General features: G+C 39.9%; 3 protein-coding genes, 1 long non-coding RNA gene and 1 pseudogene across 6 annotated transcripts; 3 read left to right on the top strand and 2 right to left on the bottom strand.

The window, feature by feature from the left end:
- The first annotated feature begins 10884 nt into the window (after nucleotides 1–10884).
- On the top strand, nucleotides 10885–30297 carry FHIT (FRAGILE HISTIDINE TRIAD). The gene is made up of 6 exons (XM_088984428.1): nucleotides 10885–11042; nucleotides 11161–11294; nucleotides 11397–11508; nucleotides 22006–22151; nucleotides 29682–29780; nucleotides 29888–30297. Exons 3-6 carry the CDS (start codon nucleotides 11397–11399, stop codon nucleotides 30002–30004), a joined length of 474 nt encoding a protein of 157 aa, XP_088840554.1. The 5' UTR covers nucleotides 10885–11042; nucleotides 11161–11294; the 3' UTR covers nucleotides 30005–30297.
- Nucleotides 30298–41436: 11139 nt separating this feature from the next.
- Nucleotides 41437–53356, top strand: LOC148862228 (Leucine-rich repeat protein kinase family protein). Of its 3 annotated transcripts, none has more exons than XM_088983690.1 (19): nucleotides 41437–41697; nucleotides 46001–46124; nucleotides 48292–48363; nucleotides 48626–48700; nucleotides 48837–48908; nucleotides 48996–49157; nucleotides 49287–49361; nucleotides 49468–49539; nucleotides 49644–49715; nucleotides 49797–49865; nucleotides 49996–50070; nucleotides 50167–50193; nucleotides 50365–50499; nucleotides 50618–51090; nucleotides 51180–51332; nucleotides 51429–51568; nucleotides 51662–51881; nucleotides 51972–52207; nucleotides 52723–53356. In XM_088983690.1, the coding sequence occupies exons 1-19, from the start codon at nucleotides 41610–41612 to the stop codon at nucleotides 53230–53232; spliced, it is 2850 nt and encodes a 949-aa protein (XP_088839816.1). In that variant the 5' UTR covers nucleotides 41437–41609; the 3' UTR covers nucleotides 53233–53356. The 3 variants fall into 3 exon arrangements, with proteins under 3 accessions (XP_088839816.1, XP_088839815.1, XP_088839817.1); XM_088983689.1 differs by having other exon boundaries at nucleotides 50167–50238; XM_088983691.1 differs by having other exon boundaries at nucleotides 50167–50238; nucleotides 52785–52970.
- A 4328-nt stretch (nucleotides 53357–57684) lies between these two features.
- Nucleotides 57685–78665, top strand: LOC148862227 (uncharacterized; annotated as a pseudogene).
- A 6994-nt stretch (nucleotides 78666–85659) lies between these two features.
- On the bottom strand, nucleotides 85660–107653 carry LOC148862225 (uncharacterized). The gene is made up of 4 exons (XR_016112767.1): nucleotides 107460–107653; nucleotides 86699–86813; nucleotides 86417–86602; nucleotides 85660–86272 (listed from the first exon to the last, which is right to left on the bottom strand). It is a non-coding gene; the product is annotated as an uncharacterized LOC148862225 (long non-coding RNA).
- Nucleotides 100992–103155, bottom strand: LOC148862226 (elongation factor Tu, chloroplastic-like). Its single transcript, XM_088983687.1, has one exon. The coding sequence runs from the start codon at nucleotides 102823–102825 to the stop codon at nucleotides 101314–101316; it is 1512 nt and encodes a 503-aa protein (XP_088839813.1). The 5' UTR covers nucleotides 102826–103155; the 3' UTR covers nucleotides 100992–101313.
- Nucleotides 107654–115876: the final 8223 nt, after the last annotated feature.

The raw sequence follows: 115876 nt of genomic DNA, 5'->3' as shown, positions 1-115876 counted from the left end.
TAAACCCTAAACCCTAAACCCCAAACCCTAAACCCTAAACCCCAAACCCTAAACCTTAAATCCTAAACCCTAAACCCTAAAACCCTAAACCCTAACCCCGGAACCCAAAACCCATAACCCAAAACCCTAAAACCCTAAACCCTAGGGATGGAAATTTTTAAGTAAAATTTGGTATGATGGATTTTCTAGGGTCCCAGACTTGTTGGTGGGGTCAAATGGGTCTAAAGAGGCTTGCATCAATGGGATTTATGAGATCATGGTTCTTGAACAACGAGAATAGCTAAAAAGGGATATTGCTTCAATCAAGGGCTAGATGTAGGAGTGTTGGAATGCAACTTGATAGGAAAGGGTTTTAGGCAACGTAGAGTCTTCTGGTACTGTTCAATTGATTAAATGAAGTGTTTGTATGTGTGATCTACGGTTTAAGGGGGTGAGTTGCCTAATGCCCTTGTCTAGGACACTACTAGGATGAGGTGAGGTTTGGTAAGTGGAAGGATCTAGAACTTTTAGACATGCTGCCACATGCCAATGAATAAACTACAGAATAGGTGCAACAATAGGTTGATGCACTACAAATTGCTAGAAATAATACTTTGAAAGGATAGCTAATCAAATTTTTAGGGGGTGAGTTTATTTGATAATGAATTCCATGAAAGTTAGTTGTTCGAAGCATACTACACAAAGTATAGGATGTTGCAAAGTCGAGTTGCTCAAAACAATACTTTAATGAGTTTATTTGATAAGGCCGCTATGGTAAATTGCTTGAAGCGAGTGGCGCGAAGCCAAATATGCCACAAATTCCAACTACTCAAAACGTGTTGCGTGAAGCTAAGAATGCTGCGAAGGCAAGCTGCTCGAAGCAAGGATATAGCCTATCCTAATGAGTTGTGTAGGTGAATTTAATTCGATAATACCATGGTGTAAAGTATAAACTGCTCGAAGCAAGGAATGCCATGAAGGCCAATCACTCGAAGTGAACTACACGAAGCAGAGAATGTCACAAAGGTGAATTGCTCAAAGCAAGACTTTAATTAATGACTTTCAGACTGTAAGCTAACACGATGTGTAAGTAATGAGTTTATTCGATAATATTATAGGTTTAAATTGCTCGAAGCAAGGAATTCCATGAAGGCTAATTGCTCGAAGTGAATTGTATGAAGCAGAGAATGCCACGAAGGTGAATTGCTCGAAGCAAGACTTCGATTAATGACTTTCATACTATAAGCTAACAAGATGTGTAAGTGATGAGTTTATTTGGTCATATTATAGGTGTAACTTGCTCTAAGCAAGGAATTCCATGAAGGCTAATTGCTCGAAGCTAGTTGCACGAAGCAAAGTGCCACAAAGGCGAATTGCTTGAAGCAAGACTTTTATTAATGACTTTTAGACTGTAAGCTAACAAGATGTGTAAGTGATGAGTTTATTTGATAATATTATGAGTGTAAATTGCTCGAAACAAATTTCACAAAGCAACGGATACCATAAAGTTTAATTGCTCGAAGCATTATGCTACATGAAACAAGGGATGAATGGATTATGATGGTTTCTATGTTAGTGACAAAAGGATCCCTATTAGTTGAAGAAAGACATAATTTGACTTAATAGTGGAGCTCAAGAAAATCAAACTTTGCATACTTTATGTAGAAAAATTTGTAATAAATAAAACATGGTTTACTTTGAGACTATTTGATGAGAGGTGGTCAAAAACTTATTTTGACTAGGAAAGGAATTTTAACCAACTAGTTGACACAAGTGGAGTAGTAGGACCTGGTAATGTTCTCCTAATTTCTAGCATGGCTTAAACTTAGTGGCCTTCTCCTTCATTCAAAGAGGATGCCTCTCTTCTCCTTTTCTATCTTTTTTCCTTCTTTTTTTCTCTTTTTTTTTTCTTTTTACAAAGGCCCAATCTCACTCTTTAGGTTGCACTCCACTCCATCACTGACTCACAAGGTGCCTAATACAACTTTGCCAATTTTTCAAAGATTGATGAGGACTTCTTAGATAGGACGAAAACATGGCTTAGGATGGGGGTCAAAAAGGAGTGGTAAAGAGTCTCAAAATTTAACTAATTTGGGTATCAGATGCTTGAGTTCATAGTTAGGGCTTGGAATCACCTTTGGTCTTCCATTCTTTGCCTGTTTCTTACTTCCTCTTTTGCTCTTCATGTCGCTTGATATCAATAGTTGAGTCGGGATAACTTTATCCTAGGAGAAAACCAGGGACGAGTGCCCTTCTTGGATAAGACCCTATTATTTTCTCACTTGCCCCATTTTTTTTTGCTAGTCTTGGTTGCCCCAATTTTTAATTGATCTTGGTTGCCCCATTTTTTAATTGATCTTGGTTGCCCCAATTTTTTACTGATCTTGGTTGCCCCAATTTTTAACTTGATCTTGGTTACCCCAATTTTGGGGCTGATCTTGGTTTTTTTTTTTCTTTTTGCTTTTTTTTCAACTCTTGATTGCATCTGATGAATACATTCTTTCCTTTCTTTTCTTTTTCCCAATTTACTTCTTAATTACACATGGCAACCCTCTAAATGTATGATTTTTTTCTCCTCTTTTTTATTCTCCATTGGCATTCTCCACATTCGTCCCTTTGGAAAGTGTTCATTTGAAAGGAATTGGTTAACATAGAGGCTCAAAGAGGATGACTAAGAAACTTAGTAATGTAAAGGGTGTTAAGTGAAAAGGCAAAGCAAACGGCCAAAAGATGGCCTCCCCTCATTTCTTGATTGATTATATGACTTATAAAAAGTACCACATGCCAAGCAGATTAGCTCATATTGTCGTTCTTTTCTTTTCTTTTTTCTTTACTCTTTTCTATTTTTTTCTTCTTTCCATTTTCTTCCTTTCTTATTCTATCTTTTCCTCTTCTTTGTTTTTGTATAGCCCTTGAATAGTGCATCCCAAAGATTCGATGGGTTTGATAGAGAAATGTTGCCTCAACTGGCTAACTAGCGGTGTCAATGATGATAAAGGGTATATGAGAGGTATAAAATGACCAAAGATGGCATCCAGTCCTTTCCATTGGGGTACTACCTTAACAAACGAAGCACACTTGTAATGTGCGATTTTCGCAATGTAATATACAATAGATTGCTTGCCCTTGGTACACAACTATTAGAGTGCCTTATCTTCCCTTAACATCTTGCTCAAGATTCCCTAATTGACCAACCTTATTTCCTAAGATCACACCTTAAGTGTTAGACTGTGTCCTAATCACATGATTATGATAAAAATTCTCCCGCATCTTATCCCATACTAGTTATTATGGAACATTACCCAATTTGATACTCACTTATAAGACATTATTGAAAAGGAAAAAGACATGAAAAGATCTTTCATTGATTAACCGAGTACATTACTATAGAAAAGAAGCATGAATACAAAGAGAACTTTTATTGATCAACAAAGTTGCATAGTCGAAAAATCATGAGTGGATTGAGGCTCAATGTAGTAAAGCTTTGGGGTGTGGTGGTATCATGTTTGGCAACTCTAGCTCAAGGTTGTATCAGCCTTGATCGATAAGCTTTTGGATTGCATACTTCAAATGCCAGCAGTGGTTAGTGTCATGTCCTGGTCCCTGATGAAATGCACAATGGGCCTCCTTGTTGTATTGTCAAGATTTGGGTTTTGAGGGTGGCTTTCGAGTTTGTAGATAAATGTATCATTTCTGAATAAACATAGGTAAGAGTTAGGATGTTGGGCAAGGTAGTGGAGTGAATTCTTTCCATTGCCTTCTGTTCACCTAAGGTCAATGGTGCTAAAGTTGGCTAGGGTGGTGGTTATGAAGAACTAATGTGGTAGGAGATTCAAATAGTGATGGTGGAGCTGCCCTAGTATTGGTGATTAGCCAATCAATCTTGAGAGTTAGTAAATTCGACATCCTTCGAAGTTCTTCAAATTCTTGGTGAGTGATGGGCCGATCGGAGGTAAGTGTGGTCATTGCTCTGTTTAGAAATCATTAAAATGTGAGAATAAAGTGTAGTGCAATATGCAACCTAGTAGTGTAGTGAAGTGTACACTTGTGTTGTGAGAAAATGATGCAATGCGTATCCTAGACTAGTTTTTGCCGATTAAATTTTTAGTTCAAATCTGATTCGGTCCAGTCAAAGAATTGAACCTTAATCTCTAATACCACTGTTGGAAGGGTTAGAATCCATATTTTGGATGGCCGAACCATGCTAGATGGTTGGGCGAAGCTTCAAAATTTTTCTATCCCCTTTCGAGAATTGATTTCTTGATGTTTTGAAAAACTACATTTTTTTTTATCGATCTTACACTGAAATCGGACAAGATTTGAAATCAAATAAAAATGGAGGTTATACCTGATACAGATACCACAAGCATAGATCTCAAGGTGGAAGTTCATGCCCAAATCAGTCCTAAAATCAATCTCCACTAAAGATGGCACAGTGTATAGGTGAAGCCAATTCAACAACACTATTTTTAATAAAACTGCTATCCAACTTGCTTGGATCGAATGTGGGGTGAGTGAGCTTGATGTTCTTCAATGTTTTTCTTGCAAAAAACTAGAGGAAAAAAACTGATAAAAAAAAATCAGTTCTTGAAAGCTTAGGTCAAATTAGGGTTTCTTGGAAGACTAAGAGAATAAGAGAGAACAAGAGAGTGAGGTGTTATAGTCTAGTTCACCCTCTTCTCTTATATCTCCTTATGGAGCACTCTCCTAATATAATTAGGAGATTATTTGATTTGGATCTGAACTCTATTAAAAGAAAAGCCTTATCCTCTTAAGAGGATAGGTGCTCCATACCCAATACCAAATCTAGATTTGACCCAAAGCACATGGCTACTTAGGTTGTCATGTGATAACTTAATTAATCTTATTAATTTTGGGCATTTGGCCCATTTTCTTCAAAGGCTCACAACCTTAGGTGTTGCATGGCCACTTTAGGCCTGATATTGTATGACGTAGGACCCCACAAAGGTCTCCTAAGGGTCCAGCCCCACCTCTAAAAGAGGTTAGGCCGAATTTACTGCTTAGAGCAGTGAACCCCTGAGCCAATTAACTTGGGCTTAGTTTGGCCCAACATCCACACCCAAATGATCATTGGATTCAACCACTCTATGAAGATCCAAGGATAATGAACTTAAGTGAGACAAAGCCCATCAGGTAATCAACCATGTAATGGTCTCTTACACTTAACATCTCGGTCCATAATGATCACAACATGGTCTGACAAGAAAGTACATCTCCCCTGGCTGCAAGGTGTAGTACCACACTCTCTACTCAGATGGATCCCGGGATTAAAACCTTTTTTAAACATTTTTCATAAAATAATCATATATAACATATAAATACATTTTGCAAAAACAGATTTCAATTACAGTTGAAATCCACTATCGACAGTTTAAGTTTCCATCAGAGATAGTGTAAATATTCATTTTGTCTGACAAAGGGGTTGACCCTATCACTATGAACAACCACTCAGGTGAATTTCCAAACTACCCCCAACATGTCTAGGTGTTGACCCTTGATAGGTCTCACTGATTGGCACATCAAAGATGGTCCAGTCCAACACCTACTATAGTATTGTAATCAAGTTTGTGGTTATGTGTAACTTTCTAGTTTTGCCCATCTATCTCTAAGGTCTAGGGAATAACTGGAAATTGGTTCAGGTTCAATGTTTCTTCCAAACACACACTATCCAACAGCTAAGAACATTCTAAACTAACACGAGTCTCATAAATGTCTACTTTAAGGAGAAATTCACAAAAAATATACCAATATTAACATGAAACAATAATGTATTTTATTCATTTACAAATAAATGTTCATGTACATCAGTCCAATTGGAGCTAAGGGCATATACTGCCTAACAACCACACCATGCTTACATCGCATCATAAACCTAGATTCCACATTTATACAACCTGAGAATTATGTTGAGGAACACCCAAGTATAGTTATAGCATAGTCTAAAAATCCACACAGTGCAATCCCACTTGGTTCTTAAACCACAACAAACAATAACACTTGTTATGATAATGTATTGAATTGGTGTTACAATGCAAAACACAAATAGAGTTTACTACAAAGCATCACTATTGTTATGCAATTCCGCAATCATCACGACAACCTATGCGCTACAATGACACAAAAGGCATGAATATTTCAACAAAAGCGTCTAAGGCATGGGGGGCTTCTAGAAGCATGGTTGTAGTTAAGCTTGTGCTTACTTGTGGATTCTAAAGAGAATGGTAGAAACCTAGGCCCTAGTATCCATAGTGACATGTGGTGAAACCCTACCTATTCCCCTTTTGTCTTAGATCTAATCAAATAACAAACTTTCCCACCTTGGATTCCCTCTTCTATTACTTGATTTCCTATTCTACTAAGTGACTTCCTCTATAAATGGAGGAGGCCCAAAGCCCTCTTGACATATCTTATACACCTTTACATAAGCTCTATCGAACTATGCTCTCAATCTACCTTACAACCTCCATTAAAACTCTTTGTAACCTTTTCTTCCCCCTTTTCCTCCTCTCAAAGCCATCTATCATCTTTTGTAGACCTCCCTATGTTGTGTTACCTCCCCACCTACACCTATGTTTTTAAACTAACTTAGAAATATGACCATTTATTTATTTGGGTGGGGATTAAGCAGTTCAATCATTTGGGTAAAATAGTTCAACCTTTTAATGCCATAATTAAATAATAAAAGACTTTATCAAGGAATAGATAAAAGCATAAAAATAATAAAAAATACAAAAAAAAAAATAGGAACATCTCTAATATAATAAGTTCATCACACCAAACAAAAACAAGTATGATAAATTAAAAGTACTTTAGTTAATAATGAAAATGAAATACAAAATTTAAAACCAAGAAACTCACCATCACACCATACTTCTATTACTTGCATTATTTTTATTTGATTCATGATGCTACACAATGGTGATAGCTCGCCTTTGATTACTTGTTATTGTTACATGAATTCTAACAAATAGTTGTTATTATTAATGGCATATACATTATGGTTTGTGTCATTCTATTAGGGTGGAATTTAGAAAGTTATTATAATATATATTAATTAATATATAATATATTGTTTTAAATATATCTTGGTGATGAGGGCAGATTTGACCCTTCACTAACATCATGACACATGGCATCTCGAAACAACTGGGTGACACCCAGAACCACCTAGGCGACAACTTGCCTTAGCTAAAATGATGGAGTCCCAGCTAGCAACCTGGCACTGTTGCCGATCTAGCGACCTGCCTTTGACGTCGAACTGGCGACCTGCCTTTGGTGTCGACCTGGCGGCTTGCCTCTAGTGCCGACCTGGCGACCTGCCCCTGTTGCCGACTTGGCAACCTGCCTCCACCTTCGACTTGGTGACTTGCCTCTAGCATCGACCTGGCGACCTGCCCCTGTTGCTGACTTGGCGACCTGCCTCCACCCCCAACCTAGTAGAAACCTAGCCAGCAACCTCGTCCACGACTCAGGGCGGCTAGCAGCACCTCGTCCAGGGCTGATCTGTGGTACCTCGTCAGTATCGGATGAAGCGACCTCGACGTGGGGAGCGACCTCCCTCGAGGGCTTGCCGACCTGATTGAGGTCCAGGTGGCGACCTACGAGACATGCTCGCCATCGATTTCTACATGCATCTCATCACTCTCAGGTCTCTCGAAAGTCAGCTCTCACACTGAATGTTTTGGGAGAAACCGAGTAAGGCGCAAAGATTGGCCTACGTGCACGACTACCTCTAAGGACTTCGGAGCAGTTAGGCACGTCCTCCTGGAGATGCAGGACGTGTTGCGTGATGCTCACGCCAAACAATGCCTATATAAAGGCCTTACCTCCAACTCCAGGGGGGGAGATGCGCAATTTAGTTCTCGCAACTCTCCAGCTCTCTCACATTTAGCTATCTTAAAATCTCTTATTCGCTAACTTAAGCATCGGAGTGCCCACCTAGGGTAAAGCAACCCGGGCACTCTAACACTGTATCCTTGCAGGTCGCATCAGAGCCACCTCTCCAGCTCGTCACCACATAGCTAGACATCAGAACCACCTCTCTAGCTCGTCATCAATCAGTTAGGCATCAAAGCCACCTCTCCAGCTCGTCACCATTTAGCTAGGCATCAGAGCCACCTCTCCAGCTCGTTACCATTTAGCTAGGCATTAGAGCCACCTCTGCATCTCGTCACCATTCAGCTAGGCTTCTAAGCCACCTTCCAGGTAGGAACCATTCAGCTAGGCATCTAAGCCACATTCCACATAGGAATTATTCATCCAGGCATCCAAGTCACCTACCAACCGGGGAGCTGCCAAAAAATGCGCATCGTCAATTGACGTCGTCTGTGGGAAATGCTACAAAAGGCTATTTTCTCACCCGATTCTCTGAGCCTCAAGTCATAACATCTTCAAGCAACAACAACAACGCTTGATTGAAAGAACCCCCTAGGGGGGGGGCACAGAAGCAAAATGATTAGCCCAGACGAGTTCTCGCAGTCTTGCCCTGACAGAATCTCCCTAACAGTGAGGCCACCCCCATATGTTGAGCTCTACGTGCTCTCTGTGAGAGTTGACAGTCAATAGAATGTGAGGTCACCCCAGAGGTTGAGCCCTCCGTGGTTCCTGTGGGAGTTGATAGCCAACAAACTATGAGGTCGCGCCACAGATCGAGCCCTCCATGCTTTATGTGGGAGTTGATGGCCAACAGGTTGTGGAGCTGCCCTCGCATGTCAGTCCTACCAAGGTGACAAGGTGTCTGTAGGATGAGGTGTTGAGAGAAAAACTAGACTGTCAAAATCCTGACGACCTAGCGACCTAGAGACTTGCCTCTGAACTGGTGACCTGCTTTCGCCGACCTGGCGATACACGTAATCAGCCTGGACGAGCCTTGTCAGCCCTGTTTGCGAGGTCGCCCCTACAGGTCGAGCCCTTTGTGGCTCCCGTAGGAGTCGACGACCAACATACTACAATCGCCCTTGCAAGTTGATCCTTGTGGCTTATCATAGGAGTAGACGACCAACACCTTAAAAGACTAATACAACGCAGCCGTGGCACCAACCCACTATTTAAATTCCAACATCGATGCACATATCACAAGGGGAAGCCAAACTGCCTTCAACATCGAGGACCCCTAAGCTGACTTCAAAATATGTTGGTAATCGGCCTAAGGACCTACAACGAAGCACAAATCTACTCCCTTCGCTGAGCTGATCTTAGCTCAGGAGTGGGGAGCAATTGATGAGGGCAGATTTGGCCCTCCACTAACATCATGACACATGGCATCTTGGAACAACTGGGTGACACCCAGAACCACCTAGGCAACAACTTGCCTTAGCCAAAATGATGGAGTCCCAACTAGCGACCTGGCATTGTCGCTGACTTGGCGACTTGCCTCTGGCACCGACCTAGCGACTTGCCTCTAGTGCCAACCTAGCGACCTGCCTCTAGCACCGACCTGGTGACCTACCCCTGGTGTCGACCTGGCGACCTGCCTCTAGCACCGACCTGGCGACCTGCCTCTAGCACTGACCTGGCGACCTGCCTCTAGCACTGACCTGGCGACTTGCCTCCACCGCTGACTTGGCAACCTACCTCTAGCGCCGACCCGGCGACCTGCCTCCACCACCGACTTGGCAACCTGCCTCTAGCGCCGACCTGGCGACCTGCCTCTGTTGCCGACCTGGTGACCTGCCTCCACCGCTGACTTGGCATCCTGCCTCTAGCGCTGACTTGGCGACCTGCCTCCACCCCCAACCTAGTAGAAACCTAGCCAGCGACCTCGTCCACGACTTAGGGTGGCTAGCAACACCTCGTCCAGGGCTGATCTGTGGTACCTTGTCAGTATCGAATGAAGTGACCTCGACGTGGGGAGCGACCTCCCTCGAGGGCTTGCCGACCTGATTGAGGTCCAGGTGGTGACCTACGAGACATGCTCGCCGTCGATTTCTGCATGCATCCCATCACTCCTGGGTCTCTCGAAAGTCAGTTCTCACACTGAATGTTTTGGGAGAAACCGAGTAAGGTGCAAAGATTGGCCTACGTGCATGACTACCTCTGAGGACTTCAAAGCAGTTAGGCACGTCCTCTTGGAGATGCAAGACGTGTTGCGTGATGCTCACGCCAAACAATGCCTATATAAAGGCCTTACCTCCAACTCCAGGGGGAGATGCGCAATTTAGTTCTCGCAACTCTCCAGCTCTCTCACATTTAGCTATCTTAAAATCTCTTATTCGTTAACTTAAGCATTGGAGTGCCCACCCCGGGTAAAGCAACCCGGGCACTCTGACACTGTGTCCTTGCAGTTCACATCAGAGCCACCTCTCCAACTCGTCACCACACAGCTAGATATTAGAGCCACCTCTCCAACTCGACTCCATTCAGCTAGGCAACAGAGCCATCTCTCCAGCTCGTTACTATTTAGTTAGGCATCAGAACCACCTCTCCAGTTCGTCACTATTTAGCTAGGCATTAGAGCCACCTCTCTAGTTCGTCACCATTCAACTAGGCATCAGAGCCACCTCTACAGCTTGTCACCATTCAGCTTGGCGTCTAAGCTACCTTCTAGGTAGGAACCATTCAGCTAGGCATCCAAGCCACATTCCAGGTAAGAATTATTCAGCCAGGCATCCGAGTCACTCACCCGCCGGGGAATTGCCAAAATGCACATCATCACTTGGTTTAATATTTAAAACTCAGAAAATCAACCCCAAACTGTAAACTGAAATCTGAAATATCTTTCAAAAAAGAATTTTGAAATATCTTAAATCGAATCAGACCGTTTCTAATTCCAGACCACATCAAATCATCAAATTTAGTTTGGTTCGTTTAGGTTTGGAGGTATATAGCCCGGCCCGGCTCGGCTCTCGGCCGATGAACAGTCCACTCCAGCACCTAAAGTAATATATAGAGATTTTATAGATCGGGCTGGGCCGTAAGGCACTTGAAGTCTAGGACATCGGGCCCAAATTCCAAGGAGTTCCTCGATCCTCATCCAGAAAAAACCCGGTGGCAGTGACGAGACTGACGGTGCTAATCTCTCTGTCCGACGAGAAACCGAACAGGTTAGTGGGCTTTGTGTGAATGCGTGATTCCTTCTTCGAGTAATAAGTGCTCTGTGTTTTTGTGAATAATCTGTTATTCCAAGAATGGTAAAGCAGTTGCTGCTTCTGTGTTCAAAAGGGTTCATTACTACATCATTTCCCATCAACAAATCGCTTTCTACCAGTCTCACCCGTCTCGCCATCGCCAGAAGCAGCAGCCTTCATTTGTCACCTACAAGCAGAACTGCTGCATCGTGTTGCATTCCAACTAAGGTAAGGCAAAGTAAATGCTCTGGAAACGGAAAGACATCCTTTCATTTCATTTCCCACTCTCTCCTCCGCATTCACTAACCACTTGTGCGCAATTTTAAACAGATGGAATCGGAGAATTATACGTTTGGGCCGTATAAAATACACCAGAAAGAAGTATTCTACTCTACCCAGCTCTCCTACGCTATGGTTAATCTACGGCCTGTTCTCCCTGGTCTCTCTCTCTCTCTCTCTCTGCTTTTCATTTTCGATATGAATGTCGAATTTTTCATTTTTAACTTTAATGGTGGTAACGCATGGTTAATTTGGCATTGAGGCTTAAAAAGAAATCCTCCCTTTGATAACCTAGCACAATAAGGGGCCTTCATCCGTGGGAGATAGATTATCGATCAAATTTTAATTACTAATGAGTATGTTTAAGAGATGAGAAGATCAAGGAAGAAAGGATGACTTTGCAAGTTGAAGTTAAAATGATTTTATAATTTTAATTGTCTTTTAAAATATCTTTTATTAGGATAAATGAATGAACAAAATTAACAAATAGGGGGATAGAAGATATTTTAAAAGGCAATTAAAATTATAAAATCATTTTTTTAGGTGTTGAGAATTTAAGGCTCTAACATGGACTTGTTTGGGATATACTTGATGTTTGGGATATACTTGATAGTATATCCAGTATATCCCATTTGCCTCATGACCACTCCCAATCATCTTCTAGGACTTGGACTTTGAAAACGATATTCTAGGACTTGGACTTTGAAAACGATTTTAGAACTAGTTAAGAGAGTCTAGGATTGAAAGTCAATTTGAGGAAATGTAGTTTGGTGGGCCTTAGCGTGGAGAGGGTGGAGCTGGAAGAGTGTGTGAAAGTGTTGGGATGTGATGTGAAGGAGTGCCAATTAAATATATAGGATTGCCCTTAGGAGGCAACCTAATGAGGAGACTTTCTGGGAGAGCAATATTGAAAGGTTTGGGAAAAGGTTGGCGTCCTAGAAAAAAAACTACATATCCAAAAGGGAGAGTCACTTTAATAAAATCTACTTTGTCTAACCTCCCACTCTATTTTTTGTTTGTGTTTAGGGCTCCAGGTTCTTGTGGGATCTGGGAGATAGTAAGAATAGTCATTTGTTGAACTGGAAAAATGTAAGCATTTCTAAAGAGCATGGACTATGGAGGTTTATGAATTGGTAGGATTCAAGAAAAAAAATGGCCTTGTTAGGGAAATGGTTGTGGAGGTTCCCAAAAGGAAAGAGTGGCTTTATGGCATTTGGTGATCAAATGATCAAAAGCATCTATGGGTTGCACCCAAATAGTTGGGACTCAGTGCCTGTTAGGGGAGCAACTTTGAGAAGCCCCTAGAAGCCAAATCTGACTCTATTGCCTACTTTCATGCAAAACATAAGGTATGATATAGTTTCAGGGTGAAGTGGAAAGTTTTGGGAAGATACTTGGGGGGTGGGGGGGACTCTCCTTTTTGTCAAACCTTTCCGAGAATTTATAGGCTGCTCAACTTTAAAAATAGTTCAATTGCAGATTTGATTTCCTTTGGAGAGAATGGTTTAGCTTGGGATTTGGGTTTAAGAAGGCCTTTAGGGGATTTAGAAACAAATGAGCTGGTTTTTCTTGTAACTCTACTTGAAAACTTTGTTTTGTTTTCATCAGGGAATGATGAGAGAATTTGGACCCCTAAAACAAATGGTTGTTTCATGTGTGCCTCCTTTTTTCAATCCTTACTTCCCATTACAGAAGCTTAGCCTTTCCCGGTTAAAGAGGCATGATGTTGCCCGGTCCCCCCTAAAGTAAAGGTTTTTTGTTGGGAGGCTGTTAACCAAATCAACAACACCCATGAGAGGCTCCAAAATTGGGCTCTCTCTCCTCATGTGTGTGCTCTTTGCCTGAAGAGAGGAGAAAATACTAACCATCTACTGTTACAATGTCCCTATGCTTCTAGGCTATGGCAGCTTTTCCTCTCACTTGTGGAAAAACTTGGTGGCACGAGATGCAGTAGTAGATCTATTCAAATAAGATGTTTTTGGTGGCTCCACTGAAAGACAAAAGATTGTTTGGCAATGCATTCACGGTGCGGTGCTATGGGGTTTGTGGTGTGAAAGAAATGCGAGAATTTTTGAAGAAAAATGCAAACTTGTAGAGGAAGTGTTTGAACTTACCAAAGTAAGGGTAGCTCACTTGGGTGTGATGTGCAGGGATTTTCAAGGGTGACAGAGGATGGTAGATTGGTCCCTTCCTAATCTAGAGGTGCTCAAACTCAATTTTGATGGTTGCAGCCATGGAAGCCCATGGCTCTCGGGGAGGGGGGAGGGGGGGGGAGGAGTTGTTACACTTGTTAGAGACCATGAGGGCAGTATCATACTAAGCTTTTCAGGTCTGGTAGGACAGGGAAATTTTTCTAGAGCTGAGCTTTTGGCCTTGGTTCAGGGTTTGAAGTGACTGTCAAATGGTTTTAGGATGGATGGCAAGGCAAGACCAAATTCCTTTGAAGTTCAGACCTTTAGTCAGAATGGCTGAAGCTCTAGGTGCTGATTTAAATGCCTCATTCAAATGGGTGCCTAGGAATGTTAATATCAGTTATGTTTTTGCTATTGTTGTATTTTATTTTTTCCCTGTTGTCAGCTGTGGATGGCCTCTTGGGAGGCCCAGCGTTGTACACTTTTTTGGCTGTACTTTTTGTGTGAAGATTTGTGTTTAATGAATATTTTCCCTTTGTTGCTTATCAAAAAAAAAAAAATCCATCCTCTAGGACTTCAAGTCCTGAAAAACACAACAAGAAGGAAGGTTATGCAATAATTCAAGGATTTTTTCAAACTACTAATAGGAAGAGGGTTAGTGTTATCAGAACAAGAATAAATAAATAAGGACGTTAGAATTCATTTCCTTTAATTCATCTCCTAGCCACATCAGCAAAGGATAATTTGCCCGCTTCTTTTTCCTTTAATTCAAAAACATTTGAATTCATTTCTACTAAATGGTTTACTTGTCATTTGGTTTTCCTCCAAAAACTGTTCAACTTCCTGCTTAAGCTTTCCTTGCTTCCCATTCTTTTTTCACCAACGCTTGTGTGCCACTTGTACACCAGCCTGCCACATCAATGTCGTCTTCAACCTTGGTTTGTCCTCCCTAAAGTGACACTTCAACTTTTTTTTTTTTATCAATAACAGAAAACTTTCATTAATTAAGTATAGAAAAGATTTAAATTTGGGTGGGGGGAGGTAAACTCTCCTAACTCTCCCCCAAAGAGAAAATTACAATGTAGCCCAAAACAAATGACTTCTTCCCACTCCCTGTTTGGCCAGTCGTCTGCAAATGAATTGGCATATCTTTTAACCCACTGCATTAATGTATGTCCATAACCTATTATTTGTCTCTCTACTTCTTTCTTTTTCAGCAAATATTCTTTGGTTCCTTTTCTCCCAAATTGTCCAACAAACCGCTGGATTCTTCCCCTCTTTATGATCCAGCTACCAATAGAATAGATGAAGATGCTTTTAATGCTGGGGGAGTCCACCTACAACCAAATAAAGAGAGAAACCACTCCCAAATAGAAGAAGCAAAGGGACAGGATATTAGTAAGTGAAAGCAACACTCACCATTGGCTTTACAAAGGGTACAACAGTTTGGGAACAAGCACCAAAAAGGCTTCCTTCTTTGATTTTTTTTGAAAAAGATGGTAAATTTATTAATGAAAAGTGGGTACATAAGAAGATGTAAACAGAGATTACAACTCAACAGTTAAGTAGGAAGAAAGCTATCACTAAACATGAAATCCCTGTGAACACCAGCTTTTGCTAGACCATCCGCATCAGAGTTTAGCTCCCTAGGGATCCAACCCAGCTGTGCATTTAAGTTAAATATGATATCTCTAGCTTCAGCCAAGAAATGCGCTAAAGCCCATGGACCACTGCCAGAGTCAGCAAGCCACTTGATGGTATTTGCTGAATCTCCTTTTATGATAATGTTCTGAGAGTCCAGATCTCTTGCAATCCTGATTCCGGTTAGTGCGGCCATAATTTCAGCCTTTGTTGAAGAGGCTATCCCTATCGGTCCACTGAAAGCCCAAATAACTGTACCATCTCTTCTTCTAAAAATTCCACCAACTCCTGCTGCACCTGGGTTTCCAAACACACTTCCATCAAAGTGCATGGTTATCTTCCCTTCCACCACAGAAGAGTGGGGGAGAGGGGTGATTAAGGACTGGTGTTTAGAAAACAAAAAGCCTGCATTATTTCTTTGAAGATCAGAAAAGGAAACTCCTCTAAAAAACTCTGAGTTGGAAGTCCAAAGGAAAATTCTATATGGTATAGTAGACAAAAGCTCCTCAAGGTTTCTTTTTCTGTTGTTGAAAATTCGGTTATTTCTCTCTTCCCAGATGCTCCAAAGGATTGCATGTGTTACGGAAATCCACATGTTCAGGGAAATTCCAACTAAAATTTAAAAGATTGAGAAAGAAAATCCAGAATTTTCTAGTTTCCTCACAGTGGATCAGAATATGATTGGCTGATTCCCCAGCTTTTAAGCACAAACAGCATACATATGGGGATATATAGGACCTTCCTTGGTTCGTTTTCTGGAGGAGATCCTAAGTGTTGATCTTCTTCAGACTAGCTTCCCACACAAAAAAACAAACTCTGGAGGGAATGTGTGTACACCAAACTGTCTTGAAAGGGAAAGGGTTGGCAGGAGTAGGAAAGGGAAATGGTTGATCACACGTATTAATTCTTTCTAGTGCTATTTCCCAACATAGTGCTCCAACCCTAGGTGGGACTGGTCTCCCCCACACTTCTTTAGTAGGAAAGAGGTTGGCAGGAGTAGTAGGTTGAATTAAGGCATTGAAAAAAGAGGCACAAGTGAAAGAGCCAGAAGAGGAAAGGGTCCAAACCCGAGAATCCACGTCCACCCTAGAAGGGTCCAAGAAGACCTTTTGAAGTACCTGAACCAATGACAACACCAAATCCAACTTTGATTCTTTGAGACCTCGTCTAAACCCCAAATCCCAATTAAGCTTGGGCCCTAGACCAAAGGAGGAAATAAAGGTGGAGGCATGCTTGTACCTAGAAAGGGAGAATAAGGAAGGGAATTGGTCTTTAAGTGGTACCTCCCCCACCCGCACATGTTCCCAGAAGCTCACCAAATTTCCGAAGCACAAGTTATGCCTGGCAAAGGGTAGAAAACAAGGAAGGATGGCATAGATAGCTTTCCAAGGTGCTGCAGTAGTTGCTCAGGCTGAAATTCTTGTGTCCCAGTCATCAACTACCAGCCCATGTATACTCTTAGTCACCTTTGTCAACAATTTATCTTGATCCACCGGGAATCTCCAGCCATTTCCCCAACAAAGCCGTATTCCTCTTCTGAATGTTTCCAGTTCCTAGACCCCCTGAATCCTTACTTCTACTTACCACTTCCCATCTAACCCAATGGTCCCTCTTTTCCTCTCCAGGCTCCCACAAAAAAATCTCTCATTAACTTCTCTAACCTTCTACAAATCCTCACAGGCATCCCAAATACCAATAGGAAGTAGATTGGCAGATTGGCCAAAGTTGATTTGATCAAGGTGATTCTTCCACCAAGAGAAAGATATTCCTTTTCTAGGAGGCTAGCCTTTTTGAGAACCTATCCACCACTGGGTTCCAATTCACACTTTAGGGTTGCTCCCTAGAGGCAGCCTCAAATAATTCAGTGGCCACTGGCATACCTCACAACCCAAAATTGTTGCACATTTAGATACCTCTCTATCATCCATGTTAATGCCTGCCACACAGCTCTTACTGAAGTTAATTTTCAGATTTGACATCTTCTCAAACACTAGGACCACCTACGTCAAATTCCTCATCCAATTTAAATCACCTCCCTCACAAAATAAGATGGTATCAACAAATTGTAAGTGAGTAATAGACACTCTTTCTCTTCCCACTCTCCAACTTCTCACCAAACCCCTCAAATATGCTCTCTAGATAAGGATACCTAACACAACTACTAAGATGAACAAGAAAGGAGAGAGGGGATCCCCTTGTCTAATACCTCTAATGGCGGGAAAGTGCTGCTTCAACTTCTGATAACAGCCAAACATGACTCCATTCACCAAAGTGATGCTTCTCTGGTTTCACCCCTGTGATCCTAATCTTTGGAGCACACAGGTTTCTAAGATTAACCTTCTCCAGAACACCCAAGATTCTCACTATGTTCCCAATAGCCGTTTCTTTCCAGAGATGAAATGGAAGTCTTAAATGCTTTATCAGGAAATTTCTATGTGTGGCCTCTATCTCATAGCACAGCAGAGTGAGTCCAGTTCTGTACCTGTATCAAACCCTCTTCTGATTTGATCGTCGTAAAACTCCTTTCCTAATCACCAATTTCAAGGACCGCCTTCCTGTCTGCAAACAACATTAAGACTGCATCAGCTTCACTAACTTCTGCTCCATTGTATCCAATATCTTCCTCTGGTCCTTTACCTCTTCAACTGTTATAACCATTCTCTGTTCCCATTTACCTCTTCCTGCCTCAAGCATCATCCTCTAAAAACCTGTCGAGCTCACAACCGTTACTCCATGAAGGGAGAGGCTCTGTTCTTCAGTTTCCACTTGTATATCGGTTTTATCTTTCACCACCTGACTAGGACGGTTCTGCTCATTATGTACTTCAGTAGTGGTGGATTTTTCCTTAATTATGTTCCTGTCAACAGACAGGAGAAACTGCTGTAGTTTGTCCCCAAAGGAGATCCATCCCTGTTCCTCCTTCCCTTCCAGCACACATATCAGCTGTCTCCTATTGTTATCGAAGTTTTCTGTGACAGCAATAAGCACCCCTTTCCATTCCTTCTCAGCTCAGCTTCAAATCTTTTCCCTATTAAGACCATGGAATTTTTCCAGCCCACTATCCTGATACAGTTGACTACTACATCAGCAAACCCCTTCAACCATAATGTAGCTTCCTCAGGCAGGAAGATTGGTGCTCTCCTGTCTTCTCTGTTTTTCAATAGATTCTTACCTTTAGTCCTTCCATATTGAAACAACATTTTATTGCTTTGATAACCAGTTCAGATCCCCACCTGTTAGCTGCTTGGAGAACTCCATCACTTCAAGCCCTCTCCATCTCCTCTTCACTCTCAGTTCCTGGTAGTGATCTGGTATTTTAGAGACATAACTCCCCTTGACAGAGCAAAGTTGAAAATTTACAATTAAATGCAAAAAAAAAAAAAAACCCGACATTCACAAGACCCAGCTGCATAGCTTAGGAGTTCAAGTTTTGTATTCTTAATGCGGCAGTACTGTTTGAGGAATTTACAAGTGGAAGTTGCACACAATATGTCAAAGTGATGTTATGCATGTTGAAGCCCAATTGGAACTAGATATGAAACATGAATTAGGCAAAACTGTTCAGAATCATCTACAGATAGAAAGTGAAATTAATATTGAGATTGTTCATAAATCAGAGTTATCGTCCAAGAACAGGTCCCTGGTACAAGGAGTGAAGTTTTTGTTTACCTTGAGTTTGAGAATATTATGGTTGAAGGGGACTATCAAGTGCTGACTCTTATGTTTTTCTTTTTGTTTTCTTTGGTGAATCAAATATTGTGTTAGGGGATTGTTAAGTGGGTTTTCTTGTTTGAGTTGGTGACTTTATTGCATGGGGTTTAAGTTTCCTTGTTAGCCCTTGGCTCTGTGTATATAAGCTCCTTATTTTTATTGATAGAAAAAGAAAAAGGAAAGGGAGAGTTCATGTTTGTTGCATGTAATGACAGCAAACACTCAGAGGTGTATTCACACTGAGATTCATTTTCCATTTTCTCTCTAGAAACTAAGGCCATGTTTGGTTCACTGCTTTAGGCCTCATTCTCTTAATTCTTGCTCATTCTAGGTAAGAATGGGCAAGAATGAATAACATTAGAGTGTTTGGTTACAAAATTCTTGCCAATGGCCACATTCTTTTTAGAACGAAAAATCAGCCCCATGGCATAAAAATTGACTAGCATGCAGCATGAAAATTAATCATGCCCCATCTTGCTCATTTCATTCTTTGAGGAAACCCTACCTATAAAACCGTTGTCATAGATGTTTACTTTTGCGAAAGCAATTTTACAGAAGTACTTTTACGAAAACACTTTTATAAAAGTACTTCCGAAACATCTATGCCAATTGGTAAATATTGACTATTGGAGACCTAGGCTGGCGGTTTGTGAATATTGGCACTTTTTTTTTTTAAGAATGAAAATGAGTAACATAGGACACTTGTTAGTCTGAAAAGAAATAATTTTTAGGAAAAAAAGTGTTTTGTTCATAGCAATAGTTTCTCATTCTGCCTATTTTTACCCATTTTTTTCCATTTTAGAATTTCATCTTGGGTAAGAATGAGAAAGAATGAGAATTGAACCAAACATGGCCTAAGCAGCTAAATTATCATGTCTTGCCTTCTTAATTGATAACTCAAGCATCAAAACTAATACTACGAAATAAAAAATTTGTGCTTATTCTAATTCCATTGTTCATTTAAATCTCTCATCTTTCAATAACCATATATCATGAGAATTTTCTATCTTCTAGTACCCACTTTATATGGTGTTTTGTATTAAAAGTAGAACTTCTTTCTGATTACTTTCATTTTTCTTATCTTTTACAGGTCATATCCTTTTCCTTTGGAATCAATTAACCTTGCCAGTTTCTATTGTCATCACTGACTAATGTGTGTACTAAGACAAATTAAAGTTACTTTCATTTTTTTCAATCGCTTCATTGATGATATATGGTTTGGGCATCTGTTAGTCCTCATGCATTTAGCTTATGTTAAAAAAATGATTCCTTTTTACATGTTTTTGGTTGTAAGGAAGAAAAATTGCAGAGAAGCAGTGGAATCAGGCATTGCCTATAAAATACCTAGGTCATCATCACCCATGCTTCTTTACCTCCATTGCACTTGGGGGGGGGGTGTTAAAACATCCATGGTGCTCAACTAGCAACAACCAGGTACTGCCAATGATGAGGCCATAGATGATCTGGGTGATTATGGCACTTGTTCCTCTATGCTTTGTGTTTCCTTTTGTAAAAACACATGCTTGCACAGTTAAAAACTAAATTGCATATTATGTGAATGCAATGAGTTGTATTGAATTTCCCCATATGCACATAAGGGGGAAGATATATAGAGAGGGATTTTAATTATCAAAAGGAGGAGGGAAAAAATGATTGGAAATAAATGGACTGAGATTTGAGCCTTTGAGGGTCTATTATCTCTGGTTCACTGTTTTCTTTTCCATGTTTAGATACTAAATTAAAATTTTGTTAAGAAAAGACATGTATACAAGGAACAAACATAATGCAGGAGCAATGTTGTCAAATTTGACTTTTTTTTTTTGTAAAAATCATATATTTTTGGATTTTTTCAGTACTTTGGTTATTTTACAGGTCTGTGAGGTCCATCTTTATCATCTGATTTGTGTGGTTATAGTTGGTTTCTATTTGATGTTTCATAGTCATTGGTTAAGTAGTTCAGGGTTATTGGGTTTTCTTATGATATTGAGAGTTTTGTGATTTTTGTTTTTCTTAGTTCTAGTAGGTTTATCACCTTTATAACCTCTCCTAACCCTTACTTTTAGTTCTAAAATCATCCCTAAAACGTTTTTAGCCAATTATTGTCCTCTTAGACTTGTCCTTATGTAATTCCAGTTCTATGTTAGTCAGTATTAGGGATGCCAATTTTCCCTGTAAAACCAGGGCCCTGCCCAGCCCCATTCCCCAATCTTAAACAGGAAAGGGGTGGGGACTGGAAAAATAATTTTTCCCTGAACCATGGATGGGGTTTGCGTATAATTCCCCAAACCAGCCCCGAACCCAATGGTAAATTAGTAAAATATCCCTAGATTTAATATTGATTTTTAAAATTTCTCTAAGTTTTCCTCAAATTCTTAAAATCCCAGGATCCCATAATTCCATTTCTAAAGTACCCCCAAATTGTCATAATCCAATTCCTAAAATACCCCAAAATTCCCATAGTCCTATTTGTAAATTATCTGCAAATTAGATTATTTTAGGTGGTTGCCTTGGGGTAGGGAAAATTTGGGGATTCCCCATCCCTGATGGGGAGTGGGTGCCCCACCACCAGGGACAGGGTAGAGTATCTTGACCATGGGGTGGGGATGGGGGAGGGGGTGCCCTGCCCTGAACCCGCCCAGTTTCCATTCCTAGAGTATCAAAGCTGTCAGTCCTACATCACTTGCTATTAGAAGTAATGGTTAGTCACTATGAAGTAGTATGTCCAAAATTCTTCCTAAATACAGAATGTTTAGGCAGAATATATTAGATATTTTGATACACATTGACTTTTGTATCAATATGCCCTGGATACTTTTATTACTAAGAATGCGAAATTGAACATAAAAGTACATGTGCATATTATCATGCATACGCCATCAATGATATCTATTGAGTATATGAGTACCTACTGGCAAGGTGCCAACCAGCTGGTTGGTAAGGTCTCCTGCTGGTTGTAGCGGAGACTTGGGATTGAATCCCGCCTGACCTGGAGTGGGGGGGTTATGAGTTGGGGTGTAGCCCTTTCAAATGATACCGAAAAAAAAAAAGAGTATTGAGTACCTACTGAATGTCATTATGCCTCTTGTTTTGTTGCATTACAGTGAAATTTCAACTTTGATACTCTAGTCTGTGGTGAATTTCTATGTGTTCAGTTTAATGACCTTAACAGTACTTACATGTCCTTGTCTGCCCAAGGCGTGAAGTGAAGCGCTTTATTGATCTCACTGCTGATGAGATTAGTGATTTATGGCTCACAGCACAGAAGGTTGGTTGTCAGCTTGAGCATCATCACAAAGCATCTTCTCTTGCGTTTACAATCCAAGTAAGACTACAAAGAATCAACTTCATCTTCTTTTCTTCAAGTTCCAATTTTTCAACTTTAATAATTTCAAACAAATTTGCTTTTTTGTTTTTATTGCATGCCTTGACTTCTAGAAATATTTATCACATTTAAAATGTTTAAATCTCAAAGTTCAAAATCTTGTTTTTCAACTAGTATTGTTGTAAAAGTTTAGATAATTGAGTTTTTATTACTTTTCAAATAGTGTTCAGTATAGATGATATCCCCTTATTATATCTTTGTAGAGGGTAGAAAAAGTCCTTTGTTTTTGTCTCAAACAAAAACAAGGTTTAAAATGTCGGTGTCGATGGTAATGTTGGTCGTCTAAATATAGGAACATATCGGAAATGGCAGAAATATCATATAGAAATATTGTAAAAACTATAGACATGATGGGAACATTGTAAAATATGCATAAATATAGAATGTTATTTTATGAAATGATAAAAGAAGCATAAACACACCTTTTTAAATTATTATCTTCTTCTAAATAATTAAACAAAGCTAAGAAACTATGGTTATAGAAAAAAGAATATTTAATTTGATTATGGTTGTAAAAGATTCAAAACTACATGCTAGAATGAGTTAAAACAAAATTTAAACTCATATAAAATGCACATGGTTGTAATACATCAACCAAGTAATTTATTACACAAACAACTAATATTTAATTTCATGTTTGAAATTAATGAGCTGGTTTGAAGTGATAATCATGTAAGTTACGTGGGCAATAATTTTGCTACTCCACATATCTACAATATTGTTACCAGCTTATGTTATAATACTATCTCTATTCTCTTGCACTTCATATAGTGGTGGTAGTGTTTATTGGGGAATATAGTAATATTTCATGTCGCTACCCATGTAAATGGAAATTTGCCATGGAATCAATCTGTTGTACTCTACATAGTGCTGGTAGTGTTCACTGGGGAATATGCCAATTCCAGTAAAATTTCGTGTCACTACCCATGGGAATGAAAAAATGTTGTGGAAATATTAGGAAAGTTAGGGACATTTTAAACCACGAATAAAACATACACAAACTAAAGAATGAAAATTATAATCATTTGATTATGGTTGCCATTTGACTCCCTTTTGAATATCTTTGAAAATTTTGAGAAATTGATGGAGAGCAGAAATTCTAGTGAACAAACACTATATAACTTGATTCTTGAATTTGACGATCTTTCCCCTTATTTAATTGAGCTACAGGTCATAATCCTTTCAGAAATTTTGATACTTTGGAGGGTAAGACATCAATTTCTACAATGAGCCCAATTCATTCAATTGGGTTGTAGGGAATCTCTTCCTTGAAATGGGGATGGTGGTGTTTTCAGATCGGAGGCAGGTTTGGTAATAGCTCTTTTTTCAGGATCAATTGGATTTGGGGATTCACTGGGAGCAGAAATTTTGGCCTTGATAGAGGGGGTGAAAAGGGCTAAGGAACTAAATATAAACAGGTTGATCATTGAAGGAGATTCACAAGTGGTAATTGGCTGGATAGAGAGTGCAAACGATGGGTTATGGACACACATTAACGAGTGAAGACAATTCAAGTGGTTAACTCAGGGCATGGAAATGCATATGCAGTGGGTTAAAAGGTGTGCCAATTCATTTGCAGACGCATTGGACAAACAGGGGGTGGGAAGAAGTCATTTGTTTTGGGCTACATTGTAATTTTCTCTTTAGGGTAGAATTAAGAGAGTTTACCTCCCCACCTTATTGTACTTAAATCTTTTATATTATTAATTAATGAAAGTTCTCTGTTATTGATAGAAAAAAACTATTTGGGTTAAATGGGTCTGTCAACCTATGATGTCATAGACAAAATAAAAATTATATAGAAACAAATGGGTTGTGGAGCAATAGTCCAACAATTTGGATCAAATAATTTGCTGATGACGTCATAAATAAAATAAAAAATCATATAAATGGTTCAACATATGATGTCATAAACAAAAGAAAAATTATATAGAATAGGATAAGATGTACAAAAAAAACAGTAGAGATCACTAATTGCAGATTTAGTTGAGTTTCTTGTGAAAGAAAGAGGGGGAAGATGAAGATTTCAGCAGTAGAGAAAAAAGGAGAAGAAGAAGAGAGTAGGAAGTCAACCAGGACTGTGAAATCCACCCTAGCCGCCCCCCTCTCATTATATTTATACTTAACTTAAAAAGGCGAGATATTACAAGGATGCCCTTAGTAGGGCGACTACTAAAAGCTGAACAGTCACAACTTAAAAAAACATAAACTAATGGGCCTAAAACCCAACAACTTCCTAACTAAATAAAAACAAACTGGACCAACTCAATGCTCCCCCTCAAGTTGGGAGTAAATGTCACACATTCCCAACTTGCGTAAATCATGCTCTAGCTTGTTCTTTGCAACACCTTTTGTGAGAACATCAACGAGCTGTAGATCAGAAGCAATGTATGGAAGACAAACTTCTCCAGAAGTTACCCTTTCTCTGATAAAATGTCTATCCACTTCAATGTGCTTAGTTCGGTCATGCTGGACTGGGTTATGGGCAATGTTAATTGCTGCCTGGTTATCACAGTATAGCATCATAGGTTCTTCTGCCTGTACACTAATTTCTTCTAACAGGGAACGGATCCAGAGAAGTTCTGAAACTCCATGTGCCATGGCCCTGTATTCGGCTTCAACACTTGATCTTGCCACCACTGTTTGTTTCTTACTCTTCCATGAGACAAGGTTACCCCCAACTAGGGTGCACACTCCTGAAGTTGATCTCCTGTCATCAAGGCACCCTGCCCAATCTGCATCTGTATAAACCTCTAGTTTCAACTGTCCATGATCAGTAAACAATATGCCTCTGCCCGGGTGCCCCTTCAAATAAGCAAGAATCTTGTCAACTGCCTCCAATGCTGAACTCGTGGAGCATGCATGTATTGACTTACTACACTTATTGCATAGGAGATGTCTGGTCTTGTCATACACAAGTATAGAAGCCAACCCACAAATCTCTGATATCTCCCAATGTCCTTTACTGGTTCACCTTCTAATGCATTAATTTTATGGTTCTGATCAATAGGGGTGCTGATTGCCTTTGTTCCAAGCTTCCCTGTCTCTTGAAGAAGATCCAAGACATACTTCCTTTGTGAGATAAAAATTCCATGTTTTGATCTTGCAACTTCAATGCCTAAGAAGTATCTCAGTTCTCCAAGATCCTTAATTTCAAATTCTTTATGTAGGTTCTTTTTCAGACCATCAATCTCACTCAGATCATTCCCGGTGACAACAATATCATCCACATAAACAATTAGGACTGTCACCAAAGATCCCCTTCGCTTCACAAACAAGGTGTGATTGGATTGAGTCTGAGTGTAGCCAAAAGCAATCAAGGCCTGTCTGAATCTCTCAAACCATGCTCTGGGAGATTGTGTCAAGCCATAAAGTGACTTCTTAAGCCTGCATACCTTTCCCTTTTTAGTATCATTGTAAAAGCTATTAGGAAGATCCATATACAGTTCTTCTTGTAGATCCCCATTTAGGAAAGCATTCTTCACATCAAGTTGAAACAAGGGCCAAGAGTATGAAGCAACAAGAGAAAGAAGTATCCGAATGGAGGTCATCTTTGCAATTGGCGCAAAGGTCTCTAAGTAATCAATGCCATAGGTCTATGTGTACCCTTTTGCAACAATTCTTGCCTTGTACCTTTCTATACTTCCATCTGCCTTATATTTTACTGTGTAAACCCATCTACATCCAACTGTCTCCATGCCTTCTGGTAGATCCACAATGTCCCATGTCTGATTCTTAATCAAATCTGTCATATCTTCCTGTATAGTTGTCTTCCACTCAGGTTTGGAGAAAGCCTCACTAACACCCTTGGGTATAGACACTGAATCAAGAGAGGAGAGAAAAGCATAGTAGGAAGGAGAAAGTCCACTGTAGGATAAGTACTGTGAAATACAATGAGCAGTACACTTTCTTTTCCCTTTTCTGATAGCAATATGGAGATCAAGGTTATCTATAACAGAGTTAGTAGGATCAATGGGAAATGAAACAGTAGCGGGACCAAGAGGAATACTTGAATCCATGGCAGCAACCGAATCTGGAGTCTCCAAGGAATCGATAGGAAGTGATGTGAGTTCTGCTGTAGTGGAATCAACCTTCTTGTGAAGTCTTTGTCGTAAGTAATGCTGAGAAGCAGAATGCAAAGGAGGTGGCAAGGTAGGTGCCATAGGGTGGTGGTCAAGCACAGGAGTAGACACAAGGACTAAAACTGGGAGAGGAATAAATTGATGACTCACTTCCCCAAAACACTCCCCCTGAGAAGGATTCTTTGTGAAGAAGTACGTGGATTCAAAAAAGGTGACATCCATAGTAACATACCGGCTCCCAGAGACTGTATCATAGCATCAGTACCCTTTCTGATTCTCTGCATATCCAAGGAAGACACACTTCTTTGCCTTGGGATCAAGCTTTGAGTGGTGAGGACCAAGGATATGTGCAAAGCAGACACACCCAAACACCTTGAGAGGAACATGAAACATCTCCCCCTGAGGAAAAAGAAGACTGAATGGGGTGCTGAATCCAAGTATACGAGAGGGCACCCTGTTAATCAGATATACTGCTGTGATAACTGCATCACCCCAAAACCGAATTGGAACTGTAGATGTGATCATCATGCTTCTTGCAATCTCAACAATGTGTCTATTCTTTCTTTCTGCAACACCATTCTGCTGTGGACTGTAGGGGCAACTGCTCTGATGGACAACACCATATTCTAACAGATATGAGGCAAGATGTCTTTCAAAATATTCCCTGGCATTGTCAGATTTGAACACCTTTATTCTTGTTCCAAACTGTGTTGGTACAATCTGATGAAATTGCCTCACCAAGGATGGTACCTCATCGCGGGATCTCATCAGGTAAATCCAAGAGTATCGTGAGAAATCATCCACAAATAAGAGAAAATAGCAATAGCCTCCCATAGAAGGAACATGGTAAGGGCCCCACACATCCGAATGAATAACATCAAAAGAAGAAGAACATCTTTTATTACTAGGTTTAAATGAATGTCTACAATGCTTTCCAAGTTGACAACCTTCACACTCCAGACTTGACAAACTAACAGACTCAAAAAGTTTTGGAAACAAAAAACTCAAAGAAGAAAGCGGTAAATGATCCAAACGATTATGCCAAAGCATAATTTGACTTGCAGACCCAGACTAACTATCCCTGCTGACATGATGACTCTGATGAGAAGGAAGTACTTCCAAGAGGTAGATTCCATTCACTTCACGACCACTCCCAATCATCATCTTTGAATCCAGATCTTGCAAAATACAACGACCAGGAGAAAAAATTACTGAGCAGTTCAGGTTCTTAGTCAAACTACTAACAAATAACAAATTAGTGCTTAATCTGGGAACATGAAGGATAGAGGGTAGAGAAATAGAATCACTAGTCTTGACAGATCCCTTCCCAGCATTAGGAACATGGGATCCATCAGCTATGGAGACCCTATCTCTGCCAGAACAGAGCTGGTAAGTTGAAAAATTAGTAGAGCTCTGGGTCATGTGCTTTGAGGCTCCAGAATCTATAATCCAAGGAGGTCCCTTCTTACCTAAAGTGGAAACCTAACTATAGTAATGGTCCCAGCCCCGAAAGGGTCTCCAACACCTCCTCCCACTAGTCCCATTTCACTCCCGGGCTTATTTTCAACTCCTTGGACCTCCATGCTTCTCAAAAAATGTAAAGAAAATAACTGAAATTTGTAGCAAGATCAAACAAAACACCTTTTGGAACCAACAACATCTTTCTGGTGTCCTAGACTTTTTTCCCACAAAAGATTCCTTTTCTGTGGGACGGGAGAAGAGAGAGAAGAGGCAACCGCCCTCTCTAGAAGCCTCCAAATCAGGCATGACTTGAATCGCCCCTTACAAAAAACTCCAAGGAACCCTAAAAAATTAGGGCACCACTTCCTAGGTCAAAATTGAAGAGTCTAACAGAAACATGACTCTTCCCCTTTCTCCAGTTTTTCCTGATTTTGATGAGAAACCCTAGACCAGCTACAGGGCACACAGATCCACCAAAAAAATCCAAAAATTGGGCTTACCTGAGAGCTTCGATCAGCCTCTTAAATCACCATGCAGTCGGCCGATCTAGGGCTGCATGAGAGAACAACTTCAAGGAACCTTTGGCCTGCTCTGATACCAAGTAGAGATCACTAATTGCAGATTTAGTTGAGTTTCTTGTGAAAGAAAGAGGGGGAAGATGAAGATTTCAACAGTAGAGAAGAAAGGAGAAGAAGAAGAGAGTAGGAAGTCGACCAAGATTGTGAAATCCACCCTAGCCGCCCCCCTCTCATTATATTTATACTTAACTTAAAAAGATGAGATATTACAAGGATGCCCTTAGTAGGGCGGCTACTAAAAGCTGAACAGTCACAACTTAAAAAAACATAAACTAATGGGCCTAAGGCCCAACAACTTCCTAACTAAATAAAAACAAACTGGACCAACTCAACAGAAACAATGTAAACAATATGTACAACAAAAAATTGGGCATGTCTTTAATATAATAAATTCATTATATTAAGAAGAAACAATTGGGTTGTGGGTGAATAGTCCAATTATATGAGTTAAATGGGTCAACTCTTGACCAAGGTTCAAAGTATTGAGACTCTAAATATGAAAAGATTCCCTATTGAGAGTGTAGAGATAGTTAATAGACTATTAGTGTGTCTATTGTTCCAGCCCCACACTTTATTTTACTGTTTATTTCTTTATGTTACAGTTTTAGTAGTTGGGCCAGTTGGGCCATGTTTATTTTTCTTTTGTTTTTAAGTAGGGGTATTAGAGTAGCTCTGCTTATTGTAAAGTCATGAATATAAATAAGATTTAGTGGGGCGGCCAGAACAATCTAACCGCACCATTTTCTCTTCTCTCTTCTCTCTTCTTCTTCTCTTCCAACCTAGGTTGACTTCTTTTCTTCTTTCCAAATTACATCAGAAAACACATCTTTTTCTGATTCTTTTATTCAAGTTTTAGATATAGACAAATCAGTCCAATTAGCAAAACTGGCCAAAACTATGAAACTATAACTTGTTTATGTGCCTGAATCTGGAATGCATGCTTCTAATCACTTTTTATTATATTGTGTTAGCATGTTCTCTTGTTGGGACTCTAATCACTTGTTAAAAAATTTAAAAGGCAGCAAACCAATCTCCTCACATTATATCTTATTGCAAGTATGAATTCAGCACATGGACTTGAAAAGATGCTCTGCCTTTAAACCCAACTACGCACCAAGATATAATAGATTTGGTGGGGACTATGGTGAATTCATCTTAAATGATTGTATCAATAGCTAACAAAAATTAAAACCGGAGTTACTATTTTTGTTGTAAACTGTTGGAAAATCAAAGGGCCCATTGATTTGGAGCTCTCCTTCCCCTCGTCATTTTCACCAGAGACATGCACCGGATGTAATGATGTCATTTGCAGACCATTCTTGACCACTTGATAATTCTAATTACCTCAGGATGGGCCCCAGGCAGGACAGACAGTACCTCATGTCCACATCCATATCCTCCCACGGCGAAGTGGTGATTTTGAGAAAAATGATGAGATTTATGATGCAGTAAGTAGGAATGTTTTTTATTAGCTCACTCTTGCATTATTCCCATTCTCTATGTAGATCAGCTTTGGTAGCCAACTTATTGTATCGTTATTAATGTTGGTGCATAGATTGATGTTAAGGAGAAGGAGCTACAGCAAAAGCTTGACTTGGATAAAGAAAGGAAGGACAGAAGCCTTGAGGAAATGGTGGAAGAAGCTGATGAATATCGAAAGCTTTTTTCATAGGGATGCTAATTTTGAAAAGAAAACACATTCCAGTTGGCTTTCTATATTTCACCTTCCAGTGTGATTATGATCCTATAAGGACAGTATTTCTCTCTTGGAGGAAGCCTCAATTTTATCATTTAAAGACTGGGCCTATGGTTTTCATTATAGAGTTTTCTGAATCCTTTTACAGAGAAAAATTAGAACTTGTTATTGATTGAAATATGTACAATGTTTTTTTGTGCTGATTCATGTGAGAATGGGCATCACTTGTGGCGTCTATAAATAATATTACAGATGTGTTTATGCTGTCATTGTCTCATGCTATTGGACCTCAAAAAATAAATGTGTAGATTATTCATCCATTTCACAATGTCCCAACAGTGTTGCAAAGAACCAGTAGGCAAGCCATCCGGACTAGGAGATTTCCAAGGGCCGGTACCAAAGAGAGCATGACAAATCTTTGATTGTGGAGTGTGAATTAACATAATATTCTTGTCCTCTGAAACATGATAATCAAGATCAGGAACTGTGAAGTCCAAGAGGTCTGGACATGAAGAGGTAAAAAGATCTTGATAAGAACCAATTAGGATATTCGAGGTTTTAGACTCATTTGAGGTCCACGTGCCATCCGCTCTTATCGAATTTTGTTCTTGTCCACAATTTTGATTGTGGGTTTTAGTTCCATTGTCCATTCAATTTTTAATGGTGAGGGCTCGGATTTGCTGCCCATGACTTGTTTCCACATCGCTACCCATGGGGCATTACAGCTGCACATTAGGATTATTTCCCTAGTCATTCATGGAAAGATGTTTTCAAAACATGACGGTGTGGGTAGCAGATCTGGATTACTCTAAGCAATCCGAACCAAGTGTAAGTCTGAGGTGGGACGTACTGGAGGGAGGTTTCTAGGAGGCTGAGATTCCAATCTGATAGAGCAGAGCTTAGTTTATGATAGCGTGTCAGGATCCTCAAAGGCCCCTATTTTTAGAAATCTTCTTGGGGAAAGGAAGAAGCTTTCTTGCTTTAGGAAAGTTACGAGTTTGTTGGATCTGAGACACATGGGCAAGTTGGGGTTTCACTAGCTCTTACTCGGGTATTTTTTCATGCTCTTCCTTTTTCAAGGAATTAACTCATTCCCATTCGGCCCTTGATTTTCCTTTCCCGGTTCCAGAAGTTTGGGATAGACTAATTCCTTCCAAAGTAGGTGCTTTGTGCTGGGAAGCTATCCTAGAAAAGTGTAACATTTGTGACTTACTTCAAAAGAAGAGCCAATATGGTGTTTATCCCTGCACTGGTGTATCTTATGTAAGAAGGATAGTGAGAGCTGTTATCACTTATTTGTTTTTTGTCCTTTTGTATCAGAAATCTGGTGTAAGTTTTTCTCTCTTTTTGGTTGCAGGTGGCCCATTCCCCCAAATGTGCAAAGTTTGTTTAACTCTGCTCCAGTGTGGGGTTTAAAAAAAAGAGGTAAAATCTAGTGGAGATATTTAAGAGCAGCTGTATGCTGGACAGTGTGAGAGGAAAGAAATCAACGAATTTTTCAGGAAAAAGAAAAGAACAAAGATGCCATTATTGATTTAATCAACGAACGAGTGTATCTACTATCCTCTTTTAAAACCTTAGGTTGAGTTTGGAAGCAATACAAATGTAAATATGTAGAGTGCAAAACTTTATATTTTGTTTTATTTTGTATGTATTTATGCCACATATATTTGCATTTGTATTCTTTCCAAACTGAGCCTTAATTGTGAGACAAGGTTGTGAAGGCTAAGTTACAAGATGGGCTCGTGAGACGAGTCCACGAGGCAAGGTCGTGAGGCTACGGCAGAGAGGAGCGAACGCCATACCTACCAAAGAATAAGAGTCCAAATTACCCGTCGCTTTGGAGTTTCCCACTTGCATTCCTGTGAAAAGTATTTGGGTGGCCCTCTTTTTCTGGGCAGGTCATAAATCAAATATTGGAATTCTATAGTTGATCGGATGAAATCCAAGCTTCCGGGCTAGAAATAAAAAAAAAAAAACACATTATCACATGTGAGCAAATCTGTGTTGGTTAAGTCACCTTACTGGCAATGCCACAATATCTCATGCAAACTTTTCCTTCAACCAAAAGATAATTGTGGCCTAGCTTTCATGATGTGGGTGTGAAGAATAGAGCACAGATAATTAAGCTAAGTTGGTGCTTTCGTAATGCTCTATGGACTAAGGTCCTTAGAGCCAAATACATTAAAAATTCAAAATTTTGGAACATGAAAGGCAGAGCAGGGGACTCTTACATTTGGTGGATTGTAGGCAATGGTTGGCAAATAGATATTTGAATAACCCATTGTTACCAAATGTACACCCTTCTCTAAATCCATAGAGGAAGCAAAACTCATGTAAAGTTGCGGAACTCATTGATCAGTTTACCATGATTTGGAAATATGTTGTAGTTAATGGTTGATTTGATACCTCGACATCCCAAGCTGTTTTGTCCATGGACTTTCCATTACACGTACTCAAATGTTATTGAAGATCATCAGTATGGACTTTGACCCCTCATGGATGTCTATGTCTAACTACAGCTTCAGCTTATCGCCTTTTGATGTCAGAACTTCCCAATACCTCCACCTCACATCTCTTGGCTGGAAACTACGGGCACTCAACCCAAAATTACTCATGTTCTTATTGCGTGCAATTCATGATGCTCTACCTACTAGGAGTACACACACCAGAAAGCTTCAATGAATATTGATGGAGGCTGCCCCTTCTACAAGTAATTTGTTCTTTAAGTAGTGCTGGATGGCTAAAAAGGTATGGTTTGGTTCCGACCATGGTATCCATACTGATCTCTTTCCCCATAAGAAATTTACTGATTGGATTATTTCAGATGAGCAGTGTGTTGATTCTATTCCCTCATATTTAATAGCTGCTTCACTTTTGTGGCATGTTCGGTTGGCACGTAATGGAGTTATTTTGAAGAAAGAGAGGGGGAGACAAAAAGTCATTGTTACTGGTTTTCAGTTGAAATTGGAATTGGATTCGAAATCAGAATGGTCTATTTCCATAGTTTGTTTGGTTCAGATAGAAATGGATATGAAAATTGGAATCAGCAGGAATAAGATTTCATTCCCAAGGGAGAAGTAGGGAATGGCCATTCCTTCAAATGGGGGAATGCTATTCCATCAGGAATGAGAATGAGATTCCGATTCCACTCAATCAAAAAGTTGGAATCCGAATAATCCATTCCGATTCTGATTCGAAACCCCTATTCCTGCAAACCAAACGGAGCCTAAAGCCTGAGGTTGTGTGAAAATTCATGGGGTAACCCCCCTAAAGGTTGTGTGAAAATTAATTTTGACGGAGAAACTTCAGCCTCTTGTTCCACTGGAGGAATTAATATCCAAGATCACCATGGATCCTTGGTGTATGCTCGATTTATGCCTCTTGATTCTCATCCAGCTTTGTCACTGAGACTAAAGCTCTATTCGAAAACCTTCAGTCTGCTTTAGTTGTTGGAATTTCTCATGCTATATATATATTTTAAGGTGATTGTGCTTTTGTTATCGAACTCTTGTTAGAGGGCTCCCCTTAGGCTCTGTGGAGTATTCTCTCTTGTTTCTAACTGCAAGAGTGTCCTAGCTCACCTCCCTGCCTTCTTAGTTACATATTCTCCTGAGCTTATAATGTTGTTGCTCATACGTTGGCTAATCTGGTCTCACCTATTCTACTTGTTGTACCTGGTCCACCATACCAACCTTTCTTAGCCTATCTTACCAAATTAGATTTTCTCGTGAGATGTACGGCTGCAATGTACAGTGGGTAGGGCATGGGTAAAGAAAATGAGCAGGAAATCCAGGTTCCTATCTTACAAAGGGATGTAACGAAACACTTTTGACGAATGAATTGCATACAGGCTTCCTTGAAAAAAAAATAATAATCTAGGGGGAGTTGGCCGGTGATGGATCTTGTACCCTTTTTTATAATTGAATTTGCTGTGTTGGGACCACACTGAGTACAATATAATTTACAATCATATATATTAGATTATTAGGGTAAATTGATAAAACCTCCTCTAAAATTGTGGACCGTTGCTAAAATTTGATAATTGCAATTACTTTTTTTGAACTTTTTAACACAATTGCAAGTAGATTTCCTCAGTTAGAATCCCCTAACAAGAGGCATAAAAATGTCCAAAATAGTCATATGATTACCTTGACCAAAATGTTTATTTTCTAAATTTTCTCTTCATATCAATTGCTACCCCAAGTTCGTCCAATCTTGATGGAGCGCGATCTGGTCACTCCTATCTAGAAGTGGCTCTTCTCCTAATTGGCGACGGACGAGAGGCACCTGAGAGGAAGAAGATGAAGGATCCCAGGGGGTTCACTCGATGGGAACACTCCGACGATCAAGTTAGTAAACTGGGAGAGAAAGAGAGAGAGAGAGAGAGAGAGAGAGTGTAGAGAAATCAAGATAGTGATGATCACGCAATACCTTCACCCTGTGGTCGGGGTCTTTATATACTGGTATTCTGACTTGTCAGGTGTAACCGCCTCCAAATCTCTGCTGCGGCAATCTGCTGTCAAATAACAGCTTAGAGTGGCTGGCCGTTATTTGTCAGAGCTGAGCTGTCAGTCAAAGGTGGCCGCTGCAAAGTACGACCCTGACAGCCTCCAGGGTTGGTAGGCATGACACCGCCAGACGAGAGACATGGGTGCAGTCTTTAGGTTTGGCAGGTACGGTTGTCAGGCAAAAAATCTTCTATGATATGCCGAACTGCTCTGCAGCGAGCTACCTTACACCGAGCTGTTGGTGATGCACCGAGGTGCTCCGAGGCGGGTCCCTGAGGTAGCCTTAGGCAAGACAGAGCTTATGTTAGGGACCTGACGAGCTTAACCCGAGGTGTTTTCAGTTCGAGATTCTCCCTACTTGGAGAATCTTAGCTCGGAGTGCTTCTTGGGGAGTCTTAGCTTGGGGCAACGGAGTATCAACTTGTAGCGACCTGCCGCTTTGGGCGGGCTATCAGACTGGGTCAGTGAGCTTCATTATGCTGAGTTGTCCCAAACTCATTAGGATGAGTTGTCACTTATGTCGAGTCATGTCCACGTGTCCCCTTATTATGAGGTTGGGCCAAATCACCCTCCATCAATTGCCCCCCACTCATCGGGCCAGAGGTCCTAACCTGGTATGGGGAGTTCACGGCGTGACGGATGGATTTGGCTCGAAGTTCAGGCCGTCCAGTCAAATAGTTCGTCGATCGGACCAGTTCGGTTGCTCGGATCAATCAAGGATAACCCGGGTTGCGTACAGTTCACGCGCAGACGTCACACGATCTATAGACTCCGTGGATGCCAAAAAATGCGCTAAACTGATTTCACCTCGGGGGTCGTGTAGCCGGTTTTCTTGAGAGCTGTTGGATCATCCTGATCTTGACCATTGATCCCCTGACCTTACGGCTATAAATAAGGGGGGACCCGAGTCATTTTCTCTGCCATAAGTTCACTAGCGTTCGCCTTGAGGTCGCGGTTAAAGTCCTCAGCTCGGATTTTCTAGTTCATCAGTCCTTCAGTTCGGCCTCTCTTCTTGGTGAGTCTCCCCTAGCTTTTCTTTTTCAGTTTGGTTCAGTTCAATAGTCATCTCACAACTTAGTTTTGATAGTCTCTTAGATGAGCCCGAGGAAGGTACCTCAGCTCAGGTCGGTCCTCCCGAGGTGGAGTCATCCTGGGAGGCACGAGAAGCCGTGAATAATCCGACGCCTACTTCTCATCGAGATCAGGCGCCGGACAGGTTCGGTCCCTCGACGCTGACCATAGATAGACTTAGGGCTTTGATAGGTCGCTACAACCTCCTGGCAGAGTACACCTACAGTCTCCCCATAACAAACTTCCCTTGGGAGCACGATCATAACGAGATCGTAATCTTGGAAGAGTAGCTCGTGGCTGGTCTTCGCTTACCTTTGCATCCCTTGATCATCGAGGTTCTGAAGCTCTTCAACATTACTATAGACCAATTACACCTGAACTTATTCAGAATGTAGTAGGGACGATCTCTTTTTTCTACGAGTACTGTCTACCTCTCGACCTCGAAAATTTTTCTTCTATTTTATCGATTAAGAGAAATTCTTCCTACGTCCTTCCCGAGCACAGGTGAACCTATTATCTGTCACCTCGCCTGGGCTATAAACTTTTACATGAACTACCCAATAAGATCCCGGCCTAGAAATGGAGTTATTTCGTAGTTTGCAATCCCACAAGGTGGCCTTTCCCTACCTATTGGAGGGCCGCCATTCAGGATTCTAGTGTTAGGCTGGACCTGAAGACAAGGGGGACACTCCAATCGTGGGCAAAGCTCGACTTCCACTACAAGGATTATCTTGCCAAAGATAAGCTCGTGCAGGCCGGATTGAGTCCTAGTAGGTCGTCTTTGGTTTAGAGTTATTTTTAATAGTTGGTATTTTATTCTTGTTGACGTGGTTAACGCCAGGTTTTGTGGCAGCTCCCATGCATTTCAGCGTGGACAAGCTTCTAGGGCAGATGAAGGGAAAGAAGAAGAAGTGAGCTACCAAAAGAGTTCGTACTGAGTCTCTAGAGCCCGTCATCCCTGAGCCCAAACAGCCTTCCAGTGCGCCTCCGATGATCAACTTGGAGTCGGAGAAGGTCCCACCTCGTGCACCCGAGACATCTTTGGGACCTACCCCTACGACAACTGTTGCTTCTTCGGGGAGCGAAGGGTTAGTTCGGAGTATCCTGACCCCGCAATATAGCCTTCAAAAGAGCAAAGAGGCTGTATACTCTGAGGAGGTCGCTAGTTGGGTTGAACTAACGCCTGCTCAGCTCGAAGCTCGGGCTGCTACCCACTGCATGGTGGTAAGTCTTGTTTTACTCCGATTTTTTTTTTCTTTTTGTATCTGTAGCCTTGGTGGTACTAACTTATATTCTTGGCAGGTGAACTCCGCTATCCACGCCTTGACCTACCAATCTGAGCAGCACTTAAAACAGGCTCTAGTTGTTGAGAGTTCATCTCGTGAGGCTCATACTGAACTAAACTTAGCTCGTGGCAAGATCCATCACCTGGAGAACAATGTGCGAGCTCAAAAGGAGCTCATCGAGTCACTAATGTCAGAGAAGGCGAATCTGGACCGTAAGGTTGAGAACCTCGAGGCAGATGTCAAGGAGCAGACTGAAATCTTTCTCCAGTCCATGGAGGAGGCCAAGGTCAAGGCCGTCCAAGATTATAAGAGCTCGGAGGAGTTCGAGGGAGAGCTGGTCGAGGCTGGGGCGGAGGGCTACCGCAAAGGCTTCAAGCTCGGTAGGTGGCTGATCAAGTGTGAATTCTCACAGCTCGATGTGAGTGCCATCACTACCTCGCGAATCACAAAGGAGGTAGCCCTTGAAGGTGTTGAAGACCCGGACTCGGAAGCCGAGGACAAGGCTGGCTCCTCCGCTGAGGCTTCAGGCAAGAGCAATGAGTGCCCTAAGTAGTTTTTGTATTGTGAGCCTGCGAGCTCAGCTTCTTTTTCTCCTTTCCCCCCTTTTGTAATGAACTCTTTATAATGAAATACATTTTTTGTTAAGTGTTGTGCAATTGATCTTCTGGCCGTGGTGATTTTTTTCGAACTATTGAACTATCGAGCTAGATGACCGAAATAGGGGTTCCTTAGCTGTTACCCCGAACAATCACTTAGTGCTTAGAGGCAACTTCACAAGGTGTACGCCGAAGTGAGCGACATTGTAGGGTGTATGCCTGACCTGTCTGTGCATTGGTTACCTCGCCTATGTCGAACTGCCTGGTATGCCCGAGCTATCATAGGTGCTCATATCTAAGCTACCTATAACTTAGGCATTTTTAGAGTACTTTGCCTATGTCGAACTGGCGACTAGGTCTTTGCTGGTGTCGGGGTCTTTTGTTAGCTAGGAATTTTAGCCCTTAGGCTAGGGGAGCGACTCATAGTCCACTCTCTTCTAGAGTTCGCCCAGGCCGAGGAGGCAACTGGGTCTTGTATGGTGCCGAGGTTTAGCTCGACACTTTGGCCTTTAGGCTCTAGGAGCAACTCGTGGTCCACTCACTTCTAGAGTTCACCCATGCCAAGGAGGCGACTTAATCTTGTATGGTGTCGAGGTTTAGCTTGGCACTTTGGCCCTTAGGTTCTAAGAGTGACTTGTGGTCCACTCACTTCTGGAGTTTGCCCATGCCAAGGAGGCGACTGGGTCTTGTATGGTGTCGAGGTTTAGCTCAGCACTTTGGCCCTTAGGCTCTAGGAGCAACTCGTTGTCCACTCACTTATAGAATTCGCCCATGCCAAGGAGGCAATTGGGTCTTGTGTGGTGCCGAGGTTTAGCTTGGCACTTTGGCCCTTAGGCTCTAGGAGCACCTTATGGTCCACTCAGCTTGGTAATTACAGATAATATTTCCTTAGATTGACAATATTCCATGCCTGAGGTACCTGCTTCCCTTCTAGGGTTTCGAGCTCATACGTCCCTTCCCCAAGTACCCGCTTTACTCGATAGGGTCCTTCCCAATTTTGCCCGAGCTTACCAACACCGGGCTCAGGTACCATGATTTTACGAAGGACCGGATCTCCGATGCGGAGGCTCTACTTCTTGACCCTGGCATTATAGTACCGAGCTACTCTCTGCTGGTAGGCCACGATCCTAATGTATGCAAGGTCCCGTACCTCGTCAAGCAGGTCAAGGTTGGTATGTAGCTCATCCTTATTTGCTTTGTTGTCGTATGCTTCCAGGCGTAGTGTTGGGACCTCGATCTCAGCTGGGATGACTGCCTCTGTCTCGTAAGTGAGGTTGAAGGGAGTCTCACTCGTCGCGGTCTTTACAGTGGTTCGATAAGCCCATAGTATGCTGGGTAGTTTGTCTACCCACAATCCTTTAGCTCGGGCTAGGCGTGCCTTCAGTCCGCGGAGAATGGCCATCTTCATGACTTCCACTTGACCGTTTGCTTGAGGGTGCGCCACCGAGGTGAAATTTTGTTGTATCCCCATGTCTTTACACCAGTTCTGGAATTTGATGTTGTCAGAGATGAGCACTCGGGGTAGTTCGAAATGACAAACTATATTCTTTCGGAAGAAGTTCTGCACACTTCACACTGTGATCGTTGCGAGAGGTTCGGCCTCCACCCACTTAGTGAAATAATCAACTACTACCACTAAAAACCTCATCTGTCATGTCACTGGTGGAAACGATCCGAGTATATCGATTCCCCATTGTGCGAAGGGCCATGGACTGGTGAGGTACTTTAGGTCGGCAACGGGCTAGCGGAGGATGTTGGTGTGCTTCTGACACTTGTCACATATTTTGACAAACTCAAGTGCATCTGCCTTCATCGTTGGCCAATAATATCCTTGTTGTAGTGCTTTCTGGGTGAGGGCCCTGCCCCCCATGTGTCCGCCGCGCAGACCCTCATGAGTGTCGTGGAGCACGAGCTCAGCTTTAGAAGGTCGTAAACAGCGTAGATAAGAGAGCATGTAAGATCTTTGGTACAGTTGTCCATCTATTATGACGTATTTGGCTACCTGGCGCTCTACCCTTCTGGCAGCATTACGATCCGCAGGGAGGGTCTCGTGTAGCAGGTGACTCGCGAGTGGATCAATCCAGCTCGGCTTTGCTTGTACGACAGGAGCGACCTCCTCTGCCCCCTTGAGAATGCTAGGCCGAGGCAAGTTCTCTATGTACATGGTTCTCATGGTGTTGTCGCTTGTGCTGGCTAATCGGGACAGGGCATCGGCCTCAGCGTTCTCATATCTCAGGATCTGCTTGATGAAGTAGGACTGAAAGTTGAGCATAGCCTCTCTGACTTTGGCTAAGTGGCTCTGCTCCTAGCTGATGACGGACGAGAGGCACCTGAGAGGAAGAAGATGAAGGATCCCGAGGGGTTCACCTGGCGGGAACACTCCGACGATCAAGTTAGTAAACTGGGAGAGCAAAAGAGAGAGAGAGTGCAGAGAAATGAAAGGGCTAAGAGTGATGATCACGCAATACCTTCACCCCTAGGGGTCGGGGTCTTTATATATTGGTATTTTGACTTGTCAGGTGTAACCGCCTCCAAATCTCTATTGCGGCGACCTATTGTCAAATAGGGGCTTAGAGTGGTTGGCCGTTATTTGTCAAAGCTGAGTTGTCGGGCAAAGGTGGCCACTGCAGAGTACGACCCTGACAGCCTCCAGGGTTGGCAGGCACGGCGCCACCAGACGAGAGACGTAGGTGCAGTCTCCAGGTTTGGCAGGTACGGTTGTCAGGCAGAAAATCTTCTATGATACGCCGAACTGCTCTGCAGCGAGCTACCTTACACCGAGCTGCTGGTGATGCACCGAGGTGCTCCGAGGCGGGTCCCTGAGGTAGCCTTAGGCAGGAGCGAGCTTATGTTAGGAGCTGACTAGCTTAACTCGAGGTGTTTTCAGTTCGGGATTCTCCCTACTTGGAGAATCTTAGCTCGGGGTGCTTCTTACTTGAGGAGTCTGAGCTCGGGGCAACGGAGTATCAACTTGTAGCGAGCTACTACTTTGGGCGGGCTGTCAGACTGGGTCAACGAGCTTCGTTATGCTGAATTGTCCTGAACTCATTAGGATGAGTTGTCACTTATGTCAAGTCACGTCCACGTGTCCCCTTATTATGAGGTCGGGCCAAATCCCCCTCCATCAAATCTCTTTTCCAAAGTTGATTTATTTTTCAAATTTACCCTTCATATCAATCACTCAAAGATAAAACTGCAACTTCAAACTCTCTTTTTTCGTTATTGTTCATAAATTTTTATTATTTTTACTTCATAAACCAACTTCAATAATAATTGTACGGGTATTTTGAATATTTTCATATCTCTTGTTAAAGGATTTTAACAAAATGAATCTACTTACAATTATTTCAGAAGGGGAGATGATTACAATTAAAAGTTTCAGCAATGGTAAGAAACTTTAGGGCCGGCCAGGCGTTGGATGTTAAATCACGTCACCGATATTATTATCATGAGAATACTAAAATTTTCGGAATAATTAATGGAGACGTGGCTTTTCTCAGAAGTTTTTTCTACAATAATCACCCTTCATCCACTATCCACTAGTGAGCCAACCAAAGGGGCGAGGGTGGGAGTGGACAGAAAAGGAAGCTGATTGGCCAGCCCACACATAAATAGCCACCAACCATCCACAAAACAATGTCGAACCACTTTACTTATATAATAAATAATACACTTCATCATTCATACCGTTACTTTTCTTAGTTATCTCGTGGAAGTTATAGTGGTTGTGGGACCAATGGAAGGAACACTACTGAGACTTCAGTGGATTTCATCAAAACATTTAGCTAGATTAACTTCTAAGGAAAGGCAACAGTGACACCACAAGTTGGGAAAGGCGACAGAGGAAAGGGTAAACCAACCAACAAAACCTTTTTTTTTTTTTTAATGGGGTTCATCGTTGGGTGAGGAAATAAAAAGCTTGATTAGTCACTGCTACTATCTTTGAACCCAAGTGGTTAATTCAAATTTCAAAGGTGAGTGTCGCAACCGGTGGCAGAGACGATAGTAAAGTGGATACAACAGTCAGAGCCACAAAGGATGGCCTGCTGGTGATATCAGATCCAACGACCTTCATCTTCTTGTGCGGGTCTTTTGAGGCTAGAAGAGGATCGCTGCCATGCCAACCATACCGGCCGTTTTGCTGTTTGTGGTGTGTTATGCAGAACTTCATCATATGGCCTCCTCCGATACAGACACGCAAGATGGTATGTGAGATCTTGGTCCTCAATCTTCTAAACGCAGTTAATTACTTGATGTTTTCTAATTTTCTAACACGGTAGATCTTAATTAAAACCAACCATTTCATTATATATTAATCTATCTATTATATTAAAACTCAAGCAGGTGACTTTTATTCATCTCAAATGAAAATAGACATGTAATTAATACTGATCTTGATTCTTACTTGCATACGTTAAAGATTGATGTGTAACTTAACCGCTGAACGTACGTAAAAGGATATTTGGTAGCATTGTGATTTTCTCTTAGACAATAGCCACGTATTAGAATTCAATAAATTAATTTTTGGGTTGTTTTAAAATATGTATGTATGTATATACATGTAGAATTTAAGCCGAAATATCACTAAAAAATATAATTGCATGTCTGTAATTGGGTCGAATTTGGGTTAGGTTAAGGTCAAGCTAGGTTTAAGCTAAAGCTAGAGTTACCTAGAGGCTAATTTTGAGTCCAATACACACACAAAAAAAAAAAACAAAAAACTTGAACTAAATATTGGACGTAAGGCCTAGCCTTGATTGGGCATGCGGCCAAGCATGATCTTTCCAACCCAACCTTGAACTAAAAATTGAAATATTTGGGTTGGATCCAAGCTCGGGTTAAGCTTGGATTGGTTAATTGGTCTCAAAGGGGTCTATTAGGCTAAAAGCACTAAAAAGTTGCATGAGACTATTTATCATCACTAACTAAAATCTGTTAACAGGTATTTTGTATATGTGTCATACATGCATATTATGGACATAAAGCTATACTCAATCTAAGCAAAACTAAAGCAGAGTGTAACTTTACATTAATAATAATTATACCCTTTTACCAGATACATATAAAAGCCAACCGATGTAAATTTTACATCGCCTTATTTTACAAATAATTGCAATGGGCGCGATTAATTAAGATGGGTGATTTCAAAAATTTTTGCGTTCCGAGCATGCCAAATGCTTCTTATAACAAGAGCGCCATATAGTAAACACCCACCGTCAATGGGATTGTGCTCTACATCCTCTTACACCACCAAAAATGGATAAAATCCTGCACATTCAAAAAATTAATTATATACTGTAGTTTTAAAATGAAGGTGAGAGCCAAACCATACTGCTTGTGCTGCCGGGCAAAGAAACAATACATGTACAAATGATTCCTCTGAATCATTACATAAGCATGATTTATGTAGTTGGGCATTTTATGCTACAATTCATGCACAATTCATAATTCTCAATCAGGTGTTTTACAGCCCTAATAAACTAGTTTTCCTATCACTCATAAAGTATCTTGATTTGTTTACAACCGAAAAATAACCCGGTATCGATGATGTAGAGGCCAATTTTAAAGGCTGGTTGAATTTTCTTGTTAATTTATCCTTTTTAATACAAGAAAAGACACCTTATTGTTTTTTTCTTTCACATTTAGTTCCACTAAGATGGACAACTCTGAGTACTTTTAGTCTAATATATTGGTTAATTTATCTTTCCATCCAAAGCTTGGGCAGTGACTACAGCAAACCACACGCGTGCGGATACATTCGGATTAAGACATTATTTCTTATTGAAATCCATTTGTATTTTTGTTTATTTAGCTGTTGTTGATGTGATTATCTTTATTTTATTAGTTCAAATCAATATAATACATTTACCACTATAAAGCAAAATCCATTGCAATTTTACATTTATATCTTTAACATTCCTTGGGCATGACATATCTTTTTGTTTTGAGCCCACGTTACCAGTAGGCCTCTCTCCTTCCCTTCCCTTAAATTTATCAATTTTGCGTCTTAGCAGTTGAGTCTTTGTTCATCTCTCTCTCTCTCTTTAGTTTTTCTTTGTGTTTCGTACATCTCTTCTAAAATAGTTCAAGAATGTGCCAAAGTTAGGTCCACGTGGTAGGGGTGCAAAATGGATCAGATAATGATCTGATTCGAATTTGAATATAATCTTATTTTTGTCAGATTTGGATATTTACTATTGGATTTTTGAATTGCACGATTGGATCAGATAAAAAAAATTGGATTAAATTCGAATTGCCTCTTATATATATGTGTATATTTATGTCAAAAATAATTCAAAAGAATGCTTATATTTTTTGTTTTTCTTTATATAGAATGTTTTATTCCTTATTTTCCTGTTAATAGTTTATTAAATTTTACAGACCTATGGATAATTAAATCGGGTTGAATCAGATTTGCATATCCAATATCTTTAACAAATTCAAATTTGAATCGATCTTTATTATATATATATATATATATATATACCACATCAGATGGCCTTTGTGCTCCATTACCCAAATCGAGCAATTCTAGAGGGGGTGCAAGATTCCCTCTAGAAGCCTATGGAGTTGCCACCTAGCATGCCTTATCTCCCTTTTTCCTCTCCTTTTTATTAGGACACTAAATATCCCCCACTTTCTCCTAAATTATCTCTAACTATTTTTAATTCCTATTTATATCATAATTATCTCTAATTTGTATTTATCTTCTCCCCCATTCTTCATTTATAACTATCCAAAAAAAAGTTTCAACTAAATAATAAAATATTTAACATAACTAAATTTTAAATAGTTAAAATAACAAATTATGAATAACATAAAAAATTATCAAAAAAAACAAAAATATTTATAATAGATTTAATAATATTTGATTATAAGGATACAAAATATAAATAATTTAAAAAATAACTAAATAATATTATAAATAACTAATTTTAAATGTTTTAAATAACAAAAAATTAATACTAAATCATATTTTAAATATTATTTAAAAAAACAAAAAATGGATTAGATAACAAAATTATGTAATAACTTTTAAAAAATTTATTAAAAACAAAAAATTAATTATAATAGATTTAATAATGTTCGATAATAAGAATAAAATCTAAATAATTGAAGAGAAAATTAAATATTATTGAAATAGTGAAAGTAGATTAAATAACTTAGAGGTATTGAAGCATTTTTTAGTTATTTAGTGTATTTTCATTATAAATAGATTTTCAATAATTGTGTATTTTTGCTATAAATTGTCAACAATTAGTGGACATTGAACTATTTTTATTTGTTAGAGATTGGACTATTAATTTAGCTGAAATTAGAAGTATTCACTAGGTGGTTCAATTTGGTTGTAGATTATTTGGCAAACCAAACTGATCCGGTCGGATTGGGGAGTTGGTCACTTGAAATTGACCGACCATTAGTGAAAACCGACCAACTCGAGTTGGTCACTTGAAATTAACCGTCTAGGTCGAACGCGTCAAATTGTTCCACATCAACACTTTATATATAAATGTGCATATATGTATATATGTGTGCAAATACATATTTTATTAATAAATATTGTATAATTATGTTTTACATATAATATATGTATTATTTTATATTTTTTAATTTAGTTTTTTATTTATAGAAAATGTTAAAATTGTGATTTAAGGTGAAAAAAGGGTTTTTTTTTTCACAAAAATAGTGGGGCAAGGCACCAACAGAACCTTGGGACACATAGATATTGAAATGTTACCCAAAATAATAAAAAATAAAAAATCACCTCAATTGAACATCGAAATGCAAAGCTATGGCCTCTAAAAGTTTGCACATGTATTAAGTATGCAACCTACAACCCAATGACTGGGTCAACCAAGTCAACAGTTGAACCCTCTGAGTTAGGTGATTTTTTACCAAGTCAATGGTTTTGATCGAATTGTAGGTTTTAATAGAACTAGACCTAGAATCAAGTTCAGGTGATAGATTGAACAATTCAACTGGTCGAGTAAATATAAAATATTATGATTGAGTTGGTTCAATTTTGATTGATTTACAAGTGGATAAACCGAAACTAACCCAATTTGATCAAATTGAGAAATTGTTGAATCGAAGCTGACCAAAAATACTAGAAAGTGACCAACTCAGGTCAGATTATGTCAGTTTGGTAAGTTTCATCAGTTTGATGAACAATCCTGACTAAAGTTAATTATTGTTATTTTTATATTACAAAAAAAATATTAAAAATAGTATTTAAAATATAAGTAATTATTAATTATTTAAAAATCAAATAATTGCCTACTCTTATGTATTTCTATTATTGAACTTTCGCTTAACAAAACTCGTACATCACTCAGGTTCCTGCTAGTCTTACCCAATGGCAATGCACCGCTTCCAAACCCGATATATAACTGAGACCAATATTCAGAATTATGGGCTTTTTTAATGCAAGATGCATATTGTATATAGCTTTTCAATAATATTATAGAATAAAGCTGACTATGTACATAAAATGGTGTAATGGAACAGCTGTAGCACTACAATCTTTGAAGGAGCAATGGCAGAATACACCACCAAGCTGGGGAAAGTCAAATGACCCTTGTGGGGCACCATGGGAGGGAGTCACTTGCACCAATTCTAGGGTGACCGCATTGTAAGTCAATCTACATAATCATGTATCAACATTGCACTCTATCAAGCAGAGATCCCTTGCTGGCTTACTCATTTATTATTGCACCCATAAACCAAAGAATGCACAAGCAATTCAAACTTCATCTTTAGTTGCTCGTGTTTTCATTATGGTTGCCAATCTAATACAACCCTCAGGCTTGGAACTGGTATTGTAAAACACGTTTATGCCATTATCGTTATATAATATCTGTTTGTAATTAATTTTTTGATAATAAAAATAAAAATAAAAATAAAAAAGAGAAGGTAATACAAGAGGGATTAGCCTAAGGAAAGAGGCCATCAACCCCAAGACATCAACATGACCTATACAAGATTTAGGCCATGTTCGGGAGTGCTTAAAAATAAGTGTTTATTTAAAATAAGTGCTTATTTGGGCTGGAATCACACCATTAAGCATTTATTAGTGTTTCGGAAAAAAATCTGAAATAAAAAAATCACTTATTCAAAAAAGTAATTTCATAAAAAATTAAATTAGTGCTTATACACCAATTAGTGCTTATTTTTCATAAAAGTGCTTTCATGTAAAAGTACTTTTCATAAAATTACTTTTATAAAAGTGATTTCACAAAATTGCCTTTGTAAGTACTTTCACAAAAGTGTTTTTATAAAATTAATTTAATAAAAATACTTTCATAAGTGTATACTTTGAAATTTTGAAAGAAAATGAAAGACAAAATAGTTACAAATGCTTTTTTAAGTGCTTATTGGGGAAAAAGACTATCAAATGCCCAATGTGAAATGAGCAATTTAAAATAATAAGCACTTGTTTTTAAACACTTATTACGGCTCAATCCTAAGCTCCCCATAAAAGCCTATACATATATAATTTACATTAAAAGGCTGTATTTGGTTTATATAGATTTCCCTACCATTCCCTTCTTTTCCCTACTTTTTCTTTGAAACCAAACACAGCACAAGTTCCTCAAAAAACTTTTGCCGAACCCCATAAACATTATAACCAGAACACCAGAACCTCAACCCAAACATATCTTCCCTACCTAGCAAGACATACTCGAGCTGAGTTTCACCCTCAACCCCTTCTTCTACGTTGAATGCCTCTTCAACTTATACTCCCCACCAATTTGGACCACTTTGTCCACATAAGGATCAACAAATCTCTTCGATTTCCTGCTCCTAGGGAGCACACTATGACCATAAACCTCCTCGTCTTTGTCTCATCTCAACTTAACTCCTTAGCCAAATCATACCACGGAACTTTGAACCCCTCTGCTTCAAGAGATTCAATTTTCAATTGCTTGTAATTAATAATAAATAACAATAGTAGTATTCATCGTAATTCTTTTCTCAATAGTGTGAAGGCTTTTGAAAAATAGTGGTGCAAGTTGGGTTGTCTGCACTGAAGAATTTCAACTATGTAAGGGTCGGGCCCATTCAAAATTCAACAAATGCTCAACCTAACCAACCAGAGTAGTGAATCTTCTCAGTTTTGCAAGCACCAATGCACATTATACACCAAAAAGGAGAGCACATGTGCTGCTACTGTGCTTGCAGCCCCAGTGAAACACTGGCACAAAAGCAATTGATATAAAAAGTCAGTTCACAAGATATTTTGGATTTATTTCAACTTCTGGCGTGCTCATGTCTCATTGGGGTCACAAGGGAGCCCTGCGACCATTTTGAACTCCTAGGATAAGCCCATGGTCTAAATGATTTGTAATATGCAAGGCATTGAAACCTTGCATGACATGAAGCTCAAAGTAGGCTACGCTTTCTTTCTTTTTTGTTAAAGCAGTCGACTTTTCTGCATTTGACAAAAAATATTTTCTCCCATTTTTTATATTAAATAATAAATTTTATTGAGAATGAATAAAGAGGGCGGAGAAGAAAGAATACAAGTGCCCCCCCCCCCCCCCACCCCCCACCAAAGGGGGAGTTGAAATCAGCCCCCCACAAGATAGTTTCCCACAACGTCCCACAACACATCCCGCTGTATTGAAAACATCTTCCGATAATGTCTCATTATTTTTGGTACTATCATCGAGAGATGTTCCCAATACACGGCGGGGATATACTATGGAATGTTGTGGGAAACTATCTTGTGTGGGGGCTGGCCCTTAAAAACCAAAACATTAATTTCTCCCATCAAATTCACCTTTTCTTTCCTGCAGGAGATTATCGACAATGAACCTCAAAGGAACACTTAGTGGTGACATCGGCCAATTTACTGAACTGAGATCCTTGTGAGTTTCCTTCTCTCTTCATCCTAGCTAGGATGAGACTAAACCATAGGTATCATATTAGCAACAAAACTTAAGTACCATTGGCGGTTGCTATAACAAAGATAAATGGGGAAAGAGAACAAACAAAATATGAGAGAAAAAAAAGGTTTACACTCCGTGTCAATTACTTTTTTTTTCTTTTTCCTGAAACCAATTTTTTTATTGAGTTCAAGTCTATATCCAGAATTCTTGAGACGAGACTCATGCCACGTTTATATCACAGGGACCTGTCATTCAACCGAGGTCTTACAGGTTCCCTTTCTCCACGAATAGGAGATCTGCAAAAGCTAAACATACTGTAAGATCCTACAAAGTTAGTTTTGGTTGCTTGGTTTGTCCATTTATGTGAGATATATACTCAGATTCATTGAAATTGGCTAACAAGTGTACATCTAGATTTATTTCACTGTATCGTTTCTCTTTTTATCTGTAAGGATCTTAGCTGGCTGCAGTTTCACTGGTAGTATCCCAAAAGAATTGGGCAATTTAGCACAGCTGTCTTTCTTGTAAGAACTGAGTCAATACTAAGAGTACTTCCTCTTCTATGAAATCAGTTGAATACCAGCAACTTAATTGTATTAATGTTCTTCAAGGGCTCTAAATTCAAACAATTTCACTGGTGGTATACCTCCCTCCTTAGGGACACTGTCAAAACTTTATTGGCTGGACCTAGCAGACAATCAATTGACTGGTGTAATCCCTGTCTCAACTGACAAATCCCCAGGACTTGACCTCCTCCTAAAGGCAAAACACTTGTGAGTTGTTTTCTTTTTTTTTTTCAAAAATTATCAGTTCTTTTCATAACGTCTGTATGAAGAATATGCATATGCCTTGTACATATTCAATGCTCTATTCCAATTAAGTTTCCAAGTTTTGTGTGCTAGCCACTTCAACAAGAACAAGCTATCAGGCCCCATACCGCCCAAGCTTTTCAGTTCTGAAATGGTTTTGATACATGTGTAAGCTTATAAGCACCTATGAAACTATTATAATATTCGTTCCACTGGATACTAAGCTTTTCAGTTCTCAAGTGGTATTGATACTATGCATGCCTCTTGCCGGCAGATTATTTGATGGAAACCAGCTCAGTGGGACAATTCCAGAGACACTGGGACTTGTTCAAACTCTTGAGGTTCTGTGAGTGGCCTCTAACAGAATTTGTTTACAGCTAATCTTCTCTTAGCCATTTCTTCAGTTTTCCTAATAACCTATGTTCACATTTTTTTTTTCGTTTTCAACAGCCGGCTTGATAGGAACTTCCTTAGAGGGTCTGTTCCATCAAATCTCAACAATCTCACAAACATCAATGAATTGTAAGCGATCTTTTCTGGTCACCAATTAAGTCCTATTCCTAAAGCCACTTCCATCTCTCATTTCCTTTGTTTCCCTTTCAGGCATTTAGCACATAATCAACTGACAGGCCCAGTACCCGACCTAACAGGGATGGAATCTCTCAATTATGTGTAAGAATGCAGCGCAAAGCACAATAGTCTGCACTCTTAAAATATAAGCAAATTGGTATCTCAAAATTAAGTTTACTTTAATGTTGCCATGGTTAGACAGATTAACACTTTTCATGGTTTCATTTGCTAGGGACCTTAGCAACAACTCATTTGATCCATCAGAAGCTCCTTCCTGGTTTTCAACAATAAAATCTCTAACTACACTGTACTGTGAGCTAGTGTCATTTCTCGCCTGATATTAATAGCATAAAAGACCTTGAATCAATTGCTCAACATAGTGGATTTTCTTATGGGTGGCCAGGGTCATGGAATATGCGAAACTTGAAGGGTCAGTGCCCCAAAAGCTCTTTAGCTTTCCACAATTACAGCAAGTGTAAGCCTTGGAATATGGAAAGAAGACCAAGAAAAATGAGTAAAATATAGTCAAAATAGAAAAATGAAATGATTATTTTTCTATTAACTCGACAATAGAAGTTTATTCATTGCAGATTTTTGACAGGAAATTAAGGAACAACTCATTAAATGGCACTTTGGACATGGGAGAGAGCATTAGCGAACAACTTCAGCTTGTTGATTTGCAAGATAATAGAATTTCCAGTGTGACGTTGGGCTCTGGATACACAAATACTCTAATGTCAGAACATGCAAGCATAGCTTACCTTACAATGAATATATTTCAAATTCACTTAGACTTCGTGCCCTCGTTATCTTGTATATTTCATTTGTTCCTAATTATATCATTTGTATTGCAGACTTATTGGAAATCCCGTGTGCACCGTTGCTCTCTCAAATACCAACTACTGCCAACTTCAGCAACAATCAGAAAAACCCTATTCCACTAGCCTTGTTAATTGTGGAACCAAATCTTGTCCCCCTGAACAGAGACTTAATCCTCAGAGTTGTGATTGCGCCTATCCTTATGAAGGAACATTATACTTCAGAGCACCTTCTTTCCGGGCATTGTCCAACGTCACTGTGTTCCAATCACTGGAAATGAGTCTATGGGTGAAACTTAGTCTAACTCCTGGGTCAGTTTCTCTTCAAAACCCCTTCTTTAACACGGATGACTATCTTCAGGTCCAATTGGAACTTTTTCCATCATACGGAAAGTATTTTAATCGGTCAGAGATACAGAGAATCGGGTTTGCTCTAAGTAATCAAACTTATAAGCCTTCTCATGAGTTTGGACCCTATTATTTCATTGCATCTCCTTATGTGTTTCCAGGTATCTTCATCCCAATTTTACTTATGAAGGAATTTGAGCGATACTCTCCTTAAGTGGGTTGATTAAATAAAGCGAAAATATATATACAGGTGGACATGGAGGAGCTTCATTAAGCACAAGTATAATTATCGGAATAGCAGTGTCTGGTGCTGTTCTGGTCCTCATTCTCATGGGGGTGGGACTCTATGCCATTTGGCAAAAGAAACGAGCAGAGAGAGCCATTGAATTAAGTAGACCTTTTGGTAATGCACTACAGAAAATCATTAAGAAACTAGTGTTATACAAGAGGAACTTTAAAAATTGATAGCTTATTTCAACTGATGTTCTTTTTGTTCCAGCATCTTGGGCTCCAAGTGGTAAAGATAGCGGTGGTGCACCACAATTAAAAGGAGCTAGATGGTTTTCTTATGAAGAACTAAAAAAATGCACCAATGGTTTTGCGGAAAGCAATGAAATTGGATCCGGGGGGTATGGAAAGGTGAGCCATTGGTTTATTTGGAACTCGGTACCAATTACTAAAATCCTATTTTGGCTAGGAACCATTCAAGTAACATATCTCGAATGACTTTAGGTTTATAGAGGAACATTCACAAGCGGACAACTGGTGGCGATCAAAAGAGCACAACAAGGATCCATGCAGGGAGGGGGTGAGTTCAGGAATGAAATCGAGTTGCTTTCACGGGTTCACCACAAGAACCTTTTGGGTCTCATCGGTTTTAGTTTTGAGCAAGGAGAACAGATATTGGTTTACGAATTTATGCCCAATGGAACACTAAGGGAGTGTTTGTCTGGTAAATTCTAGAACTCCCGCCAACCTCTTTCAGAACCATTTTAATTACTATCCATTTAGAAGTTTATCCGGCTGCTATTGTTACTTGCAGGGAGATCAGGCATTCACCTGGATTGGAAGAGGAGGCTTCGTATTGCTCTAGGCTCGGCTAGGGGATTAGCTTATCTTCATGATCTTGCTAATCCTCCAATAATTCACAGGGACGTGAAGTCAAGTAATATTCTATTGGATGAAAATTTAATTGCAAAGGTTGCAGATTTTGGACTGTCAAAACTTGTATCAGACAGCACTGAGGAGCATATTTCCACTCAAGTTAAAGGCACATTGGTGAGCAGCAGCCTTTCATTTTTTAATCTTGAAAATTCTATGCTACCTTGAGTTGTTACATCATTACTGTCATGGCATATTATAGTTTTTATTATTACAAAACTCTAATTACATCTGAATCAAATTTAATTTCCAAGTTCAATCTAATCAAATTTTAATGTTGTGCATGCACTCAAAAATGGATATAGCATATCAAATGCATTTATTAACCAAGCCCAAAGAATAGTTACACCAAATATCTTTAATCTCAATTTCAAATTGAATCATTCATTCTTTCACTCGTTAATCCATTCACTCATTGTCCTTTTTTCGGTAAAGGAATTCTTGTTCATTCATTCATAAATTTATTTCTTTGTTTAGGGTATACGTCAAGTAGTATCGTCCAGTTATGTCATTAATCATTTTTATTCCTACCTCATTGATCCTAGTTATGTCATTTTTAATTGAACTATTGCGGTCTATGATTTTTTTTTTCTTTTTTTAACCACTACATTTTTATCGTGATCTTATTGTAGGGTTATCTAGACCCTGAGTACTATATGACCCAACAACTGACACAGAAGAGTGACGTTTACAGCTTTGGTGTCGTAATGCTAGAAATAATAACTGCTAAGCAACCAATTGAGAAAGGTAAGTACATAGTGCGTGAAGTGAAGCTCGCAATTGACAAGAATGACGAACACTATGGATTGAAGGATTTAATAGATCCGAACATCGGAAGCGTAGCCAATCCCATATGTTTTGCAAATTTCGTGGAGTTGGCAATGCATTGTGTTGAAGAATCAGCTGTAGACCGCCCAACAATGAGTGACGTAGTGAAGGAGATTGAAAGCATATTACAAAATGATGGGTTGAATACAAACTCAACCTCAGCATCATCATCTGCTACAGACTTTGTATTTTCAAAGGGCACCATTCCCCGGCATCCTTATAATGAATATCTACCAAGAAAGGATGTAAGCAATAGCAATGCCTTTGACTACAGTGGTGGTTACACACTCTCAACTAAGGTTGAGCCCAAGTAGCTCATGTTGTTCATTTTCATTATCCTTTCTTTGTTATTAATGTATGGTTATAGCATAGTTATATAGTTTTAGAATCACATGACAGATAATGGTATATATATATGTAATTTTTCTCTCATGTGCGGTAAAACCTATTCTCCCATTCACAATGTCATAATGCCTTCGTCAAAGGTTCAATTGATAAACTCACCCATGAAAACCTTCCTCACATCCAAATTTGGAGTCTGATATTTACTAGAAACAAGATGTGTAGTATGTGAACATATCCTGTTAACCATGGTGCAACCTAAGAGGGGGGTGAATTGGGTTTTATTTGATTTTTAATGCAAACCCTTCTCAATTTGTCTCATAAGATAATGTCCACTTGATGATAAGAATTATAAAGTACTACGCAAGCAACTAATATAAACTATATCTATGCAATTCAGGAGAAGAATGAGGTGTGCAATGTATGCAATTAAGTGCTTGTGATGTGAACATGTATTCAATGTGGTATATATAATTAGCTAATGCACAATGATGAGCAACCACAGAGATAAATGCACGTGCTGAAAGTAAATAAGTGAGATAGTAAAGAGAGAGACAAAAACGATTTAGATTCGGCTTCTCCTAGTCTACACGTTTTCCCTAAGAAACCCCATGGGAATTTAATCCAGGACTTACAGGTGCCAATAAAACCTTAACAATGAAGTAGACTTCACCACATCTCCACCCTTTCGAACTCGATGCAAGTGCCCCTACCCCCTCCTGGACTGAACATCAGTGCTAGTTGACAAGGTGCTAACTCACCCTCACAAACCTCTCTCATGTTTATGGGAAATAAATGAATCCTTTAAAGGATTAGATGATATAATGAAACTCACAAGAATTCCTTCTCAAGTAGATGAAAGAATTACAACTCAAATTAACTTAGACTCTAGCATTTCAAGTAGTGGCACCTCTCCTTTCTTATGTTGATTTCATGATTTCAACACTATGCACTTGCTTTCTTTTTCTCAAGATTTTACAGTCAAGCTCAAAGTATTTTTCTCAAAAGGTTATGAACATTTTGTTAAGGCAGACTTTTATAGGAAGAGAATGTTAGCCCTATATGTTCTGATGATAACAAACACATTGAGAGTACTAATGATCTGTGCTAATTGTGGAGCTATATGCATTGATCTAAAAATGCTAAAAATATGCTACAAGTGGTAAAATCATGAATGAAGTGTTGGGAAACTGTCAATCACAATGGATCTCTCCAAAAGAAGATACTGGCTACCATGAGCTGAAAGAACATTTAAGTCCAAGTGGTCTAAAATATGTCATGTCTTGTTATGGTTAGGGATTGATGTAAATCACAATCTTGAGATGCACACTAAGAGCTCAAACATGACCAAACTCGGTTAACTTGAACCTTAGAGACCACGGATTGGATTAGGTCTAGTTCTTAGGTGTTCCTAGACTTGAAAAAATGTTTAATCTCACTTTAGAAGACCAAGGTAATAAAGTATGGACCTTTGGAATAAATTTATGCAAGGTTCCAAGGTTATAGACAGTGATAAGTTGACTACTCATATTCATGAGTCGACTACCCTTAACATCCAAGGCTTGTATTTGTGAGAACACTATTCATGAGTTGACTACCTTGGACAACCAGAGCTATATTTATGTCGTCACTGTTCATAAGTCAACTACAGGTTTCTGATGAGTCGTACCTTTGATAACCGATAATTGGCATAAGTAGTTAGTTGACTAATAAGTGGGATTGGTTGACTACTAGAGAAAAAGATTCTCACCTAGGAGTGATAGTTCACCAATAGTGTATCAATCAATTACTTGTAACAAAGCTTGACCATTTGAATAATGAATATTTCCTATTTTAGTATAAATTCTATTCAATGGGAGCTTGATCTAAAACATTACAAAGATTGGTTTGAATCCTCCCCAACGTATGGATCGAAAGAAATACAAGAACTTAATTTGTGAATGAGCAAGTCTTTGAGAAAGAAGAGATATCTTCTGCTAAATTAGTTAGAGTGAGAAAAAATGAGTAGCCATATTGCCTTATTTGTTTCTCATCGAGATTTGTGAATCTCTTCAAGTGTTTAGCTATTAGTTTTGTATAATCTCTTGCTTTAATTAGTTTGCCATGTATTTGTTGCTATCGACCTTAAGAGGAACATCATTGTTGGTAGGGATAGCACCAGGGAAGTCTATCTAGGTAATATCAGGCACCTGGAAGTCCTACTAGTTTGTAAAGGTTTGGTTGGTGCTTGGGAAATCTGGTTGGTTTATTAGTAGAATTCTCAAGAGAGGCTAGAGAAGAGAATGTAGGTTGGGATTGTCCAAACATATACAAAAAATATTTTTGTGCTTTACTTTTTTGCACGTTTTGCTTTAATTATTTGTTATTGTTTATTTGATTGCATTATATTCCACTATGTTCACATAGCATACACAACGTTCACATTTATTATTCTTGCATTCATCTTGTTATAAGGCTTTAGGAAAAAGATTTCAAATACCCAATTCACCCCCTCTTTGGTTGGCTATGTGGGCAATAGAGAACACATAACCATTGATGCTATTTTGGTTTTTCATACCTTTTTGGTTAACTACTTGTTTCAAGATAAAAATCCAAGATAGCATTTGGGTGTCTCTCTGACACATATAACTGTTGGAGTGTATTTGGCCTTTTTATCTCTTTTTGGACAACTACTTATTTCAAGATAAAAAGCCAAGACAGCCTTTGAGTGTCTCCCTAATCTTTCTACTTTCAAGTTAACTTTACTTTTTTGCACGTTTTGCTTTTCTTATTTGTTATTGTTTATTTGATTGCATTATATTCCACTATGTTCACATAGCATACACAACGTTCACATTTATTATTCTTGCATTCATCTTGTTATAAGGCTTTAGGAAAAAGATTTCAAATACCCAATTCACCCCCTCTTTGGTTGGCTATGTGGGCAATAGAGAACACATAACCATTGATGCTATTTTGGTTTTTCATACCTTTTTGGTTAACTACTTGTTTCAAGATAAAAATCCAAGATAGCATTTGGGTGTCTCTCTGACACATATAACTGTTGGAGTGTATTTGGCCTTTTTATCTCTTTTTGGACAACTGCTTATTTCAAGATAAAAAGCCAAGACAGCCTTTGAGTGTCTCCCTAATCTTTCTACTTTCAAGTTAACTTTTTTTATATCAGTGTATTTTCAAGTTGACTTTTGAAGGTTACTTTTTTTTTTTGGCTCACAGATTCTTTATGTGGAAAGTTAATCGAACTAGTTGATTGACAAGGTAAGCTCATTGAGTATTGTGCTGGTAAGACACATTTAATGCTTGATGTACCAACCTTGTAAAAGCATTAAATGCTCATCTGTCCATTTTAGGTAGCCCTATAAAGGTAATAGATGCTAAGTATAACTAGTCACACACATGTCAAGTCGAGGGGATATTATCTCTTGCTCACCATGAGATGTCTCCTCCCACTTGTGCATCCAAGGGATGTTTCATGCTTGTTGTGGGACACCTCCTATTTTGGCACTGTTACCATGGGATGTCTCTTAGATTTTGGAAAGTGTTCCTTGGACTAGGGCAGTTACCAAGAGATGTCTCCTACGTTGTATAGCTAGACTTAACCTTTTTGCACTACCCTAAGATGGTTCAACTGAGTTTTTAAACCAAACCAAATGATTTTTAAGCCTAATTGGAATGTTAAATAGTGAATATACATTCAAGGGTTAAGAAGTAAATTCACAGCTAAATGTGCATAAGCAAGACTAGTCACAAAGTGAGATTGAGACAAGCATTATAAAAAAAAAAAAAGTGAGATTGAGACCTCGTAGCGATTTCAGTAAAATGAGAGGATAGTCATGCAAGAAAATATTTACGACAAAGTGATGCTGCCTTGTAGAATGGGACACCGCGTAGCTAAGAAAGAGAGAGAGAGAGTGCAAGCCTCATCCAACATAAAACAGGATTTACCAATTTGTCAATCTCATGGAGGCACTTGACCTTGCGAAAATATCAACCTTACAAAGGCACTTGACATCATGAAGTCATCACAGAGGTAATTGACCTCGTGAGGCCATCACAGATGCACGAGGACAAAATAGAATTTAAAGACCAGTAATCCATTCCAATTACCTAGTAATACCCTTTTGACCTCATGATAATCAATGACCCAAGAACTTGACCTCATGAACCAATCTGACTTCATGAGGCTAGAATAGAGATTTGGCATTAGATATTCTACTCTGAGATTGTTAGACACATGATTGTCGGCTCATCGGAACCATGTCCGGTTGTACATGTTAGATAGTGTATATGCCCTCAACTCTAACTGGTGTATTGTACATACTTTTGTTATAAATAAAAGAATATTTATTTCATGTATCATTGTGTTATTCTGATAAATCCCCTTCATATTAGTATTATGTATGAGACCACCTAATTGTCATAATATGGACTTAAATCATCAACCAGTAGATACACTTGGGGAAGCCTATCTTGACAAGGTTGTCATTCTCACACTGTTCAAGGTAGTGCAGATCTCAGCTACCTGGGTTGTGACCTAAGGTGTGAGGATGAGTGTTTACAAGAAACATTGAACTAGGCCAAACCTAGAATACTCCTAGACTTTCTAACAGGTGAAACAATTGGGTGTTGTTAATCCCTAGACTTGATATTGATATCGGATCGAGTATCAAAACTTGTCTCTCTTTGGTATGTCAACCAATGAGATACTTCTAGGGTCAAATTCCTGGGTATGTTGGAATATTCAAAGATGGTATGCCAACTAATGATCAATGTGATAAGATCTGCTACTATGTTAAGACATATAAAACACTTTGTACAACTTTCTTTTTGGATTCCTGAATTTTCCATCGGTAGAGAACACTGATGTGGGCCCCACAGCTGTGGCCCCCACTGTGTTCATAGGACAGTATGTGTAATTATTTGTTTCAGTCATGTTAGTGTTAGTTGGTGGTCAGTTTGTTATTTCAGTTGTTATTTATTTCAGTTTTTTATTTGCTTTATTTGTCATGTAAGTACTAAGGGCAGATCTGTGCTTTTCCCCTATGTACTGAACATAACCTATAAATACTAAGAGAGTGGCGGTGGCAGGTAAATTAGAATCTGTCCCTTCTTTCAAACCTTTGTGTTCTCCAGTTCTTCTCCTCTCTTTTCTTTCTTTCTCTTACTTTTCCTAATCTGAAATCTATTAGGGTTCAAGGCTGATTGTAGTCTTGACCGCCTACTTGGTATCGGAGCCTATCTAGGGTTTCTCATGTGAGTCTAGTCCAGCCAACCACATGGGAACGATCTAGGGCAGGAAGTTTATGAACAAGTGTTCGTTGGCTGATTCTTGGAGGTTACCAGAAGAGTTTAGCAGCTGTTGAAGACTTGCCACGGCTTGCAGAATGTTGGTAATCAGGAAGAATCAGAGAAGGCTAGGGTTCAGGCAACCTTGGAAGGTAGCGAACAACATTCTCTAGGTAAGTCTTATTTATTTTCTAGAGATTGCTATCAGTCAAGATAGGTTGGACCTATCTAGAAGGAGCGGCCGAACTGTTTTAGGGTTTTCTCTCTATTCTAGGGTATGACATTAACCTTGCGGCAAACCCAACTGTTGGGCCGAACTCTTTATCTTCTTGGAAAGTGCTTGTTTTAGGGTTTTCTCTCAGAGGTGATCAGTTTTAGGGTTTCACATTGACCCTATGACAAGACCTAACTGTACAGACTGCTTGGAAAGTGCGGCTGAGCACTTATTTCAGACCTACGATTAAAACCCTAATTCTGTTCCAGCATCTCAGATTGCTCTCTAAGCTGGTTTCAGACCTATTTTTTGGTTTCGAGCTCTTTTAGGGGGTGAAAAACTTGTACGAACTGCTTGGTACTGTGATTGCCGATCGGTTTCAGATCAGATTTACATTGGTTTCATGCATATACTGTGATTGCCAATTGGTTTCAGATCAGACCTGCACTAGTTTCATGCATATACCGTGATTACATATTGGTTTCAGATCAGACATGCACTGATTCCATACTGATTTCTGATTGCGATCGACTGTCCAAGTGTTGTTTTCTGTTGTAGTAACCCTAACAGTTTGTAACTACTGATTCTTGACCAAAATGGAGTTTAAAAATCAGGGAGAAGGTAGTTTTGGGAACAACAATTATGGTAGTATATCTGAAACTGGGTTTCAGATTACAACTATGAGATTTGACGGATCAAACTACTTGGAATGGACCCAATCAGCCATGATGGCTATTGGGGGAAGGGGAAAACTAGGCTACCTCTTGGGAGATGTGAAAGAACCATCCAAAGAGGACCCAATGTATACCAAGTGGGTTCAAGAGAACTACTTGGTTATGACATGGCTGTGTAATTCTATGCAGCCACATATCAGCCGAAATTACTTGTGGGCAAAGACAGCCAAGGAGATATGGGATGTTATGAAAGAAACCTATTCCCAACCCCTTAATGTTGCCAGAGCCTATGAACTGAAGTGTGAAGTAATGTTATGAAAGAAACTTGTCAGTTTCTGTCTACTTCTCTACCTTGAAATCCCTATGGCATGAGATTGATCATCTAGAGACTCTTGAGTGGGAGAATCCCAAAGATGCACAGACTCACAGAAAGCAAGTCGAGACAAATAGGGTATTTGAATTTCTGGCTGGCCTGAATTCAGATTATGACATTGTGAGGCAACAGATACTGACCAAAGATAGTGTGACCCTCTCTCAAGCATACTCCCTGGTGCATAGTGATAGTGTGACCCTCTCTCAAGCATACTCCCCGGTGCATAGTGAAGAGACCAGGCGGAAAGTCATGATGCAACCTCAGCCCCTTTCCCCAGCCCTGGCAGCTGTTAAGCCTAAATCAGGGGGTGATCCAGAAAGGGACAAAAAGAAGGAAGATAAACGGGACCTGGTATGTGAACATTGCAAGAAACCCAAGCACACAAAAGATACTTGTTGGAAGTTGCATCCTCATTTGGTCCCAGCAAAACTGAGAAATAAGAAGGGTAATGCTCATGTGGCTATGAATACTAATTCAGCATCCTCGTCAGGCACAAAGGGTACACCCCTAGAGACCTTAGCCGCGGTTCAGGCTGCCCTAATACAGTTGGAAAAGGAAGTTGGGAGTTCAGCTCAGCCATCTCAGTCACCATCAGCCCCTGCCACATCTGCATTTGCACATTCAGGTACTCGAGCCTCAACCTACCATGCTTCAGCTCCAGGTAATACTGAACACTATTGGGTAATAGATTCAGGTGCATCCAACCATATGACTAACTTGCCATCATTGTTCACTACTTATCACTTGTCCTCTGGTAGAGATAGAGTATCCATTGTTGATGGCTCACTTGTTCCCATTTCTAGCAAGGGTGACATCAAGTTATTGGATACTATCTCTTTATCTTCTGTCTTGCATGTTCCTAAGCTTGATACTGACCTGCTTTCAGTCAGTACTATTACCAAACATATGAACTGTTCAGCAACCCTTTCCCCTAACCGATGTGTTTTTCAGGACTTGGAGACGAGGAAGGTGATTGGGACTGGCCGTGAGACGAATGGGATCTATCTGCTCGGAGAGAGTTCTCATTGGGAAGAGCCAGTGGATAAGAAGTCCTTTGTTTCTCTGTTTGTGAGTCCGGTTATGCTTTGGCATAATCAATTAGGTCATTTATCTTTCCGGTCCTTGAAGAGTCTGTTGAGTTGTCAAAGTTGAGATGTGAGAGTTGTGAATTTGCCAAACATTGTAGAACATCTTATTCTTTGAGTAATAAAAGGAGTAATAATTCTTTTAATATTATGCATACTGATGTTTGGGGGCCATATCACATCCCTCCTATGGATGGGTACAAATATTTTCTACTGATTGTTGATGACCATACCCATTTTTTTAGGTCTATCTTATGCGTTCTCCAGATGAAGTTCTCGCTCTGACCCAAAACTTTCATCAGACGATTCTAACCCAGTTTGGGAAAAAAATCAAAGTTCTTAGATCTGATAATGCAAAGGAATACTTTGCTAAGCCACTGGCCTCTTACCTCCTTAATGATGGAGTTATTCACCAGAACACTTGCCCTCATACACCACAGCAGAATGGGGTTGCCGAAAGGAGAAGCATTATGTTTACCTCCAATGTACCAATTCGCTTCTGGGGTGATGCTATCCTTACGGCAGTATATCTCATTAACCGGGTTCCTTCCCGGGTTCTTGATATGAAAACCCCTTTTTCCCTTCTATACCTAGACGAGGAGTATCGTTCCCCTTAAAACCTTTGGTTGTACCTGTTTCGTTCAGCTTCTCGGGCCCCATCATTCCAAGTTTGAACCTAAGGCCTCTAAATGCATTTTCCTCGGTTATGCACAATGTCAAAAGGGTTATAGATGCTATGATCCTGTTTCAGGGAAGAAATTTGTCTCCATGGATGTTAGGCAGTTTTGTATGCCCTTAGCTTCAATCAAAATGATGTAATTTATGAGTTTATTGTAAATGAAAGTGCATATTTGATTCATGTTCCCTTGGTATGTTTCTGTGCATACCCTTAAACTGGACACTTAATGAGACTCGTGTTAGTTTAGAATGTTCACAGCCAGTGGGTCGGTCTGGGGAGACCTATCCTGACAAGGCTGACACTGTGGTGCCACCAAGTCGGTTGGAGCGGCCTGTCTTAACTACCGGGGTGAGACCCTAGGCACATACAGTGTAGAATTAATTGAATCTTTGAACTGGACCAGATTTCCAGTATTGCCCTGGACCTTGGAGATTGATGGGCAAAACTGGAAAGTTACACCCGACCCCTAAACTCGATTATGATACTGCACTAGGTGTCGGATTAGAATGTCTTTGATGTACCAATCAGTGAGATCCTTAGAGGGGGTCAAAACCTAGGTATGTTGGGACAGTCTGAGAATTCATCTGAGTGGGTGATCATAGTGACAGGATCAGCCCCTTTGTCGGACAAAGGTAATGATCGGGGATGCACTCTCACTGATGGAAACCAAGACTGCCGGCAGCCAATTTCAATCGTTGATATTTGTTTTGCAAAATATATTTTATATGAGATATAAAAGTATATAAATTATGGTTTCGAAATGATTTGCAAAAGGTTTTAATTCCAGGGATCCATATAAGAGAGAGTGCAACACTGTTCCTTGCAGCCGAGGGAGAGGTCCTCTCTTGTCGGGCAGTGTATGATCATTATGGGCTGAGAGGTTAAGTGTAAGACCATTGAGGATAATACCTGGTGGGCTAATCTTGCATCTGCCCACAGTCCCTGGATGTTACAAGGTGGCTTGGCCCAGGGACCACTTAGGGTAAGTGTTGGGCCCATAGAGCCCATCCGATGGGTTTCAGGGGGTGCACTGTCCATAACAGTGTATTCGGCCAGGCCTTGTAACAAAGGCTGGGCTGAACCCATGTGGTTGATGTGTAGATCAATGTTTGGGTCCCACACCATACAAGGAAGCCCAACTGGGCAGCAGTTTAGAAGGCTAAATGAATACATAACCTTAAATGGGCCTTAAGCCCATTTCGAACTGGGCTAATTTGATTAGTCACTTAAGGAGCGAATTCTAAGATAGATCAACTGATAGGATTGGGCCCACACCCTATCCACTTAGAGAGTCCAAGATCTGAATAAGATTTAGATCTAGAAACTTCCTAATTAGATTAGGAGATAGCTGATCTAATCTGCAGATAAGATAAGGGTTATCCCTTATCTTAAAGGGACTTCTAATCCATATATGATTTGGGTTAGCAACTCCTAATGGGATTAGGAGCTGATCCCTTTAAGTCTATAAAAGGAAGAGGGGGCAACAACCTTTAGACACAATAGACAACCACAAGCAATAGTCTTGTCATCAGAGCTGAAATCATAGAAGAGAGAATTCTGCACCCTACAAATACTCTCTTGCCGCCTCCTTCCTGTAGCCACCGCCTACTACAGTTCGATCTCCATTCCTTGGGAGAAATCAAGATTGGATCTTGATTCCAATCTTTTGGAGAAAAGATTGGTGGGAGTTGTATTCACAAGCCGTCCAGGTGATTCTTGAGAAGGATCAAGTTCTTTTGGAAGAACACTGTTGATTCTGCTCCACCCTGCACTGCGCCATCTTCAGTGGGAGCAGATTTTGGATCCTACCTTGGGCGTAAACACCTCCATTGAGAGATATTATTTCTCTGTATCAGGTATTATCTCTCCCTACTCCTTTTGGTTCAGATCTGGTTCAGTTTATGGTTCAAGAATGATCCTTGAAAATATGATTTTCTAAATAGGGAATTCGATTCCCAGTTGAAGGGAGAGAAAAAATTTTGAAATTCGCCCCTTATTCCGCAAACTTTGGGCGTCCATATGATGGATTTCCTATCCCTTCATCCATGGATGTTACCTTCTTTGAGGAGACACCCTATTATCCTAGGGTTTCTCCTCAGAGGGAGAGCAGTGAGAGTGGGGATTTGGGTCTCTTTCCCCAGGGGGAGCACAGTGGGAGTGGGGCTGTTCCTTTACCTATTCCATTGGGTGATGAAGGTTGTAATGGTGAGGGTGGTCAGAGGGATCAAGAGTTAAGAGTCTATCACAAGCGATGCAGGCAGGTTGATCCCAGTCATCGGCAATCCAAGCCAGCTCCAGTTCCTTCTACGGCTCCAGATCCAGGTATTACAATCCTAGGGCCCACTGAGACACCTTCCACTGTTGCCATTTCCCCTCCTGCGGATGACCTTGACCTCCCTATTGCTGTCCGTAAAGGGAAACGACATTGCACCACATCTACAGCTCACTGCATTTCCCAGTTTTTATCCTATGATCGCCTATCTCCCTCTTACCGGTCCTATCTCACTTCCATTGCCAATGTCCCTATTCCAAGAACAGTGCAAGAAGCCTTATCAGTTCCAGAGTGGAAAGATGCAATGCAAGTTGAAATGGATGTCCTGTTGAAAAATAATACTTTTGAGGTAGTTGACCTACCCAAAGGAAAGAAACCAGTTGGATGTAGATGGGTATTTACTATGAAGTATAATGATGATGGCTCCATTGAAAGGTACAAAGCCTGACTGGTTGCAAAGGGGTTCACCCAGACTTATGGTATAGACTACTTGGAGACCTTTGCCCCAGTAGCCAAGATGACCACCATCCGAGTTTTATTATCCCTTGCAGCAAGTCATTCTTGGCCCTTGTTCCAAATGGATGTTAAAAATGCTTTTCTGAATGGAGACCTACAGGAAGAGGTCTACATGCAATTGCCTCCTGGATTCTATAATACAGAGACAGGTAAGAAGGTTTGCCGATTGAATAAGGCATTGTATGGTTTGAAACAGTCACCTAGAGCTTGGTTTGATAGATTCAGACTAGCCCTTGGAAAATTCGGTTATGTACAGGCCCAGTCAGATCATACATTGTTCATTAAAAGAGTGGACTCCTCTCTGACCCTGCTTGCTGTAAATGTGGATGATATTGTAGTGACAGGAAATAATAGTAGTGAGATTGAGTCCCTCAAACAGCTCCTTCATCAAGAGTTTGAGGTGAAAGATCTTGGTGTATTACGGAACTTTTTGGGTATTGAGGTTGCTAGATCTAAACAAGGGATCTTTATCTCTCGGAGAAAATATGTTCTAGATCTGTTAGCGGAAACTGGAAAGTTAGGTGTTAAGCCTGCTGATACACCCATTGAACAGAATCACAAGATTAGTGCAGAGGGCGGGGAGACTCTTGAAGACAGAAGTTATGTTCCAACGGCTGGTTGGAAAGCTCCTATATCTCGGCCTCACTCGACCAGATATCAGTTATGCAGTTAGTGTTGTCAGCCAGTACATGCATTCCCCTAGAACTACTCATCTTCTTGCGGCAGAGAGAATATTAGCATATTTGAAGAGATGCCCGGGTAGAGGTATACTGTTCAAGAACAATAATCACATGAAGGTGGAGGTCTATACAGATGTCGATTGGGCTGGGAGTGCTGATGATAGGAGGTCTACCTCTGGCTATTGTGCCCTTATGGGAGGTAACCTTGTCTCTTGGAGGAGTAAGAAGCAGAGTGTTGTTTCCCGCTCTAGTGCTGAAGCTGAGTATAGGTCAATGGCTAACGGAGTGGCTGAAATCCTATGACTGAGATCACTACTTGAAGAGTTGGGTATTGATTATGAGAAGCCCTTGATGTTGTATTGTGATAATCAGGCGACTATTAATATAGCCCACAATCCGGTGCAGCATGACAGAACTAAACACATTGAAGTTGATCGACATTTTGTGCGAGAGAGGGTCTCATCACAAGAAGTGTGTCTCCCGTATATCACATCCAACATGCAGCTCGCAGATATCCTCACCAAGGCAGTACCAAGGAAGAAGTTAGAGGCATACCTATCCAAGTTGGGAATGATAAATATCTATTACCAACTTGAGGGGGAGTGTAGAGAACACTGATGTGGGCCCCACAGTTGTGGTCCTCATTGTGTTCGTTGGATAGTATGTGTAATTATTTGTTTTAGTCATGGTAGTGTTAGTTGGTGATCAATTTGTTATTTAAGTTGTTATTTATTTCAGTTTTTTATTTGCTTTATTTGTCATGTAAGTACTAAGGGCAGATCTATCATTTTCCCTATATACTGAACATAACCTATAAATACTAACAGACTGGCGGCGGCAGATTATTGAGAACATGTCCCTTCTTTCAACCTTTGTTTCACCAATTCTTCACCTCTCTTTTCTCCCTTTCTCCCCTTTTCTTCTACTTTTTCTAATCTGAAATTTATTAGAGTTCAAGGCTGATTGTAGTCTTGATTGCCTACAATGCGGGTGAAGAGTTTGATGATCCTGGAAGATACAAGAGATTGGTGGGAAAATTGAATTATCTAACTATTACCCGACCAGATATATCATTTGTTGTGAGTATAGTGAATCAGTTTATACAACATCCTCGGGTTCCTCATTAGGAAGCAGTTCTAAGGATTGTTAGGTACCTGAAGGGTGCTCTAGGTCGTGGTTTGCTATATCAAAGTGGAGGGACTCTTTAAATAGTAGGGTATATAGTTGCTAATTGGGCTGGTTTTATATCAGACAGGAGATCAACTACAGGGTATTGTACCTTCCTTGGTGGCAATCTTGTAACTTGGAAGAGCAAGAAACAAATAGTGGTGGCAAGGAGTAGTGCAGAAGCTGAGTACAAAGCTATGGCTCATACCACATGTGAACTAGTATAGTTCAAGAACTTGCTACAAGAGATGGGGTTCTCGGTTGACAAACCCATGAGACTATACTATGATAACCAAGTTGTTGTTCACATCTCTTCCAACCTAGTCTTCCATGAGAGAACCAAGCATATTGAGGTCGATTATCACTTTGTGAGAGAGAGTGATAAGTGGAGTGATAACCACATCTCATGTGACTCAGGAAATTAGTGGGCAGATCTCTTTACAAAGGGATTGTCTCGGGGCAAGTAGATTATATTTGTGACAAACTAGAACTATATGACATATAATCTCCAGCTTGAGGGGGAGTGTTGGAGTACACAAAACAGGGGTATTTTGGTCATTTGGGTTTATCTATTTGACAGTGAAAGGTTTGTTTTGTTTAAGTTTAAGTTATGTGTCCCATCACTTATGAGGGATAATATGGTCTTTCTTGTAACTATGTTATTGGAGATAAATACAAGTGGGTCGACTAGAGAGTGGACTAATTTTCCTCTACTAGCCGAACCCTTCTTCTTCTTCTCCTCCTCTTCTTCTTCTTCTTCTCTACTGTAACCTAGGACTAAATAAGGTTTTCACAATAACTTTACCCAAAATGCCCCCCTAAACTAGTTGTTATATAGCTGTTGGGGGGCACTTATGTCATTTTCTTCAACCCCCCCCCATAAGCAAAATACACAAATACCCCCCTAATATGGTTGTTTATAGTTGTTGGGGGGGGTATTTCTGTAAACCACCCCAAAACAAAAGCTGAAACTAGCCGTTGGCCCCTTTGCCCCTTTTGGGGGTGGGGGGTCAACGGCTATATTCCCTGGCGGGCCGTGCTGCGGGCTGGACCATGCTGGCATGCGGGTGGCACGACACATTGGCCTTTGTGTCGTGCCGCCGGCACGGCACATTTACACCTCTACCCAACCCTACTCTACAACAACCAGAATCGTGCCATCAACGAATCATTTAAACCAATCGATAGTTTCTTTAAACAAAGTAACCACCAATCCTTTGTTCTCTAATCTTCAATGCTGAACCTCAACCATCCCCTTGAACAAAAATCTTTTCTTCTCTATTGTAATCTCCTTTCGTCAATCATTTCCCATCTCCTTGCACATTTAGTATAATTCAAAATACACTAGATACCAAGTGAAATGACAGTCAAAGAGTTAGTCTTCCTTCTCTACAGAACCCTGATTCAAAAACTCTGCCAAGACATCAAGGTCAAGTTCAAGCACCTAAATAGGGCTGAAAACAGGTTTTCAAACTCACTAGCCACCCTAGGATCTCACACAACCTGAAGGAGACGAGGTTGTAGTAGTAATCCATAAGAAACAAGTACCCATATAGTGGAGTTAACCCTGATAGAAAGTGTAGTACAAATAGGAGAATCAGATTAGAGAACAGAAGTCATAAAGAAAATAAAGGAGCTAGCAATGTCCAAAGAAAAAATAAAGTAATGTTTTGGATTTTTGCTTTAATGACCCTTGAACTTTGCAAAAAGGCCACTTTTGACCCTAAAGTTCTGAAAGGGCCTTTCTTTTTATCAGTAAAATCAATGAAAGCTTTATTAATATAGAGAAAATTTACAAAGGAGAGCAGCCTCGGCTGCCTTTTGAAAAATAGAGAGCACCAAAGAGACAACCCCAAAAAAACCCTATTAGGATTACAACCAAGCCCAGAAAATCTGATCTCTTCTAACCCCTTGTTTTGGTAATTGATCTGCTAGACTATTTGCCGATCTTGGAACCAACTGGATTAGAGTTTTTTTAATTTTTTAATTTCATTTCTGAACCACCAAGGGCACTTTTCATCTCCTCGTAACCAGCTTAAGATCACTTTAGAGTCCCCTTCAATTATTAATTTTTGAATTCCTAACTCCCTTGCCTTTTGTAAACCATACAGAACTGCCTCCAGCTCAGCTCTTATGGAGTTCCCTTCCCCAATTGGTCCCGAGAACAGTTCCAAGATTACTCCCTTATTATTTCTTAGCACCCCTCCTATTGTAGAAGGGCCTAGATTACCAATACTGCTCCCGTCAACATTCAACTTGAGGAATTCAAGTGTTGGAGGATCCCATTGCTTCACCAGTTTCTTCTTGGATGAGGAGGACCCTGCAATCAACCTCTAGTTTCTGAGTAGATCATCAATAATAAATTCAGAGAATAAATTCATTGTTTTTACCCAGAGCACCACTTTAACCAGCACACATTCAAGCACAATCTCAGCACTTCTCTCTTTATCTTTAAAAATTCCGAGATTGCTTTCTTTCCAAATCGACCATAAGACAACAGCACTAGTGCATCTCCACATTAGTCTTCCCCTTTTTCTTGGCCACCTAAAGGTAAAAGGATCAAACAACCTTACCAAACTCCTTGGAGTAATCCACCTGCAAAAGGGCAAGAAATAAAAATAAGGGAAGATTCACCATCCAAAGATGTGTGAGACCATGCTAAGAAGTTGTATTCTGGTCAAGAAAATACAACCAGAGTATATCAGCTGTATCAGGAATACTTTAATCTGCAACAGGGCAATCAGAGTCTTGAGGAGTATTATGCTAGTATGAGAAACATTCGTAATGAGTTGAATGTTTATCACCCCCTCACTTCTGATGTCAAAATTCAGCAACAACAGAGAGAATAGCTTGACGTGACTCAACTTTTGGTGGGGCTGAAATCTGAGTATGAATCAGTACGGACTCAGATACTAGGAGGGTCAGCTCTCCCTTCTTTAGAAGAGGTGTTTGCTCGACTTCAGAGGACTTCTACTGGATCTACTGAGAACTCTAATGTCTCAGATAGATCAGCCTTTGCAATGTCAAGGGGTCGTGGTGTTAGAGGTGGAGCTCGAGGAGCTCAGTCTGGCCGTGGTGGTAGCAGTGGTCCAGTATATGGCCAGAGTGGTGGTGGTGGTGGACCTACATATAACCGTGGTGGTAGTCGTACTGGAGGTAGAGATTCAGGGGGAGCCCGTGGTAGAGGTCGTGGCTCGGGTCCGAGGAGGTGTACTCATTGTGGTATGGATGGACATACCATTAATTATTGCTATGACTTGTGTGGTCCACCCTCAACCTGGACCAATCATGCCATGACTAGTGACACCAGTTCTAGTTTCAGATAGGAGAATCGTTCAGTTGATCAGATGCCTCCTACATCCACAGATGGTTCCGGGAAGGAGATGGTGTGTTCCCTGTGATGAGTATGAGAGGTTTGTTCAATCCACATCTCAGCAGAACACGACTACTTTTGCACACTCAGGTATGGCTTGTTTGGCATCCACACCCAATCCCTGGATTATTGACTCTGGAGCCTCCGATCACATGACTGAAACTCCATGTGTGTTTTCTTCCCTCTCTCATTGCTAAACATCACAATCTGTTACCCTTGCTAATGGTTCCACATCCTCCATTTGTGGTGTTGGTAATGTTGACCTGGACCCTGTATCCCTATCCTCAATTTTGTATGTCCCTAAATTTCCATTTAACCTTATGTCTGTTAGTAAGCTGACCAAATCACTTAAGTGTTCCATTACCTTCTACCCTTCTATGTGTGTTTTTCAGGACCTCAAGACGGGGATGAAGATTGGTAGAGGGCATGAAGCTGGTGGATTGTATTATCTTGACGGTGGTGGAAAAACATCAATAGCTCTCCAGTCATCTCTCTCTCCTCTCCAGTGGCACTGTTGATTTGGTCATCCTTCGCTGAAAATTTTGAAATCTTTGGTTCCTTCGTTGAGTCAACTTTCTGTTTTAGATTGTGAGTCATGTCAGTTTGGGAAACACCATCGTGTTCCCTTTAGTTCTAGGGTTGATAACCGTGTGTCGAGTCCTTTTTCTTTGATTCACTCGGATGTTTGGGGTCCTTATAAAGTGATGTCTTACAATGGATATAGATATTTTGTTATTTTTGTTGATGATTTTTCAAGGATGACGTGGCTCTATTTAATGAAAGAAAAAAGTGAATTGCTTACCATTTTCCAGAAATTTTATGGTGAGATTCGCAATCAATTTGGTGTTCACATTAAAATTTTTCGCTTTGATAATGGCCGTGAATATTTACCTTCATCATTTGAAGAATACTTGGACCAACATGGCATTATACATCAGACCTCATTTACTTACACCCTACAACAAAATGGGGTGGCTGAGAGAGAGAATCGTCATCTCTTGGAAACAGCACGATCCCTCATGCATCACATGAATGTTCCCAAACCCTTTTGCAGTGATGTGGTGCTTACTTCTTGCTTCTTGATTAATCGGATGCCCACGTCTATCCTTGATGGTCATTCCCCATTTACTACCTTGCTTCCCACCATGTCTTTGTTTCCTCTTTCTCCTCCGGTATTTGGGTGTGTCTGCTTCATCCATAATCTGGGTCCCGAGAACGACAAGTTAGATGCACGATCCCTTAAGTGCATCTTCCTTGGCTATTCTCAGACCCATAAAGGGTATAAGTGTTACCATCCTAGTTCTCGACGTTCCTTTGTGTGTGCTGATGTTACCTTCTTTGAGTCTACTCCATTTTTCTTGGGATCCGGTGATGCTTCTTCCTCCTCATCACCTCCCCCTCTTCCACTTCCAGTTGCCGATTCCGTTCCCCTTGTTCCAGCCGTGACCGAGTCTTTGCCTCCAGTGCCACCACCTGTTGAACGCCAACCTATCCATCAAGTGTATACACATCGCCCACGTCTACCGGTTACTACTCCGGCTCCATCACTGTCGACAAATCCGGCAGTTGTCTCCACACTAGCCCCGAACCCGGTATCTAATATTGATCTTCCCATTGCCTTGCGGAAAGGTAAACGCACTTGCACCCTTCATCCTATTTCTAATCATGTTTCACTCACTCACATTTCCTCCTCCCATCGCCAGTTTATCTCTTTGTTATCCTCAGTTGTTGTTCCTAAGGATGTCCAGGAAGCCCTTGCCTCTATAGGGTGGTGTCGTGCAATGGAAGAAGAGCTCTCAGCTCTACTTCATAATAATACTTGGGACCTCACCGCTCTTCCTCCTGGGAAATAGGTTGTCGGTTGTAAGTGGGTTTACACTATTAAGTATTTGCCTGATGGTAGTGTTGAACGCCTGAAAGCTCGATTGGTTGCAAAAGGGAACTCCCAAACCTGTGGTATTGACTACACAAAGACCTTCTCCCCAGTTGCTAAGATAGGGTTGGTTCGTGTTGTGATCTCTCTTGCAACTATGTATGATTGGCCCCTTTGTCAGTTTGATATCAAAAATGCCTTTTTGCATGGTGATTTGCTCGAGGAGTTCTACATGGAGCAACCACCAGGGTTTGTTGCTCAGGGGGAGGATGGTAAGGTATGTACACTAAAGAAGGCTATGGGCTTAAACAGTCTCCTCGAGCATGGTTTGGTAGGTTCAATGAGGTGGTAAAGAAGTTTGGTATGAAACAGTGCCAAGTTGATCATTCCGTCTTCAGTCATAACTCTCTGGCAGGAAAAATACTATTGGTGGTGTATGTAGATGATATTGTTATTACCGGGAATGATAAAATGGGCATTGACAGGTTGAAGACTTTTCTACAGGAACATTTCCAAACAAAGAACCTTGGTAAATTGAAATATTTCTTAGGGATAGAAGTAGCAAGGTCTAAGCACGGTAATAATTTGTGTCAGAGGAAATATGTGCTTGATTTGCTGGAGGAAACAGGTTTGTTAGGTGCTAAACCAGTTGAAACACCTATGGAAACAAATACTAAGTTGAGCAGTGATATGGGTGAAGTGTTTGACGACCCTGGCAGATACCGACGACTTGTAGGTAAACTGACCTACCTAACCATTACTCGGCCAGATATTTCATTTGCGGTTAGTGTGGTAAGTCAATTTATGCAGAAACCTCTGGTTCCTCATTGGAATGTAGTTCTAAGAATTGTGAGGTATTTAAAAGGGGCCCTTGGTCATGGTTTGATATACAAAAGTGGTGGAACACTTGAAATAGAAGGGTATACTGATGCTGATTGGGTTGGTTCTATGTCTGATAGGCGGGGTCTACCACAGGTTATTGCACTTTTTTAGGGGGTAATCTGGTGACGTGGAAAAGTAAGAAGCAGACAGTCGTGGCAATAAGCAATGCAAAGGCAGAATATAGAACTATGGCACATATTGCTTGTGAATTAGTGTGGCTAAGGAACCTTCTACAGGAGATAGGATACAACATTAATACTCCAATGAAGCTCTACTATGACAATTAGGCTGCAGTTCATATTTCTTCCAATCCGGTGTTTCATGAAAGAACCAAGCACATAGAAGTTGACTGTCACTTTGTGAGAGAGAAGGTGTTGAATGGAGTGATAGACACTGCATACGTTATACAGGAAACCAGTGGGCAAATTTATTTACAAAAGGGTTGAGTCGGAGAAGAGTGGACTACATATGTAACAAGTTGGGATTATATGATATATACTCACCAGCTTGAGGGGGAGTGTTAGAGTAGGGGTATTTCTATCTTTATACTTAAGTTGAGGTTGTTGATCTGTTATGTTATATTAGAACTAGTGTCCCTCACTTAAATAAGGGCACATGTGTCTTTTCCATTATATTAATAATATAAAAACATGTCTGGCCGAATGGGAAAAAAACTTTTTCCTAATTTGAACTTGACTTTTCTTCTCTCCTTTTCTCCTCCTTTCTCTCTCTCTTTCCTGAGGAGAAACAAGAAAGAAAGGCTCATCTTCAAAGAAATAAACATCCATGGAGACATGGAATTTCCAAGAAACAGGATCAAAACAACGGTATCCCTTTTGAGTGAAGGAGTAACCAAGAAATATGCAAGAGATAGCATGAGAATCCAATTTCCCACGGGTGGGAGACAGATTTTGGACAAAACACCGATAACCAAAGACACGAGGAGGAATAGAAAGAATAGGAGCCTTAGGAAAGAGAAGTTGATGTGGGGCTTTGTACTCTAACCGACGAGAGGGCATACGGTTTATAAGGTAAGTGGAACAAAGTACAACTTCAGGCCAAAAACATTTGGGAACATTCATATGAAGTAGTAAACCCCGAGCCACTTCAAAGATATGTCGGTTCTTCCGTTCGGCCACACCATTTTGTTGTGGCGTGCAGGCACAAGAGCTACAGTGAAGGGAACCACGCGAAGCAAAAAAATCCGTGAGGTCACTATGAAAAAATTCTTTTGCATTGTCTGTTTGAAAATCTTGAATTTCAGTTTGAAATTGAGTGAAGACCATCCGCTGGAAATCTTGAATGATTTTTGGTACTTCTTCCCTGGTTCGCATCGGGTATACCCAAGTATATCTAGAATAATCATCAATGAGGGTAATGAAATACTTGTAGCCACTCTCAGATGGTAAAGTAACAGGGCCCCATTCATCAAAATGAACAATGTGAAAAGGAGATTCAGATTTACTATTTCTTTGAAGAAAATGAGTTCTACAATGTTTACTTAACTGACACGTTTGACAAGAAAAATCAGAAACAGGCATTGACTTAAACAGTTATGGGAATACAACTTTCAAAGACTCGAAAGACAAATGACCAAGACGACAATGCCATAAATAGACTTTCTTCTTACAGGACTGACTCATAGACTCTGTAACTTGAAGACCAGCCTTATTCTCCAGCATGTAAAGTCCATCAACCATACGTCCCCTACCAATCGTCCTCCCCGAGGCCAGATCCTAAATCACACAATGAGAAGGGAAAAAAGTCACTGAGCAATTCAAGGAATTAGTAACACTACTAATAGAGAACAAATTAATGGGAAATTTTAAAACATGAAGGACATCAGAAAGGGTAAGACCAAGAGGAAGAGAGAGAGTTCCTTGACCAGCTATGGAAGTGTATGATCCATCGGCTAGTCTCACCTTGTCTCTTCCAGAAAGAGGGTGATAGGTTTGAAAGTAAGAGGACGTACTAGTCATGTGTTATGACGCTCCATAATCAATGATCCATGGAGAGTCAGGGGTGTGAGAAGCAACATGGAAAGCTATGGCAGGGTTACCTAACGTAGATGCAAATGAGGTTGAGGGAGGAGTATCCATCTGACGAATTGCTCTACCATAGATCTCTATATGGTCACGGAAGGAATTCATAATATCCTCCCTCAGGTCAAATCCAGTGAGATGTGTCTGAGTCACAATAGAAATGGGGGGTTGATTCTCCCGAGCAACCATGTTGGCCATGTAATGTTTCTTTGTACCTTGATGTCTGGACCTCTTATTCACCTCTGAACCTTGCTTCTTAGTCAGATCTTGAGCCCATTTTGGCTTCCCATGAAGATCCCAACACAGGTATCTTTGGTGTGTCGGGGTTTCTGGCAATGAGTACACAATTTGTCCTTATCTTCTGTTTTTTTTTTTTTGGAGATCTCCTTTCCTGGAAGAAGATCCCACACCAGTAGAGACACCCCCTTTTGCTACCAACACAGCTGCATCCCCACCAGGGCTGTTCATCAAATTTCTTCTGCTTTCTTCAGATTGTACAAGAGCATAGGCTTCCTGAACAGATGAGAGATCCTTAGAGCTGAGAATCTGAACCCTGATAGATTCATACATAGGATTCAAACCATGTAAGAATGCAAACACCCTTTGCTGGGAGACAAGTTGCTTGAAACTTTTGGCATCCTCATCACACTTCCAATCCACACTCTGGTAATGATACAACTCCTTCTAGACAGAGGTCAAGTTAAAGTAATAAACTGATAAACACCTCTCCCCCTATCTACAAGTAGATGATGTTGCCTGCAATTGATAAATTTTGGCATAGTGTCGCAATTCTGAATATGTAGATTTTGCTTGTTCCCAGATTTCATTTGCAGTTTCAGCCCACATGAAATTCTTCCTTATTTGAGGTTGCATGGAAACCAAGAGCCAAGACATAACAATACTATTCTCCTGATTCCATCTATCATATTCAGCACTCCCAGAGGATGGTTCTTTTATCCTCCCATTAATATAGCCTATCTTCCCCCTTGCAGTGATGTATAAGTTGATCCCTTTTGACCACTCTAGGTAATTTAAACCATCAAGAGGGACAATAGCCATAGGAAAGGATAGGTCACCCCCACCCATTCCATTCAGCATTGAGGAAACTCCAAATGTGGCTGAATCTTCACTGCCCATGATATCAGAATAAAAAAGAAATAGCAACCAAATGAGTACCACCGCACAAGGCTATTGCAAAAACAGGTTCTTCTGACCTCCAGTTTCATTGGGAGCAAAGTCTGAATACTGTTGTTGCAGTACTGGAACAAGTCCTTCTGACCTACCGTTTCACTGAGAACAAAGTCTAAACACTACTGTTGCAGTACAAGAACAGGTCTGTATGACCTACAATTTTGTAGGAATCAAAAAGCAACACTGCAGTTGTAGTACATCACTAGGTCTGAATGACCTACAATTGAACAGAAATCATATGACCTCCCAACAGAGTGACAAAAAAAAGGGTGAAGTTTACCACACACCTAATCAGTAGGCCTGATAGCCAACCAGTCAATGGGATCAACAGGGTAGCCGAACAATCAATCAATAAGATTAATACAATATCAGCTTCAAGGCATCAACAGTCCATAATACCAAAAAAAATCAGCTGAATACAGTTGCCTTGTTAAGGAATACAGTCAATCAACAGTCCATCAATCGGCTGAACAGTCAATCAATAAACAGTCAGTAGGGCATCTGAACAGAAGATGAAAAGACTCTGTAACTTCTGGGTCGAACTGAGTACACCAGATTAGGAGTTCGATGGAGACAGCTCTGGGAGATGAAAGGTCACTATAACTTCTGGGTCGAACTGAATACAACAACTTAGCATTTCGAGGGATGCAGCTCTAGGAGATGGAGAGACCATCTGCACGACATTGAACAACAGGTTTGCTTGACACCACCCTTCAGGCCTGGACGACTTGCTCTGATACCATGTTGAGCAAGAGCAAGAGAAGAGAGGAGAGGAGAGGAGAGAAGAGAGGAGAGTCAAGTGGACTGAAAACCCTCCCGAATATAGGGGGCGAGTGTAAGAGTTATTATTTATACTAGCCCAGTCGTACAATATAAACAATAGAGAAATTACAACAATACCCTTGTGGTACTAAACCTGAGTACACAAAACAACTGTCAACAAAAGCCTTAGGTCTCTAGCACATTGATCTCCCTTAGTTTCACAGAAAATGATAATATCATCTGCAAAGTATAAGTGGGTGACCACCACTTCTTATCTTCCTATTCCCCATCCCCTAATTCTACCCATCTCGTCAGCTTTTGAAATCAATCTGCTAAAGACCTTGGCAATGAAGGTGAATAAAAAAGGTGATAGGGGATCTCCTTGCTTGATACCCCTTCGGGCCCCTAAAAAATTTCTGACTATTCCATTTACCACAATTGAGAAATGACAAGATTGTAGGTAGCCTTTTATCCGCTTGCACCATCTTCTTCCAAAACCACATTTCTCCATCACATCTAACAAAATCTCCCAATCCACACAATCATAGGCTTTCCCCAAATCCAGTTTGCACACAATCCCTTTTTTCCTAGACTTTCTAAGATCCTCCACACATACATTTGCTATAAGAGATAATTGACCCATAATCCTCTTATGTCAGACAGTTCTTCCCAAAAGTCATCCCTTTCCCTATATGAATTTGACCCATAGACATTTGTCATTACCCATATGAAGTTATCAGCCAAGTTTCTTAGTTTAACAGAGATGGAGAATCTACCAATCAATTCCTTTACACACTCCACAAGGTAACTATACCCCCGGATGCTCCCCATGAAGGTGCTTGACTCCAACCTACACCCCTTCCTCTCCAAGTGTTGCATGCCCACTTTCCATCAAAATCTTGAACCTTTGATTCTTGTATCAGTAGGACATCCGGGATTTCTCTTCTTATCACTTCCTTGATAATCCTCTGTTTGCTTGCACTACCTAGCCCCTTACATTCCAACTTACGATCTTCATTTCTAAATACTGCACACCCCACAACACCCACCTAGTTCTAATTCCTTCCCTTCCCCTCTTTCCAATCACCTTTGGTCCTTCCTTCTCTTTTTTGATTCTCCCTTTTTTAATTCCATTTGATTCTACTTCTTTCTTTTCCATCTTCTCTTTGGAGCAACATTTTTCTTCTCCCTCAAACTATGGTGAAAAGGCCATTTTAAGGCAAAAAACAAACGATGTTGCACTGCTCAAGTCAAAAAAATTAAAAAATATATATATACACATGGATCCCACTTAAAACTCCTACTTGTTCACATGTGACCAAGAATAAAAACAAAAAATAAATATTTTATTTAATAATTAATTAGTAACAAAATAATGATTTATTAATAAAACAATAAAATAATTAGGCTCCTCCAACTTAATTTCAAGGGAAAAATAACAGACTGGTTCCACTTAAAATACCCACCTCCCCTCTCTCTCTCGTCTTTTTTTCTTTCTTTCTTCTTCTTCTTCACTATGGCCACTAACAAAACAAATGGTTGCCCCAAGATCCTCCTCCTTCCACCCAATTCCCTATTCTCTACAACTACCACAAGACCACCCAAGAATCCTATAACCTCCAACTCAAATTGATCTCCTACAGACATCTTAAAGCCTTTAATTTCTTCCATAAGCTTTGAGTTTATGTTGTCATCTCAATCATTGGCGATGAGTCAATAGTATAAGCAACCACTTCAGCTACAAAAGCATAAAACGTTAATTGACAAAGAATGAGATGGAAACCCCAAATGGAATCATGAGATGCAATTCGATTTGAAATATATCTCATTTCTTAATTGTGATCATATATTTATCGAATTTGATTTGCGATGCAACAACATCATCTTTGGAAATAAGAGCATTAGAGAAGTTTGTGACCAATTCAAACATCTCGTGGATGAGTTTGATAGAGCCATTAGGTTCGTCGGTTATCAGATCTAATTTGTCAATGGAAAACCAAATGGGGTTTTTAGTTTCTCACTATCCATCATCTGATGTTAATAATTTATCATTGCTAATTCAATATTCATACCCAAAGATAAATTATGTACCACTATCAACACCGAAAATTCATTATCTAGCCCTACTAAAGGTTTATTACCAGGCCCTATCTCCACCTCCGTCACCTCCTCCAATTGTGCAAGTGGCATATTATCCTCCTCGTCTGCTGCCGCTATTCGTAAATCATATGCCACTAGAGTGGTACAGATTGGGATCGGGAGGATATAGTTATGACAGGTACTCCTCCTCGTCCGCTGCCACTATTCGTATATCATATGCCACTAGAGTGGTATAGATTGGGATCAGGAGGATATAGTTATGACAGGTACTAAGAAGCTAGATATAGGCTCTATTAATTTCCTTCAAGGGTTTGGAACAAAAAGAGCACACTATCAATTTCTAAATCCCTTATTCCTCTTCTAAAGCCAAAGTTCTAGTCAAAACCATTAATTGAGTTTGGAGGGACCAAGAAGGTAGATATATGCTCATTCTTAAAACACGACAAAGCATAAAAAGAGGGTAATAAATCCTTCAAAGCGGAGTTCACACACCAGATCTGATCCCAAAATTTGATTAAATTACCAAAATTGAAATCATACCTTACAAGAGGCAAGAAAGAAGGTAGAACCACTTCTATGGCTTTCCAAGGGGAGGCTCTGGTAGCCCTTTACAGCATCCCATCCATTGTCCAAGAGCCCACGTATACTCACCACCACCTTTGCCCATTGTTTGTCTCTTTCTTTGGGCATTCTCCATAACCACTTACCTAGTAGAGATAAATTCCTTCTTTGGATATTTCCTATTCCAAGACCCCCATGCTTTTTATCTCTACTGACTATTTTCCAACACACCCTATGATCCCTTTTTCTTCCCCCGGCTCCCATAAAAAATCCCTTATTAGTTTCTCAATGCTCCTACTTGCTCCCCTCGGCATCTTAAAGACTGATATATAATACACGAGGTTTGCTAGGGTCAATTTTATTAGGGCGATCCTACCTCCTAAGGAAATGTAGCCCTTACAAGCAAGCTTCTTTGATATCTTTAGTCCTTCGGGTTGGCTCCTAAAGGTAATCCTAGGTAGCTTAGAGGCCATTGAGAGACATTGCACCCCCAAGATTTCAGCACAAACTTCTAACTCTCTATCTTCCATGTTTACACCTGCAATGCAGCTCTTCATGAAATTCACTTCTAAATTGGATATTTTTGCAAAGAGCTACACTGTCTGCTTTAGGTTCCTAATCCAGGTCAAGTCATCCCCTTCACAAACAGTAAGGTGTCATCAGCAAATTTTAAATGGGTAACCAGCACCCTATCCCTCCCCACTCTCCATCCTCTCACTAGTTGTCTAATATCTGCTTTGATTATTAATCTACTCAACACATCTACAATGAGGGTGAATAGAAAGGGAAAAAGGGGATCTCCTTGTCTAATACCACGCTTAGCTTCAAAAAAGTCCACCACTGATCCATTTACGAGCACCAAGTAATGACATGTTTGGATATAGCCCCAAACCCATTTGCACCACCTCTCCCCAAAACCAAAGTGACACAATACCTCCAACAAAAAGGACCAATCCACTAGATCATAGGTTTTCTCTAGGTCCGATTTGCAAACTAGGCCCTTTCTTCCAGATCTCTTCATTTCTTCAAGGCATACATTTGCTATCAATACTTGATCTGTAATTTGTCTATTTTGAACAAAAACCCCTTGATTGGAGGAAATGATGGATGGGAGCACTTTTTTCATCCTCATAGATAACACCTTAGCTATGATTTTATACAAACTATTCACCAAGCTTATGGGTTTGAAGTCCTTTGGATGAACAACTCCACTCCTTTTTCGCACCAATGTAATGAAGGTGGCATTCATACTTGGATTTATTACTCCTCTGTCAAAAAATTCATCAAAAACTTCCTTTAGGTGTTCTTTTAATATGTGCCAACAATCCTGATAGAATGCCAATGGTGAGTCCATCTGGCCCTGGTGCTTTTGACCTGTCCATAGAAAAAACTGCCCCCTTGTTCTCTTCTAGGTCAAACCTCCTTCCTAACCAAAGCTTACAATCAGTTGAAATGGTTGTGTTCCCATCACCTTCTCTAATCCATTTGTGTCGAGATTTTTAACTCTAGCTGACTTCCTCCTTGTACAAAATGTCTTCCAACTGCTTTTTCAACTCCCATCTTTGTTCTCTCTCTCTTTCCTCTAGAATACCTTGAGTTTCCTTCGCATCTAGCCCTTCAATTCTATCAATCACTTCATGTTTCCTCTCTTCTATTCTCCCAAACTCCACCAAGTTCCACTTATTAATTTTTCCTTTTAGCATCGATAACTTCCTACGGACACTCATTCCTTTCCAATTAGCTATAGGTATGCTTTCTTTCCACCACTCCACTTTTTTTAGAAATCTAGGGAGGGATAGCCACATGTTCTAAAATCTAAAAGGTCAAGGTCCTAGGCTGAAACTCTCTTCCAAATAGATAGTAATCAACAATGGTTAGAGGTGACTCTAGGTAATGCTCGGGACACTAACTCTCCCTAATGCTCTTCCCAGTCTAAGGTAAATAGGAATCTATCTAGCTTAGAGCAGATTGGGTTTAGTTGCATGTTGGACCATGTGAAGTTGTGGTGTACTAGAGGGACTTCCTTAAGCTCAAAGGTATTGATAAATTGGTTAAACTTCCTCATGCTTGTACTGATTCACCGTCTCTGATTATGAGTTTCTTCTATGAATCTTATGACATTAAAATCTCCTCCAATACACCACAGCCCCTCCCATAATCCTCTCATGTCACTTTATTCTTCCCACATCTCATTTCTTTCCCTATACCCATTTGGTCCATAGACATTTGTCAAGACCCATTCAAAGTCATCCTCCACTTGTCGGAATTTAATTGAGATTGTGAATCTGCCTTTGAATTCCTATTTGCCTTCTACTACCTCATTTCTCCACAACATTATAATTCCTCCTGAAGATCCCCAAGAGGGTGACATAGCTCAGTTCAGACCTCTGGATCTCCATAGACTTCTAGCCCAAGACTAGAAGACCTTACTTCCTTTTCTTCTCTCCCCCCTCTCACTAAACTCCTTATCCCCCTTGACATCCGGTTTTAGCCTCTCAACTTCATTTAACTTTTTCTTTCTGGATTTTTTAGGACCATCTGAATTCCTAATGAGGGCTTTTAGAGCATTCGGGTTTTTCATCTTACAACCTAGTTTCTCCATGAAGCCTACTATAGTCTCTATCTCTTCTCCTACTGCATCTAGGGTCTCCTAACTATATTCTTGTTCTGCGACTAATAACTTCTTGCCCTTTCCTATGGTCACCTTAGATCACTGGTCTATATGTATCGGACAAGGGATAGATGGGGTGGGGCCGTTGCCCTTTAGGTTTGAAAACATGTGGTTAATGATCCTGGAGTTCGTGCAAAAGGTTGAGGAGTGGTGGAAGGAGGATAACCCCCAGGCTATGTGAGAAGGGATTAGATTCCGTAGGAAGCTTTAGAATTTAAAAGGAAAAATCAAGGAATGGAATCTTAATAAACTCGGGAGACTAAAAGAGAGGAAGGCTGGTCTAATAAACAGAATTGAAGAAATAAATAAGGAGGAATCAAGTTCACTGGCTGCAGGGGAAAGAGATGAGAGGTTTAATTTAAGAAAAGAGCTAGAATCCACACTCATTAGAGAAGAAATGACCTAGAGGCAGAAATCAAGAGTGCGTTGGATCAAAGAAGGGGATGGGAACACAAAATACTTTCACATGATTGCGAACGAGAGAAAAAGGAAGAATCTGATTTCTATGTTAGAAATGGAGGATCGTAAAATAACTAGTCATGATGAGATTGCAGAGGCTCTAGTGGATCATTTTAAATCAATCTTAAGAAGGCCTATCTCAGGAAGATGGAAGCTGGAGGGTTTAGATTGACCAGTCCTTGAAGATGTCGTTAGTAGGAGCTTGGAGAGAAATTTTGAATTAGATGAGGTGAAGGAAGCAATTTTTTGTATGGATCGCTCTAAAGATCCCGGTCCCAATGGTTTCACTATGGCTTTCTATCAGGACTATTGGGAGTGGCTAAAGGATGATCAAATGTGGGCTTTTGAGGAGTTTTATGATAGGGAGGGTGTCAGTAAATGGGTAAATGCCATTTTATTGCGTTGGTTCCCAAGAAATCTGGTGTTTGCCACCCCAAGGACTTCAGGCCAATCAATTTGGTGACAAGTCAACAAAATACTTGCAAAAGTCCTCTGCCTTCGGTTAAAAAAGGCCCTCCCATCAATCATCTCTCAATCCCAAGGAGCTTTTATCATAGGTAGACAAATATCAGGTCAAACACTCATTGCCAATGAGTGTGTGGAGGTTTTCAAGATATCAAGAAGGAAGGGCATTGTGTGTAAACTGGATCCAGAGAAAGCCTATGATTTGGTGGATTGGGAGTTCTTAATTGAAGCATTAAGGAAGTGTGGTTTTGGTGCAAGATGGTGTAAATGGATTAAAGGATGCCTACAGTCTTCTCATTTCTCTATGTTGGTAGATGGTGCAGTCAAGGATTTCCTTGGTGCCCTAAAAGGAGTGAGACAAGGGGACTCTTTATCCCCTTTCCTCTTCACCATTTTAGCCGAGGTCTTAAGCAAATTGATCTCCAAGGCAAAGGAGACTGGTTTGTTAAAGGGTTGGAAAGTAGGAAGGGAGAGGGTGGTGCTAACTCATCTACAATTTGCAGATGATATCACTATTTTTTGTGAGGATGGTGATGAGTTAGGGGAAAGAAACCTGAGATTGCTGGTAAAACTCTTTGAAAAAGTGACAAATCTGATAGTGAATCTTAATAAGGGTCAGGTGACAGGGATCAATTTAACACAAAAAGATGTTAATGTGTAGGCTGAGGAGCTAGGTTGCTTAAGAAGTGGTTGGCCACTCAAGTATTTAGGCCTTCCCCTTGGTGCTAATCCCAGAAATGTAGGACTTTGGAATCCAATCGTGGAAAGGTTTGAAAAGAAACTCGCCGTGTGGAAGAACTATATTTCTTTGGGGGGAAGGATTACTCTTATTAAGTCTACCCTAGCAAACCTGCCAGTTTACTACCTCTCGGTGCTTAGCATGCCTCAAGCTGTGGGAAAGAAACTAGAGAGAATAATGAGGGACTTTTTGTGGGAACCGGGCGAGAAGAAGAAAGATCATTTTGTAAGATGGGAGCTAATATCCAGGAGGAAAGAATGTGGAGGATTGGGTTTAGGAATGTTGAAGGAGAAGAATGAGGCTCTACTAGGAAAGTGGTTATGGAGGTTCCCACAAGAAACTAACAAGCTGTGGCACAAAATTGTGACTAGTATTCATGTGCTCTCTGAAAATGGTTGGGATGTTGGAGCGTCTTACAGGGTTTCTAGTGCTTCATCGTGGAAAGCGATTCACAAACTCCTTCCATTGTTCCTCAATCATGTTAGGTTTGATCTCAACTCAGGTAACAAAGTTAAATTTTGGGAAGATGTATGAGTGGGTGATTCTTCTCTAAAGACCTTATTCCCTTCAATTTATGCTGTCTTGCCTTAATGGCAAACCGGTTGCTGATTTCCTATCCCCTTCTCCATCACAATCTGGTTTTGCTTGGAATCTGGGTCTCCGTAGAAATGTGTGAGACTCAGAATTGGATTTGGTGTCTTCTATCATTCAGCTGCCTGACAAGGTTTTTATTGATCTTGCTAAACGAGACACTAGAATCTGGATTCCTAACACTCTTGGAGCTTTCAGTTGTGCATCTTTCTTCAAAACCCTGACTTCTTTCCAATCTAGGTCCAATTTCCAGTCCAAGAAATCTGGTGTCACCCTATTCCCCTAAAGTGGGTGCTTTCAAGGTTCAAAGTATCAACACGTATCGGCCGATACGTATCGTTCCGGCACCCCACCAATATGCCCCTACAATGGGTGTGATGGTGGTCTAACCGATTCAAGTTGTGGCAAAGACCTAAACCGGCTCCCCTGAACCAGTTGGCGAAAAAAAATAAAAAAAAAAACACCAAAAGGAGTATCGATTCGCCCATACCGGCGTATCAGGCGTATCGATATTTTGAACCTTGGGTGCTTTTTGTTGGGAAGTTTACCATGGTGCAATTAACACCTGTGATCCGATGCAGAGGAAGAGGTCTGGCTGGTGCCTTTCACCAAATTGGTGTTGTTTGTGTGAATCAAATGGTGAAACTACTCTTCATATTTTTGTTTCCTGTCCTGTAGCTAGCAGCATCTGGGATTGGTTTTTTTCTCTCTTTGGATGCAGGTGGGACACCCCAGTGAACTTGGCAAGACTGTTTGAAGCCTCCACTTTCAGGTGGCCAAAAAAAGAGGAAAAACCCTGTGGAGATGCAAACGGGCAGCAGTACTCTGGATGTTATGGGAGGAAAGAAATCAGAGAATTTTTTAAGGAAAGAAATCAGAGAATTTTTGAAGGAAAGAAAAGGTGCAAGGAAATACTGATAGAAGGGATAATGTTAAAAGTGATCTCATAGGTAAAATCGATGATTTTACTGTGGATGATATTTTCAGGAATTGGAGGACTGTTGCATTCTCATCATCTGCAAAAAAGAAGGCAGTAAGGAGTTGGGATCCTCCTGAATCTGGTTTCCTCAAATTAAACTTTGATGGAGCAGTTTTGGCAATCCGAGCATGGCTGGAATTGATGGGGTTATAAGAGATGACACGGGGAGTGTAGTGGGGCTCTTTTCCGGCCCTATTGGGTGGGGGGACTCCATTACAGCTGAACTAAAAGCAATGGTTTTCGGAATACAAAAAGCCATGGAAATAGGCGTGAGAAAGTTGGTTGTTGAAGGCGACTCCAAAGTGATTATAAGCTGGCTAAAACATGATGGAAAGACTACATGGATATTCAGAAATGAGATCAAGAAAAATTAAGCACATCACAAAGGACATTCAGTTATTAGTTCAGTGGACTCCAGGAATAGCAAATGGGTTCACAGATCAGCTAGCAAAGCAAGGGGCTAAGAGGGAACAATGTTTCTGGGTTCAATTGTAAAATTGTAAGGCGAATTTGGGTGGAATGTTTTTTGGACAGGGGGGTAGCCGAGGCTACCCAATCTTTGTACTAATTTTCATATCTTTTCATTAATAAAATTACTTTCACTGATCAAAAAAAAAAAAAAACAAGAGTGAAGTCATGCTATAATATGATGAAGGAAATCAAAGAAGGGAAAAAAACAGAAAATATTTTAAGATTCAGTGAAGAAAATAGTGTACAAACTGTTCAGAAGTTGGGAGAAGAGACAAGAGGTTGAGAGAAAAGTTGAATCTTGGGCTGATTACAGCCTTAATCTTTGTTATATTCAACTAATGTACAATTAATAGAAAAAAGACAAGAATGCCCTTAATAGAGCAGTTGCAATAACCGAGGATTAAAACAAAAGAAAGATGGGCCTAAGCTGGCCCAATACATGAAGCCCACACTCAAATAAAAGTATAAAACAGATATAAAAAGAAAGAACCAAACTGTCAAATAAGTAAAAGCCTAACAAAACATAAAAAGACAAACACTCCTCTCAACAACAAAAGAAAGCAACCTAAACTCAACAAACAGCCACATTGCAGAACTCTTAATTAAAGACTTATAAACAAGTAAAATCATTCCATTGGCAATTATTTTTCATTAGTCACTCAATTAGCAATAATAGTACCCACTGATGGCTTCTAACCATAGAACCAATAGCTTCCTTCTGCTTATCTGTAGGTTATGGTTAATAACACAACCAAAGAGAATGGTATTATGAGTAAGAAAATAAAAGAGCATGCCTTCTGCTTATCTGTAGGTTCCTCCATGTTTACCACAAGCTGTTGTGTTTTACCTTGGAACTTTACAAAGGACAAGATGCAACCAAACCCGTAAACTGGACATTCTTTTTGGCCTGACCTTGCACCACATGTGACATGAGTTATTTTAAGAGTGTTACCTCAAAACTTAGTCACCTACGTCAAGTGTAAAGGCTTTTGGTTTAACGAATTCTCTTTATTATCAAAAGACGTAATAATAAGGAAATAAACAAGTATACCTTCTGCCTTTCTGTAGGTTCCTCCATATTTCCATAAGCTGTTGTGTTTTACCTTGGAAATTTACAAAGGCTAGATGCAACTAACCCAAGCATTCTTTTTGGCTTGCCCCTGCACATGTCCTTCTTTATACTCTCATTATGGAAGACATGAATTTTTCCAAGAGTGTTCTCTCAACACATAGTCACCTACATCAAGCGTAAAGCCTTTTAGTTTAATGAATTCTCTTTACTTTATTTTCAAAGAAAAAAGAAAAAAAAAAAAAAAACTTAAGCAATTAGTACCATTCAATAATGGTCCGGATGGTACTTGCACCAACAGTTTTCCCAGCTCTGATGGCAAGCCATGTCCCTGATTTCCTTCTTTACTAGTGCCAGCCGCCAGGTATGAGAGAAATTTCTTAGATAAAAAAAAATCAACATTATCATTTCAGTTTTGACTTCCCAAGTAAAAGAAACCATGTTCCAGCAATGATGGTCAAAAACATAAATAAATAGAACATAGAAATTACCTCAACAAGAGAAGGCAGCAACTCAATGTTGACATGGTGGAAGAGTCAAGAAACCTCCTAGACTACATTTCCTTTAACTCGTCATATTCATAAAGGGCACCACTAACAACAGTACACCATCATCAACTTATATATCACAAAAGTCAATTGTAACAAATGACGGTGCCAGCTGGCTCAGTTGGTAAGTTCTCTTGCTGGTTGTAGCAGAAACTTCAAGTCCCGCCGTCACCAAGGTTGGGGGGTAAGAGGTGGTGGATGGGCTACCCTTGTTGTATATCCCCATAGCACTCAAACAAATTATAAACAATTGAGTTCTCCAAGTGTGTTGGGTAAATTGGAATGAGCTTGTTACTGCCCCTACAACAACAATCCCACTAACACAAACACTCCTATCTTCCAAAGGTGTGATTGCCACATAGAAATGAACCAAACTTTAAAGAGAACACCAACACTAGCTGCCTATTTACAAAGATACCAACACTTTTCTTATCAATAACAAAGGATTTCATTAATTAGAAAAAAGGAATACAAAGGGGAGATCACCTCTCTTATCTCCCCCAAACCAGAAACAATGCAGAAAAGTTACAGTGAACCCAAAACAAGTTATCCCTATTCACCCCTTGCTTTGCCAACCCATCAGCAAAGGAGTTTGCACATCTCTTAACCCAATCTACTTTAACTTCCATATATTTTGTCAGCCACTTGAATTTTTTCTTCCGATTGCTGTACATCCACAGGCTGGTTTTGTTTCCCTTCAGCCAATCTACCACCAGTTTAGAATCTCCTTCGATGATCAGCTTCCTCAAGTTTAAGTCCTTAGCTCTCTGAACACCTTCTAAAGCCACCAAAATCTCTGCTCTAGCCTCTAAGAGAGCCACCCTCTTCAATTGAGCTTGAGAACAAAGCAGTTATTTTCCCTTTCTCATCCCTTAAAACACCCCCAATACCCAAAGGTCCTGGTTGCAATGCTGCTTCCACCAAAGTTCATTTTGTAAAATCCACTTTGGGGGGGGGGGGGAACCAAGTTGGAACTGATACCTCTTGCATCGGGGCTGAAAAGGCAATTTCTTGGCAAATCATCGATTGAGACATTGTTGAAGAGATCCATTGATTTAAGCCAATGGAATCCCTTGGAGCAAACCACCCCCTGAATGGTTTCCTTGCTCCTCTCCTTCCCTAAAAATATTTTGGAATTCCTTCCTTCCCAAATAGTCCAAACAACAACAGCACTCGCACAACCCCACATTATTCTTCCCATTTTCTTTGGCAATCTAGAAAAGGAAGGAGGAAACTACCCAAAGGCCCCAGTTGCCAATGCTGCTTCCATTAAAATTCGTATTGTAAAATCCACTTGGGGGGGAACAAGCTGGAACTGATACCTCTTGCATCAGGGCTGAAAAGGCAATTTCTATCCATTTTCTTGACAAATCATCGATTCAGACATTGTTGAAGAGATCAATTGATTTAAGCCAATGGAATACCCTGAAGCAAACGACCTCCTAAATGGTTTCCTTGCTCTTCTCCATGGTTTCAAATGTCGTGAATGTCGCCCAGCATATGTCGATGTCGAGGCTCACCGACATGAAAATGGATGGTAATATAAAAATTACATTATTTCAGTCGACATTTCCTATATTTTGGAAATGTCGACCAAATCGGTCCAAATAACCAAAAAAAGACAACTTTTCCTATTATGTCGACTAATGTACATTAATAATATAATATATTAGTATATTATATTATTATAATACAATATATTAATATAAATTATTCAATTAATAATTTCTATTTAATATTTCAAATAAAATATTTATAAAAAAGAATTAACAAAATATAAAAACAAAAGAATAAATTAATTACTTTATAATATAAAAATAAAATATTTTTCAAGTAATAAAATATTAACTAGTTAGTATTTTTGTAAATACTTATTGAAATCAGCAAATGTTTATTAAATTTTATAATAAATCATATTCTACATTTAATATAAAATATCAGAATAAATTTATTAAATTTTATACTAAATCATAATTTATTATAAGTTTAGTATTAAAAATAATAATAAATTCACTAAGTTTTATAAGAAATCAGAATTCATCATAATCTTAATACTACAAAAAGAAGAATCATTTTATTAAATTTATGATAAAACATAATGTATTATAACTTTAATATTTAAAAAATCAGAATAAATGTATTTCTATTTACTAGTGTGAAATAAATATATTAGAATTTATAATAAATCAGAATTAAAAATAAGAAAATAAAATATCAGATAACCTTGTAAAAACATCAAAATGCATAATAAATCAGTAAATTGTCATTTACTAATTTGTTATTGATCTTAGTTCCTTAGCTTTATATAATGGTTGGGAATAAGATAATAGTCTAGAAATATGTATTAATGCTTCTTTTATCATTTTACAAAATATCATTTCATATTTCCACATATTTCATAATATTTCCACAATGTCTCTAATTTTTACAATATTTCCCCTCGACATTTCCGACATATGTCCTATATTTTGGTAAGCAACATTTCCATCGACATCGACACTTTAAACCTTGCTCCTCTCCTTCCCTAAAAATATTCTAGAATTCCTTTCTTCCCAAATAGTCCAAACAACACCAGCACTCACACAACCCCACATTATTCTTCCCCTTTTCTTTGGAAATCTAGAAAAGGAAGGAGCAAACAACCCAAAGGCCCTAGTTGCCAATGCTGCTTCCGTCAAAGTTCATTTTGTAAAGGGGAAGCTGGAACTGATACCTCTAGCATCAGGGCTGAAAAGATAATTTCTTTCCGTTTTCTTGACAAATCATCGATTGAGACATTGTTGAAGAGATGAATACCCTAAAGCAAACCACCTCCTAAATGTCTTCCTCCTTGCTTCTCTCCTTCCATGAAAATATTCTAGAATTCCTTTATTCCCAAATAGTCCAAACAAGAGCAGCACCCACACAACCCCACATTATTCTTCCCCTTTTCTTCTAGAAAAGGAAGGAGCAAACAAACTTTTCACATCTGGTGGTGGAGCCCACTTGCATCCAAAAAAAGAAGAAAACCATTCCCATAAACCTTTAACAAATGAGCAAGAGATCAATAAATGGTAGCAATTCTCACCGGCAACCTTACAAAGACAGCACCAAAAAGAAGACAGTTTTTTGGTCTTTTTCTTTGAAGCACATCACAGGCATTGATTCTTTCCAAGTAAGCTTCCTGGCAAAAACAACCAATCCTAGGAGGAATAGGTTTGTTCCACACTTCTTTAACAGGAAAAGGTAGACCCCCATTAGTTTCCAATTGGGTTAGGGTGTTGAAAAAGGAAGAGCAAGTAACAAACCATGAGAAGTGGGGGCCCAAATTCTTCTATCAGTTGAAGGGGGTCCAAGTACACCCCATCAAGTACACTCAAGAGAGACAAAGTACTACTTAACTCAGTATCCCTAATAGCCCTTCTTAAACCCAAATCCCAACCAAACATAGAATCAGAATTGGAAGGAACCAAGAAGGTAGAAATAGGCTCATTTTTATAAAGTGACAAAGCAAACACGGAAGGGCACTGGTCCCTTAAGAGAGAATTCCCCACCCAAAAGTGTTCCCAATTTTTAATACAATTCTTAGAATGCAAGTCATACCTGATCCAAGGCAAGAATAAAGGAAAGACACCAACACTTTACTCCATCAAAAACCCAAATTTACCAGTAACTGATTCATTTCAATGCTTTTCATCCTTGAGTATGAAGAACAAAATAGAATGAGCCCTTAAGTTTTTGTTCTTGAACACTTGTCTCAAATTAGAGACAACTCAAAAAAGGTCATTTGGTGGTTCACAATTAACATAAAACGGGGGAAAAGGACAGTTGTAAGTTGTGCTCAATCTGAGATAGGTGAAGGGAACAAAACCTTTATAACAAGGCTCAAGGCAGAACTTTTTTTTTATTGGAAACGGTAACTTCATTAATACAATTTTTTTTATCAATAACTTAGAAACTTTTATTGATTAAAATACTTTAGGATGCAACAATAAGTTACAAAAGAAATCAGCATAGTAAGCTGACCCAGTACAGAATTACAAGTGTGCCCAAAACATATACGATCTGTGAACCCCTTGCTTTGCTAAGCTATCTGCCAAACTGTTGGCAGTTTGCCCATCTCACCTGAATTGACAAGTTCCTTGACATCCATTTAAATCTTCTGAATTCATTCTTCAACTACCATGTCACCCCTTCCCCTTTCTGCAACCATTTTATCACAGTTTTTGAATCTCCCTCAATGATCAGTCTATTGATCCCCAACTCTTTAGCCTTCTCAACCCCATATACTGCAGCTAGAAACTCTGCCCTTGTCACATCACCTACCTCCACAGGACCGGAGTAAAGGACAATGATGGAACCATTTTCATCTCTAATGGCCCCCCCAATACCTGAAGGGCCCGGGTTACCCACACAACTCCCATCAAAATTTAGTTTCTTCTAACCCTCTGTTGGAGGGGACCAAGTCTCAACAAGCTGTCGTCTCATAGATGATGAAGCAGCAATAAGTCCCCAAACCCTGAAAAAATCTTCAACCTTGAAAGCTGAAAACAGCTTCAAACTTTTTATGAGTCACCCTCAATGTTATTATTTCAACTAAAGCTTCCTTGCATTTTTCTTTACTTTCAAATATCCTATCGTTTCTTTCCTCCCAGATGGTCCAAAGTATTGCTGCTCTAGTGCATCTCCAAAGAATCCTTCCCCTCCTAGTCATACCACTGATACCATTAGGGTTGAATAAGCCTTCCACCCTGTCTGGAGAGGACCACCTACACCCAAAAAGGGAAGTAAACCAATTCCAAATAAAACTAACAAAAGGGCAAGATATAAGGTGGAAAACAGTCTCACCATTCAATTTACACAAGACACACCAGTTAGGGGACAAGCACCAGTTTGGCCTTTTCCTTTGAAGTACATTAAAGGTGTTAATACAACCATGAGAAACTTCCCAACAAGAAGCACTGACTTTAGGGGGATAGGAGGCCACCAAATTTCTGACTGGAAAATGAGAAGAAGATTGTGTGGCAACCATCAAATGAAGAAAGGATTTACAAGAAAATGACCCTTCAGGAAAGTTGGGAAGCACACTAGAGGGGTTTAGTGACTAGAGCTCTACCTAGAGTTACCTCGGATCATTGTCCTATAGAGTTAGGCCAAGAGACTTTTGGGATTAGACCTAAACCCTTTAGGTTCGAGAACATGTGGTTGACACACCCGGACTTTGTGCATAAAGTGAAGGAGTGATGAAGAGAAGTGGTTAGGGGAGTTAAGTGAAAAGGGGTTAGATTCCACAAAAAATTAAAAAGTCTGAGATCCAAAATAAGAGATTGGAATAGAGAGGAATTTGGGAGATTTAAGGAGTTAAAAGCATCCCAAATTGAGGATTTAGATTTAAAGGAACATGAAAGGACCATGAGTGCACAAGAAAGAGAATTGAGATGGAAGTTGAAGAAGGATTTGGAAGATGTTCTATTAAGGGAAGCGATATCTTGGAGGCAAAATTCTAGGCATCAATGGATCAAAGAAGGGGATGGGAATACCAAGTTCTTTCATGCTATGGCCAATGAAAAAAGGAGAAAAAATTTTGTGACCAAGATTGAGGTTGAAGGAGTAAAAATTGAGTCACAAGAGGAGATAGCCAATTGCTTTGTAACTCACTTTAAATCCATTTTGAGAAGGCCATTGGAGAGAAGGGTGAGAGTGGAAGATCTAGATTGGCCAGGTCTATCAATCAGTGAGGCAGCTTGGTTGGAAAGAGACTTTGAAGAGGAAGAGATAAGGCAAGTTGTTTTCTCTATAGACAGGTCAAAGGCTCCTGGACTAGATGATTTTACCATGGCTTTCTATCAAGAGTGTTGGGACATTATTAAATAAGATTTGTTTGAGGTGTTTAGGGAGTTTGAAAACAACCATGTGATTAGTTGCGGAGTTAATGTCACGTTCTTAGCTCTCATCCCAAAGAGATCAGATGCCAAACATCCTAAAGATTTCAGGCCGATTAGTTTGGTGACCAGCATCTATAAGATAGTGGCAAAAGTGCTTTCTTTAAGGATTAAAAAGGTCCTTCCGTCTCTCATTACTCGAGCCCAAGGTGCTTTTATCCAAGATAGGCAAATTATAGATAAGATCCTTATAAAAAAATGAATGTGGAGGAAACGAGGAGATCAAGCAATCAAGGTTTTATTTGTAAGCTAGACATTGAGAAGGCCTATGACTCAATAGATTGGGATTTTCTATTAGAAGTGCTAAGGAAATGTGGATTTGGGGATCGATGGTGTAGGTGGGTGAGTGGATGCATAACATCTTGCCAATTTTCAGTTCTAGTTAATGGAGGGGTCAAGGACTTCTTCCTAGCACGTAGAGGGCTCAGGCAAGGAGATCCTCTTTCCCCCTTTTTGTTCACACCTGTGGTAGATGTGCTCAGTAGAATGATTTCTAAAGCAAATAGGGAAGGGCTAATAAGAGGTTGAAGGATAGGCAGGAATTATGTCATAGTGACTCATCTTCAGTTTGTTGATGATATCATCATCTTTTGTGAAGGGGGAGACTTAGGGAGAGTGAGGAACCTAAAAGATCTTATTAAATTCTTTGAGTATGCTTCAAACCTATCGATTAACTTTGACAAAAGTTGTGTGGTGGGAATCAATTTGGAAGATTGGGAGGTAGAGGCTATAGCAGGTTCTCTAGAGTGTTCCATATCTTATTGGCCTTTAACCTATTTGGGCCTTCCATTAGGAGCTAACCCAAAAGAAAGTCGGTTTTGGTATCCAATTGTGGAAAAGTTTGAAAAGATGTTGGCTGCTTGGAAAAAAAAGTTACATTTCGATAGGGGGTAGAGTGACATTGATTAGGGCGACACTCGCTAGTCTTCCAATTTATTTTCTTTCTGTATTCAAGATACCCTCAAGGGAAGCCAAGAAGCTAGAAAAGGTGATGAGGGATTTCTTGTGGGAGCCAGTGGAAGAGAAGGATCACTTGATTAGGTGGGAGATAGTTAGCAGGAGTAAGGAAGAAGGGGGATTAGGATTGGGAAATCTAGTTTTTAAGAATGAAGCTTTACTAGGGAAGTGGCTTTGGAGATGGCCGTTAGAGAGAGAGGTTGTGGCACAATGTGGTGAATAGTATTCATGGCTGTTTGCAGAACGGTTGGGATGTTAGGGTATCTTCACGGGCGACTCTTGGGACACCCTGGAAGGCCATTCACGGAATTCTACCCCATTTTCTCAATCTGGTCAGGTATGATGTTAATTTTGGACACAATGTTCTTTTTCGGGAAGACATTTGGGTGGGCAACCAACCTCTTAAAGACCTTTTTCCCACTCTTTACTCTCTTTCCCTTTATAAGGAAGAGCCGGTTTCCAGTTTTATTTCCTACTCAGATTCTTCTTTGGCCCTAAATTGGGATTTTGGTTTCCGTAGAGGGTTACGTGATGATGAAAGTGCTTTTGTTTCAAATTTATTGTCGTCACTTGAGTCTATTTATTAAGATCCCCTCAAACCTGACACAAGAATTTGGACCCCTAACCTGAATGGTTTGTTCACTTGCTCCTCTTTCTCTAAGTCCCTTTGTTTCACTTCTACACCTCAGAATTTCCCAGTTAAAGAATTTTGGACTAGGCCCATTCCCCCAAAGATTGTTGTTTTTTGTTGGGAAGTTTATTATGGAAAGATTAACACCTTTGAAAACCTACAAAAGAGAAGACTAAATTGGTGCTTATCCCCTAATTGGTGTATTCTTTGTAAATCTCAGAATGAGGATTATCACCACTTACTAATCTCTTGCTCCTTTGCTACAGCTTTATGGAATTGGATCCTTACGTTGTTTGAGTGTAGGTGGAACCTGCCATCTGATACTAGTTTGTTGTTTAGTCCGTCTATTTTTGAATGACACACAAAGAGAGGGCAAATTATGTGCAAGTGCATAAGAGCAGCTTTGTTGTGGACAGTTTGGGAAGAAAGGAACACCAAAATCTTTTGTGAAAAAGAAAGGAGCTTCTTGGAAATTAAAGAATGTATTTTGACAAGGGCAATTCAGTGGCTGAAAAATCTTTGATGCATACTCTTTTGATGACCTATGGAGAAGTTGGTTAGCAATGGCTAATACTTATACCAGGAAGGACAGACATGGAGTTGAATGGATGTCACCAGGGGAGGAGTTTATCAAGCTGAACTTTGATGGAAGTAGCCGAGGAAATCCAGGACCTTCAGGCATAGGAGGAGTGCTGAGAAACAAAGATAGTAACGTGATATCTTTGTACTCAAGTCCCACGGGTGTGGGAGACTCTTTAAGGGCCAAACTACTAGCTGTTGTACAAGGAATCCAGCTTGCAAATCAGCTAGGCATAGAGCATCTGATTATTGAAGGGGATTCCCAGGTGATAGTGGGTTGGCTAGAGGATCCAAACACTGTGATTTGGGATTTTAGAGATCTTCTCAAAAAGGTTAAATGGTTAACAAGGAATATGACAATCAGAGTTCAATGGGTAGGCAGATCAACAAACTCATTGCCTAATTCACTTGCAAAACAAAGAGTTTCCCGAGATAACTTTATTTTAGGCTTCAGTGTAATTTCTTTTGTGCTTATAATTCTGTAATTAGCTTTAAAGGAAAGGTCACATCTCATGCCTTTCCACAGGTTGCATGTAACTCTTATTTGTTGGCTTAATAAAATTTCACTCATTTATCAAAAAAAAAGACCCATCGGCATTAGGACCCCAAATTCTAGAATCTGACCCACCTTCCCCCAAACAAACTAAACTCAACAATCCTAACAGCTCGGACACTGCAAGAAGTTCAGACTCTCTAAGGTTCCTATTAAATCCAAAGTTCCAATTCAACCCTAGAAGGTGAGATGGTTGACTTAGGAACTCAGAAATAGGCTCACACATCTTCCCAAAATCTGATTTTGCTACTAGTAGACAAGTCATACCTGATAAAGTTTAGGAATGTAGGGAGAACATCATGGATGGCCTTCCAGGGAGCAGCCAAGTTAGCCCTACGGAGACATCTAGCATCCCATTCGTTGCTCGACATGCCATGAATGCTTGTGACCACTCTATGCCATAATTTCTCATTTTCTTTTGGAAACCTCCAAAGACATTTGCTAAGCAAAGCCTAATTATTGAGTCTAACATTCCCTATTCCCAAACCCCCTTCCTCTTTAAATTTCCTTACCTTTTCCCGTCTAACCAAATGATCCTTCTTCTTTTCCCCAGGCTCCCAGAGAAAATCCCTCATGATTTTTTCAATTTTCCTCACTATCCCTTGTGGATTTAATTAGGGTTATTCTCCTCCCCCCCCCCCAATGAGATATAGTTCCTTTTCCATGTTGCCAACCGTTTCTCAATCCTTTCCACTACCGGAGACCAAAAGCTAGCAAATCTAGGGTTATCTCCAAGGGGTAAACCCAAATATTTCATTGGCCACTCACCTTTCTCGCAACCTAGGGAATTTGCCAGATCTCTCACTTGATCCTCTTGAATATTAATTCCAACCAATAAACTCTTTGATCAATTAATCCTCAAATTAGACATCCTCTCAAAGAGTTTCACAACCAACCTCAGATTTTCCACTCCCTCCATGTTTTCTCCATCACAAAAGATAAGAATATCGTCTGCAAACTGTAAATGAGTTGTGACTAGCACATTATCCCTCCCAACTGACCATCCCCTAAATAATTGCACACCATTTCCTTTTGAAATCAATTTGCTTAGGGCTTCAGCAATCACAGTAACTAGAAAATGAGAAAGAGGGTCACCCTGCCTAAGTCCACGGAATCCTTCAAAGAAATCATACATTGACCCATTAACTATTACAGAAAAGTGACTAGTTTGTAGGCATCCCATGATCCATTTACACCACAAATTTCCAAATCCACATTTCCTCATAATTTCAATCAAGAAGTTCCAATCCACTAAGTCATAGGCTTTTTCTAGATCCAGTTTAATAGCCACTCCCTTTCTCTTTAATCTCTTTTGAGCTTCCACGCATTTATTGGCAATTAAGATCTGATCAATAACCTGTCTATCCTGCACAAAGGCCCCTTGAGCTTGAGAAACGATTGGGGAGATCACCTTTCTAATCCTCAAAGACAACACCTTTGCAATCACCTTATAAATACTAGTGACTAGACTTATTGGCCTGAAATCCCCTGGTTGGTTGGCATTATTCTTCTTTGGGATTAGAGCTAAAAAAGTAGAATTCATTCTCGGACTTCATTAATACAATATTAAGTACAACTGTCAACCCCTAAACAGGTATTGAGTCCCTAGTAATGTTTATTACAAAACTGCCCAAAACATTCTCTCCCTCTTAGTGCCTTGTTTAGCCAATGTATCAGCTAAGCCATTGGCTAATCTCCTTATCCATTTGAAGAAAGCACCAATCTCCCTTGTTATATTGAGGATTTCCCTTATGGGTTGTCTATAAATCCAAGCTCCTAGCATACCTGATTGCAGCTAATCAATTAACAATTTAGAGTCTCCCTCTATCTCAACTTGGTGTAACCCCAATTGTTTGGCATATCTTACACCTTGAAGCAAGGCCATCACCTTCGTTCTCAATGAGTCCCCCACTCTTATTGACCATCAAAGTTCAGATTCATTCTTTGTTGTGTTGGTGGGGACTACAACTCCTACATAATAGGTTTTATGGAGGTTGTAGTTGCCACCACTCCCCGATTCCTGTAAATGTCTTCAGCAGAGAAGTCTTTAAATAAATTCGAAGTTTTCAATCATTGAATAGTCATAATGGTTATTCTTTCTACAATTTCCTCCTTGGATTTCTCTACTCCTTTGAAGATCCTATTCTTTCTTTCTTCCTAAACCGGCCATAGGATAACTGCTCTTGTGGCCTTCCACATTACTCTTCTGCGCCTCTTTAGTTGCCTAAAAAAGCTTGGGTCAAAAAGGCTTACCACGTCCAGGGGAGGTGTCCACCTGCAACCAAAGATGGAAGAGAACCATGTCCAAAGAAAGCACACAAATGGACAAGAAATTAATCGGTGTGTGATCGTCTCACCAGAACACAAGCAAAGGCTACAAACATGAGGTGACAAGCAAAAACTTGGCCTTTTTCTTTGCAACATATCTAGAGTATTTATTTTTTGGAGAACCACCTCCCAACAAAAAGCTCGAATTTTTGGAGGTATAGGTCAACACCAAACCTCTTTTGAAGGAAAATTTCTTGCAAGGTTTGTTGATTGAATGAGGACATCAAAGGAGGAACAAGTGAATACACAAGATGGAAAAGTTTTCCAAATTCTACTGTCCAAACAAGATTGATCCAGATAGGATGACCCTAAAAAGTTAACTAATTCATCCACCAATGTCATTTCCAACTCCCTTAGACCTCTCCTCAGACCCAGGTCCCAAGAATTATCAATAAAAACTGAAGAGATCACTCTCCTTTTTGTTTTCTAACAATGAATAAATAGTAGGGAACCTATCACTAAGGGGACTCTCTCCGACCTAAACATCTTCCCAAAACAACACTTTGTTTCCTGCACAAGCATCAAATTTAACATAAGGAAGGCAATATACCATGAATAGCTTTCCAGGGAGAGCGTCAAGAAGCCCTAGGGTCGACTCCTGCATCCCAAAGTTTATCATGTTCCAACGGCAATATCCATAACCATTTCCCCAATAAAGTTGTGTTTCTTACTATGATATTTCCTATTCCTAGACCACCTTCATTTTTACTTCTAGAAACCACCTCCCACTTCACTAAATGGTCTTTTTTGTGTCTCCTGATTCCCAAAGGAAATCCCTCATAATCTTCTCTAACTAGTTTGCCACTTTCACCGGTATCCTAAAGGTAGATAGGAAATACACGAGTAAGTTTGCCAATGTTGACTTTATTAAGGTCATCCTACCTCCCAAAGAAATGTAGTTTCTCTTCCAATCCACAAATCTTTTTGTAAATCTCTCAACCACTAGATACTAAAAGCTATCTGTATTTCGATTTCCTCCCAAAGGTAGTCCCAAATATTATAATGGCCAATCTCCTACTTCACACCCCAATAACCCAACTAGCAGATTCACCTCTTTACTCTTTAAATTTACTCCCACCATGCAGCTCTTGCCCCAATTAATTTTAAGGTTGTAGATACTGTCAAAATTATGTATTATCCTTTTTAGGTTCATATGTTCTTCTATTCTTCGTTCACAAAAACAAGATAATATCATCTACAAACTATAGATGTGTAACCACCACTTCCTCCCTTCCAACTCTCCAGCCTCTAATCATATTGTTTGCATCTAACCTTCTGGTCAATTTACTCGGCACATCGGCTACTAGAGTAAATAGGAAGGAGGATAGAGGATCTCCTTGTCAAAGGCCCCTTTTGGTAGGAAAGAGATCTCTTGCCACTCCATTTACCAAAATTGAGAAATGACATGAAGAAATGCAGCCAATCACCCATCTACACCATCTTGCTCCGAATCCCCTACGCTTAAGAGTGTCCATTAGAAACTCCCAGTCACCATGTCATAAGCCTTTTCTAAATCCAACTTAAAAACAGTCCTTTTTGTTTCTCCCTCAAGGCAGAACAATTAGTAACAAAACAAAGAAATTATACTAAAAGAAAATGAAGAAAGAACAAAGTTAATTTTGATGTTATTTTTGAATAATTTCTAAAATTTTTAATGCCTAAAACTGGACACTTCAAAAGTACGCTTGATTTCCTATGTTTTTAAAATTCTACATGAAAATGAAAAAAAAATGTCTAAAAAAATAGTATTTAGAAATTAGAACAATGAAGCAAGAAACTAAAACAAGATAAGGAAAATGTTTTGTGATGTACAATCTATATACCAAGTCTAGATACTCAACCTTCTTTTGAATAATGTTAATAGGTTTCTTCATAACATTTAAACACATCTCTCCATCATGGAATGAAATCCCAAGAAAGAAAAGCTTATAGCTTTCTTCATAACATATACACAAGTATCCCAAATATCCATCTTAAGCCTATGGATGAATAAAATTTCATTGATGAAGGTAGTGGAACTCATTGAAAACTGACTGAAAAAAACCCAAAAAGACTCCTCAATTAAAGGACTAAAAATTATGCTTACAAGAAAAGCAATATAGCATTACGTCATCCAGTTCTCTACATACACGGATAATCTACAAATATTAATTGTGGTTGCAAGATAAGCTAAACCATTAGCATCCCTTGATTTGATAGAAAATAAGAGAGATAATCTACAGAATTCCTTAAGAACCTCCCATAATTTTCTGTTTCTCTCTTATATTCCTTAGAACTTATCTTGACTTTCCGTTTCTCTCTTATTTTCTACCAAAATAAGCAAAGCCTTGAGTTATAATGAAAGCCAAGTCCTTGTCTTTAATCAATTCATTAACATAATCTACATACTTTACAAGTTGAAGAAGCAAGATGGACTAGAGGCAGACCAAAAAGGACATTAATTGAAGTAGTAAAAAAATAATTTAATCGCTCATGATTTAACAATGGATGACACTCAACAGAATGGAATGGAAAAACAGGATTCATAGCCAATCCTTAGAGGATGATGATCTACATACCTTACAAGTCTATGGAAACATAGTTCAGTGTGTTATGCCTTTGACCTCAAGAAAGAGTTCAAAGACTTAAAAAGGGAACTTTTGGTCTTTTTAAACTATGATTTGCAAACAGGCTGGAAAAGATATGCTTTTCAACTTCAAACAAGACTAATTCACTAAGGATGTTTTTGCCTTGTTATTCCTAAAACATTCAATCAATACAACCCAGACCTTGCAGTTTTGATGTGTGTGCATGTGCCTTCTTCAATCTCTTTTCAATCCAAGATGATATTTTATGCCTCACAAATGGGGAACCTGTCTGATCTCAAGTATGCGGCACGATGATGAAGACAAAGCTAATCTAACCAGTCCATACAAGTGAAAAAAAGAATGCCAGCAATCAAAGATACATTTACTACAGTCAACTAAAGTCCAGCTGTCCTATCAAACCAAATTACATGGAAAAATAACACCAAAGAATTTGAAAAAGTAGATCAAGAAACTGAAGAAAGTTTGCCATAATTGGATAGCCAACTCATTTAGCAAAAATATTTGAATCTTAGCTACAACTATCAGCAACACTTGAAGAAATAGAGAATTGGAAATACACAGAATCAAAAAACAAGTTCATTGACCTAAACTATAAAGTTGAAGAAGAGCAAAACTGCAGAACTATATGACACTAAAATCAGGACTCGATGCAAATCCAGTTGCATTAACTGCAAGTAATTATTGATTGTTCAAGTCCCAAAATATTCTACAAGTGAAAGAATCATTTGCCTCCATGCCAAGGGTTATTATCGGCCGGGAAAGAAGCAAACATTCTCATTCAATGATAGACTGGATGACACCCGCACCAACAGTTTTCCCTCCTTCTCTGATGGCAAACCGCATACCTTGCTCGCAAGCCACCGGCATAATAAGCTCAACAACCATCTTAACACGGTCCCCCGGCATAACCATTTTGGATTCCTCATCCTTATCATTCATGATTTGTGCGACCTTCCCAGTAACATCGGTAGTCCTCATGTAGAACTGAGGTTTGTAACCAGCAAAGAAGGGAGAGTGTCTGCCACCTTCATCCTTCTTGAGTACATAAACAATGGCAACAAACTTGGTGTGTGGAGTAATGGTGCCAGGTTTGGCAAGGACCATTCCCCTCTGGATATCAGTCTTCTGAATACCTCGAAGAAGAAGACCGACATTCTCCCCAGCATAGGCTTCGTCAAGGATCTTCTGGAACATTTCTACACTGGTAACAGTCGTGTTTCTCGTCTCCTTGAGGCCAACAAGGTCGACAGTGTCACCAATCTTAATCGATCCTCTCTCAATACGCCCAGTAGCGACAGTTCCACGGCCGGTGATAGAGAAGACATCTTCAACAGCAAGGAGGAATGGAAGATCGGTCTGCCGTTGCGGGATAGGAATGTAGTTGTCGACAGAATCCATGAGTTCATAGATTTTATCAACCCACTGATTCTCCCCTCTCTTGATGCTGGGGTTCGCCATTAGGGCTTCCAGGGCTAGTAGCGCCGAGCCGGAGATAATCGGAATGTCGTCCCCGGGGAATTCGTAAGATGATAAGAGCTCACGTACTTCCAATTCAACGAGCTGCAGAAGCTCCTCGTCGTCGACCTGGTCCTGCTTGTTAAGAAACACGACCATGTTGGGGACACCGACTTGCTTAGCTAGCAAGATGTGCTCCTTAGTCTGAGGCATCGGACCATCGGCACCGGAGACAACAAGGATGGCGCCATCCATCTGAGCAGCACCAGTAATCATGTTCTTGACATAATCGGCGTGACCAGGGCAGTCGACGTGGGCGTAGTGGCGCTTCTCAGTCTCGTACTCGACGTGAGCAGTGTTAATGGTGATACCTCTGGCTCTCTCTTCCGGAGCAGCGTCAATTTCATCGTATTTCTTGGGAGCACTGTTGCCAACGGCGGCCAAGGCCATCGTTAAAGCAGCAGTGAGAGTGGTCTTTCCGTGGTCGACATGGCCGATTGTACCGATATTAACGTGAGGCTTCTTCCGTTCGAACTTCCCTCTAGCAGCTCTGACCGTCAGGGAGCGGTGACTCCGCCGCGTAGTCTCAGCTGATGTGGTGGTGGTGGCAGTAGCGGACCACCAGAAGATGCTGGAGGGGTTAGTGAAGGAGGAGGAGAGGAGAGGAGCTGCTTTAGAGGCGAGGGCTCGCTTGGTACGGGAAGCGCCATTGGAGACTGAGAGACTGGAAGTAGCAGAAGGAGAAGAGATCGAGGAGGAAGAGGATGTCAAGGGGAGCTTTGTTGAAGTTGCTGCAGTGGCCGTTGCGGTGGCTGTGGCCGTAATTGCCATGGATGCAAGTTTTTCTTCCACTCTTCTCTACTTCTGATTCAGAGAGAGAGAGAGATGAGGGAAAGAGAGAAGATAAAAGGCGGATAAAAAGAGGGCTCAGGGCCTCATATCCGTCGGCCTATCCTCTCGGCATTCTGCAGAAAAATTTGGAATTTTTTAATTTATGTACAGTGTGAAATTGCCCACGGAGTTTTTGTGGGTTCACATATATGGGCCGTCCAATAAGAGGCCCCATATTGTGAAAAGTGAATCCCATCTTTTAGTGCTATTGATATTGATTTATGTACAGATTAGACGTTGGAGAAATAAGATTGCTGATGAGGAGACAGGAGAGTAGTCGTGTTGTTGACAGAGATCCAAGTGATGACTTGCCGATCGGCCACGTCTGCGTTTCAGGCAATCACACGTTTTGAAGCTTAGGTGGAATTGAGTCCACCATAGACCATAATATTGGGAGAAATGTTAGTGTCACTCGTGTTCTACGTTGCCCATGGAAGATTCGCTTTGGGTGGATGTAAGAGATTGTATGGAAGCATTCAAATGGAATCTTCCGTGTGGTGATTTCAAAATTCTCTAGTGGCGACAAAGTTTTCGTTTATTGTTCACGAAAAGGTTTTGATGCTGGCCCACATCATCCGTGAAGCGGTTTTTTAACTTATATTAAGAAACACAAACATAAGAATTCAACCAGTTGGGAATATTTACCTAGCCTCATTTTGGAAAACATGTACAGTATAAATACATAAAAAATAAAATAAAATATAAGGTTTTTCACTATATATATATTTGCATTTGTACTCCTTTCAAACTAAGCCTTAGTAGCAAAACACTATAGTTCCTACACTATAGTTCTTTTGGCCTCTTAGGCCACTTGATGGGCGGCCATAGTAAGTTCCCTGCTCCTGTAATTGATATTTATAGATAACAAATTTGAACATAAGTTATTAATGTTTTCTAAGAGGGGAGTGAAGGAGTATCAAAAAATTCTAGTTTTCCTTTCAGAGCTTCCACTAGAGATTTTGCATCAATATGGATGTCAAGGTGGGGCCACCCGAATTTCTGAGCAAAAAGAAGACATTCCTGGACTGCCACGCATCTACAAACAGCATCGAGTTTGTTACCAATAACACATAATAACTTAGAATTATTATCCAAGATAACCAAAACGTAAGACCCTTGATTCAGTTGAGTGAAACCTCCATCACATATTATTGTTATTTTATCCTCTGATTGGATATTAGCAATTTGATCCTGGAGGATTCCATAGGAGAAACAAATGTCTTAGTTGATTTGATTTTCAGAATTGACATACACTTGCAAAAATATTTGGACTTGTCTAAAGACACAAGAAGCAACATTTTCAACATTCTAAAAAAAAATCATTTTATTTTTTAGCTGTCAAATGAAATGACAGCTATATATGGCTAACCATATCAAGACTTGCTTAAGGATAGCTTTGTTATTGAATTTATGTGCCAGGAAAGGCAGAACTTCTGAGAATGATGAAAGGGAAATTGACCAAGGACTAGCAAAGAGGATAGCTTTTGCGAGGGAGCACCAAAGAAATAGGTGAAGGGAGTTCTTTATTTCTTGGTCACATAAGGTACAGGTGGCATTACTCAGGAGACCTCTACTCAAAAGGTCTGATTTACAAAGGACAAATTCCCTAATGAGTCTTCACAAGAACAATTTTATTTTTGGTGGGCATTTAAGTTTCCAAGAAAACTTTTTATCCATTTTATACTTTAGCCTTTGAGGTTGAGATTCAGATTATCCCAGGATGAGGCGTAGATTAGCTTTCTTGAAAACTCTCCACTCTTTAAGCCTTTCCAAAGAAATTTGTCAAATTGATCATTTGATATAGGGGTACTAAGGATGAGATCTTTGAATTCAGGAATTGTGGATTGAATCGTATTCTAGTTCCATGTTGGAGGTTCTTGATGAATTATGTCATCTATGCTCATTCTGTTGTCTTTTCTTGGGGGGATCTTGAGGAGCAATGAATTCTTTGGTTGATTGGATCCGGGGGAAATGCCTTGGAATTTTTTGATGGTTTGAGATCAATTTTTCTGGTGGATTTGAATGCATGGTTCCACTTGAATTTTCCAAACTCTTGAAGTTGAAGGAGGGGCTGTCCTGGGAAAAGATTGATTCCCTCTAAGGTATTTACCAAAAAAACTTTAACCCAAAGTGTATATGGTTCTACAATGAATCTCCATGCTAATTTAGCCAAGAGGGATTTGTTTCTAAAAGCTAAGTGTCCTAAACCCAGACCAACCCCATCTTTTGAAGCACATAAGTTCTAGGCCGCCCATTTTAGATGTTTTCTTCCTCCCATATCATTCCACCAGAATTGCTTCTAAATCTTTTCCATTTACTTTATACTTGATTGAGGCAATTTTTCAATACTCATGCAATAATGGGGACTGAATGAAGGGAGGATTGTATGAGGATTTGCTTGCCAGCATAGGAAAAGCTGCTTGTCAACATAGGAAAGGTTGCTTGCCTTCTACTTACTAAGTCGGGATTTAAACTTTTCAAGAAGAAAGCCATAGGAGTGGCTTCTTTTTCTCTTCCAAAAGAGAGGGGTTCCGAGGAACTTGCTTTCAGGGTTTAGGGAAGGAATTTTCAATTGTCTTTGAATCATCCTAGCACCCTTATTTGGGGTGTTTTTGCTAAAAAAGACTCCAGACTTTCGGAGATTAACCTTAAGGAGTTGAAAGCTTTCTAGGAGGTCCTTAAAGTCCATGGCCTCTTCTCTATTAGCATTTCCTAGAAGAAGGACATCATTTGCAAAGATCAGGTGTAAGATTGGGGGGGGGGGGGGGGGGGGGGGAGGGGGGAGTCCCTTCCTACCTTAATTGCCAAGAGTTTGCCTTCATTGCTTGCCTGAAGGATGAGCCTTGAGAGGCCTTCCATAGCAATGACAAATAAGTAAGGAGATAACAGATCTCCTTGTCCTATTCCTCTAGAAATAGAAATGTTACCTTCAGACAACCATTTATGAGGAATAGAAAATTGGGCAGTTGAAATATAGGCTTTTATCATTGAACACCAGTCCTTAGAAAATCCTAAAGTAAAAAGGGATCCAAGTATGTAATCCCATTTAAGAAATCGAAGGCTTTGGAGATACCCAACTTTAAGGCCATGCAACCTTATCTAACCTTCCTAGTCTTGAGATAGTGGAAGATCTCTTGAGCTAGGACAAGGTTGTCTTGGATCATTCTACCCTTCACAAAGGCCACTTGATATGGGGAAATACATTTTTTTATGAGAGGTTTCATTTTATTGGCCAACAGTTTTGATATGATTTTGTAGGTGACATCGTATAAGCTAATTAGCTTATAGTGATTGACCTCGGTTGGATTTTTGGACTTGGGAATGAAAGTGTAAAGGTATGGTTAAGTTTATCCACAAATTTCTTATTTCTGAATAATTCATCAACAAGGGCAAAAATATCATCTCCTAGGATAGACTAGGACTTTTGAAAGAAAATTGAGGGAAATCCATCTGGTCTTGGGGCCTTGAGACCTCCCATTGACATTACTATTTCCTTGACTTCTTCCTTAGATGGTGGGGCCAACAAGGCAGCATTGTCTTTTTCTATGATTATTTTCTCAAATAATTCTCAACTCCCACAAATTCAAATGACCTCTGAGATTGGAATTGTTCTTCAAAATGCTCAATTATGTCATCTCCAAAATGGGTTTTATTCCATGATTTTAGTCTTCCTTTTATTTAATCAAGTTTCTTAGAGATTCTGAAAGTGGCATATCGTTAGACTTTTTTAGCTCATTCTTGATTTATTATTTTTCCACATTTGGATTCCATCAACCAGTTTTTAAAGAATTTGAAGGGCTTTGGTTTTGAGATTGATTCTAGGTTTATTTTGTTCTCCAAAGGTTTATGATCAGAACCCCATCTTTGACAGACTGAAGCTTTTGTTGAAGTAAAAATATTCAGGAATTCATCCGAAACAAACATTCTGTCCAACTTCCTTTCTCTTCTAGCCATTCATTTTTGCCCATTAGTCCAAGTTCTAGAGCCCCCAACTATATTGATTTCTGTGAGGTGGAGGGAGTTTATAAAATTTTTGAAATTTTGAGCCATGATGGAATTATTTGTTTGATTCTCTTTAGTCTCATCAGTGTTACAGTCAAAATTAATGTCAGTATTGAGATAGTCAAGGGGGTTCTAGTTCGATGAATATCCAGTCATTCTTCATTCAAGATTTTCCAGAATTTTGCTTTTTGGTTTTTGTGGCGTTCTCCATAAAGAAAGAAAAGCATCCAAGGAAACTCAGGGGGAGGGGGAGGGGGAGATTTTATGTGACAAATTATGCTCCTTGTTGACTTCTTAATTATTTCGATTTCAACATTATCTTTCCAGTAAAGAGCCAAACCACCTGTAAAGCCCTTAGCCTCCATGAATTTCAAGTTGGGATAGCCTATTTTCCTTTTTAAGAACTCTGTTTTTTGAGTTCCCACCTTGGTTTAATACAGAAAAATTATAATAGGAGTGAACTTTTTGATATGAAATATAAAGTTGTTGTGAAAATATTTTCTTTATATTCCTATACAATTCTAGGCAAAAATAGAAAGACCAATATTAAAGTAAGGGGAGAAGCGGATTACCTCCTCATGGGAGTCATCAGAATCTTGTCGGGAGGGGGAGGCATCCTAATTGCCCAACATGGCTTTGTCAACAACATTGTTGAAATCTTCTTGTTCTTCTAGGGAGACTCGGTGAGAGGATGGAGGAATTGGTTCATCTAGGAGAGGTATACCACTTGAGGGGACCATCTGAGGGGAGATTATCAAACTACTCTAAATCTGAAGAGTGAAGAAGTCTTCCTCTATAAATCTTTTGGGTCTTTTATGACCCGACTCTGAATCCGAGGCTCAAGTCGGGTCTTCCTGTGTAGGTCATGGGATTTCTATCGAGGTGAGATTTGTCAAAGCTGGGTTTAAGTTGACACCACTCATGGCCCTTCAAAATTGATTCAAGATACGTTTCGCATAGATGAGAGGAGCGTCATGATGAAAAGTCATTGACTAGGAGTTACCTACTTCCATTCTTAGAAGGCTGTCAGATTAACCTAACTCGTTGGAAGTACCTGCTCTACCCGAGCTTCCACCTACTCCATTTCCCAAGGAAACTCTCATTGCATAGGATTCACATATCACCCAATGGCGGCCCATCCAGTCCTCCCTTGGAGGGTTTATGGCTCCTTGACGTTATTCTTCCTCTTGTCTATGCAAGAGTTGTTCTTCTTTGACAAACTCTCCAAAGCCAAGGAGGCACTAGTCCAAGCGCATTGGAGTTTCCGCTTTGAGCTAGGGACCCGAGAAGTTCATGGGTCGATAAGCAAAGAAATTTTCTTGGTTGTTGGTATGAAAGTTGGAGAAGGAACATCTATGATGACCATGAAAAATTCAGACACAAAGAAAGAAGACACTTGGGAGACTTTAATATATGTGTTAAGATGTGCCGAATAGGGGTAGTTTAGTCTTCTTCTGCTTATTAAGTAACTTGCTTATGTGGTAGTGTTATTAGAGTTACTCTACCCCACACTTAAGTAAAGTCATTTCTGTTTTTGTAACTATGATTAGAATCTAATATAGATTAAGGGGGTCGACTGAATGGGAAAACCCATCAGATTTTCGACAAACCCTTCTTCTTCTTTTCTTCTTCTTCTTCTTCTTCTTCTTCTTCTTCTTCTTCTCCTCTTCCTGTTCGGACTACAGTAGCAACAGTAGAAACATGGTATCAGAGCCATGCTCCTAACTTAAGTTAGTTGGTAAAGCACACCAGCATTGTTTGTGACTCTTCACCTTCGTTTTTGATCAGTCGATGGAGAGAACTGGTTCACCCTAGGTCAGAAACATTACAACTTATCTCTCTGCTGCGCATAACCTTCTTCAACAAGGAAAGTGACTTCAGTAGTGAATGGTTGATTGATATTCTCAAAGGAAGGTCGGTTCTCTCTTCTTCTAGTGTTACTTATATTTCTGGGTAGAAATCCTACAAGAAGTTGTTGTACTAAGTAGAACCTAGAGAACTAGGTTCATTGTTTCCCTAGGAAGGGCTGTGTGTGCAGTAGCCGAATGGTGTAGGGTTGTTGTAAGTCGTTGAATGGTGTTAGGGCTGCTGTAAGTGGTCGAGTGGTGTAAGGTAGAATGCAGTGACCTTGCCGAACTCCTTGTGGTTGTGTAATGCCCTCTTAAGTGTGTTAAATAAGTCTGAACTGGGTACAGCAGATTTGGCTGTGTTGTGGTGCTTGAGTGGTTGTAAGAGGGCCTCTACTTGTGATTAGTGAATGGTAAACTGATGCTTATGTGGGACGTAAGTGTGTGAAGTCAGCAGTAGTATGAATAAGAACAAGTGTGTGAAGTCAGCAGTGGTGTTTTGAAGCTGCAATAGGTGCCGAAATATCAAACTATGAACAACATCAATCAGCTTGTAGCTGGGAAGTAAAGTTAGAGACAACTGTGAAAGAGTACAATGGCAGCAATAGGAGATGGCTACAATGATCAGAAACCTAGTGTAGTAATTTCCTCCGACTACCTAGGAGTACAAATGACCTCAATTAAGCTAAATGGGGAGAACTATGTTCCATGGGCTAAATCACTGGAAGTTTTTCTCAAGGCAAAGAAGAAAGCAAAGCATGTTAGAGATGAGAAGCCACCGGTTGACTCTCCAAGGTTTGATGACTGGAAACAAGAAGATGCTCAAATCATGACTTGGTTGTGGAATAGTATGGAACCCAAAATCAGTGCCAACTTCATGTTCCTTGATACGACTAAGGATATATGGGAACATGCTAAGAAGCTATATTCTGGACAAGATAACACAACAAGAGTATATCAACTGTATCAGGAGTACTTTGATTTACAACAAGGAACCAAAACACTAGAAGAGTACTATGCCTGCATGAAGAATATAAGGAATGAACTCAATGTCTATCATCCCCTTACTCCAGATATTCAAGTTCAGCAAACAACAAAGGGAGCAGCTAGATGTTACAAGATTTTTAGTGGGGCTGGAGTCGGAATATGAACCAGTTAGAGCTCAAATATTGGGGGGCTCTACTCTTCCTACACTTGAAGGAGTATTCTCAAGACTTTGAAGATCTCTTTGGGCCAGACAGAGAACCCCACATAGTATGATAGATCAGCACTTGTGACAGCAAGAGGTGGTGGACATAGTACAAGAGGGGGAGGTCATTCCAGAGGGGGTCGTGGCAATTCCATGATTGGTAGGGGTGGCCGTGACTCAAGGGGAAGTCGTGGCAGAGGAAAAAATAACTCTACAAGGAAGTGTACTCATTGTGGTAGGGATGGACACACAGTGAATTTCTGTTATGATCTACATGACCCTCCCTCTAAATGGGCTAATCATGTTGTAGCAGGCGAGGTTGCTATTAGTGATAGTAAACTGGCAGACCTAACACCTTCCACATCAACATCTACTTCTGGGAGGGAGATGGTGAGTGTTCCGCATGATGAGTATGAACGGTTCCTTCAAACTACTTCACAGCAGCATACCACTACCACATATGCCCAATCAGGTATCGCTTGCATGTCATCTAAAACTTCTTCCTGGATTATTGACTTTGGAGCCTCAGATCATATGACCGGGACTCTAGGTGTGTTCTCTTCTCTTGCTGAAACCTCCACACCACAAACTGTTACACTTGCCAATGGGTCCTCATCTCCCATCTGTGGTGTTGGTAATGTTGACTTGGCTTCTGTCCCTTTATCATTTGTTTTATATGTACCTAAGTTTCCATTCAATCTTATGTCTGTTAGTAAAATAACCAAAGCTCTTAACTGTTCTGTTACCTTCTTTCCTTCCACTTGTGTTTTTCAGGATCTCAAGACAGGGAAGAAGATTGGTGGGGGCATGAAGCTGGTGGATTGTATTACCTTAACGGCGGTGGATCTTCAATTGCACTTCAGACTTCCCTTACTCCTCTACAATGGCATTGCCGACTAGGACATCCATCTCTCAAGGTCCTCAAGATGTTGGTTCCATCATTGAGTGAGTTGTCAGTTTTACAATGTGAGTCATGTCAGTTTGGTAAACACTGTCGTGTGTCCTTCAGTCCAAGAGTTGAGAGTTGTATGTTGAGTCCTTTTTCTTTGGTTCACTCAGATGTTTGGGGTCCGATCAAAATAGAGTCTTATAATGGGTACAAGTATTTTGTCTCCTTTATTGATGATTGTTTAAGAATGACATGGATTTACTTAATTAAAGAAAAAATGAATTATTTTCCATTTTTCAAAAATTTCATGCTGAAATACGCACACAATTTGGTGTTCCAATCAAAGTTCTTCATTCAGATAATGGTCATGAATACTTTCTTACTGCATTTCAATAGTATTTAGAACAGCATGGCATTATTCATCAGACCTCGTGTGCTTTCACCCCTCAACAAAATGGGGTGGCTGAATGGAAGAATCGTCATCTTCTTGAAATTGCTCGGTCTATGCTTCACCACATGCATGTAACGGTTTTGGAGTGATGTTGTATTCACTGCATGTTTTCTCATTAATCGGATGCCCTCTTTTATTCTTCATGGTCGGTCCCCCTTCTCCATCTTGTTTCCCACTTTATCTCCGTTTCCATTAACTCCTTGTGTCTTTGGTTGTGTGTGCTTTGTTCATAATCTGATTCCTGGAATAGACAAGCTAGATGCACGCTCAATTAAATGTGTCTTCCTTGGCTACTCTCGGACTCAAAAAGGGTACAAGTGTTACAATCCAATTGCCCGAAAGTGCTATATCTGCCCTGATGTCACATTTTTAAGTTTGTCCCCTTCTTCTCCAGTCATGAAGCACCATTGTCCTCACCCTTACCTCCTCTTCCTCTTCCTGTCAGTGATTCAGTTCTAGAGGCTGTTGTTGGAGTAGATTCATCTCCTCATCCAGTGCAGGTCACCACTGAACGACCACCGATCCGACAACTGTATACACGTCGAACGACACCGGCCCCTCCTCCTGCTTCTACCTCATCTGCGGATCCTCTCATGGCTCCTATTGTTGAACCTTCAGATCTTGACCTACCCATTGCCTTACGGAAAGGTAAACGTAGTTCTACACTCCATCCCATTTCCAATTTTGTTTCATTATCTCATCTTTCTGCCTCACATCGCCAGTTTGTTTCACTTTTGTCTTCTATTTCCCTACCTAACAATGTTCAAGAAGCTCTTAGTTCACCTGGATGGCGGCGGGCAATGGAGGAGGAACTTTCTGCTCTTCAACATACTCAAACGTGGGAACTTACTACTCTTCCACCTGGGAAGCATGCTGTGGGTTGTAAATGAGTGTATATTGTGAAATACTTGCCAGATGGTAGTGTGGAGCGTCTGAAGGCCAGACTTGTTGCTAAAGGCTACTCACAGGTGTATGGTGTGGACTATATGGAGACATTCTCTCTGGTGGCTAAAATTGGTTCCGTCCATGTCATAATTTCCTTGGCAGTTATGTATGATTGGCCTCTCCTTCAACTTGACATAAAGAATGCCTTCCTCCATGGTGGTCTAGTGGAGGAGGTATATATGGAGCAACCACCTGGGTTTGTTGCTCAGGGGGAGGGTGGTAAGGTGTGCAGGCTGAAGAAAGCAATTTATGGGTTGAAGCAATCTCCACGTGCTTGGTTTGGGAAGTTCAGCGAAGTGGTGAAGAGCTTTGGAATGAAGCAATGCCAAGTTGATCACTCAGTGTTCAGCTATGACTCAGAAGCTGGGAAGATTTTATTAGTGGTCTATGTGGATGATATTGTCATCACTGGTAGTGATAAATTGGGGATTGGCAAACTAAAGGTATTTCTGCAAAATCATTTTCAAACAAAGGACCTTGGAACATTAAAGTATTTCTTGGGAATAGAGGTTGCCAGGTCAAAACAAGGTGTGAATCTGTGCCAAAGGAAATATGTCATTGATTTATTGGAAGAAACTGGACTATTAGGTGCAAAACTGGCTGAGACCCCTATGGAACCAAATGTTAAGTTGAGCAGTGATACATGAGAAGTATTTGAAGATCCTGGAAGGTATAGACAACTAGTGGGGAAGCTGAACTATCTGACTATCACGAGACGTGACATCTCCTTTGCAGTCAGTGTGGTGAGCCAATTCATGCAGAACCCTCGTATACCTCACTGGGATGCAGTCCTTAGAATTGTGAGGTATCTGAAAGGAGCTCTAGGCTGTGGGCTATTGTATAAACCAGGAGGAAAACTTGAAGTAGTTGGGTATACAGATGCAGACTGGGCAGGCTCAATGAGTGACAAAAGATCTACTACAGGCTATTGCACATTTCTGGAAGGAAATCTTGTGACATGGAAGAGTAAAAAGCAGACAGTTGTAACCAGAAGCAGTGCTGAAGCCGAATATAGGGCCATGGCTCACACTACCTATGAATTAGTGTGGCTGAGAAATCTCCTACAAGAAATTGGGTTTCACATGGATAAACCTATGAAATTGTACTGTGACAACCAAGATGCACACTACATATCTCATCCAATCCTATCTTTCATGAGAGAACAAAGCAAATAGAGGTTGATTGCCACTTTGTGAGAGAGAAGGTTCTTGTCAGAGAGATAAATACAAAACATGTGGGCTCCAATGACCATTGGGCAGATTTGTTTACAAAAGCTCTAAGTTCAGGGAAAGTGAACTATCTATATAACAAGCTGGGATTATATGACATATATTCTCCATCTTGAGGGGGAGTGTTAAGATGTGCCGAATAGGGGTAGTTTAGTCTTCTTCTACTTATTAAGTAACTTGCTTATGTGGCAGTATTATTAGAGTTACTCTGCCCCACACTTAAGTAAGGTCATTTCTGTCTTTGTAACTATGATTAGAATCTAATATAGATTAAGGGGGTCGACTGAATGGGAAAACCCATCAGATTTTCGACAGACCCTTCTTCTTCTTCTTCTTCTTCTTCTTCTTCTTCTTCTTCTTCTTCTTCTTCCTGTTCGGACTACTGTAGCAACAGTCGAAACAATATGTATATTGCCCAGACAATGGGACTAAAAAAACCCCCAACCTTTAAAGGTCTATCAATGTCAACTACCACCTTAAGGCAGATATAGCTTCCATGGGTCTCAATTGATATACACTCTAGAAAGGAAGAACCTGCTTGTTGAGCTCTTTCGATGTTCACCGTTTCAAAAGGCAAATTGTGGACCTAAAGCCAAACTTCAGCCCTCGTGATAACTGACTCTCGTTGATCTCTCCCTTCTTGCTTCTACTAGGAGGAGCCACTAACAAAAAATGTATCAGGGACCATTGTCTCTGACATTAGTCCTCTTGATATCAGAATTGGAATCTATAGTAGCCTCTATTAAGGGGTTGGACAAGGATGTTGTTTTCATTGGCACCCTAGGTGCCATGGACTCGTCTAACAAGATCTTGCATGGGAATGGTGTCTCATGGGAAAACCCTACCTATCATGTAGAGACACCATATTCCTCTAGTTTCCTCCGAAAGATTGTCTAAGAAATCAAAGATGACGATGTTCTACTTGTTGTTTTGGAGGAGTTGGGGTAAACACATCATGCAGATTTTGTTGTTCGTTGTTTGACCCTTCCTCTCTTCCGGGTTGCTCAGTATGATCCATCCTAAAAGAGAGAAAAAGGTTAGAAACCTCACAAGAGGTAGAGAAAGCCCAGAAAATGGGTGAGCAAAACAAACATGAGAAGACAGACCTGAGCAGAACAAAGCACATGAACCAGTAGCACTGGAAGTAGTAAGAGGATCGAAGAAGTAGAATTGCTTGGTGGTAGAGGAGAAATGGATGAACAGAGAAGAGCGGGGATGAAAAGAAAGACCAAGATAGGGACTTAGAAAAGCATAACATAAACGACTACTTGGAGTAAAGTTTGTTGACATCTCTAGATGTCAACATAAGGGAGGGAGGGTAGCTAAAGAAGCTAACAACTAACAATAATTACGAACGCAAATAAAAGAAAGAGAACTACAAGATCTTACAGACTGGAACGCTTCCCTTTAATAGAGATGTTTGGTATTTCATGCCTGCAACTCCTCTCCATTCCTTCCCTTCATACGTTCCTTTGGCAATTGAATGTAGCATTATTAACTATTATAACAGTTTATTCTCCTGATCTTCCCTTGTGAATCTAGATGTTGACAATGGATTCCTTTGTGGAGTGTCGTCCTTCAGTTGGAGCACCAGGGCCCTGATGGGCTGAATTTCATTTGTTGTAAAATGCAGCAGAAATGCAAAATGATTAAGTGTAAAACCTTGGTTTAATTTTGCTTTAGATTTGACTCTTATTTGTTTGCGAGAAATAATATAAAGTAATTTTTACTTTATAATAATGGAAATGGGAGGATTATTTGTGCAGGAGAGAGGTAGAAAGCAAGATGATGATGTCCTCATTAAGGGGACATTCGCTTTTGGATTTTGATAGGGGAAAAGTAACTGGTAGGGTCGTCAATTGGACTGGATTTGGTCCAATCCAATATTAGTCCATTTACAAATATATATATATATATATATATATATATATATATATATATATATATATATATATATATATAAACTGTGAAAAAACTAATGTATGTTTTGTTTGGTTATCCAACTTCCAAACTTTCGAGATTAACACTACATTGCATAGTTTAGAAATCCAAAATAGCCCAAACCAAATAGCACCAAGAAAAGCAAAATTATCTAAGCCATAAGAGAATTCTAAGTCAAACAAAGTCAATCAAAGTAGGCACGTACCTATAGGAGATAAACAATTTTAAGTATGATAGTTTTGTTTGTTTTTTATTTAATTGTATTTTGCAAGTGGAAAGCTATATTCTTCCATGATATTTTTTGATTTTTCAATGGTTAGGATAAAGGGTTATCACCTTTTTTTATAGTTGGTTGTTTTTTTTTTTGTTATTTTTGAAGCAGAAGGGAAATAATGGAAAAACGGAATATAAGTCATATAAGAGGTCTTAATGTGCTTTGGGATTTGACTTGAACCTTTTATCAAACAGTTTGTCTTTGCTTATAATCTATTTCTCCCT

Source organism: Nelumbo lutea, chromosome 4, assembly GCF_056320005.1.
Source record: "Nelumbo lutea isolate HS-2025 chromosome 4, American lotus-T2T, whole genome shotgun sequence".
NCBI classification, from domain to species: Eukaryota; Viridiplantae; Streptophyta; class Magnoliopsida; order Proteales; family Nelumbonaceae; genus Nelumbo; species Nelumbo lutea.
This window is presented reverse-complemented; position numbering and strand designations above follow the sequence as displayed.

What these genes read in the sequence shown, in the direction of transcription:
- FHIT (XM_088984428.1), top strand. Translation starts at nt 11,397, where the DNA reads ATGGAATCGGAGAATTATACGTTTGGGCCGTATAAAATACACCAGAAA. An exon ending in ACGGCCTGTTCTCCCTGGTC is followed by an intron (nt 11,509 to 22,005) that starts TCTCTCTCTCTC and finishes AACAGTACTTAC; the next exon opens with ATGTCCTTGTCTGCCCAAGG. An exon ending in ATGATGAGATTTATGATGCA is followed by an intron (nt 29,781 to 29,887) that starts GTAAGTAGGAAT and finishes GTTGGTGCATAG; the next exon opens with ATTGATGTTAAGGAGAAGGA.
- LOC148862228 (XM_088983689.1), top strand. Translation starts at nt 41,610, where the DNA reads ATGCCAACCATACCGGCCGTTTTGCTGTTTGTGGTGTGTTATGCAGAA. An exon ending in CTGCAAAAGCTAAACATACT is followed by an intron (nt 48,701 to 48,836) that starts GTAAGATCCTAC and finishes TTTATCTGTAAG; the next exon opens with GATCTTAGCTGGCTGCAGTT. An exon ending in ATCTCCTTATGTGTTTCCAG is followed by an intron (nt 51,091 to 51,179) that starts GTATCTTCATCC and finishes ATATATATACAG; the next exon opens with GTGGACATGGAGGAGCTTCA.
- LOC148862226 (XM_088983687.1), bottom strand. Translation starts at nt 102,825, where the DNA reads ATGGCAATTACGGCCACAGCCACCGCAACGGCCACTGCAGCAACTTCA.